Source organism: Amborella trichopoda, chromosome 3 (genome assembly GCF_054954075.1).
Source record: "Amborella trichopoda isolate Santa Cruz 75 chromosome 3, AtrichopodaSantaCruz75HAP2 v2.0, whole genome shotgun sequence".
Classification (NCBI taxonomy): domain Eukaryota; kingdom Viridiplantae; phylum Streptophyta; class Magnoliopsida; order Amborellales; family Amborellaceae; genus Amborella; species Amborella trichopoda.
Genome location: NC_142338.1, coordinates 61,631,101 through 61,774,600, shown reverse-complemented (window position 1 = coordinate 61,774,600; position 143,500 = coordinate 61,631,101). Strand labels below are relative to the sequence as shown.

General features: G+C 35.5%; 10 protein-coding genes across 30 annotated transcripts; 7 read left to right on the top strand and 3 right to left on the bottom strand.

The window, feature by feature from the left end:
- The first annotated feature begins 3,362 nt into the window (after positions 1 to 3,362).
- On the top strand, positions 3,363 to 15,536 carry LOC18421615 (protein STRICTOSIDINE SYNTHASE-LIKE 3). The gene is given in 5 exon segments (XM_006826364.4): positions 3,363 to 4,274; positions 4,370 to 4,645; positions 12,770 to 12,937; positions 15,076 to 15,340; positions 15,342 to 15,536. Coding segments are annotated over 5 exon segments (1,086 nt in total). The 5' UTR covers positions 3,363 to 3,945; the 3' UTR covers positions 15,390 to 15,536.
- A 9,196-nt stretch (positions 15,537 to 24,732) lies between these two features.
- Positions 24,733 to 35,844, top strand: LOC18421614 (polyketide cyclase/dehydrase/lipid transport superfamily protein). 10 transcript variants are annotated; one of them, XM_088862093.1, is made up of 11 exons: positions 24,733 to 25,108; positions 27,702 to 27,823; positions 28,899 to 29,007; positions 29,123 to 29,162; positions 29,639 to 29,676; positions 30,439 to 30,518; positions 30,634 to 30,733; positions 30,933 to 31,066; positions 33,055 to 33,157; positions 33,874 to 34,658; positions 35,396 to 35,844. In XM_088862093.1, exons 6-11 carry the CDS (start codon positions 30,463 to 30,465, stop codon positions 35,697 to 35,699), a joined length of 1,482 nt encoding a protein of 493 aa, XP_088718219.1. In that variant the 5' UTR covers positions 24,733 to 25,108; positions 27,702 to 27,823; positions 28,899 to 29,007; positions 29,123 to 29,162; positions 29,639 to 29,676; positions 30,439 to 30,462; the 3' UTR covers positions 35,700 to 35,844. The 10 variants fall into 10 exon arrangements, with proteins under 10 accessions (XP_088718219.1, XP_088718216.1, XP_088718217.1 ...); XM_088862090.1 differs by having other exon boundaries at positions 30,429 to 30,518; XM_088862091.1 differs by lacking the exon at positions 29,639 to 29,676.
- Positions 35,845 to 41,129: 5,285 nt separating this feature from the next.
- On the top strand, positions 41,130 to 50,896 carry LOC18421507 (DNAJ heat shock N-terminal domain-containing protein). 5 transcript variants are annotated; one of them, XR_016052126.1, is made up of 8 exons: positions 41,130 to 41,487; positions 41,986 to 42,082; positions 42,189 to 42,278; positions 42,783 to 42,848; positions 43,127 to 43,195; positions 43,355 to 43,493; positions 50,221 to 50,327; positions 50,449 to 50,896. XR_016052126.1 is itself a non-coding variant. In XM_006826362.4 (7 exons), the coding sequence occupies exons 1-6, from the start codon at positions 41,135 to 41,137 to the stop codon at positions 43,490 to 43,492; spliced, it is 813 nt and encodes a 270-aa protein (XP_006826425.1). In that variant the 5' UTR covers positions 41,130 to 41,134; the 3' UTR covers position 43,493; positions 44,603 to 44,850. The 5 variants fall into 5 exon arrangements, 2 of the variants coding, with proteins under 2 accessions (XP_006826425.1, XP_088718213.1); XR_016052124.1 differs by lacking the exons at positions 50,221 to 50,327; positions 50,449 to 50,896 and adding exons at positions 44,357 to 44,488; positions 44,603 to 44,850; XR_016052125.1 differs by lacking the exons at positions 50,221 to 50,327; positions 50,449 to 50,896 and adding exons at positions 44,199 to 44,488; positions 44,603 to 44,850.
- Positions 47,563 to 50,665, bottom strand: LOC18421511 (Pentatricopeptide repeat (PPR) superfamily protein). Its single transcript, XM_006826361.2, has one exon. The coding sequence runs from the start codon at positions 50,663 to 50,665 to the stop codon at positions 47,660 to 47,662; it is 3,006 nt and encodes a 1,001-aa protein (XP_006826424.2). The 3' UTR covers positions 47,563 to 47,659.
- A 413-nt stretch (positions 50,897 to 51,309) lies between the features above and the next one.
- On the top strand, positions 51,310 to 57,605 carry LOC18421510 (Mal d 1-associated protein). Its single transcript, XM_006826360.4, has 2 exons — positions 51,310 to 51,589; positions 57,047 to 57,605. The coding sequence occupies exons 1-2, from the start codon at positions 51,378 to 51,380 to the stop codon at positions 57,417 to 57,419; spliced, it is 585 nt and encodes a 194-aa protein (XP_006826423.1). The 5' UTR covers positions 51,310 to 51,377; the 3' UTR covers positions 57,420 to 57,605.
- Positions 57,606 to 67,087: 9,482 nt separating this feature from the next.
- LOC18421508 (calcium-dependent protein kinase 10) lies at positions 67,088 to 75,807 on the top strand. Its single transcript, XM_006826358.4, has 7 exons — positions 67,088 to 69,115; positions 71,332 to 71,475; positions 71,601 to 71,753; positions 73,876 to 73,991; positions 74,412 to 74,579; positions 74,838 to 75,062; positions 75,267 to 75,807. Exons 1-7 carry the CDS (start codon positions 68,299 to 68,301, stop codon positions 75,387 to 75,389), a joined length of 1,746 nt encoding a protein of 581 aa, XP_006826421.1. The 5' UTR covers positions 67,088 to 68,298; the 3' UTR covers positions 75,390 to 75,807.
- Positions 75,808 to 81,181: 5,374 nt separating this feature from the next.
- On the top strand, positions 81,182 to 87,272 carry LOC18421644 (TPX2 (targeting protein for Xklp2) protein family). 2 transcript variants are annotated; one of them, XR_967041.3, is made up of 10 exons: positions 81,182 to 81,388; positions 82,910 to 83,207; positions 83,353 to 83,766; positions 83,883 to 83,941; positions 84,196 to 84,273; positions 84,391 to 84,481; positions 84,608 to 84,679; positions 84,787 to 84,897; positions 86,556 to 87,108; positions 87,197 to 87,272. XR_967041.3 is itself a non-coding variant. In XM_006826357.4 (9 exons), exons 2-9 carry the CDS (start codon positions 82,962 to 82,964, stop codon positions 87,039 to 87,041), a joined length of 1,557 nt encoding a protein of 518 aa, XP_006826420.1. In that variant the 5' UTR covers positions 81,182 to 81,388; positions 82,910 to 82,961; the 3' UTR covers positions 87,042 to 87,272. The 2 variants fall into 2 exon arrangements, 1 of the variants encoding a protein (XP_006826420.1); XM_006826357.4 differs by having other exon boundaries at positions 86,556 to 87,272.
- Positions 87,273 to 91,218: 3,946 nt separating this feature from the next.
- RFC1 (replication factor C1) lies at positions 91,219 to 110,621 on the top strand. 4 transcript variants are annotated; one of them, XR_016052123.1, is made up of 24 exons: positions 91,219 to 91,481; positions 91,642 to 91,704; positions 92,879 to 92,980; positions 93,090 to 93,632; positions 93,742 to 93,809; positions 93,901 to 93,976; positions 94,131 to 94,192; positions 94,372 to 94,514; positions 94,747 to 94,907; positions 94,999 to 95,187; positions 95,343 to 95,464; positions 95,554 to 95,761; positions 96,097 to 96,150; positions 96,557 to 96,726; positions 97,547 to 97,637; positions 99,007 to 99,188; positions 99,277 to 99,316; positions 103,173 to 103,297; positions 107,576 to 107,648; positions 107,726 to 107,818; positions 108,479 to 108,728; positions 108,859 to 109,505; positions 109,737 to 109,787; positions 110,085 to 110,468. XR_016052123.1 is itself a non-coding variant. In XM_006826356.4 (23 exons), the coding sequence occupies exons 2-23, from the start codon at positions 91,702 to 91,704 to the stop codon at positions 110,195 to 110,197; spliced, it is 2,919 nt and encodes a 972-aa protein (XP_006826419.2). In that variant the 5' UTR covers positions 91,219 to 91,481; positions 91,642 to 91,701; the 3' UTR covers positions 110,198 to 110,621. The 4 variants fall into 4 exon arrangements, 2 of the variants coding, with proteins under 2 accessions (XP_006826419.2, XP_011627377.1); XR_002281867.2 differs by having other exon boundaries at positions 94,744 to 94,907; XM_006826356.4 differs by lacking the exon at positions 108,859 to 109,505 and having other exon boundaries at positions 110,085 to 110,621.
- Positions 110,622 to 113,491: 2,870 nt separating this feature from the next.
- LOC18421612 (fasciclin-like arabinogalactan protein 16) lies at positions 113,492 to 117,689 on the bottom strand. Its single transcript, XM_006826354.4, has 3 exons — positions 116,289 to 117,689; positions 114,661 to 114,749; positions 113,492 to 113,905 (listed from the first exon to the last, which is right to left on the bottom strand). Exons 1-2 carry the CDS (start codon positions 117,625 to 117,627, stop codon positions 114,676 to 114,678), a joined length of 1,413 nt encoding a protein of 470 aa, XP_006826417.1. The 5' UTR covers positions 117,628 to 117,689; the 3' UTR covers positions 113,492 to 113,905; positions 114,661 to 114,675.
- Positions 117,690 to 123,203: 5,514 nt separating this feature from the next.
- RHF2A (RING-H2 group F2A) lies at positions 123,204 to 132,744 on the bottom strand. 4 transcript variants are annotated; one of them, XM_011628983.3, is made up of 9 exons: positions 132,641 to 132,744; positions 131,971 to 132,117; positions 131,765 to 131,811; positions 131,047 to 131,109; positions 130,801 to 130,900; positions 130,237 to 130,643; positions 129,974 to 130,081; positions 129,425 to 129,801; positions 123,204 to 123,553 (listed from the first exon to the last, which is right to left on the bottom strand). In XM_011628983.3, the coding sequence occupies exons 2-8, from the start codon at positions 132,100 to 132,102 to the stop codon at positions 129,480 to 129,482; spliced, it is 1,179 nt and encodes a 392-aa protein (XP_011627285.1). In that variant the 5' UTR covers positions 132,103 to 132,117; positions 132,641 to 132,744; the 3' UTR covers positions 123,204 to 123,553; positions 129,425 to 129,479. The 4 variants fall into 4 exon arrangements, with proteins under 4 accessions (XP_011627285.1, XP_006826415.1, XP_088718212.1 ...); XM_006826352.4 differs by having other exon boundaries at positions 123,204 to 123,505; XM_088862086.1 differs by having other exon boundaries at positions 131,971 to 132,111.
- Positions 132,745 to 143,500: the final 10,756 nt, after the last annotated feature.

Genomic DNA, 143,500 nt, shown 5'->3' with positions numbered 1-143,500 from the left:
TGGGAATAAAACAAAAGAACATGAGTCGGACCTAGGCCTAACGGCCAAAAACGGTGCCGATTCATGACCAGTTTGAGCGTGACCATTGACTATGGTGTTTTAAGTAATGGTTGCTTTTCTCTCATCCCGACGTCGAGCCGTCCAACTGCAACTTTTGGCTAATCGGGTTCTATTGATGTTTGGCGATGCTGAAATCTGCTTTCGCTTTGGAATCGCCTTAAAGCGAGGGTAGATTCCAAGTTTGTTTATTTCTCTTATGTTTTTGCTCTAAAGTTCGCCATTGGCTCCATTTTTCTCTTTGGAGCTCTGCATGAGGGTGCCTTACTGAGCTATGCGCTACTGAGTTACGCGCTTCACTCGTGATTTGGGTAATGAGCTGTGATTTTTAATAGGTGTTTGGGATGGTATGGATTGTTGGGATGGTCGTCCGTGGAATTTGGGTTTATATATCATTTTTTTAAGGAAAAATTTCGTATAGAACTTTAATTTTTTGTATTATTTTATGATATATTTTATTTCTATATTTTTTTTCAAACGGTATAAAGAAAATTCTAAGGATTTCACCGTATCCCTCATCTCTTATCTCTCTCGTTTATTAACTTTTGACTATAAAAATTAGCACCAACGAATATTTTTATACTTTTTCATCTCAAAAAATAATTTTAACCATTTTTTCCCCTTTCCACCCATTTAAAAAGTTATCGAGTTGAAATGATGTAAAAATATTTGTTAAGGCTAATTTTAATAATAAAAAAGTCAATAAAAAAAGGATATAAGAGAAGAGGGGGTATGGTGAAATTTTTAGAGATTTTCTTATGCTGTTTGAAATAAAAACAGAAGCAGGGTCTACTATGAAATAGTACGAGGAATTAGAGTTCTATACGAAATTTTTCCTTTTTTCAATTGGGATTGGAGTGTCTATAATGATATATAATATTATTATATTGTATATATTATATAATATTATTATAATATAATATAATATATATTTAACATAGATATAAATAATGGAATTGTCTATAAAGAGATCATTTATCTTTTGTATATTGAGGTCACAATCCTTCCTATTCAGTAATGCTCTTACAGCCACCCATTTTGAAATTTAAGGGATGTGAATGAGTGTGATCTCCATGTAAAAAAGATAAATGGTTTCATTTTAGACAATCCCTTCATATATTACATACAATATAAATATATATTAATAAGATACCTAAGTGAGGTTTGTATAAACTGCTACTTTATCCTATACAAGTAAGGTGCACCTTTAAATTTTGCTACAAGAAGTAGTTCTAGTATTAGAAACTTTAGATGGCTTAAAAATCTATGTTCAACCCAATTTTGAAAACTAAATTTCCCAAAATGCAATAGATTGAGTAGATATAATATAAAAAATTTAAAATCTTGATAATAGACCGTCGAAGTAACTTATTACGAGATACATTATATTTGATATTTAAAATTCATTTTTTCGTTACGATAAAGCTTTAACCACATATAAAGTACATGTGAACCCTACTCTTAGCTATGGTCCAAGTAGATGGTCGGGATGGCTCTAGTCATAATATCACAAGTTGGCTCTCAAGTACGATCCGACAGTTCAGAGTGTTTTATTTTTAATCTTTATTCTAAAAATAATTTTGTAGAAAATTGGGGGCATGCACACATTTGAAATGGGCGCATATGATAAAAATAGCAATAATAAACGATTTCCCTTATGAAAAATTGTTAGAATACTCCTATAATATTTTGGGGCATTTCGGTCATTTATTTTATAGGATATGTTTTTTCACTATTTGCACCCAATAATAATACGGGAAGCCCAAAATTTCAATAAAAAAAGGTTTTGTAAAAAAAAATAAAAAATCAAACTAACAATCCATTCAAATCGAATGATTGACAAGTGGGGTCACACGTGATTGATATGTGGGTAGGGTCGCACATAAAGCTTTCACTTTTCTTTATAACATACATTTCATATCAAGATGATCAACTAGAAAGTTTTCCAAGTTTTTGAATTCTCTTTTCTACTAGGTTTTTATGGTGTACCCGTAGTTCTATAGTATAAGATTGCAACTATATATAAACTTAAAATTGGGGTGTAGGAATCGCACTCGAGGCCACACACCGTCAAAAAATTGGACATGCTTTTTCTTTTAATTTATGTATATTTTGTAATTTATATTATTTTTCCATAAAAATATATGGAAAAAGTTTATATAGAGCTTAGGCTCTAAACATTCAAATTAGCCTAGAAGAGGTTGTTTTGATGCCCAAATATCATCAAATCGATAATCTCGACATCAAGATGCATAGACATGAGAAAATATGGATTTCAGATTTTGGAAACAATGCATCTTGTAATGCATATTTGGATCTCAATTTTTAATATTTTATAGTTTTCATAGATCTGCTTGATGTACACTCTTTTAAGCATTAAATTCTATAACTAAAGATCAAAATATAATTTAAGGCTATCACAAAACTTTGTAGTACTGAAATCATATTTCTCGATATTATTTGAAGGTGGGCTTTAATTTGATTGTTTAGAGCCTCGATTCTATATAAATGGCACCCAAAATATGTCGTGAACATCAAATGTATATATATTTTTGAACTTTATCACTTGGTAGAATAGGTTACACCCTAAATCTGGGGGTCCTAAGATATGGCTCGGATGGAGCAAATGCACTACTAGACGCATGCAGTATTTTCGCATAACAAATATCTAGAGTCTGGTCTCTTGTCAATTTAGGGCTCGCAATGGCCACGGGAACCTTGGCCCAAGTCCTGTCCAGGTCCCTCTAGTGCCGGTCCAAGCCGGATGGGCCACCTTGGGTGAGGGTCCCCTGGCGGCCGCGCCTACTACGTTCAAAGATAAAATAAAAAATAAAAAAAAAAGGAAAAATGCAGTCGGGCAAGGCTGGGAGAGGTAGCTGACTTGAATCACGCCAACCAAGTTACTTACCCTTCCAAAGAGAAAATTAAGTAGGAGGCAGGATGTCCTGGATTTGGATTTAACCCGCAGTTCCTTCCCTTCTACACAAAAAATAAAAACCCACCCCCTTTCTACTCAAATTTTTAAATGACCCTACCCTACCATTTTTTAGGTGACTTTTTAATTATACCTCTTATACTATGTGAAGTACGATAGATAAGATAATTGTTTTTCTCAATTCTATCTCCGAAAAGCTTTTTTTTTTTTTTCAGATGCATTAACATCTCTGAAAAGCTCACTTTTTTTTTTTTTTGTATACTCCTAGAGGCTTTTTTTTTTTTGTTGAGGATTTCTCACATTTCCGCAACAAAATTCAAGGGTATGTCCTCCTAATATCACGTTGGCAGAGCCATTTCTCAACGATAGTGCAGCAATATATAAGGACACCTTGGTCCCGAATTCACTATAAAAAGTACAAAGGGATTTATTATTATTATTGTTTTTATTATCTTGTGGCTCTTATGAGCTTTTTCATTGCTGTAGAGAGACTAATTTCGAAGTTGATTCTCTTACTAAAGGTGGTGTACAGATTTTTTTTTTTTTTTGGGTGGTTACCTCCTTCTCTTAAATGTACTTTCCATATGTGTAATTTCTCGAGTTGATGAATCTTGTGGTCATCATTAAAAAAAAAAAAAAAAAAACCACAGAGGGGTTTGGTGAGATTCAAATTACAATTGAGATATTTTTTTGTTTGAAAATCTAATCAGGGGCTTTTTTGGGAGAGTGTGTCGAGGTTGTTGGGGGATGAAGGTTTTGGCATATTCAGTTAGTAGTTGACGAAGGGCCGGTGAACAAATCAATAATAATCAACCAATTATGAAAAGCTCACACTTTGGGGCTGTGAATTCACTGTCTATATTTTCGCCCAAAGAAACTCATTGTCTATTATTTACTGATTATCAAGTCTTTTCCACTCGGAGTGTGGTCGCCGGAAAATTTCAACTCTGACAATGACGGCGGCCGGGATCCTGGCCGGATTATTCCTCCTCCTCGCCCTTTACTGTGGCATCGACCCCTTTGGACACAGGCCCATTAAAGACTTCCCCGAATTCGAGGCTTACAGAGTCGATTTCCCTCCTCAATCCCAAGTCCCGAACCTAAACGATCCTGAAAATCGCCTGCAAAAATCGGAGATCAAATTCCTTAATAAGATTCAGGGACCGGAAAGCCTAGCATTTGATCCTCAAGGCCGCGGCCCTTACACAGGAGTCGCAGATGGCCGTATTCTTTTCTGGAATGGCTATTCCTGGACTGAATTCGCAGTCACTTCTCCAAACCGGTATATGAAAACTCCAGTTTTTTTTACTTCTTTTTTTTTTTTTTTTCTGATTTTTCTTTCATTTTCTTTTGATTTATTGAGTAACTTTTTTTTAGGTCAGAAATATGTGATCCTAAACCATCGCCGCTGGCTTATTTGAAGAATGAGCATATATGTGGGCGTCCATTAGGGCTTAGGTTTAATAAGAAAACAGGGGAATTGTACATCTGTGATGCGTATTTTGGTCTTTTGAAGGTTGGACCAGAAGGGGGTTTGGCGACCCCTCTTGTGAGTGAGGTGAATGGAGTTCCATTAAAGTTCACTAATGATCTGGATATCGATGAGGATGGCAATGTTTATTTCACAGATAGTAGTACAACATATCAGAGAAGGTATCTCTCTCTTTCACACCTGTCTACTAATACAGTTTATATTAGCCTGTGTACAAGTAAGTTGAGTTGTTTTACAACTCTACTTTAATTGGATGTTGTAATAATAAATTTGGCCGTTCTTTCAAGACAATGTCAAAATTTGGAACATCTCTCCAGACATTACCATGACTTTAGACAATGTCAAAATTTGGAACATCTCTCAAGACATTACCATGACTTTAGAAGTAAGGTTGCAACCATCTACAGTGTCAATTTTAGTTGGACTGTAGATTTGACGCTATCCTAATAGACATGCTAGACTTTGACATTGTTTTAAAAATGTGTGAAATTTGTATCGTCCAACTAAAATGGACGGTGTAGATCACCTACTACTTCTACAAGTAAGGTTGCTGTCTTATATAAACCACACCCTATATATAGTTGCAGTGTTTGAATTGTTGGGTCTTATTGGGGTAAGAGCATTGAATTCCTAGGTTGTTTTATCTAATTTAGTATGGTGGATTGTGGCTTGGCTGTTGATGTAACAATATTCTTCTAAGGTATTTGAATTATTGATTGACTTCTGCATATTTGATTTTGGCTTTAGGATCCTGTTAAAATGCAAGTTGCAGAAATTAGGTCTTTTAAAACTGCTTGGAAAAAACTCCTATCAGCTGTCAAAACTTGTGTACATTACTTAATCGCAACCAAGAATGGTGGGACTCTTATTCAACCCCTACCAAAGTTCGTAAGGCCCACAAATCATGGTAAAATCACTAAGGCTTAGTTAACCAAGGTCAAGGATTAAAGCGTTACTGAAACCAAGGCCAAAATTTGACTGTTTGCTTATCTGCGGCTGAAACTTGTAGGTTTGAGCTTAACCATGGTCAAAGCAAACAAAATTTTTAAATCTTCTTATTTTGGAGTGGTTTGAACTGCCAATCTTGGATGCAAGTTCGTTTGCTTGGATGGGAGTCTATGCCGTTTGCTTGACTCCAAGATGATAGCGTTGGCTCTTAACCATGGTCATAGGTCACTTTCTCAGCGACAGTTACAGTGAGAGCTCTGGAAATTGGAGGAAATTGCAACTAAGTGAATGCTCATTGAGTGCCAACTTCACTCATCAAATATTCACGAATATTGTGGTCATTGAACCTCCAAATTTGAGTTTATCTACAGACCAAACAGCAAACAATTTGTTTCAAACTAAAGCTTTCAAAAACAGGTTTTTCTGTGCATTACAATGGTCCCCGAGGCACAAGATGTCTCACTGTCTCCAAGGTATCAGTCCCCTCGACTCAGAAACTACAAGATGCAGTCGATTCCAGACAAGTATACTTCCAAGATAAAATTGAACCAAGTGAAAGTTAAATTTTTCTTAGAGTTGCATCTATGAGAAACTTCTAGGGAATAAAAAGGCCAAATGAATTTGCCCTTTTGCTTGGAATACATGGGAATTGATTTTGAACTCATGAAACAAGTTTTAGAAGAAATGGTTGAAAAATAAGTAGAAATTGTCATTTCTTAGTTAACCATGGCCCAATATTCGTGGAGGGAGACTTTTAGGTGGCTTTTGATAAATTTCACTGTAGTTTCCCTAGAAAAATCCTTGCTGCTAACTTTCCTAGAGTTTTAAAATCTTAAAAAATGGGCACGCTGTTTGATAAATTGTGGTGCTAGTATTTTTAATTGTTTGGCATTGGGAAAGCTGTATATATATATATATATATTATAAGAGTAATGATCCTATGAGACCCTCTCACACCCATGTGTGTAGGACCCTAAAGGATTACCATTAAATTTGGCACAGATCTATAGAAAAATTATCCTATGGATGTGGGACTTGACTTTTCTAGTTATCTGTGTCAAATTTAATGGTGATCCTTTGGGGTCCTACACACATGGGTGTGGGAGGGTCTCACAAGGTCGTTTCGTATATTAAAAATAACATAAATATCCGTTATATTTTTGTTATTATGAAAATACCTGAAAATTTCCGTTGTTACATAAATGTCCATTTTTTCAACTTCATAACACTTTTTTTTTAAAGACAAAACTGCCTATTTTCGGTTTTTGAAAAATCGATTTTTTTTTAATTTTTAGTTTTTCAAAAACTCAAATTAAAAAAATTTCGGTTTTTGAAGAACCGATTTTGTTTTTTGCTTTGTGGTTTTTGAAACTCTCTCTCTCTATCCTTCTTCTACCGAAGTCTTCTTTGTCAACTTTCTCTGCAAATCCTCCTTCTTGTAGATTTAGGCTTTTCATCGTGCTGACCGCATCAAAACCACTGCTTTCAATCTCATTTTATTTGGGTTTACGAATGTAGATACAGAAAGTTCAGTTTTGGTGAATGGAGTTTTTTTTGAGGAGGTTTGGGAGAGGAGATAGAAAGTACTCATATGAAGCTAGAGATTTGAAAACTTATTTTAGTTCTCTCTCTCTACAACACCACAATTATGTCCTAGGCTTTGCCTTACTATCATCAGTATTCAGAAACCATAAATACTCTTGCTGAGTCATCTGCCACTTATTTCAAACTCTATCTCTCTCTCTTGACTCTTCTTCTTATCTTTCTTGGCTCTGTGCGCTCCCTCTCTCTCTCAACTCTTCCTCTATCTTTCTCTCTCGCTCTCAACTCTCTTCCTTTCCCCCCCTCTCTCTCTCTCTCTCTCTCTCTCTCAGCTCCACCCTTCCTTCTCTCTCAACTCTTCCTTATTCTCTCTCTCTCTCCGTCTCAACTCTTTTTATTTCCTCTCTACAGCAGCGCCATCCTTGTTCTCCTGTTTTTTCCCCTCATTTGTTTTTTAAATTTACAATGGGGCAAAACCATGCAAACTCTAATTTGCCATGGAAAATGGGTAACAGAAAAACGCCCTTGAACGGTGAATATTCAACCCAAGACAAAGCGGGTTGAAAATTTGGTTGAACTACATCGTAAAATCCATAGAAACCCGGTTAAAATGACAGGAGAAGATGTAGATGGTGGAAGCTTGCAATGGTCTCAAAGGCTCAAAAGTTCTGATAAAGATAGCAGGCTGAAAACCAATGGATTTGGCCCAAAACTGAAATTCAGATTTCCAAAAAAGAAATTGGCCCAAAATTGAAATTCCAAAAAGGAGATTGAAGACACCTTTTGGTTATGGGAGCAAAGCTGCCACTCAGGCCCAAGAAGAGACCCACAGCTGCAAAGAAATACATAGGGGTTAGTATTTGGTTACCCCTCCTCTCTCTCTATGCTATGTTGCCCCTCTATCTCTCCTCGACCAAACCTCCCAAAAAAAATCCATTCACCAAAACTGAACTTTCTCTATTTACATTCATAAATCCAAATAAAATGAGATTGAAAGCAGTGGTTTTGATTGGGTCGGCAAGAAGAATAGCTTGAATCTACAGGAGGAGGAGGATTTGCAGAGAAAGTTGGCGATGAAGACTTTGGTAGAAGAAGGGTAGAGAGAGAGAGTTTCAAAAACCAAACAAACAAAAAACAAAATCAGTTTTTCAAAAACCAATTTTTTTTTTAATTTTCGGTTTTTGAAAAACTAAAAAATGGGCAGTTTTGTTTTTTAAAAAAAAGCTGTTATGAAATTGAAAAAATGGACATATGTGTAATAATGGAAAGTTTCAGGTATTTTTGTAATAATGAAAAATATAACGGATATTTATGTAATTTTCCTTATATTATATTATATATTTTTATAATATTATATTATATTATATATAATATGTTATATATAATAATAAGGGAGAATTCAAGGTTAGCCTCCTAGCTGACAACTACAGTATAAGCCCAATGGCTCATATTGAATCTGAGCCGATCCAATGGTCACGATTGCATTTCATATTTGAATTTTAGTGTTTTTGGTACAAATCTAAATTACATTAAATTCGAGTGTCTATTCTTTAAAAATAGGAGAATCTAATAAAAATACAAAAAAATAATTCTCAAAAAATAAATTAACCAAAATACCTTTAAAACTTTTCAGGGGTATTTTGATCAATTTAATTTTTGCAAATTATTTTTATCAGGTGTGCCTTGATGAGAAGAATGGACATTTCAAATTTCATGTGATTTCGATTTGTAGAAAAAATATTAAAATTATATTACAAAATGAGGTCATGATCGTCAGATCGGCCTAGATTCAATCTGGATCGTTGGGCTTACACTGTTCCATTAGCCCATGGGCTAATAGGATATTTTTCCATAATAATAATAATATTATAATGTTGTTAATGTCATATTATAATAAATTATTATATTATATTACTATATTAAAGATATTATATATGATAATAATATATTATTATAGTATAATATGTATTACACACTATATTAAACATAGGGAAAAGTTTATATAGAGTAGAGGCACTGAACAATCAAATTAGAGCCTACCTCAAAAATTGCTCTAGAAGAAGTTGTTTTGATGCCCAAATATCCTGAAATTGATCATCTCGACATCAAGATGCATGGACATGATAAAAAAATGAATTTCAAGTTTTGAAAATAGTCTATTTTGTAATGTATTTTTGGACCGTCAATTTTCAAGTTTTCATAGATCTATTGATCTACACTATTTTTGAAGCTTTAAACTTTATAAATAAAGATGAAAATATATTTTAAGGCTATCACAATGATTTTCAATATTGAAACCACATTTCTCGACATTATTTGAAGGTAGGCTCTAATTTGATTATTTAGAGCCTAGGCTCTACACAAACCGCACCCTTAAACATATTGTATATGATAATAATAATTATTATATTATAATATGTAATGTAATACATTATAATGTTATATTACAATATAATATAATATTATATCATTATTTATAATATTTATTAATCGTATATTATATTAATATAATTTATGTTATAATATTATTTTATATATTATTATATTATATATTATTATATTATATATTATAATATATCATAATATATATTATATGACACCACTATCCCAATGTTGACTTTCACTGATGGCGATAATGGGGTTAGGGTCATCGTGGTAGCACCACCTATGCCCCAGCTAAGGTCTAGGTTTCACCTAATACCACTAACGATTTAAAAAACGGCTGGGGGATCGTCATCCCTACTGAATTACCCAAAAAAAAAAAAAACTTTCACTGATGGCGTGAGTTTCGTTGAAAGTACCACATTGGGGTACCCCAAAGCAACAACTTTCATTGAGGGAATTGTGAATGGGGAGAACTTGTGTTCCGATGTCACCTCATTTTTATTGTTTCCAAACAGGTGAAAACTACAGTAACAGGGAAAGTCATGCACTTTCACTGCCTTATGTGGTTATCAAACGCCCCCTTAGTGAAAAAGGCTTCAAAAGAAGATCTTTCTTTCAATCCAAAATTGGGGTGTTTAAAGACATCTAACTCAATTGTCGATCTACCGTTGAAACAATGAAGAAGTTGGGCATTTTTTGTATACTGTAAACCATTATACTCAATACAATGTTAACAGTTTCAGAAAATAACAATGAAGAATGTGGGAGTTGCTTAAAGATGGGCATGTATCCAAAATCCATGAATCAAAATACAGAAGTTAGGAGGGAAGTGGTTAAGCTCAACTGCATCCAAAATTGGGCCTTGTCCTGTTAGCCACTGTCAAAAGCCAAAAAAGAGTTTACATTTTTTAACTGCTGTCAATGAGTTTGGGCAAGAAATTCTCTTTGAAAACAGACCCAAACTCAGTCACATACACAGGGTAGGCTCCAGTTAAAACTGTCAGTTGACCAGACATACGAAATCAAAATGTCTTCTTGATTTCTTCTCAAAGTCACAAAACTATAAAAGTTGGTTTGAAACACTAATGAAAGCTAATATTTACTTCTAGTCAAATGTAGAGTTTCCAAACCTATATTTTAGAGTGGTTTGGAACTGTTTTAACACACATAGAGAATTAGCTAGTTAGTTGTAACAAATGTTCTTATGAGGATTTTGTTGTTTATTGAATGAAAAATGAAAAACAAAGACAAAACAAATCAAATCATCAACAACAACAAGAAGGCTTTCTTGGGTAAAGCATGATGTTCCAAATGAGTATCCTAAAAGGTTAGTAGAAATCATGCACCCAAGATATTGTAAGCATGGTCTCGAGTTACAAGTAGGAACTGTTTTAACACACATAGAGAATTAGCTAGTTAGTTGTAACAAATGTTCTTATGAGGATTTTGTTGTTTATTGAATGAAAAATGAAAAACAAAGACAAAACAAATCAAATCATCAACAACAACAAGAAGGCTTTCTTGGGTAAAGCATGATGTTCCAAATGAGTATCCTAAAAGGTTAGTAGAAATCATGCACCCAAGATATTGTAAGCATGGTCTCGAGTTACAAGTAGGAAATCGGCCCCGTGTTCTAGACATTCTCACCTTTTTTTTTTTTTTTTGCTGGTGGTTCAGATCAAGAGGCCTGAAGAGAAGGAGAACTGCAATTTTCAGTTTTTTTTTTTTCAAAAAAAGAAGGAACTGCCATGTGAGGATTCCCATGCAGTTCAAGAAGAGCATATTTCTCAAGAAAGAAAAACTATTTGAAGTCTGAATAATAAATTATTATTATTATTATTATTATTTAAAAAGGCCTTGTGAAGTTTGGGGTCTTTCGACCTATGCTATAAATGACATAAGGATTCTGATTTGAACCGACGAGGCCTAGGGAACATATTATGATTTGTATCTATGGGCCTTGAATCTTACTGAGTCAGTAGCAGTTGGTGGCTGAAATGAGTGCTATTGTGTCTGTCAACCTCAACGTGTTGTTGGATGTTTGAGCTGATAACCTAGCCATCAATAGTGTTTGCTAACGGAAACTGCTATATTAGGATGCTAATAATACAGTAGTGGGGGCCCATTTTAACTCTTTTTCTAAGGCTCCCTGATTGTTGAATGTGGTTTCCCAATGTTATTAGATGGCCCTAAAGAGAGCTTTCCTCTTTTAATTTGCTTGTCTTTCATAAAACTGAAGAATGGTTTACCATCTTTCATGAAATTGATGAAAGTGTTTTTTTTTAAGGAATTAAACAAGGCTTATTTCGTTAAAGGCTAGAATTTAGTCTACAGATGAGTATGCATCAAGGGGAAGAGTCTCAAGAGAGGGATTGTGTTGCTGTCTCCTATCTCGATTTGCTCAGTGAGGTTCCATCATGATGCCTTCTGATGCTAGAATTGTTTGTTGTGGTGACTTCTCTCCTCTTATATCTCTCATTTTCTTCCTTTTCCTTGGGTTTTGCCATCTAGGTTTCATTTCCCATGTAGGATGAAGCAATACTCCTTCTTTTTATAATTGGGTTTCAAGTTTGAAACTGTTGTTTCACATGGTTTCAGTTCCCAAAAAGTAGTTATCCATCAGGAGGTTCTGGGTTCATATTCATCGTGGTTTATGGGAGAAAAATCAGACCACGGTTGGGTTGAAACAAGACAAATCAAATTCTCTAGAGTGTGTTACTTTTGTACTGGCATGGATATCTTTTGTCATTTTAAGCATGCAGCCATGAAGTTATGCACAGTTAGCGCCATCTGCAAAGCATGATTTGTTTTCTAATTGTCCTTCTCTAGATGTCCATATATTTCTGTTTGTATCCTTTGGATCTGGTTCGGTTGTGTGTGTTTCTATGGTCCGAGTATGCCTGGCAAACATGTTATTTACGGTTGTGAATGGAAAGCATGGGGGATTTATTTCACATTTTATTTGATATTTCCTTGTCTTCTTTTATATACTCTCAAATATCCTTTTGTCATGGGTATCTTGTCACAAAATGAATTGTTTGAATGATATATCATAGATTGCAATATATAATGGATTGTTATGGGCAGTGCAGCGCATATATGAAGAAAGGTTCCAGTTCGCTCTTCCATGCATTCTTTTGTTCATAGTTGTTTTCCATTTGATTATTTGGGCTTTGGTAGGTTATGTTTTCAGATTGCTTTGGAAGTTATCATGTAAGTTCGGTGGAGATATCACAAATAACAGACTTCCATGTGTGTCGTTTGTTGATTATAACTTGTGAGTTGTGATAACTATGTTACATAGCATATCCTCCTCATACTCATCTTGAGTTGCTAGGCTTTTCAGCTATCTCCACGCATACAGATGCATTTGTTTTCCAGTGCAATGACCTTAGTGTTATTTTCTTCAGGAACTTTATGCAGCTGATATTCTCTTCAGAGGGTTCAGGTAGAGTCTTTAAATATGATGCCATCACTAAAGAGGTTACTGTTTTGCTAAGTGGTATACAGTTTGCTAATGGCTTGTCCTTGAGCAAGGATGGATCTTTCTTTGTTGTTTGTGAATGTGTCCCTGGGAGGTGTGTGATATCTTCCTTTTCAAAATTCTTTCGTCCTCATTGGCAATGGTTTTCCTGCATGCATAATTTTCTATCATGGAATGCAAATGTTTTGATAATTCTGGCAGTTGTTATGTTCCATTCCGTGCCTATGTTCTGTTTACTGTTTAGGTGTATCCATGTTTGATGTTCTACTAGGGTAATTCAGTCATTTTATTCACCACTTGATTCGTTAGGCACTTCTTTTTTTTAAACTGTTAACTGTAAAAACATAATTGCCAATATAGTTGTTAGTCACTTCTTTGCAATTAGTTATATTGCATATGGATTTGGCTAGGTGATGTTTTAGGTGGTTTGCTCTTTTATACTACCAACAATCTTTTACTTAGAAAATGTACATCCAATTTCATGCTTGGATTCATCTACATACCAATTTTGTCAAGTAGCATCTTTGATAGCTTATTTTGGCATTTTATTCAATCCATGCAAGCACGGAATGAGAAAAGATAACCATGCTAATTGTGAGAAAACAAAATTTGATGACTTTATTTTGCTTATGTGAAATAATTTTCAACCTACAACCAAATTAAGTAAAGCAAGGAGGAAGAAAATGAAAAAAAACACCGAAAATCCCACGAACTGAACCCAGTCCTAGAGACCTATAGATTGGCCAAACAATCTGTCACGAAGTTTGGTTCTCTTTTTCTATGAGATGGACTTGCAATATTTTACCTAAAAATAATGCAAGTGTTTTATCTAAAGGAAATTTGGTTTCAAAATACAAGTTTTTTGTGGCCAAGGCAAAAGATGACAATGCAACGTAATTTTTATTTTTTAGCCAATGAAGGAGTGGGCGCGTTGGCCAAGGTTGCATCTATTGATTTCAAGGGTCCTGCAAAATACCTGATAGTATGACCATTTGATTTCCAAGAATTCCTTCAGAAAACAGCGATTTTAAGCATTTTCTGGGACTTGGTGTCAGAACCTATCATTGGTCAATGATGGGGTAAACAGGTCAGCTATCTACCCTGAAATGATGTAAAATATGCTAATACTACCCATAATTTTCAGAGACTTATGATAGAAGGGGGAAAAAATTATGCCTTCAAAAAAGTATATGATGAGGGAAAATTTGCAGTCTTACTAGATCATGAGATCTTTCTTTAGCTGCAGCCCTTAATATAGTAAAAGACGAGCCACGATCCTTGGATCTTTTGTTCTGATACCAGATATCATGTTAAATTGGGAATAAGATGATGATCCTCTCTCCATGTTGAGAGAGAGATGAGTATTATTGATACTTATACTGAACTCAGTAACAATTGATGCATAGGCGTTTTGTATATTTCTTTATACGTTTATTACATTTGTGTGAAGGATTAGGGCTCCCAACTATTGCTTTGAGAGTTCCTTCACCAACCTTCGATCTTCCGTATAGTTGAGTGAAATAATAATAGAGCTGAGATTTGGGAAATCAGACATTGGTGGGAGCCCCTCCCTCCTGATCCCTGCCCTACTCGCACAAAATAAAATACATAAGGGAGTAGTTATTTTCCTTTGGATTTTTAAATGGGAAGTTGCATGAGAAAGGAATGAGTACATTAATTGATAAATAACGGACCTTCTCTGTGATGCAGTTGTCTCTCAGTAGGCTACTCTAGTTATATTGGTGACCAATGACATTCCCATTATTACATCCAAATAAACTATGAAACCTACGCATGCAACAGTGCATGGTGACTACTGTATTGTATACATACGCCTGTTCACATGAATGACCAACTGATATGTAAAGTACGCCCTATTCTTTTGCTCCAAATTTAACATGGCTAAATATTTTTGTCCAAGGAGTACAACAAAAATCATTGACAGTACACTTCATACTCAACTTGATTTTTCAAAATCTCAGCCAAAAATAGCAAAACATTGGCTGTGTTAGTCCGTTGATGTTCAGGGACTTAAAATTATTAAAGAAAATGTTGTTATTTCACCATTCTCCTATAAATCAATGGTATTTGCATGTTTCAGTGTTTTGGTATTTTTTAATATTAACATGCTTCATTCTGGGATACTGTCTTTATATTTTTCAGCTTATACTTTACTCTTGATCAAGAAAGGAATATTCATTCTACATTTTAGGCAAATTACTGTTCTTGCAGGTTAAGGAGATACTGGTTAAAAGGCAAAAAGGTAGGGACCTCAGACATGCTTGCCGTCCTCCCTGGCTTCCCGGACAATGTTAGGACAAATGAAAAGGGCGATTTTTGGGTGGCTATGCATTGCCGCCGCACCTTTTACGCCTACTTTACGGGCTTGTACCCAAAGATTAGGAAGTTCATTCTCAATCTTCCCATACCCACCAAGTATCAGTACTTGTTGCAAGTTGGAGGGTGGCCTCATGCCATAATCATCAAATATAGTCCAAATGGAGAGGTGTTGGAGGTCTTGGAGGACAGGAGTGGAAAGGTGGTGAAAGCGGTTAGTGAGGTGGAAGAACATGATGGAAAGCTTTGGATGGGTTCTGTTCTTATGCCCTTTATTGCAGTTTACTGATTATGTGTGTGTGTATGCTTTGGATGGGGTCGAAGTCCTACCAGTTTTACTGTAATTGTCCCTTCGCGCATGCATTTTGAAGTAGCTTAGTGGGGAAGTATGTTGAACTTTTTTAGGGCTTCTTGTTGTTTCTAGAAATGTTCGATTTTATACCTGGTCCTCCCTTTTTTTTTCGCCAGTGTGGTAGTCCAATGCCCTTGCTATTTGGTAGTTTTTATCTTTTTATTTATGGTCTTGTTTGATTTTCCTGTTGTCTCCCTATCGATGGTTGATAAATAAATGGTCCGGAAAACTTAAAATGAGATTTTTTGGATTGGGTGAATGGCAAGAACTTGTATGCTTAAAAGTTCATCTCTTTGTTTCATACTATCTTCAAAAGTCAGATGCAGCCGCCTAGGCGGCTGGGGCGAGCGGGTAAAAACCTATGCCTCCCTAAAGTTGGGAGGGGGGAGTACATTTAGAATAGTGTGAAGAGAAGATGGAAGGCTGTGATTGGAACTTTCACTTACAAAAATGGGGTAATTTGGGAATATTTTACACTTAATTGTATATTAAAGAAGAGAGGAGAATGAGGAGAGGTCCCAATCTTAAGAGCAGTTATGGTTTTTCCTATTGTTTCTCTCATGCTGTTTTTGCAACACCCCACTATTTTTTGTGCTAAGGAGAAAAAAGAAGAGAGAGAGAGAGACAGGAGGCATTCTTCAATGTTAATAGCAGTTAGTGTTTTGTTCTCGGGACTGTTTTCTTGAACCCTGTTTTCTACTACTACTACTTCCATTTTTTTCACTTTCTATTCAGTTTTTTTTTGGTGCGGTTTGTACAGAGCCTAGCCTCTAAACAATCAAATTAGAGCTTACCAAAAAAATTTCACTCGAAGCGGTTGTTTTGATACCCAAATATCCTCAAATTGATCATCTTGACATTAAGATCCACGGACACGAGAAAAAAAATGGATTTTAAGTTTTGGAAATAGTGTATTTTGTAACACATTTTTTGACCGTCAATTTTTACGATTTTCAAGTTTTCGTAGATCTGTTAATATACACTATTTTTGAAGCTTTGAACTTTATAAATAAAAATAAAGCTATATTTTAAGGTTATCACAAACATTTTAAGTATTGAAATCACATTTCTCGACACTATTTGAAGGTAGGTTCTAATTTGATTGTTTAGAGCCGAGGCTTTATATAATCTTTGTCCCTTTTAAAAAACTTTAACGTTTTTTCAAAAGGAAAAACTTTATATAAAGTTGAGGCTCTAATCAATCAAATTAGAGCGTACCTCAAAAATTTCACTAGAAGATGTTTTGGTGCTCAAATATATTCAAAGTGATCATCTCGACATCATGATGCATGGACATGAGAACAAAAATAGATTTTAAGTTTCGGAAATAGTGCTTCTTGTAATGCATTGTGGACCGTCAATTTTCAAGTATTCATATATTTGCTTGATCGACACTATTTTTGTAGCTTTAAATTTTATAATTACATATGAAAGTATATTTTAAGCCTATCCAAAGATTTCCAATGTTGAAACTACATCTCTCGACATTATTTGAAGGTGGACCCTACTTTGATTGTTTCGAGCCTCGGCTCTATACAAACCACACCCTTTTCAAATGGTACTTATGTCTTCAATTATTATTTTGTTGTATTTTTTTTAAGGGAATGGATAAGGGGGGCGTCTTGGCTACCGAGTTCCTGCTTAGACAGCCACCCACGAGGCTTGTTCATGTATTAAGTATTATTTAAATAATAACACTATGCGGATCAGGTCCACTTAGATCTGAATAGTGTTTGAGTTCAAGTTTTGGACCCAGACTTAACCCATCGGGTTTAATTTTTGGCAGGTCGGGTCCGATCGTTGGGTGGGGATCCATTGTCCCCCCTACGTGCCATCCACCGTTGGATTGCAGGCATGTGTTTTGCTTTTCAGTACCCTAGCCGTCGATCCATGACATGAAGGGCTCTCCTCGTGAAGCAAGCGGCGCAGAAATATCTCTATACACAACCAAATAATCAGAGTCTATAAAATTATACTGAGCTTGGAGGTTGTTTTGATGGGCCACTTTGAAAGTTGGGTTCTAATTTATCTCAATTTGTTAATTGGAATAGGCATCTTGATCTCCAGTTATATGCTCCATTGAGACATAGTGTAGGTGTTGAAACCTCCTCGACCTCGCTACTAACCTCAATAAATGTACACACAGAAGCGATGAAGCACGCGTGCTACATATATATACTGTAAAAAAATTACATCTAAAGACTAAATTGGAACTGCTCAATTTTGGATGATTAAGTTCTTAGAAGCTGAAAATTCAAAATTTTTAATTTTTTTTAAATACCTATCGTGACTCTAAATGGATTCCAATATTTAAAATAAAAAAATTCCTCCGCAGTAGGTTTTTATCGCGAGGGAGTAGATGTGTGATTTTCTCCTGTGAGTGTACCACGCATGTACTTTTATCCAGGTATTTTGTCTTAGAGGGAGTAAATGTAGAATTTGCTACTTACTCACTACTTTTCTAGTTATGCCAAAACTGTAATTTTGAATTGTAACTGATAAATCGCAAATAAACTGATAGGTGAAGTGAAGAGCCCCTGATGATAACCTCATTTATTCCTTCCTTTGTCGTTAGGAATGGTGGACCACAAAATAACACCCTATATTCAAAGGACCCATGGAAAGACAAAAAGGCATGGACCCTAGAAAGATAAGGGGAAGACTTATTAAGAAAGCAAACTCCATTTAGAAGACAAATAGAGATATCTTGGTTTCTAACAAGAGCCTCAAATATTGAAAAGTAATAGTTTCCAACTTGCATGTGAATTTATGCAGGAGAAGATTCAAATTTTTGGACTTAGGATAAAGATTCAAAATAGTGGGGCACCTTGGCGTTTCCTTTCAACTGAAATACGGGGTCGTAATCAAATTCCTTTTATTGATAATTAAATAATATTCTGTATAATAAAAGATAGAAAAAATATCTCTATATCTCTTATTTTTAAAGTATCGTTTCACAATAGACCAAAAGTTTTAAAATATATCTTAGGACATAAAAATTGTAAATTTTATTTCTTCTAACCTCTTGAGCTAATTTAAACCTGTTTATTTAGGCCAAACAAATCTAAAAATACATACTTTTTCTAAAAGCCATCATCTTAAACTTCTAGAGAGAGAGAAAATAGCTTCATGGAGGTGAGAGGTTATTGAGAGGAGAGAGAGAGTGAGAGACAAAAGAAGAGAGAGAAAGTGAGAGACACATGAAGAGAGAGAAAGATAGAAGTTTGGGATATATAAGTGAAGAGAGATAAATGATTGGGTTTAGAAAGAGCATGTCTTTCTTACATTTGTTTACATTAAAAAATAGATTTAAAGTGGCCAGGGGGTTGGAAGATATCTTTTAAAACCTTGGGTTTATCAAGAAATGAAACATAAAAATAGGGAATATGGATATATTTTCCCTAAAAGATATGTACTAAACAACTAACAAAAAAATATTATCCAAAGCGGTATTTTAAAACCTGTTGATTTCCGATAAGGATTGTTGACTAGATGGGATTCGGTCACGACCGAGCCGATTCTATGATGGTATGATCTTTGGCCCGGATCTCTTTTAAAAACATCTATATATTCAAGTGATTTAGATTTGTAGAAAAAAATAATAATTCAAGCACTACAGGATATCCACGATCATCGGATCGGTTCAGATTCAATCTGAGCCGTTGGCCTTATATGTTCATATGAGCTAGTGGGCTAATCCCATATATATATATATATCTATATATATATATATATATATATATATATATATATATATATATATATATATATATATATATATATATATTATCTAATATTTTCTTAAGTTCCTTTTAAATCTCCATCGTAATGGCTTTTTATTTTAAATTTTTATGTTATTTCATTTATTTGTTAATATTTTCTAGATCACCAATTCGTACAGATCTAGACCCAATTCAAATCGTCGATCCAACAATCAGACACATATAAGAGGGTGAACAATCTGCCCTACCATTATGGGTTTTGAAACATTGATTTAAAGTATACTAATAGAATCACAATTTTTGAAGAATCATGAGGCGGTATCAAATAATTTTCTTAAAAGAATTAATTATCTCCAAATAGACCTTTAAAGTCAAGCACTATCTAATATAATATCATAAAGAGCCGGTTTCTATGCGCGAAGCCTCTAAATGTAGAAATACATGCATCTTAATAAATCTATTTTTGAGATGGATTTTTGGGCTTAATTTAGCCTCAATATGGAGCTCATGAATATGAAAAATAAATAAATTAAAAATAATAATTTTAGTAAAAAAACATTTAAACCTTTAATTTCCATTTTTTTGAAATAAGCACCTGCTTGCATCCTATTTAACAGGGATGGTTTACACCGTATATGTGGTCATGGTCCAGCCCATATGAAACAATTTTCCATATCATAAAGGTTGACCAACAAGTATTCAAAATGAGAACCATTTTGTTGCTTTCACATCATTCATGCCTCCAAAGTAGAGCAAACGTCTTGATAAGGTCACCTTCCAATCGGGCAAACGTCTTAATAAAGTCACCTTCCAAGCACGTCTAATGGTCCATGTTATTTTGGTCATATACATATTTGCCCTCCCCTTTTGATTGTAAGACCCAAAAAAAAGGGCAAAGTTATTGAAGGAAATGGCCGACTCTTTTAATGCTATCTATAACCAACCCTTATTCACATAATTTATATTCACACTTGTCTTGATATCAATTTGATAATTAGGAGTGAGCTAAAAATAATATTTATTATAGATTTATAATATTATTGGCAATTCACTCTCAACTATTAAATGGTTAGAAGTTGCCAAATGTACAAAGTATATAAAACACAGAACTCGCCCTTTACTTGTTGTTCATGACAACAAATAAGCATTCGTTTTTCTATTTATCCCCTTGCTTTAAAATTGCCCTTATTTAAAATAGAATTATAATTCTGACCCAAACCAAAATGCAGTTTTTCATATTTTTTTCTTAATAATTTGATTCACACTAACAACATTGTAGCGATAAAGAGCAACATTTTTCCCTTTGGCTTAAACTAAACACGCACTTGGTTTTTTTCTAAGCTTATACAAGGGTGCAGTTTCTATAAGGTTGCAACTTTAAACAATCCAATTAAGGTGCATCTTCAAATTTTATCATATAATTTTTGTATAATTTTTTTTTAGAATTATTTGAAAATCTATTTTTCATATCTAATTATAAAATTTTAAACTCAAAAAATGGTTAAAATCTAGTAGATCTATAAATATATGAAAATCTTGAAAATATATAGTCTAGATAATGTGTTGCAAGATGTACTATTTATGGGACTCAAAATCTTTTTTTTTTTTTTTTCATTTTCTTACATCTCAATGTAAGATGAAGAATTAAAGGATATTTCAATATTAAGAGATTTTTGAGGTGCATCTTTAATTCTATATTTTAAAGTTGCAACTTTTTATAAACTTTTTCAATATAGGTCATGTGGGCATTTATTGGTTAGTTCACCAATAAGATAAGGCAACAAAGTTTGCATTTATTTCACATTGAATGATCATGATGCTCCACCTGTATTTTCTTTCACATTTAATGGTCCAGCCCTTCCTTTTTTTTTTGAGTGGGTGCGGTTTGTACCTAGCCGAGACCTTAAACAATGGCGCACATTCAAATAGAGTCGATAAATGTGGTTTGAATATTGAAAATATTTATGATTTCAAATATATTTTTATTTTTAATTATAAAATTTAAAACTTAATAAATAGTTTTCAATATTGAAAATATTTATGATTTCAAATATATTTTTATTTTTAATTATAAAATTTAAAACTTAATAAATAGTGTAGATCGAGTATATATGAAAACTTGAAAATCTTGAAAATTGACGGTCAAAAAATGCGTTACAAGATGAACTATTTTCAAAACTTAAAATCCATTTTTTTTCATTTCCATGCATATTGATGTCAAGATGATCAATTTGAAGATATTTGAGCATTAAAACAACCTCTTTTAGCAAACTTTTTAATGTGCGCCATAATTTGATTGTTCATAGCCTCGACTCGTGTTAACTTTGTTTTCCTTTTTTAATAGGTAAAAGAGAAGACTTTCGGTATATGTAAAGTAACTAAGTGCTCGTTTGCCTCTTTAGAAAAAAAGGATTTTCTTAAGAAGAGATAAATGATTAGAGTTTGCAAGAGAGTGGGCCTGGGTTTATAGTAGAGAGATGAATTGGGACGAAACCTATTGATGGCAAATAATAAATTTTTATCTATTTAGTTGGAAGATTTTTTTCAAAAAAAAAGAGTGAAAATGCTGGTAGATGAAGATTTTATCAACCATCAATTTACCATTTAGATATCAATTGTTGAAAATCATTGAAGATGCCCTATTTCTGTTGAAAAAGTCATGAAAATTCATTTTTAAGGACTTGAACTGTCCAAAGTGGAAACTTTCATAGGTCCAGTCGTGGATTGCTACATTGTTTTGCTTTCCCCCATTTTTGGGGCCTAGGATATCCATTTTGGCTTCAAACCCACTACACATATCCTCGGGCCTCAATGAAAAAAGCCATGAAAGAAAATAAAAGGAAAATAAAAAATGGTCTTTTAAACTTGACAGATACCATTTCATGAGAGGCTAGATCCATATTGAAGAATTAAGAATTAATTATTTTTACTTTTAACTATCACTTGGTTATAAGGATGTAATATAAAATATTCAAAATTAAACAAATCCCGTAAAGTGCCAAATTAGCAAATTAAGTGCCCTAAGGCCTCCAAAACAAGATTGGGTAGACCTCCTATATATATATATATATATATATATATATATATATATATATATATATATATATATATATATATATATATATATATATATATATAGCTAATCAATAGGGAATACATGACCCTACCCCATTTTTAGATTGTTTAGTTTTTTGAAGATGTCAATAGAATTAGATTAGAGATCACGATGTGCGATTGAAATATGGGGGTGCTACCTCCTCTTAACTATTTCTACAATGGGATTAAATCTACAACAATATTTGTCAAATTTCTAAAAAGTTTGTATTATTTTTAATATTTTACACGCAAAGGTTTTTTTTACATGTACGTAGGATTAAGCTCAATTTTCAGGCACCTATCCTTATAGCTACCACACACCTAGGAAATATAAAAAGATAATTCAGGTACTTTGGTAAACTTATTTTGAAATTTATTTATTTTATACTTACAGGTGCATGTGGGCGAGAAAATACATATCCCAAATTTAAATTAATCCGATATACATAGAACTAAATAAAATAAAATACAGGAACCACTTTACAGAATCTGGAAATGAGTGTAAAATATTAACCGTAAAGGAAGTATTTTTAAGTTTAAAAAGTAAAATAAGAATGCTCAGTTAATTTCCCTGAACATTTCATCTCCATGTCTGTAAATTTAAGGAACAATGGACACCATAGAGTGAAGGGCCATGGTTATTTATGGAGTAAAAGTTGAGGGTAAAATATTATTGTCAATTGAACATATCTAAAATTGATAATTTGCATGAAGGCCATAAGTTTCTAAATTAGAATATAGAGTGGATCGTCCTCTTCTCCTTTTATCCAGGACACTGCCGTATTTATTTATCATTAATTATAAAACAATCAATACGGGCGCACCACGACTCTCGTGTACGGACACAAGGTAATCCCCCGATCCCCGCCTTCTCTCTCTCTAAAATAAGGGAAAAAGTTTGTATAGAACTGAGGCTCTAAACAATCAAATTAGATACCACGTAAAACATTTACTAAAAGAGGTTATTTGATACCCAAATATCTTAAATTGATCATCTCTACATCATGATGAATCGACAAAAAAAAAAAAAGGATTTTAATTTTGAAAATAATGCATCTTGTAACACATTTTAGACTGTCAATTTTAAAGATTTTGAAGGTTTCATAGGTATACTGGATCGACACTATTTTTTATATTTTAAATTTTATAATTAAAGATGAAAATATATTTTAAGGCTAACAAAAAGATTTCAGTATTGAAACCACATTTCTCGGTACTATGTGAAGGTGGGATCTACTTTGATTGTTTAGAGCCTCAGCTCCATACAAAGAGGTATTGTCTCTCTCTCTCTGTCAATTTTGATTATATAATTGAATCTCTCTCATTCGATGAGCGCGAAATATTATCGGAAAATATTTTATCAATTTGAAAATGGAGAAAAGTTTATATAAGGGTGAAGCTCTAAACAATATAAATAAGGTGCACATCAAAAATTCACTAGAAGAGGTTGTTTCATGTGGAAAAATCCTCAAATCGATCATCTCGACCTTAAGATGTATGGACGTAAGAAAAAATGGATTTCAAGTCTTGAAAATAGTGCATCTTATAATATATATTCTAGACCATCAATTTTCAAGATTTTCAAGTGTTTATAGATCCGCTCCATCTATACTAATTATTTAGGCTTGAAATTTTATAATTGGGAATGAAAATAAATTTTTAGAGACCATCACAAAAAAATTTAGTATTAAAACATCTTTCGATGCTGTTTGAAGGTGTCTTATTTTGATTGTTTAGAACCTCGGCCTTATACAAACCACACCCTTAAAATATTCTAAACAAATATAAAGTTTAATTTTAATTTATCTGACACTTAGATTTCACTATCTAAACATTGCATAATTGAATATATTATTTTTGTTGAGTGAAGGTACAATGAGAAAAAAATAATAATTATGAGGTTAATCTATATGGGTTGAAGAGGTTATTTTCATAAAAAAAAATAGAGGTCCTAAATAATAGAGTTTTATGCGGTGAGTGTACTCCTAGAGGGATATGATATCTTTTACGATTTCGATTACTAAAAAAAGTGGATGGATTTCTTTTGACGAGCGCAACGCTTTTCCGGATTCTCCCACTCTCAGAATCCGAATTTAGTAACTTCAACATGTTACACCTCTCTCTCTCTTCCCATCGGGATGGAGGGAGGAGCTATAATTCGTTTGGTTTAGAAAGAACATGGTTTTTGACGAGAGCAGAGTCGACGAGGGGCTCTTGCTTGACCACATGTGAAAGAAAAGCATAGATTTGCATGAGCAGATGTGAAAGAGACGCATAGATTTGTATTAGCAGATTGTTCTTCGCCTCTCTACAAAGAGAGAGAGAGAGTTCGCTTTCTCGAGTTTTCTCTTATATATATATATATATAGAGAGAGAGAGAGAGAGAGTTGAGTTGGTACAGAGGGAGAAAGAGACCTTGGGTGGTTCTCATTTGTGTAGCGTAAGAGAGAGGGAGATAGAGTCGGGTTGTTCTGATTTGGAGAGAGAGAGCTGGTTTGCTCTCAGTTGTGTTGAGTAATAGGAAAACTTGAATCTAAAGACCATGTGAAGTAGGATTTTTTTGAAGGAGGAAATGCTATGGAGAAGAAGAAGAATTTCATTGAAAGTGGAAATGTGATGGAGAAGAAGAAGAAGAGGATCTCTGAGAACAGGGAGAAGCTCGATAGAACTCTCTTCTCGCCTGATCTCACTGATAAGGAAGTTGTTAAATCCATTGTCGAGAATCAGCTCTCTAAATCCTTACCAGACCAGAAGGAAGGTGAATTTCATAGATGAATTTTGATCTTTTCGGTTGTATTTCTTTATATTTTTTAGACTTTTTGTTGAATTATTCATTATTTTTTCACACGGGAAGATAAAATGAGTGGAGCACCAAGGATAAAAAAATTCCAGTATTTTTTTTTTTTGAGTAAACAGTTTATTATGATTTTGTTGATATAAAAAGAATAGCTGAACATATCTCTCAATACATTGTGCCACCCAAAAATATCATGATTCATGATAATTAAATAGCCCTAAGAGCTTTAAATTATTATGTTTAACATGCTTTAGAACCAGTAAAATGATCCGTGGCACTCCTGAATTGTGAAACATGAATTTTGAAATGTATTTGTTTATATGAGTTTACATTTACATTTTGTTTAGTAAATGATCTCTTTTTTTTTTGTCAACATTGTAAGCAACTAATTTCTCTTTCTTTCTTTTCTAAAATGAAAGAAATCAGTTTTAATGATTGTTAACTTCATCAAAAAAAATAATAATAATCATTTTTAATGAATTTTCTATTAATCACCTAGTAAATATATGATGACAAGGACTCTCCCGCTAAATTCCTCGTTTAAATACTTCATCGATGATATACCTAGCCTGATAATTGTTGGTAGGATTGTGAAGGTTTCTTGAATTTATGCCCTATGCACAACTTTCTTTTCTTTTTTTTGTTTTAATTTTATGAATAGGCAATATTTACTGAAGTGACATGAGAATTAAGGACATGTGAATTAAGGACATGAGAATTAAGTGACATGAGAATTAAGGACCCTGATGGTGACGCAGGTTTACAGTTACGATTCATCTCTCTAAATTATACCTGAATACTTGGTTCCTGTACCCCTTTGGAAGTTGGAACTCAATGATGGGACTGATATACCTCAATCACCACTTAACCGTACATCTCTCATGTTGTTCATATCTTGCTCCAGTTTATGGAGGCACCCCAATTTATGCAACTTGTAGAATTTCACCAATTTATTTATTTTATCCATGCCACATCTAATCGTCTGTCAGTACTATTCTCTTGAACTCTGCTAGCTCTTCTTATTCTTACTCCTAATTGTGCAGGCTTCCCTGTTAATCGTTGCTTCACCATGGACAAGGTCTCTAATTCAAGAAATCTACATGACCAATGCAATTACCTTGCATTGAAAGCTTTAGATGGTCTAGTCGTTCATCTTGTTTTTTGTAGACTATATTACGGTTCAAGTATCCACTGATGTAGTGTTAATGAGCTCATTGAACACATGGAATTTGAGTGTCGAATCAACTTGGATGGTTTTGTGAATGAAACTGTTGTTAGTCTCTTGCCCATTCCTCTTTCTAGGGATGGTCATCTTTCTCACCAAGTCCCATGCAGATAACATGCATGAATTCTTGGCTGTGTTTGTGCTCATTTTCTTCATTGCCTCCAAATTTGGGTGGTTCATTCATGAATTTTGTGCAATATGTTGTATTGAGAGCCGGTGCTGTTCATTGTCTCATCTTATCTCTTTGTTCTTTCTATACTACCTGAGGGAACTTTGGCCATTATTGGGCCTTTCTAATTTGCACTTTCCAGAAAGTTAGTTTGGTCCTTTTCAGTGTATTTTTCTGCAATATTTGTTGCCCTTTGATATGTACATGTTCCTCTAAACTGTGTACCAAAACTTAGTTTTGGCTTCCAGAGGTCAGTCGACTATCACATGAGTGTGCCAAAATGCATTTTTTTGCTTTGTGAGGGATGGTCTCATTTTAGCTTCTCTCAGCTCATTCAATGAAGGTCTCATGTGGAACTATTTAGCTGGACAATGAGCTCCCATGCTTGGTCTAGAAAGACCTGAATATATGCTAACTCGATCTAGGGAATGACTCCTCAAGAGAAGATCTAAGTGCATGCTTCGGAAACGAGCATAAGGAAGATATAGGTAGTTGGACCCACAGGTTATCTCGTCACATGCCTCTTAGGAAAAGCAGTAACACAAAATTTCCAATGACATGATTAACCAATCAAAGCTTGCTATATCAGTCGGGCTGAGACTCAATTAGGTGCTTCAGCTGGTCCTGTTGTAACCCGTTATGTGGGTAGAGGATGAGTAAATTCAGTTGTTTAGCCAAACATACATGGTTTTCTGACCTGGTTCTTTTATCAGGCACGCTTTGAAAAGAAGCTATATTCCATTCTTTGCATTTTGGATACTGCATATCTCTGCATGCTTTTATTTTTTATTTTTAAAGACTATTTTTATCTATTGTGTGGCATGATGCAGAATGTGATATGTATATTCACAGAACTACAACACAAGTACTTTAAAATTTCATATTTTTGACCAAACAATTTCCAACATTATGCAGGCCATGACATAACTTCAAAACATCTTTACCCTTTTTGTGGTCATATTTTCCCAAATGTAGGATATTGTTTTGGTGAGGGATTGATTGTTTAAGTTTATATCCTTAGTTCAAGTTAGTGCCAATCCTTAAATCTTCCTTGCTTTGCATGCTTTAAGATTCAAATTTTGTAAATATCTCCAAAATACCATGAAGCTTATAAACATTGTCTGGTTATACATATTTATCAATCATTTATATCCACACAGGTGACTTCAACAGAATTGTACAAAAACATACCTCAAATGTATGGAATCTTCTTGAGATGTTGAGAAGTGCTTCAGAAGTTGAGACATGTCAGAGCCCTACGGTCCCACATAATAACTGGAAGGTTTGTTTTTCGTAACTTCTTTATTCTGGCATGGACTCCGCATGCATGCTTTTGCATAATCGTGATTAACCTTCTATCATCAGAAAATATGTTGGAAGTTATTGTCTTCTCCTCTGAATTCATATTCTATGCTCTTTTTCTTGTGTTCTCTCTCTCTCTCTCTCTCTCTCTCTCTCTCAACCAGTTAGAGCAGAAAAGGTGTATTATGGACGGTTAGTGGTGGGTAGAAAACAAGAAACTCACTCAAGGTTGAGAGAAAAGTAGGTCAAACTAAATGAAGCCCCAAATCACTCTTCCATTAATAACAGTCTTGACACAAACTCAAGATTGAAAAGTAATTTGCATGCTTTCCGGTATTTAGCACATTGAAATTTTCATTTAATATATGACCATTTTTTTGTCCTTCATGATTAGGCTAATTGATAGTAGTGAGCAAAGATATGGGACTTATGGTCTCACTGAGGGTATAGCCCTTAATAGAGCAGAACAGCATACCAGGATTCATGTAGCCGACTCCAAGGACTTATGGCCTCACTAAGGGTATGACCCTTAATAGAGCAGAATGACTGACCAGGATTCATGTAGCCGACCCCAGTTAGTTGGAAAAGCCTTTGACGATGATGATGATGGTTAGTCTAGTTGATATGCATTAGTTGGATAATTAAATCTTTGACAGGCATGGGTTGGTTAGAAGAGCTAGCAATATGATCACTTGAATTATTAGAGTCATAAGTTTACTGATTCAGACTTTGTTTTGACTCTTGAGCCCTTTAGTCAAATTGACAAAGTCTTGCTGGGTCAATAATTTAAGTAAGCGAAATGATTTAAAACGCAATATTTTCTATATGGTACTTTCTGGATCTTTACTAAACTTGATAAATGTTCTAAAGTCACAAGGGAGTTTTGCCTATTTCAGATGCAACTCACCAAGTGATGAACTGACATGGCAGGTCAGCAATTATTAGACGTGCTGGTTGTCTAAGAAATTATAAATCTTGATATGCCATTTTTTATTCTTTGGTGTGATCCTTAATCTATGACTATCTGTGCTGGTTGTATCTTATATTGTTTCTAGATGAAAGAAGATGGTGACCAAATACGTATCATGTATCGTGAAGGTCCAGAGGGTAGTCCATACCATACACTACTTTGTGAGGGCTACATTGATGGCGCAATTGATAACTGTGAGTTCATTTTAAGAGGATATATGTCTAAAATAGTTTTCGCTGATGATCATAATATAAAATAAATCCAAGACATTGTCAAACTATAATTTCTCTTTAAACTGTTCTCTTTCAGGTTTATGTGTTTCATGGGAGTCGGATCTGTATCCAAAATGGTGAGGATCTTGTTGAGCAATGTTCTGTGTTGATTTTGATAGTTCTTACCATATGTTCTGTTGTTATACATGATGTTGATTAATTACAATTATGAATCAATCTATAAGCTCTCAAAATTTAGTTCTTTTAATTTTCACTCTCACAACAAAATAGGGGTTGGGCCTGCTCTGGTAGATCTACTTACTGGTCATACACCTGAAACATGGAAAGTACATAGGAGTCATGTAAATCTGCAGATAACTCAAAACAATGATATCTGTAATGTAAGAGTAATCATATGTTAGCCACAAGATAGTAGAGCACGTAAATGGAAATTCAATCGATTATGTATGACATTTGAACTTTGTACTTAAATGATAATAGCAATTACTTAAGGTAGGATACATATGATATCATGAATGTTTTTTATCACATTTTGGATGTGCTATATCATATTTTGGAAACTAGTCACATTAGCATTATTGTTGTTGTACAGGCTACAATTACTTCATGGTGCTCTCTTAGAGGAGATGTGTGAGTGTTCTGCTCTGTTTTTCTTGTTTCAGGCCATACTGCAGTCTTCACAATGATAAAAATTTGATAGTTATGCCCCTGGTCCTGGGTAGTAGTTCTTTATGATTTTTAAAATATTATTGCTTGATAACTTGGTATATTATCCTTCGATATAGTAAGAATCACATGTGGAGCTTGTTTATAGCCCAGAAAGAGGACAAAGAAACTGGATTAGTGAACATCAAGTTGTACTGTTCAAATATTATGTTGTAGTCTATCAGGCTTCTTGGAGGTTTTTTTTGAGGTTAAAGATATTGATCAAGAATATGGGCAATCAATAAAAGTGTGACTTATAAAACAATTAAAGAATTGTTGGTCTTGGCTATAACCTGAAGATAATATGTTGAAGCAGATGTATATGATTTGAAAAAGAGCCTTAATGTTATTTTGGGGTGTATTTTACAGTTCGATAATATGCATTCTGATAGGTATGGATTTTTAATGCCCATCGCATGCAAGAATGTCCCTGATGCTGCAAAATAACATCATGACATTTCGTTTATTTTTTATAGTTTGATTGTCACAATTTGTAGATAAGTAGCTGGAAAATTGTGAATTTTTTTAATCGGAAACCTCTCATATTTTGGGGCATCTGTTGGCATTTATATTTTATTGGTCCCAATTAGAATGATAGCAAATCAAAGGAGTTACGGATATCCAATCATTGGGGGCATTATTTGCTCATTTATGTTTTCCTCTTTTATATGTCCTAGGTGGCCTCAGCCAAGTTTTCCAACTTTTAAAGTAATGTTATCTAAGTCCTTAAAGAAATTACGAATCGGTGAAGAGATTTCTTTGATCAGGTTAGTTGCAGTGCTATTCAACATGATTATATATGAGAGTCCCATTCAAATTTTTTTGCACTTCTCTTCAGCTTCAAATAATTGATATTTTTATAATTGCTGATTTGGAAGAAAGGTTGAAGGTTCCATGGCCACTTTCAACAAGGGAAGTTATCTTACACTATTGTGAAATAGAATATTTTGAGCAAGATCTCATCATTGTGCTTCTCAATTCAGTAAGTACTGGCTGTTATGGAATTTTGGCATATATTATTGCAATAGAATTATTGAGGAAATGTTTATATTGTGAAAATGGTATTTTTGTTATGCTGAGTTCTGTCATAACTGCAGCATGCCATTGAGATTCACGCTCATCATATTCCATAAAGAAAGAAGCTAATCCTGTTTTATTTTTAATTATTTGTTTTGGATCAGGTCAGTGAAACAGAATCACCAGACAGTATTTGTCCTGGGTTGACCTTTGATAGAGCTCCAGAAGATGTTGTGCGTGTGGATGTGGTTGGAGGTTTTGCACTACAAAAAGTGAGCTCAAAACAAAGCTACTTCAGGTCAGCTATTGTAATTATTTGCTTCCAGATTTTTCATGAAAAACATCCCCAAATGGATACATGGTTTCATTTGTTTTTATAAGTGTTTAATGAGTATTTCAGCCAGTTTGAAGATAAACTAATTCTAGTTCATTTTTACGTCTTTCATAGCTCTGACTCTTCTACTAGTAATACAAATATCACTGCTGGTGGGATGTAATTTTAAAATGCTTCCAAATACCTATGCCTGCTATATGAGAAAGGCTCTATAGGAGATATTCTTGTATAGAAGACTGTCTAGGATGGATGATATGGATGTTTCTTACATGATGAATTCTTCCTCTTCATTTTTAGACTTTTATGATCCATCATCACAAAATGTGATAATTTTCAGATGATTCTCTTTCCTCCTAATTGAAACTTTAAAAGCACATGAAGGTCGATGTTCAATAACATCACTCCTAATCCCTTCATGTGTAAAACTTCTCATTGCTCAAGTTATATGAATTCTTTCATTAGTGTGTTCTAGAGTTGATATAAAGAAAGGACATGGTTTCTATGGAGATATAATCTCTAACATGAAGATCATAAAAATGGAAGAATAAATAAATTTTAAAAATTAAAAACAATAGTTTTACAAAGAGAACATTTGGACCATTAGTCTCAACTATTTTTAGATGGACCGCCCATTTTCATCCATCTTTAAAATGAATGCTTTATTCCATGGGGGATGGAAATGTAGAAATGCGTCCTTGGACTCATGAAACAATTTTCCATAAAGAAAACTCGTGGGTGTACAGACTATTTCTTTGTGCCCTGGAGTGGAGGTTAGCTGAGTGGAGATTAACTTCATGAATGTGGGAACGCAGTACAGATTCTTAGGATGGATTTCCTTGCATGATGTTTTGATCCCGCATTCTTTATTTTCTATGCAGAGGTTTAAGTAGTTTATAATATGTTACTAGACTTGATTAAGTTGGTGCACTATGTTTGTAATCCAAAAAAAAAAAGGAACCAATATAGTTTCTAAGCACTGATTCTTTGCTATATTCATCTCTTCGGGTGTAATATTGGGCAGTTAATTTACTAAGTACAATGTTTTAAAAAACGGTCCGCCTGGCGCCTAGGCGCCCCCCTAGACGGCCTGGACAAAAAATCCGTCCACCTAGACTCAGGTGGCCCTACACGGGTGGATGTACCTGGGCGAGCGCCTAGGGACGTAAGGCGTTTCTTGTTTTTTTAAAACTACAGGGCGCCCAAGGTTCTGGGCGCCCGCCTAGCGTTTTTTAAAACCTTGACTATGCATATTGGTCATTTCCCAGTGGGCCCAAATAGTTGGGATAAGATAACTCGGACAATGACTTGGTCATATCCCAATAGCGACTAGTTGATAGAAACTGGGATAACCATCTTTTATTGGCACATCTTTTATTATATTGAACACTTAAAGAAAAATAAAACAGGCAAATAGGTTTGATCTTGCTCTAATTCATTTATTTATATAGACATAAAGCTTACCTGCACAAGAGAATGGTAGATAGAAGAAGATTCCTGAGGTCAAGATTTTTTATTTTTTTATTATTATTATTTTTTTATGGCTACTCTCAAAGTCAGAAAAGTTAGTGGTGAAAGCTTCATTTACCTTGTTCCATGCTCACCATCTGTGGTGTTGTTTCTACTTTCACATGATGACACTTTTTGTCAATTGGAAGAAACTTGATCCAGATAACTTGTGAATAATCCCTTTTCTTTGATATAGGATGCAAGTCATATAACTATATGAGCCCATTCTTTTGGCTTGATACTTTGCCTAATTTTTATTCCTCTTAGTATGGAGATCAAGTTTTTAGACAATTGAGGCACCATTTTGAATAGACCATTTTGAATAGAATTTTCTCTTACAGTTGCTCTTTATGTTGTAAACTATCCACTCTTATTAGGATTTATCTGTCACTACAACTGTTTTAATTTATATGGACTGTAAGATGTGTTACTTTCCAATTATGCAGGACAATTGCAAACATGGATATCAAGATGGAATTCATACCTCCTTCACTTATCAACTTCATATCAAGGCAGCTCATTGGCGATGGTTTTAGGCTTTATCAAAAGGTCATTTCCCCCCAAAAATGTATTAACCATCAAATTGCTGATTTGAGGTTAATATTATGCTTGTGTTACCGTTCTATGTTATTGGCAAAGCTATGGGTAATGCATTCCTTTTTATACTTGTTCATCACCAAGGCTAATGCAAGTCTGCCTAGAAGAAAGTCCCTTGTAATTGTGGAAATCTTATCTATTCTCCTTTGGAACTTATTGTCCATTTCCATGGCATCTGATCAGTTTCTCCCTAGGCTCTGCTGGTTATCCTATATGTGAAGATACCATATGATCAAGTGGTCTGAACTTTAATGAAGGCCAATGGGACGATATTATGGGGACCTGTTGATGACTTTTTGTGTAGTCTCTAATGGGCTTAAGGGCTTTTAAGTCTTCCAATGTCAATCTTATGTTTTAAAACAGCAGTTCTTGGCGATATTTTTATTACTGAATGTCATTTGGTGGACTGGTGGTTCATTAGGTGTCATTTCAAAATGAAGGCTTTTCTACTGAGTTTTTATTTCTGGGGTTGGAGTTTTGCCACAACAATAGTGTGATATTTTCTTGTTTGAGCTGTGAATTCCATTTGTAGTTTCAACTGGGGATCGTCTTGATTGAGTCTTTGCGCGATTGGTATTCTAAAAATAATGAATTAGGGAAGAAAAGTGTATGTTCTTTTCCTTTTTTGCTCTGTTTCTTAATTTTGAACTTGGTTGGTGATGGTGCAGTCAGTGGCCTCAGCAGCTGCTGGTGACGAGGATTTCCGCAAGGTATTGGAAGAAGGGCCTATGTATAAACATATCCGAGAGGCTCTAAGCCACAGTCAAGATGCTAAAAATAATACAAGAAACTCCACTATTGATGAGGTTAACCTCCAGTGCAAGGAAAACCTGACTAAAATTGAAGGCAACAATTTGACCCATATGAACTCAACGTTTGTAGCCAAATTAGAGGTTGATGATAGTGACCAAAATGTCTCCTCTAAAATGGAACCAACTAATTTAGTTGGCTTGAATCAGATGCGTGGAACTGAGATAGAAGAGGAGCATGAAAATGGCTCAAATGTCCCCTTTAAAGTAGAATCATTAGATTTAGCTCAAATAAATAAGCCTTGTACGACTGAGATAGAGGAAGATGAGAATGAACTATATGTCTCCAGTGAATACAATAGACAGAGAAATGACACCATGATCAGTCCCAAGGCACAACAACATACCAAATGGGAGGAACATTTTATCAGTCCTGAGGTGAAACGAGCTTTAGAAGTCCTGGAAAGGGCCATAGGTCTTGTTCATAGAGATGCATTCAGGGATCCATGCGATGCTGGTGCTAATAGGAACCATAGTGAGATAATTCCCACCAATCTTGACTCATTGGATTTGGAAAAGGCTTCAAAGATAATTGAGGGTTCTAACCATGGCAAGGTTAGAATTAATAGCATGGATGCAACGGGGTCAGAAAATCAGGGTGAGACTCATGAATTTCATGTAAATACAGCTTGCCGTGATTTCAGGTAACTATTTAAACTTGTTTTTGATCATTCATAGCTTATGTTAGTTATGAACAGTTTCTAGAGATTATTCTTTTTCTGACCAGAAAATTGGTTCTTTCAGATGAAATCAGTATTTCAAAAAGTGCTAGGCCTAGGCAGGCGGCCAAAACCTGGGCTGCAATTTTTTTTTTTGGTTTTTTTTTCTCTCAAATAGGCTGTAATGGATTTTAGGTTTCAAATGAACTTAAAACTCACAATTTTTCACTTTTAGTACTATTATTTATATCACCCAAAAATACCGGGCGCAGGCCATGGGCGGCCTAGGCAAGTTCAGGCGGCTGCCTGGATGGGTTCTCGGGTGCCTAGGCGGGCGCCCAAGGATATGCGGCTGCCTAGGCGGCTTCCTGGGCTCTTAGGCAGGCGCCCATGTCCCACTTGTTTTGGATGCCTAGGCCTCGGCGATGCGTCCAAGCCCCTAGAACTGCCTAGGCGGCCGCCCAGGTGTTAGGTGATCTGCTTTTTGAAATCTTAGTCTCATTATGTTAAGCTTAAAGAACATAGAGAAATTAAGTTCATTATGAGAGATTCAAAATGGTCCGTGTTTGAAGGCCTGGTCCTTTCCTTAATGATGCTTTCAAGTTATTATTATGTATCACAACATAAATTATGCTCCATTACATTATAGCTATAGTATCCATTTATTGTAACAAAAAAGAAGAGTTTATTTTCTAAGAAATAATGGAGTATTTCTCATGTAGATCAAGCCCACACTCCGATGAAGAGAACCTTAGGGAAGAACCAAACTTGGAAGCCATTCCCGAGGCCAGCTTGCACAGTTTCATTGCTCATGGAGTCACTACATCTAGAAAAGTGGTACCGGATTCAGATAATATGGCCACCATAAGTAGAAAAGAAGCACCAGACATGGATAAGCAGGGTAAGGCTTCTTCTATGGAAGTCAGTATCGGAACTAATGGCTTATACGAGGGTGATTGCAAGTATTCTAAACAAAAACCCATGGAAAAGAAGAGGCACAGAGTCTGCTGCTTCCACTTCTCCTAGCGTTGAAATTAGAATATAATTTTATACCTATTGTACCTTTATATTTATGTATGGACTTACCCTTTGTTTGGGAAAAGCTGGCCATGTATCCTTAATTTTTGAAAGTTAACTAAGATATTGGGGTTGGGAGTAGTTGTAGAATCAATTCCTTTGCAAAAGGTTAATGTCCCCTCTAGTATATTGGCAGTAGTTGGTTCTTGCACCGAGTTTTGAACAAACTGGTGAAATTGCCGGTTGAGGTTCCTATTGGCATGGCTTTCAGAAACAGAGTTTCTGGTTCATGAGTGGTTTGTGACATGAAACTTTGTACAAGATCAATTGCCAAGGTATCATTTTTGTGATTCACTTGCTCTAGAATAGTCATATTGTTTTAGGCTGGACTGAAAGTCATCTTTTATTGTATGATGCATGATATGGATCACGCTTTTGGCCCGGTCCTGGTTTGCATGAGGTGGCACCTCGAAATCCATCTTGGAGATGGATTGAGGATCCAAAATAGCAAATCCATCTGCTGGACCTCTATAATACTGAAAAATAGATTTGGAGTTCTAAAAATGGCTTGTTCTGTAAATTTATTTTGCACCGTCCATTTTGAGTTTTTTCTATATCCATGTAAAGAAAAGGTTTGGATTATTCAATTTTAAAAAGAATTCGGCTTGGACTTGGTTGATTAAGGTGTTAAAAAAAAAAAAAAAAAACGAATGAGTTCGATTTCTACCTGTGACCTATTAAAAAAAGAAAAAGCTTTCCACATCTCCAATAAAAAAAAAAAAAAGTAAAAGAAAAAGAAAACAGCTTTCAACATCTATAGGAAAAAGGAAAATCTATAAACATCAAGGAATTTGGTCAAAAAAACCCCATAATTATGTAAAATTGATAAAAAAAATCTATTTGAGCCGACCGCAAATGGTAGACTCATATGATGATGATGATGATGTAAAATTGGAGCACTTAGATAAAGTTGAGGCTCGTTGGAGAATATACTATCCACTCGTAATCAAATTATGTGTAATGAGTACAGGATAAAAGAGTTGCTTATCTCACAAATCCAACTTCGATTCAAAATGAAAAATGCATGAGATGCGCTTTTTAGTATACGAAGCGGGAGCTATCATCCATTGTTCACAATGAACGGTTGATGTGGACCATTTTCCTGCTCAATCGTAGTTAGGGGGAGGCACACTCATCACAACCGTACATTTTCAGTACAGACGGTTTATGGCATGTGTAGTTTGTAAACTACATTGCGATATCCAATCCTGTTCAAAACTGTTAGACCCATGTATAAGTATAGGAAAATTGTTTCATGCGGGGTGGATCACATTTCTAAAAATAGGAAAATCGTTTCATGCGGGGTGGACCACATTTCTACAATATGTGGTCCAGAAGTATAAAGCAAATGGATGTAAATTGGTGGTCCATTTAAAAACAAGTGTATCTAACTATCCAAAAGTTTTTTTAATATAATTATTATTTTTAGTTTTCAAATTTTTTTTTTTTCTTTCATATTCATGATCTCCATGTTAAAGATTATATACGCTTTAAAAATTAGGATCAAATTATATTTAAAAAATATATTTATTCCTAAGCGCGCATTTCTATAATATGCAGACTGGTCGTATAGAATATATGATGGAGATGGCTGAGAAGGGTCGGAGATTCCAAACTCCACTTGACCTCGATTGTGGGTCCCACTCCATCTCCATTATCTAAACCATCTAACGCATTAATTGCAAGGTGATGACCCTCGTGACCACACATTGCATGTGCTCATACAGACTACAACATACTTTTCGTAAGGCTGCAGTTGTATAGAGCATCGTACCAAGCTAGCGTGGCTTATTCCGGTGTTTAAAGCCGAGGCTTTAAATAATCAAATTTGAGCCTATCTCAAAAATTTCACTAAAAGATGTTGTTTTGATGCTTAAAGACCTTCAATTTGATGATCTCGACATCAAGAAGCATGGACATTAGAAAAAAATGGATTTCAAGTTTTTATAGATCTGTCGATTTACACTATTTTTGAAGCTTTAAACTTTATAAATAAATATAAAAAGATATTTTAAAGCTATCACAAAGATTTCCAATATTAAAACCATATTTCTCGACACTATTTGAAGGGCTCTAATTTGATTGTTTAGAGCTTAGGCTCTATACAAAACGCACCCTTAAAAAAATGGCGGGCTGGATTGGAATCAATGGACTCAGTCTCAATTGGAACCGGTGGCCATTCTGGTTTCATCAAGATATCAGAAACTAGTTGGTTCTGCCTATTTTTTTATAGTAATGGTTGGTTCTATCAAAGAACCGGCTTCACCTTTTATTTTTTTCAAATTTTTGTCTTCTAATTTTTTTAATTTTTTATTACTCGGTTCATTAAGCCGGATTGTCGATCCACAAAACCAGACCGGCTTTCTGGATAGGAAATCTGGATCATTGATCCATTTTTTCTAAACCTAAAACCTAAAAATGTGCGTAAGATATAACACAAGTCGAATGACCCGAGTGTACTTGCTTCTCTTCCAAGAGCCAGAACCTCATTTAGGACGCATAAGATAAAGTTGTGCTACGTCGACAGTTTCAGGGGACCAAAAATGTTGAAAAAAAACACAAAGATGTGCTGGTCGGTTCGGGTTGACAACAACCCATCCCGACCCTAGTCTAGCTTTGGACCCCAACCCTTCTCTAGTGTGTCAGGTTTGAGTGTTCGGATTTGGCCTTCATTGGGTCCTAATGCAGCGAAGGCCTATTTGAGCCGGGTTCGGGGTAGATTTGGAACTTATCGAGTCCCAATCCAGCCTAGCCCCCAATTGAGTCGGCTCCAGCTTGACCAACCTAACTGACCCGATTTATCTTGACACTTTATTATGTATTTTTTTTTTTTTTGGGTAGTTTAGTCACAAACAGTGTTCACAAAACCGGCGAGTCTGAGTCGGAACCGGCCGGTTAGAACGTTACCGATGGGATGGCAAGTCTAGTTAAAGCCTGTTTTACAGTACATCTTACAAGACGACACTCTCCAAAAAAAATCAACCACAAAACCGGCCGGTTCAAGGTCGAACCGGCCAGTTTTCAATTAACCAGACCGGTTCGCCAATATAACGGTGTTTTTTAGGAAATAACGGTACCTTATAAATAACGGCGTTATTTTGAAATAGAGACCGTTAGATGTAGACGAAAATTTGTGAATCCAATTTTGCACCTTTTTTTATTCGGTTTGCGGCCAATTTTTTGTATATTTTTCATGTTTTAATAGTTTAAATCACTATATTCTTGATGTAAAACAAGTAATTTGGATTTAAACATTGAAAAAAAAAAGGAGTTTCTTGTATTGAAATGGCAGAGTTTTTAGGTTTTTGAAATTTTCGCCATTCTTCCAATAATCTCCTCAATACCTAATGGTTCTTGATGAAATTTGATGGGTTTGATTTCTATTCGAAGTATTTACTAGATTCAAGTTTTAATTTGTTCAGAAAACAAAAAATCAAGGGTCTATTTTTGCTCGTAAAGCTATTGCTCCGAGAACTTGTCTTCTACCAAAAAACACATAATTTTTTTCCATTTATTGGTTGTTTTTTATCAAATTCAGTGTATTTCAATCATTGAGGCTTCATATGTCAAATAAAATTGATATGTTTATTTATGATTGAGTAATTTTTTTTATATGAATTTTTTCGTTGCACCATATCATGAAATTTTCATAGATCTGAAATTTTCGCCTTTTCTTCAATTAAATTAAAAATATCAAATATTTTTTGATGATATTTGGTGCGTTTGAAAGATGATCAAAGCCTTTACAATGCACGTATATTTATTTGTTTGATTATCCAAATATTGATGGTAGTTTCTTGCTCGAAATGTTGTTTCACTTTTAGGGTTTTTGAAAAGTCGATTTTTCTAACAAAAATTAAGAAAATTATGTTTTTTAATGAAATTGGAAAGTGTTTTTCTATTTTACTTAAATAAAATTATTTTTAATAGAATTATGATTTTTTTATAAAATTATGTTTTTTGATTAATATGTTTTTCTAATTTGCTTAATAAATTTATTTTTGATCAAATTATTTGTTCTCCTGGTCTTATTTTTTGATAATATCAATGCACAACACACTGATATGGATATGGTAGATACATACAATAACATATAAGAACAGTAGAACATATTAGTGTGTTGTGCATTGATTTTTCGTTTTGTTGCATATCATGAGATGTACTTTTTGTGAAGAATGCCTTATTTAACTACATCAAAAATATATTGTATGAATTATGCTTTATCTAACTATAAGGAAGATGTCCATTCTATTTCTTGTCATAATTAGTTGGCATTTTTATTTGATTTAATAGCACCAAGCTACTTTTGTTATTTGAAAAAAATGTGCATAAACTTTAATTCCTAATGTGAGCAATTTTTTTATAAAAAAAAAAAAAACCAAAAAGTTTTTCATGTAAGGTTTGGGATACATATGTTAATTCTTGGAAGAATATGTTACATGACAAAAATATATTAAAAAAATATCCTAAAATATTTTAATGTATAGGACCATAGGATTCAAATATTAATTTATAAAAAGTGGTTTCAATTTTTTTTTTGTAAGATAAATATATGCAATAAGATATTATATATTTAATTTAAGTATTTCTATTTTTTTAATTTTTTTGGGAGTTTTTGACCAATTTTTTAAAAAAAATTTACTTGACCGGTTAGTCCGATAAACTGCCCCGGTTAGTCTGGTTCCTGTTCAAACCGCTCTAACCTCATGTCTGGTTAGCCGTACCGGTTCGATTTTGCGAACATTGGTCAAAAATGATCGCCCGTGGTAGGAATAGCGTTAACTGCCTCACATTTTGAGGCCTTGCCACCTCGATCACCTAGTCTACTAATTCAGGTCAGAATCATTTGATTCGGATTGTGAATCGGTAAGACCAATTTGGTTCCCACTGTATATCAAGAATCAGTCGGTTCCATCAGAGAACCGGCAGATCCAACCCCAACATTTATTTTGTGTTATTTTTAAATTTTTTATTTTTTATTAACCAATTCACTCGAACATATCACCGATCCCAATCGACCTATTCGAACCGATTTTTAAGATGAGTGATCTAGGAACCGTTATTTTAAGCACTTCTTGAGTAAGGGTGGCAATGGACCTGGACTCATCCTTCATACACTACCCGTGTCCGGGTCCAGTCTGGTCCGGGTCTGGGCCAGTGTCCTATGATTTTTTTGGGGCTGGGCCGCCCGACCCGTTGCCACCCCCTACCGTTGAGCCCATTTCTTACTCCTGCATGCACACACATGGAGCGCTTGCAAAAGTAGCTATTTTACGAAGGGGATGTTCCCACCTCACAAGTATATATCACGCAACTGTCGTAAATGAGGCGGTCATTTTAAGAAATCATACTCTGAGCTTCGGAGAAGGCCTCAACATATCGAAATGTTGAGTTCCTTGAAACTATTTAAATTACCCATCAAGTATTTAACCCCATTTTCTTGTTCAAGTATTTTTGGGAGCTACGGAGAAGCCAGGGACGCCACAGTTAGATGGCCCCACTTCTCCGTTTTTGGTCCCCATTCTTGGTTTTTGGAGGGCTTACAGGGAAACAGCGGCTTTTGTTCTTCTTCTTGTTGTTCATTTAGGGTTTTTAGTTCTTTCGCAGTGGATAAAGGAGATCAAAAGTGCTGGTCATGTGGCGCTTCTGCTGCTTCATTTCCATTCCTTTCATGTGATTCATGCCGAAGTGTCCAGCCTCTTGATCCCTCCATTAATTACTTTGATATTTTTGGACTGTAAGTTCCTTCTTCTTGTTCTTATTATTATTATTATTTTTGTTGTTGCTGTTGTTGTTACTATTATTACTTTTATTATGTGATAAATTTGGGAGTCTGAGAATTATGGCTACTAAACCCTATAGTTGTGCACAATAATTTCTATAGATCCTATTATGCTATTCATGAGGTTTCTGGAATTGGAAAAAGAGATTGTAAGGTGAGGAGAAGGCTGTGTTAAGAGTTACAGAACCAACACAATGGATTGCATGTGTTGATCGAATGATTTTCTGTTTTAGTTTTTAAATATCGGATGTTTCAGATGAATCGACATTTTTTTATCTAACAAGATAAACTTGACAATTAAGGAGTTGGGCAATGGAAAGTCGCAAAACCAGTTCAAATGAAATTTCGTTCCTTGCCCCACAGAATATTGAATTGATATCCAATAAGTAATTATGAGAAGCTAGTTACTAGTTGTCTAATTGTGTCGATATGGCTTCATTGGAACGAAAACAGGAAGAAGGGATATGACATAAGGGATCATAATCTAGAGAACAAATACAAGGAATGGCAAAAGAAACTTCATCCTGATTTAGTTCATTCGAAATCTGAGGTTGGAGCTTTATCATAACTATTGGGAATATTTTTAGTTTTGCAAAGGAATATTAAGTGTTAGGTCTGAAAGGTTGCAGTTAACTTTTTGCTGTTTGTGGGTTCAGAGAGAAAAAAATTATGCTGCTGAACAGTCATTGCGTGTAATTGAAGCATACCATACACTTAGCAGGCCACTATCAAGGGCAATATATCTGGTGAGTGCCTTTTCAATATGTGGGGTACTTTTTTTTTCTCTTTTATAATTTCTATATGTGGGGTACTTTTTTTTTCTCTTTTATAATTTCTATATGTGGGGAACATAATAATTCCTCTGTTTAAATGAGACTTGCATTGTGCTTTTTATCCTGTGTTTCTTGGCTTTCTTTTGTCTTGTGGAAGTCACTTGTCACTGTTATTCTTGAATTTGAGCTCTCCTTTGTTCATTAGAAAGTGTCATTTTGTGAGAAGTGAATATTTTATAACTGGACTTCCTATCTATGGATGGGATTTTGTTTCAATTGAATACTCTTGAAATTGTCAAACACCATCTTGAGTTCAAAATTCCATTGACATTATTTCTATCATGGACCTGGTAATAGAACTACTGATCTATATTCAGAGCCTCGTGTCTTAAATCCCTTCTCTCTGTTGTGTTGAAATTTATTGCACTATTATGGCTATGATCCATGAGTGACATTGTTCCTTTCTATGATTGGCAGGTGAGACTTGAAGGTGTGGATTTTGATGAGGAGAAAACAATTTCAGACCCAGATTTTCTTGTGGAGGTGATTGAAAAAAGAAGTTGATATGGATATAGTAACTAATTCTCAAGTTGCTGACAGAAAATATTACTTATTAGCTTCGCTTTCTGATAAGGTTTTTCCATATAAAAAGGAAAAACTTTAAATCCAGAGAAAAATATACCTCCAATTCACTCCACGATAGGGCTTTTCCATATAAAATACACTCCATGTTAAAAAGGTATTATATTAAATTCACTGCGATAGGGATTTTCTTCCTTACGATTTCAAGACATGGTTGTATTTTGATTACTTTGTCGTAGATAATGGAAATCAGGGAATCTGTTGAAGAAGCTGTTGACAAGGAGGCTCTCAAGCAAATTGAAAGTGAGGTGAGGAATACTGGCTTTTGCCCTATTATGGAGCTTAGTCTTAGAATATTGTGTTAGTCATGTAATGGGAGATTCAAACAGCTTGTCCTTTCAGTACTGCTTATGATGATAGTTTTGATCCTGTTTGTTTTGCTCAATGATCCTTTATGTCCTGAGTAGATACGAGTCAAACTAGGAAAAGCCCAGAATTCCTATGAGAAGGCATTTGAGAACCGTGATTTCGAAGACGCTCTTACGTTGATCCGCAGAATGACGTATTATGAACGTGCAATTGAAGAGATTGAAAAGAAACTATAATGTAAGTATTTGCATATTTAACTCTTATGGAGAAGTACTCATTTATTTAAAATCTTTGCTGAGAAAGTAAACTGCTGAAGCCTGGAATGCTCAAGATTATTCATGATAACGTTGGAAGTGAGCTTCTTTCAGATAATATTACACCCTTGATTCCCCAATGTATTACTAAATTTTCTCTATTCGTCCTTGAAAATAGTGGATTTTTCCTGAAAATCAACCCTCATAGGGGAAAACAGAAATTCTGCTGAAATTCTCCAAATCTTTCTGAATAATTCCATAAAATTCCTCTTGCACTCATCTTTTGTAAATTAAATAAGTCAAAATTACAGTTCTAAAATGTCATTCTAAATGCCATTGGTTTCCATGTTTCTGTGGACTTAGTAAAAGACTGCAATAGTTGGAAAATATGAAATATGGGCACTCAGTCATATCCCAAAAATTTCTTATAGAATCTGGCCTCATAGGAGAATTAGAGGCACATTGGTGCCTCAATCATTCATATGTTAGGAAGACTGCTTGCAGGGTTTTGGTTTACATGTTGCCTTCCAAAATTTTTTTGGATGGATGGATGGCCATATTAAAAAGCACGAGTATTGTTTAATAGTATCTCAAAAGGTTCAATCGAAGTTGTGATCCTATCTTTTTTATGGATGGGTTCTTTGCATTTCTTTTCTAAGTTTCACCATCTCTTTTTCACGGGATCAAGGGCTGTAATGCGTCATCATCGTCATAGCCTTTTCCCAAGGGCTGTAAGGCCTCGATATATAAAAATTACAGCCTGCATGAGGAGAGGAAGGAGGGAGGAAGATGTTCAAATTTGAAAGAGCTTATGTGTACACCTTAATTAGTGTGTCCATGGTGCAGGGTTGCATATGCATTGTCACCTCCTCTAGTGATCTATCCCTTTCCATTACTATTATTACTACGCCGCAATGGCGGCTGGTACTGCAATTCATCTTGTAACCCATGTATGATGCCCATTCTGATTTAGCCATGGTGAGTAGTTATCTTTTCATTTTTTATTCTAATCATCTGTTGCTTACTCTCTATTATTGCTGAAGACCATGTTATTAGAAGGATAATTGACGGTGGTTTAATTAACAAGTGCAGGAATGCAATCAATTCAGTCATCTTTAACCAGTTTGATTTGAAACTTGGTGAAGAGGGATGTGGAACTGATGAAGCAGGGGATATGACTTGTTTCTTTAAGCATGGGGAATATTTTGTGGATAGGTTTTTTATGTTTCGATGATGGTAGTGGGCTGGAGATAATTATCTCCGTCTTTGAAGCCCTTCTCTGGGTTCTCCGCTGCACTTTTGATTCTAATGAGATTTATAACCTCTTCCAGTGCCCTAAATATTTTGTGCGTTGCAATTGCATGTGAATATAATTTTTGTTTGTATAACATAGGGTCTGGTTTGTAAAAAGCTGAGGCCCTCAACAATCAACGCACCTTCAAGTAGTAACGAACGATGTCATTTTAATATCGTATATCTTTAAAATAACGTGAAAATTTATTTTCATCTCTAATTATAAAATTTAAAATTTAAAAAATGCACTTAAAAATCTTAAAAATTTATGGTCTAGATAAATACATTACCGAGTGAACTTTTTTCAGAGACTTAAAAAGTCTTTTTCTTTCATCCATATTTCTCAAGGTCAGAGGTGATCGGATTTGAGGGATTTAAAAAAACAATTTCTCCTAGTGGGGTTATGAGGTGCGTCTTAGTTTGATTGATTATTTAGGGTCACAACTTTATATAAATTGTTTCCTTTATGTAATATGCAGTTTAGGTATGGGTATTGTGTGTTATTTCTCCTATAATTGGGAAAAACCGGCCGATCTAACTACTAATCGGCCGGTTAGATCGGAACCGGTCAACAATTGGTTTTGGTGGTCACCCCATATTTTAAACTTTAAATAGAATAATGCTTCATATTTATATCAAATACGTTCGAATGGCTTATTGGTTAGCTTGAGGATTGGTTTTTATATGAATTTGGGTTTGAATCTTGGCGTCATTTACTATTTAGTTGATATATATAACAATTTTTTTTCATTTTCTTAAAAAAAAAAGATCATTTTCTTATATATATATATATATATATATATATATATATATATATATATATATATATATATCATTTTCTTTAAGAAAAAAAGGTCAAAAAAATATCATTTTTTTAAAAAAGAAAGATCATTTTTTTAAAAAAAAAAAAGTTGGTCAAGTCAATTTTTTTAATACTATTTTAATATTCTTTACATTATGGTAAAGATTAAAAAATATTTTGATTATTGATATTCACTTTTATATTTTATATCTTTTCAAAAAAAAATTAAAATATCCCTAAGCATAAATCTACTCGTTAAAATTTATTTATTTTATTAATTTTCAATTTTATTTGAGTGTATTTTGTTTTAATCATATTCTTTATATGTTTTTCTTATTTTAGTAGATTTTTTTGTATCTTTTTTCATTTTTTTAATTGTTCCGGACTTGTCCTGTTAGAGTGGTTATATCGACCGGTTTACTGGTTAAGCCAATTAAATCGCTTCCAGGCCCATGTCCGGTTAACTGTTCTGGTTCGATTTTGCGAACACTTGTAGCACCCCACATCTTAATTAACATGTTGTGCTTTTCATTTCTACGACTAACACCACCCCATTAATACCTTAGAAAAAAGAGCTTACTCCTAATCTATTTGAAAAAAACAGGTGAGGCATGTCCGGTTAACTGTTTTGGTTCGATTTTGCGAACACTTGTAGCACCCCACATCTTAATTACCATGTTGTGATTTTCATTTCCACGACTAACCCCACCCCATTAATACCTTAGAAAAAAGAGCTCACTCCTAATCTATTTGAAAAAAACAAGTGAGGCATGTCCGGTTAACTGTTTTGGTTCGATTTTGCGAACACTTGTAGCACCCCACATCTTAATTACCATGTTGTGCTTTTCATTTCCACGACTAACACCACCCCATTAATACCTTAGAAAAAAGAGCTCACTCCAAATCTATTTGAAAAAAAACAGGTGAGGCATGTCTTTCCCATTGAATTACCAAAAAAAAAATTTGTCTTATAATTGCAAGATATGTAACCTACCTGTCTTTCCCATTGAATTACCAAAAAAAAAAAAATCTCCTACAATTGCAAGATATGTAATTGGATTGAAGGATTTTTTATATAAATACTTCGCACAAGATTTCTGAGTTGGGTATTTGAGTTTTTTTTTTTTTTTTTTTGAGAATGAGGTATTTTAGAGTTTGTCAAGGTAAAAATGAATATTAACCATAAAAGGACTGACCCATTAAAGTGTTACTTTGATGCATTTTGTCATTTATCCTGTAAGATAATGAGAGGTACCCCTGTCCAAAAATAATTTTGCAGCAGGTTGTCTACAGGGCATGTCCTTCCGTAGCATTTGAATGGCCAACCATTTTTTGACTATTTTTTTTTTTCTTAGGGCCTGCTTTTTTTTTTTTTTCTTTTCTTAGGGCCTGTTTAGTAAGTGTGAAAATATTTTTGTAAAAGTACTTTCACGAAAAACTCGATTGTGATTGGGTGGGGGTGTTTTTTCACGCAAATTAGTCTCTATTACATTTTTTTCACACCAATTAGCAGTCAATTGATGTGAAAAAACTCATGCACTTACTCACACACGTGGAAATATTTCCATGCGTAGCAAAAAATATCTTTAGTTTTTATTTGTGAGTGGCCAGTCCGGCCAATCCAAATTTGATGGTTTCATCTTAAAAATGACTGTTCTGTCCTTAGTAAAAGAAATACAAAAGACTTCCAAAATTTCAGATCTGATACCAGCCACCCTGAATTGAGCACGAAGATTTGATACCAACCACCCTGAAATTGAGCCGGAAAAAGAGACTGGAGAGATCTAATGAGAATAAATAAATAAATAAGAGATTTATGGAAATTGTACATTTTTTTTAACATTGCAGAACCATAGGTTAAACCTTACACGGTTCTAATTCTTACTCGATGCCTCTCTCAAAAGACTACATTTTCCAAAGGATGATCTTTCCCACTCAAAAAAAGTGATGTCTAATGTCCAAGGGAAAGGGCATATCATTATTTTGTATTAACTTACTAAGAATTAATTTAAAAAGACAGATAGATTGACAAAAAAAAAACAAAGTATGTAAGCTCATGTGCTAAATTTCCTTCTTTTCATTAACGCCCACTTGGCTTGTAGTACAGTGTGAGCCAAATCATGTTTCCCTTCTCTATTCAGACCATAATAAACAGTTCTAAAATTCAAAGTGCTGGGAATTATTCCATCTTCCATCATATCATAAATAAGCTGCAAGGCTTCTTCTGACCTGCCATCTCTACAGAGACAGCTTATGAACATGGAGTACGTCTCAAAATCAGGAAATGGCCCTTTCAATTTCATAAGCCAAAAAGTATTCCAAGCATCAATGGCGAGTCCCTGATTCATATATCCACGTATCAAAGCTGAGTAAGTGATTATACTTGGCTCGCACCCATCCTCTCTCATCTTTCTAAAGATTTCAAGGGCTTTCTCCATTTGTTTCTCCTTGAAATAATGAACCAAGAAAGAGGTATATACATGCACAGTAGGCGAAAATCCATCAAGCGTCATTTTTCCTACCATCTTCAAAGCCTCATCAACTCGACCTGCTCTTAACAACCCATGAACAAGGCTACCATATATATACTGATCAAGAGTACCCAACTCTTTGGATAATGCTAAAGCTTCATCCAATTTTCCTGCCCTGCATAGGGCCTTAACAAGCACAGAATACCTAAACTGATCAGTGAAGCTCACCTTAGAGAGAGAATCAACACAATCCCGAGCATCTGATAATTTCCCCACTTCACATAAACATGTAAGGTAAATCTCTAGAGTTTCTTTATCTGGTGAAAACCCAACACCCAACATCTCTTTGAAGATTAGGATAGCCTCCTCTACCTTTCGACCCTTCTTTCCACATAGGAACATGATCATATACTTGTATGTATTTCTATCTGGATTGTATTTCTTGAACTTCATGGCTTTAAATCTCCTTAAAGCCATGTTGGTCAATCCAACCCTACCATACTGAGCCAGCATTATGGTCCAAGTATCAGCTGTTATCAAGCACCCTTTTCTTCTCATTTCTAAGTAGAGGCTCTTCATATGCTTAAAATCCTTAGCGCTTCCTGATATCTTAATGGCCAGGTTGTATGTTTCTGTTGTGTGGTGATATCCTGGAATTCGACCCACCCAAGAGAAGAATCTCAAAGTGGAATTCCCATGTATTTGGCACTTGCGCATAATCTCATGCACGAGATGTGGTGTGAACTTTATTGTGCTTTTCTCTAGACCTTCTTGAAGTACACTCCAGTCACTAAAGGATAACAAAATTCGACATGCGTCTTGGAGATCTTGATCACTGTAAGTTTTTTGTGATGGGTGTCCTAGCTCAAGCTCATTCATTAGTGGTAGGAGCGGTTCATTGTCTAGAGACTCTAAACCACTGTTACTTGAATGAGTCTTGGTTTCTTCGCAAAATAGCTCCTGACTAATGTGTACATCGGCCAGGTCAGGCTCTTGGTTTTGAAGTGCAAAGGCATTGCTCATTTGCTTGACTAATTGTACTTTCTCTAACTTCCCTGCCTTTTCGAGCAAAGAAATAACAATTTGACATGTTTCCTGGCCTGCATTCATCTTGAAGCTCTTCATTTCTTTCAAAAGCTCAAAAGCCTGCTCAGGTTCATTAATCTTACAGAGCTCCTTGATATATATGGAATAAGCTTTCCATGTGGGCTTTATGCCTCTCTCCTTCATATTATCAAACGCTTCCTTTGCTTTGGAAAATTGGCTGTGACAAACATGTCCAGCAACTAGGGCTGTCATGGCCACAACATCCGGTTCCAACCCACTTTCTTTCATTTCTTCATAAAGCCGGCAACCTTCTTCATAAGCATTCATCCTGAACAAATGTTGGACTATGTCAGTATATGTTGAAACCGAAGGCAAAAACCCCAATTTTTTCATGCTATTCAATAATACACAGGCTACAGAAATCTCCCCAATTCTCAAGTATCCGTTGATGAGAATCTCATATACATCCCTGTCAATGGCACCCTCATGCTTACATATTACACCGAGAAGTTCCAATGCATTGTTCATTCTACATGCCCGGCACAACCCTTTGAATAAAACTTGATACTCTTCAAGGCTTGAATTCTCCCCTCTAATCTCATTTACCAACTTTATGGCATCTCCAAATCTACCAGATATAGAAAGGCTCTGCATCATAGAAGAATGAACTGCGCATTTGGGCATTCCTGCAATTTTCAACATGTCATTTCCAACAGATCGCACCCCAAATATATCTCCTGCCTCTCCTAAACAAGTCATCAGAAGCTTATACCCATGACTATCTAATTTCATGCCACTCAATGCCATTTCCTTGTAGAATTCAGCAGCTAGCTCCGATTTCCTTGCATTACAAAGGGACAAAACCATAGAACCATAAACCGTCTCGTCGGGGTCAAAACCCGATTTCTTCATCTCTTTGAAGGTTTTCAAGGCTTCACCAAGCTGTTTAGCCTTCCCATAGTGAGAAACCAAAATGGTCCAAGTCTTGATATCCTTTGGGCATTCTTCGCTATTCATTTCATCAAGTAATCTCTTTATCAAATCAAATTCCTTTGCCTCACCAGCAATATATAACATTGTATTATATGTTTGTGCAGTGTGTTGAAACCCTGGTTGGAGCTTGACCCAATAGAAAAATCTAATGGCTGCATCCCTAGCTTTGAAGCACCTTTTCAAAATTTTGTCTACAGTATCAGAATCAAAGGTAAGGCCAGCCTCTCCTAAGCTATGCTCCATAGAAAAAGTGGAGTTTTCATCTCGTATAATCTCTGTGATCCTATGAACAAATTGGCTCACATCTTGGCCCGTTTTTGCAACATTTCCAGGGTTTTCAGTTGAAATTTTTTGTGACGAATCAATTTCTGGGTCAGAGATTAGAGTTCTCCTGAAAGCTTTGTGAAAGACTGGATAGACATGATTCATGGGGGTTGTAAAACCCCGGAAATTTTTGCAGAGTTTAAAACTGAAGCAATTCGTTTTATCCAATAAATGCTTCATTATTAAAAAAAGAAAAAAAAGAAGAACATCAGGACAATACACCATTCTCCAATCTCTGAAAATCCATGAAGAAGCTCATTTTATTAAATTTCACATGGAAACGGAAAAAGACGAACTTTCTGATTCGGCATAATTGTTGTACAAATCTTTTTTATTGTTGACAAAAAATAGCAAATGAAGTAGAAAGCAGATAATAAAATGCGAGAAAAAGAAATTAAAGAAAAAATAAAGAAATAGAAAATAAATTAGAGCAGTGGATTTTAGAAAACAACTTAGAAATGGAAGTTGGAGGTACCTTTATCCATTGTTCCCTACTTTAAAAGTTCCAATGCCTAGGTGGGTTCGATACTAAAGTTCTTTGAATAATAAGCTCCAAATCCCATGTATTTCAACTTAGATGCTCCAGACCTGCTGCAAAATTTTGTCACAAAAAAAAACCCTAGATTCGCCCCTTCTCTCTGCACTCTGCAACTTTAAATCCAGGCGGAAAAAGGAAAGCTCTAACCATGAAGAACCTTGAAAAATAACCAAATGGTCCTAACCATTATTCAAATGACCAATATACCCCCATCCCCCAATCGTCCATCGCTGGCCAAGAAGAATCGTGGATTTACACGTGGCAGCCTTAGGTGGGTTAACTTGGTCCACAAGTTGTGCATAAAACCGCAGGACAGGAGAACAAGAAGAGTAGGAAGCTACAATCTACAATCCTTGGCCTGGATTTCAGAGCAAAGAAAGCATACATTTATTTTCATTCATGGCTTGGAAGTGGAAGGATGATACAGGAGGAGAAATGGCAACTACAAACCCCAATAATGAAACCCTAGGAGTAGGAGGAGGAAGAGAAGGAGACATGTGCTCGACTCGAAGAATTGTGAAATCCAGTTGCAAAACTGAAGAGGTGGCGCCCGGTAAATTCATTCGCAAGTGCGAGAAGAGTGAGCAGGTTTTTCGTGATTGTATGGGAAGGTACTGCTTATTCCCTTCATTCTGTGCGTTATCTTGTTCTATTTGTCTATAGAATCATGTGTTATGATTTGGTCTTGGACTTCGAATAAATTTTGGTTATCTTTGTCTCTGATGGCGGGTGATTTAATTTGTTATATGTTTTTATGAACTAAGTGTTCTTGAACTTGGTTTCTGTGACGTTCTGCTATTGAAATTGGTTTCGGTTGTGGTTTTTTTTATTTGTTGATTATTGGTAACCCCTCACTGATTTACTTGCATAACTTTTTGCTTTTTCTGATTAATTTGAAGGTTACAAATAGGATTGTGGCTCTATTGTCTGGATGACCTAAGCTTAATATTCATCTTTTTGGAGATTTTTAGGGGATTCATTAATTTGGTTATTGATTTCCTTCAAATGACCTATCAATGGGATTGTCAAATTTAAGTGTGAATATGTGAGTGCAAATCATGGTATACTGTTTGGCCATATCTGGTCTGTAATTATCAACGTTCATGATTTGCTTCTTTTTATGGGCAAAAACAAGGAAGTTTTATCCCAAAACTAAGCAATCTTACCAGAATTTTTGGATTATGATTGCTGCTTAGAATGATTACAAATTTAGAGCTAGACATTTGTTTGGATTATGATTGCTGCTTAGAATGATTACAAATTTAGAGCCAGACATTTGTTTGGATTATGATTGCTGCTTGGAATGATTACAAATTAGAACCAGACATTTGTTGCCTCAAGTGATTTTTTTTGGAGGATGTTTTCCTTAAAACAATATGTTTTGAGGACTATATGAGGAATAGACTTTGTCAAATTATGAGGTGCAGGATTGATTGTTGTTGTTACTACTACCGCTACTTTTACTATTACTATTACTATTATTATTACTTTTTGTTATGCATCAAATTAGATGTCAGCAGGCACGTGCTACAGCCTGTATGTCTTTCCTTCATCCAAGTACAGTTGAATTCGTATTTTGAGTTTGTGATATATGTAATATCTTGTGTCATATTTATTTGAGGAAAGGGGAATGATCTCATGATTGTGTCACTAAAATATAATGAAACCACAGTGCTATAAAACCATGTGGAATTTGTTTGACCTCAAATTTTTTTGCACACACTCTCATCATTCCTTTAATTCATCACAAAAAATAAAATTTAATTTTTGCACCTAGATATGGTCAAAATGAGTTCTCTCCAACAATGAATCTCATCCAGTTGGTGAATTTCAAGATCTAGGCCTTCATGAAACAAAAATCAATATTTTATTTTTCAACATTGGTAATCTAATGATAATAAAACTATGAAAAAAATTTGGAAAGGAAAAAAGTCCTTCTAAAGCATAGATCTAATCATCTCACTATAATGGACCACTTATATTAATTGGACTAAAAGAAAGATTTTTGTGGTGTGTTTTAAAATTTTTCTTTTTTTGTGATTTGTTCATTAGAATAAAAAGAGTGTATATTTGAAAACTAGGGTCTAGAAAATATGGTTTTTGAATATTGTTTCACTATATTACAATAGAACTGTTGCATGGAATCACTCCCTGATAGGTTCTAAAAGTTTATATTAGGTTGTAAGAAGTAAGGATACAATAATCTACTCCATCCGTTTTATTTGGATGGTGTAGATTTGATGCTATCTGAAAAAATGTGTCACTTTTTGGTACTATATTAAAAGACATGTCAAATCTACACCGTCCAACTAAAATGGACGGTGTAAAATACTTCAACCTTACTTCTACAAGTAAGGCTGCGACCTTATATGAACTGCACCATTTATTTTATCCCTTGAATATATTCTATTGCTTTACGAGGTAGTCTTAGGTCTTTTTACTCTTAGTCTTGCTATCAAGGTACATCTGTTGGTGTTATGTGTGAGGCTCATTTGAAAAACATATTGTTGGGAAGCGAGACACACTTGATTACTTCATGTCCCCCAACACACACACCCACCCCAAAAAAAAAAAAATAGAACAAATCCAGTACCTTTGAACCAACTTGCCATCACCAATAAGTTGATATTAAGATAATCGAATACCCAAGAACAATATTTTATGCCATAAATTTGGGAAATAAGTTTGAAATAGAAGGAAACCAAGAGAAGCAAAATAAGGAAACCCAGAGAAGCAAAATAAGGAAACCCAAAATCACAAACACACACTAAAAACCCAATGCAACCACCACCAATGGGCAAAATACGTGGTTTATCTTAATCGGCCTATATTCACAAGCAACCTGCTAGGGTATGATTTCATTATTGAGAGATAATTACATGATAAGGGTTAAAACATTAGTCACCTTACTCTCAGAAAAGCATTGTCAATTCTATTTCCGCTACCATAAAACCACCATCTAACCAACCTCCAATGTCAATTCCATCAATAGGGAAAAGTGGTAGCTAGGGTTTGGCTAAAAAAACCAAAAACAATTTTAACCTCACCCAAAATTCCACCTCACAGTATCCTTTTCTCTCAAGATAAGATGCTCATTTGAAACGTTTCTTCTGTGGCCCTCGAAACTAGAGAGAAGTATCAGGGTTTGGTTTAGTAAAACAACCCCCACCCAAAAACAAAAGCCCAACTCCCCCCAAAAACCACACAAGCATATCCAAAACAAATAGAACAAATTCAATACCTCTTACCAACTTGCCTATCATCGATAATATGATAACAAGGAACCCGAACACTCACCCAAAAACAATATTCTGTGCCATAAATTTGTGGAATAAGTTAGGAAAATAAAAGGAAACCCAGAGAAGCAAAATAAGGAAACTCAAAACCACAAAAACACACTTAAAGCCACAACAAGAATCACTACCAATACACAAGTTATGTGGTTCATCCTAATCGCTCTACATCCACATGCAATGTTCATAGATGCAGTTTCATTATTAAGGGGGAATTGCAAGATAAGGGTAAGAGCATTAGTCACCTTACACTCAGCAAAGCATTGTCAATTCCCTTTCCACTACCGTAAAACCACCATTTGACTGACTTCCAATGTGGATTCCATCAACACGACCACCTAAAATGGTAATGCTAGTGAAATGATCCAAACAGTAGGGAAACATGGTAGCTAGGGTTTGGCTAAAAAGGAGGAAAAAGAAAAATCTTAACCGAACCCAAAGCTCTACCTCACATATCCTTTTTCTTTTGGGATAAGATGAGATTTTAAGTATTTCTATTGTGGAAAAATTTCGCCTCAAAACAAGAGAGAAGTACCAGGGTATGATTTTAGTACAACAACACCCCCCTCCCTCCCAAAAAAAAAAAAAGGCGGGAAACACAGTTCATGAATTTCACATTGATCATGGAACTGATGTTCTGCAGGCAATTTTATTTTGATTGTGTTAGTTTGTTATCTATGAGTTAGTGGGTGTTGAGGTTAGATAGAGTCCATGCTGGATAACTGTATTTGATTTTCAGGATCTTACTTGTTTATGATTTATGTCTTTTGCCATGATTCATCAAGGATGATAATATTAAAATGGAGTAAATCATTACCACCAAAAGGTGGATGTGAGGCTAAGCTAACCAGACACGTTTACCACACCCCTACACTAGAATGTTTCCATCTGCTTACAATGATATCTTAGCTTATCCTTAACTACCCAATCAATCTTGAGAGCAGATTTACCTTCCTATGTCATGGGTTGAAATAATAAGATCAAATTAGTTGCAAATCTTAAAAACCAAGAATTTGAAACTCTTCATGATACTTGCGCCTTGAGGGTTGAATCTTGTGCTCAAAGTGTGAGGCCTTGTTGTGGCAACCTTGAGCTTGTCATTTTGAACCTTGTTTTCCACCAAAACAAGAGAGATCCCTCACACACATTAAGAATGTTACATAGACTCTGATACATATGTTGGTTTCTATCACGGATATGATTTTCTGAAATGCCAATCTCAAAATCAGGCTTTCAGATTTGCACTCGATGCACTATTTGAAGAAGTGAGAAGGTGGGATTTTAAATGATAGTAATTTTAAAGTGAAATTCTAAGCGAAATGTCTACATTTCTAAAAGGTCAAACATGGGCATCATGTCATCAGTATGTTGACACCTGCCCAAAAAAAATACATGTGTCCATGTCATAAAAGACTCCAACAATTTGATGTTATTAAGCGTGCCCACATCAATCATATGAAGATGAAATAATCACTTTTAAAAAAATATATTCATAAAGAATTAATGTTCTGTGTACGCTTCATTCCAGAGCATGATGTCCCCATTATTCTTGTGATCGTGTCCTCACAACACTTTCAAGAAAAAACCTTAATTGCTGGATTCCCTGAAAGCATGGCCATTCTGTTAATCCCTAGCTTCTCTTTGAGTGTCCAAAAAACCTCACAGATGCCCTTCTGGATACTTCTTTCATCTTTGTCATGGTCGTTCTGAATGCTGTTCTACGTAAACTTCTTAATCAAATAAATCCGCTGTCCTTTCAAATAAAAAGAAAATTCAATGCCAATTATTGTAGGACCTAAACCATCTCCTCAGCCCACATAGGATTGGCATGTTTACAATGGGTAAGCTCTTTGTCCTTTTTGTTTAGCGTACTGCACTTTCTTGGGAATAATGGTCACATGATTTCCTCCACCTTCCAGTTGCGACATAATGAACTTAAAATTTCATGATGAGGCTTTCTTACGCTGAACAAGACCAGATGGTTCATGTTTACGGTCCAGCGTTTGAATTGGCAATGGGCTGCGTCTCAACATTTGATGCCATGCCTATTTCTTACTGAACCACTATTTCTTACTGAACCAGTCATCTCTAGCCATTTCCTACTGACAACTCCCTTGTCCCTAAGAATTCCTGGTAGTTAAAATACTTGAAACTTCAATTCTTCCCCACACTTTGCATTCGATTCTCTCGTTCCAACTAGAATTATACTTATTTACTGATTAGTTTTGTACAAGACGGAGTAGAGCTTTGGAGCGAGGTCTAACAAAGGATTGTGTGCATGTTGAGGCTCATTATCTCCATTTTTTTTAGGAATATGACAGAAGTGGGATGGAGGCTACTTTATTAATAATCAACACACTTGCAAATCTCTTTTTGATTGTTGTTTGTCATACTCTGTTGCTTGGGGTCCTGATAATCTTCATTGAGGTTTATTGGTTAACAAATTGCTTAACAAATGATTAAAATTTCGTTCTCCATTAGTAGAGCGATGGAAGTTTTGTCTCATAAACTATACTTACAAAATTAAAGAAAATGTATGCAACAGCATACTATATGCAACAGCATACTACACCAAGAGGTCTATAAAATTTTATTGCTTTTTTTTTTTTCGTTTTTTTCTTTTAATTTTTTTAAGAGAGAGAGAGAGTTCTGAGTTTGACTAAGGCTCATGCTTTCTAGTTATGGTTGTCGGACTTTCTGTCGAGCTCATATATCGAAGGTCTTGAGTGTCTTTTTCTCTCTAGTTTATATCTTGAAAGCTGGAATTGTTCCCAGGCCTACAGAAGTGGTGGAGTCCAACACAGAGTTCACGGAACACGATGTATCAAATGAGATGGTGAAGGGCTCCCTGCCTTTTGAGTCTATTGCACCTGAACCCTTTAGCTTCCCTGGCCTTCGAAGTGATATCGACTCCATCGAGAGAAGCATCATTGGCAGCTTTGACCGCTTTCTAGAGGCTGCAGAGGAGATGAGCAATGACTTCTTTCACAATTTTGGTGCGTCATCTCGACCTCGTGGTGAAATATTTGATCGACTGAGAACACATGATAACTGGCTTGAAAAGGAAAAGGAAGCTCCAAGGGCTAGGGAGAAGCAAACTACCGAAAATGACTATAAAGATTTTGCTGGGCAGATTAGAGAAGTTTGATACTCTCCATATAATCAATTTCATCCATCTTTATATATAGGCATGGAGCTTGTAAAGACTTTGTGATAGTTTGAATGGAGTTTGTAAAGACTTTGTGATAGTTTTTGGATTGAGTTTGCTTGAAGCTTTTTGTAGGACTGAGGTTGTCAGGTTGGGATACATAAGAAAGCTGGAAATTTGTTCACACATGCATTCACTTACCCACCCATGAAAAATGATTGCGAAAAATGTTGCAGTGGTTCCTTGATTGTTGTTGGTCGAATTAAAACTGCAGATCGTGGAAATTGATGATGACCCCTTCATCAATTTGGGGGAAAAAAAACAAAAAAGAACTTGATAATCCTTATTGTCATTTATTCACTCAATGTCTGATCTGCCTTCTCTATAGGACTTTTGCTGCTCCTTCGATTCTGATCTGCCTCATACTGACTCACCGTTCTTGTTCCAAATTTTGATGGATTTTCACCATTTTATCATTGTATGTGTTACAATTCCATTTTCATGGAAATTGGCCTACAAGGCTGTTCAAGAAGTTGAACGGAGCTACAAAAGCATAGTAGATCTGGCTAATTTATGAATTCTTGATGTGGATGGTCCGGAAAAATCGCATTGCAAGATGTTATCTTTTTTGGACCTAGAATCTATTTTCTTGAACAGTCGAATCCACTCTGAGAATTTCTACTTTTTCTTGGGTGGAGTGTTTATAAGAAAATTTATTAAAGGTGACTGGAATTTTTGTTGGTGTTTCATGTTTCATGTGCTTTTTCATGAAAAAGTCTTTGAAAAAACATATTGGTGATCCGGATCTTCATCAGAAAAATTGGTTTGGATCAATGGATCGGCGGTCTGGATTGGCGATCTGGCTAGGTAAACCGGCCAATTAAAAAAAAAAAATAAGAGAACAAAAAAATTTTGAAAATAATAAAAAATAAAAAAGTTGGAGCTGGATTGGCCAGATTCATGACCGGTTTTGTCAAAGAACCGGCTGGTTGTTAAGGGGAATCAAGGGTTCCTAATACATGGTCGAATCAATCTTATTCCCATCAATTCTTGATTTGGATCGGGTGATTTCAATCTAGATCCATATTTTCTTTCTGGGTGCGGTTTGTATAATGTCGAGGCTTTAGACAATCAAATTAAAACCCACCTTCAAATAGTATCAAGAAATGTAGTTTCAATACTAGAAATCTTTGATTAGCGTTAAAATATATTTTCATCTTTAATTATAAAATTTAAAGCTTCATAGTATATATCGAGTTGATCTATGAAAATTTTAATTACTTAAAAATTGACGGTCCAAAATGCATTACAAGATGCACTATTTTCAAAACTTGAAATCCATTTTTTCTCAAGTCCATGCATCTTGATGTGGAGATGATCAATTTGAGTATATTTGGACATCAAAACAACCTCTTCTGGTGAATTTTTTGTGGTAAACTCTAATTTGATTTAGAGCCTAACCTCTATATAAACTTTTCCTTTTTCTAAAACCGTAGTGTTTCATTCAATGTTGGAAAACACTACTCGGGCCGAGTATTCGGCCCATGCCGATTGAGTGCTCGGACCGAGTCTAAGTAATTTGGCCCGAGTAATGCCGAATATTGTAGCAACAAAAAAGTAGTTGAAAATTACAAAAAAAGATACAAAAAAAAATCCAAGAAATAGGAAGGACGTGTATGTTTGGAGTGAGATTAACTAAAACACATCAAAATGAGGTTAAAAAGTAGTAAAAATCTAGATTTTGAAAAATCAACTTGTGACTAGGGATATTTTTGAAACAATAAAAAAAAGATTGGAAAATATAAAAATAAGTATTTATAGCTAAAAAGCTTCCCAATATTTGCCTGAATATTAGAAAACATTAAAAAAAAATTCTTAAATAAATTCTCTATTTTTTAGAATTTTGTATGAATTTCTTTTTAAAACTTTTTTTAAGATCCCCGAGTTGGACATCCAACTCGGGACAACTCAGGCTCGACAATGGCCCGAGCCGAGTAACTCCTCTGAGTAGAAACTTTGTGAACGTTGATTTCATGCATCTTTCTACAAAATGGCTTTCCATATGGTATTGTACACAATGAAACCATTTACCTTTTGTATAGAAAGATCACAGTTACTTACAACCCTTCGATGTGAAATGTGATAGTTTGGGTATATCACAAAGTTCGAAAAAAAAAACTTTGAATTTTGAGCTTGGCCAATAAAATAAATGTCACCACCCAATTTCACATCTATCGGTCAAGATTAATTGTAATCACTTTGTACAAAAGGTCAATGATTTCATTGTATACATTTCCTTTCTATATGAAAGGGGTGCGCATGTTGGTACAGCTGCCGTGGGAGGTTGACAATCTTGTCTTTTTTTCTTTTTGTTTTTTTTTTGTTTTTTTTGAGAAACTGGAGGTTCACATATGAAACTCAGACTTCTATGGCGCATTTTTTAATTAATTTGGTGCAATTGTTTGTGACGTGATTGAAAATGCGATGGTGTTTACACTTAATTAATGACTAATACTTCCTTTTCTATATCGCCCATGAAGGATTTAGTGGTTAATTAAACGTATTGCACGCTCTTTTCAACTCTGACAGTGAAGGCTTGCTTATTTCCGGTTTCTTAAATCATAAGAAAATATATTGTTGGGTTGCCTTTCTTTCATTCAATTAAATTCGTACTTTGTCCTGAAAATTAAGTCTAGAAGTGGGTGTATTTACCTCTTCTCGATTAAATGTCAAGACTAGGTAGGATCCCTTTGGAAAGTGAATCGGAGTGGAAATCCTTCGGTTGGGATTCCTAATCTAAGAGGACAAACTGAGGGCTGGCAATGGCCCGGTCCGATTGGCCCAACTCGGCCCTACCACAAATTTTGGTCATATATATATATATATATATATATATATATATATATATATATATATATATATATATATATATATGACAAACTTAGGGCTGGCAATGGCTCGGTCCGATTGGCCTAACTCGGCCCTACCACAAATTTTGGTCATATATATATATATATATATATATATATATATGTGTGTGTGTGTGTGGAAAAGTCTTCCCAACGTTTATAGGTAAAAGTGAATAGGGATTTCGTCTATCTTCATCACTGTCCAAATTTCATCACGCGGTCACTATTGTCAAGTACTGTTTTATTTTTAATTTTTTTTTCTACAAATCAGAATGACCTAAAATTTATAGGATATGTACATCTTATTGAGATGCATCTAATAAAACTATATAAAAAAAATTATCTGAGAAAAAATTGACCAAAATACCCCTAAAACATTTTGGGGGTATTTTAGTCAATTTTTTTGTAAAAAATATTTTTTTCATGTATTTTTAGAATATTCTCCTATTTTTTATGAATATACGCTCTAAATTTCAAGTCATTCCGATTTGTAAAAAAAAAATTAAAAATGAAACACTATCAGACAATTATGACCATGCGATTAACTTTGGACGGTGATGGGAGTAGGCGAAATCACTGTTCATTTTCGCCTATAGACGTTGTGTAGTGTTTTCTATATATATATATATATATATATATATATATATATATATATATATATATATATATATATATATATATATATATATATATATATATATATATATATATGAATGATCTTATGAGACCCTCCCACACCCATATGTGTAGGACTCCAAATGATCACTATTAAATTTGGTACAAATCTCTATAAAAGTCAAAGCCCATACTCATGTGATAACTTTTCTAGAGATCTATGCTAAATTTAATGGTGATCCTTTGAAGTCCCACACATATGGATGGGAGATAGTCCTATAGGATATTGCTTATATATATATTTATATCTATATATATATATATATATAAGTGTGGTTTCTATAAGGTTGAAACCTTAAACAATCCAATTAAGGAGCACTTTGAATTTTTATCATAGCATGTACTTTGTTGTAAAAATTCATAGTATTAACTTGAAATCTATTTTCATCAAATTTTTAAATTCCAAAAATGTTAAAATCAAGTAGATATATCAATATATGAAAATCTTGAAAATGGAAGGTATAGATAATGTGTTGCAAGATGCACTAAGTCTAAGATTCAAAAACTTTTTTTTTTCATATTCATAGATCTCAATGTCAAAATGATTGATTAGAAGGATTTTTCAACAATAAATAAACATTTTCGATAGATTTTTGAGGTGCATATGTGATTCTACATTTTAAGGTTGCAACTTTATATAAACTTTTCCCTATATAGGAATGATATCCTGCAATGGTTGTATAATAGTATAATACAACCACATATTTAGAAAACCATATTTTTGACATTTGTATGACTCCAAATTTTGCACACACATTTTCTTCATCCTTATAATCAATCCTATGGGAAAAAAACCTTTTAATCCTTATAATCAATCCTATGGGAAAAAAAACTCTTCATCCTTATAATCAATCCTATGGGAAAAAAACCTCTTCATCCTTATAATCAATCCTATGGGAAAAAAAATTTCAATTTGCGCTCTAGATATGGTCAAAATTAGTAGCCTCCAACAATGAATGTCGACCATCCATTTGGTGAACTTCAAGATCTAGACCTTAACAAATTCAAAATTAGTTTTTTTTCTTTTGTTAATCTAATGATGCTAATACTATATAAAAAAAATTGGGAATAAAAAAATCATTCTAAGGCCTATATCTAACCATCTAACTAAAATGGATGGCTTATATTAATTGGGCTACAAAAACAATTTCTAAGGCATTTTTTCAAAAGTTTCTTTTTTGTGATTGTTCATTAGAATGAAAAGAGTGTACATTTAAAATTTTAGGTCAAGCAAATGTCTCTAACACAATTTTTGAAGAAAATTGCATTATACTACTATACAACCATTGCATGAAATCATTTCCCATATATATATATAAAGTTGGTACATGTTGTAATATATTATCTGGACAGTCCATTTTCAAAACTAAATAAATGTTTTGTAGCAATGTTCCAAAAAATGCTAGGTGGCACCAAGACGGCTAGGAAGGTTTAGGAAGCCTAGTGCCTTGGCAACCGCACAGAACCTGAGCGGCCTTGGTTCAAAAGGGTAAGACACTGAAATACCAGTCACAGTCTCCTAGGCACCTGCCCAAGTATCTTGGGTGCTTGCGTAGGTGGGGTATTAGGCGGGCGCCTAGGGCCCCTAGGTGAGCGTACCTAAGCACTTGCTTAGGTGGGCGCCCAATGACCCTAGGTGGGTGTACTTGGTGCTTGTCTAGGTGGGGTACTAGGCGGGACTCTAGAGACCCTAGGTGGGCACCCAAGGACAATCTGCGAGACAACCGATCTAGTTAGTCTGTCCAAGCTTGGGGAGTGCAGCTAGCTCTGCGGACAACTTTTGCACTGGGCAAACCACTTTCTGAATTAATGGTTTATAGATATGCTCAATTTGTATATTTTGGGAACTCTGAACATAATTATTAGTAGAAAAACTCTTCCCGACGCCTATAGGCAGAAATGAGCAGGGATTTTGTCTACCGTCATCACCATCCAAACTTTATCGCACAACAGTCACAATTATACGGTAGTGTTTTAATTTTAATTTTTTCTATAAATCCAAATTACTTGAAATTTGGAGCGTGTGTACATCTTAGTGAAGCGCACCTAATAAAAATATGAAAAAATAATTCACATAATATAAATTGACTAAAATATCCCCCAAAAACTTATGAAGGTATTTTGGTTAATTTATATTTTACGAGTTATTTTTTTCATATTTTTATGAAGTACGTCTCACTAAGATGTACACACAATTTAAATTTTAAATCATTTTGATTAGTAAATAAAAACTTAAAATTAAAATATTACTACACAAGACGATTGTGAGCCTATACGTTTTAGTAACTTCCTTATAGGTAATAACAGGGTTTGATGTTATTACAATATTTTCTAACTTCAAAACAATATCTTTAGGCATGGTTTGGGAGTTGAATGGGTAGTGCACAAACCTCACCCATGAAAGAAAAGGAGTTGATAGTTGACCCAATCCTTTGTTTTTTATTTGAGCGAGTCACGTACACGTCTAGATGGTGAGCTTTGTACAATATGGGGCGCCTACAAGCCACGTGTCCACCAAGCATTCGCAATAAACGCCAACAACACCGGACGATCGGCGTATTTAACGGGGAAACAACAACAGCGGTGCGGTGCGGTGCGGTGCGGTGGATGGCTAGTGGACTCCCACTATCCTCCAAACTCCATAACCCTAACCTTCCCATCCCATCCCATCCCATGACATGCTTTTTTTAAGCTTACGGGACTTGGACCCCACCCCTGCTCATATTTTGAGTGGAGTAATACTCCTGTGAGAAAATCTCTTAAGATTATTATTAAATTTAATACAGATTTTAATGATGATGATTTACGGTCATACACACATGAATGTAAGAGAATCTCACAAGGTTATTTCCACCTGCCAAAATATTTTTTTTTCTTTTCTATAGGTTAGTAGTGGGAATGGAGGGTGGGATGAGGGGTCAGCCCCTTAAACGCCTACCCCAACCCTATTCCCAAAGGAAAACGATTTTACTTGGTGACCGTATTTTAAGATTCCAAATTTGGAGATATAACCTCTTCAACCACTTCAAGCTTTAGTAAAAATAGTTTTTGGATTGAACTCTCTGTATATAGAAAAAAAATTAATGTCCCAAGATTGAGCAGATATCATATGATTTTTGAAACGCAAGATCCAAGTGTCAAAAAAGTCGATTTTTTTTTTGAGAATAATCATCTTGCTATAGTTCTCAAACGTTTTTATAGAAAAAATCTTCGCAAGTTTTTCAAATACGCGTGATTTTCTACCGAAATAATAATATATACACATAAAGTTTATATAAAGAAATATTTTTATTTGTAGAAGTATCGTTGCCACCAATGATTTAAAAAACGACAAGATGGCATGAAATCGCCCATTCCAACCCAAAAATCAATCACCATGTTCCAATTCTGTATATATATATAAGAAAATGGTTAAGTCTAAAAAGGAACCGACGATTTAATACAGTAAACTGACTATTTTCTACTATAAAACAGCGATTCGTACAGCCGATTCACCAATCCAGACCTGCTCCTTTTAGCCGGTTCACTGTTTTTTCTATACAGTAAAACAGCGATTCAGACTACCGATTCACTGATTCAGATCAATTTTTTAGATGCCTGATACGGGTCATTAATTTGTTTTGGTCGGTTCACTATTTTTTCTATACAGTAAAACAGTGATCCGGAATACCAATTCACTTATTCATATCAATTTCTTGGATGCTTGATACGGGTCACCGATCTATTTTGGTCGGTTCACTATTTTTTCAATATAGTAAAACAGCGATCCGGACTACCGATCCACTGATTCAGATCAATTTTTGAGATGCCTGATAAGGATCACCGATCCATTTTTATAAATCACTAGTTGCTCCGCAATTTATACCGCATATTTTGACATTGTGAGTCTTGCACCATTTAACTAAAATAGATAATGTTTAACACTACAACTTTACTACCTTACTTCTAAAAGGAATAACATAAAGTATAAACTACATGTAACTCTTGTGTGCTACCATTTGGGTCTTGCTATGCTTTATCGGCCAATCCAACTTGTCCGATTGATGTGTCGTTTCCCCACTTTAAAGGCTACCGATTTTCAGATGTCCCATCACGATTACATATCAACAATACGATACTGAGGGGTGGGATATTATATCTTCCCTTAAATAGAGGCTGCTTTACCTTGACCCTATACTTTTCAACCGTGTGCTTTTGGCATACGATGACTGTGGGACTATCAAACACATGTCTAAAACCGAAATGATACTCAAAAGGAATTGCTTTGGTATTTTTTTTTGGAAAAAATATATATAAATAAATAAATTATCTTTGGTACAAAGAAGTTTTTAAAAATTTGAGTTTTGTAAGGCTACACCATTTGATGGTGCAGACATTTAAAGTGCTCAGTATTTTTTGACACTAAACACCTTTGTAATACAAAATTTTTCAAGTATGGGTATTTTTTATCATTTAGAAGGGTAAAATGGATATTTTTATAAAAACAGTGATATTCTATTAGTAGTTAAAAACAATTCATGTATCTTGTAGATGATGTCACACATTATATCGGTGTTGTCTTTCGTGCCTAAATATATATAATTTTTTGGGTAGATTAGTGGGATCACTGTCCCGACCTGTTTGCGCCTTAGTATATTTAAAAAATAGTTCAAAAAGGAAAACACACATCTTATAGTTGAAAAAAAAATACCTCGCAATGATCAAAAGGAAAATTACAAAAAACATCCTAAAATGGACTATCTATGTAATTTACCCACCCTAATCTTTTCTCTCACTTTTTCCCCAAAACAACATGTCCTCGCAAAAACCCCCAAGGTAAAAAGTTGTTATTTTCTGAATGGAAATGCCCTTCCCGTACAAACCAAATCAATTCGCGGGTCCCGAGTAGCATACTGTCGGAGCTCGTTTTTGCACTGTCGGAGTGCATTCTCATAATCCCGGAGTGGTGTGGCTCAGACCTGCATTGTCGGAACGCACATTCAAAATGCTGGAGCTCTTGTTTATACTATCGGAGCACGGTCCTCCATTGCTGGAGCGCTGTGGCTCCATAGACTTCATTGCAAGAGCGGGATGTCGAAGAGCGTCTTTGCACTACCGGAGCGAGTTCTCATAATGCCGGAACGCTGTGGCTCAGACCTGCATTGCCAGAACGTACATTCAAAATGCCGGAGCGCATGTTTGTATTGTCGGATCGCGTGTGAAAATAGGAGAGAGAAGGTCGTGTGAAAACAAACAAGGGTAGTTTAGTCTTATTTCATGCTACTTTTAGGTTGGGGGGCTATTTGTGAGGAAATATTGTTTGGGGAAAAAAGTGAGAGAAAAAATTGAAATGGGGTAAGTTGCATACATAGTTCATTTTAAAATGTTTTTTTTTTTTTTTTGTAATTTTACCATGATCAAAACCACTATCAATGGATTGCCAACGTTATACATCCAGTTTATTAGGGAAATATCACAACAACAAAGCGTAAGGAAATAGAAAAAATTTACATAAGAGCGAGGCTCCAAACAATCAAATTAAGGCGCACCTAAAAAATTTATTAAAAGAGGTTGTTTCAATGTCTAAAAATCATTATATCAATCATCGACCTCAAGATGTATGGACACAAAAAAAAATGGATTTTAAAACCTGAAAATAATGTATATTCTAGACCCTCTCAAAATTTTCAAATGTTCATAAATATGCTCCATCTACACTATTTTTTAGGCTTTAAAATTTACAATTAGGAATGAAAATAAAATTTTAGCCCATTACAAAAAAAAAAAAAAAAAAAAAAAAAAAAATTCAAACAATATCTTTCAACACCATTTAAAAGTGCACCTTATTTTGATTGTTTAGGACCTCAGCCTTATACATACCAACTCACAAGAAAATTCTTCATTGAGAAAAACATCTTAGACGTGATCGGCCGGCAAATTTGGGTTCTTCCGGATAACGCCGGTCCACTCCCGGCCTGGGCCGGCGGCATCGAGTTAATGGCAGGCTCCATCGCAAATGATGGAAGTCAAAAGCGTGTCTGCACATGACAAAAATGAAAAAAACCAAACAATAAAAAAAGGAAGCTCCATTTCAATTGTCAAAACACGACAGAGAGGTTCTGGTTGAACGTAAGAGAGAGGGGTTAAATGTTGGGGAATCCGAACGCCCTTTGGAAACGAGATAGGTGCTTATTTTCGTGTCGTTAATGGCGTCAATCCGCGTTAATGCGCACCTCGATACATGGCCGATTCCTGAATTCCAGCAATTCTAGGGTTTTAAAGCTCTGAAAATTAGGGTTTTCATGTCCGTTATCTTTTTCGTTGTGATCAATTGTTCATGTCGATCTTTATTTTTTGATCGACATCTAGGGTTCCATTCCCCCCCGTCGTTTTGGAATTAGCATTTGGAATTTTGCAGTCTTGTGCTCCACTATATTCAATACGTTTGATTAGGTGTTGTTTAGCGATGAATTTCGATTTATTCGGGCCTGGATGTCTGGGGTTTCTTTTTGTTCTTTGATTTCTTCGAGTTTGAACTTGATGGTTGTAAGACGGTTACGCTGAATTTTCCAGTTATTTGTTGCATTTCTGTTGATTTACAGTGGAGAAACGGTTTTAGATCCTGCTGATTATTCTTTGATTTATTTGTTTCGTTTCATTTTTCATTTGAATTTGCTATAGGAAAAGAAAGATAATTTACAATCAGATCTTTGCTGCGTGTTTATCTGTTAATGCTCATCCTGCTCCTTTACTGTAAAAATTGATTTTGGTGATTTAACTGAGGGCACTGATTTCTATTTTTGGATTTTTTTATTCTTTTGTTAAAATTATAGTTTTTTGACGTCTGGTCGTTGTTTTAGTTTAATTTCTCTGTCAGGGGCCTTTGATTTTTTTTTGTTTCCTTCTGGTAAACATTACAAGTTTTATCAACACAGCACATTTATCTTTTTCCTATTGACTTTGATGCTCTTGTGAGTTTCTGAAATTTTCCATAGTTTTGTTTTTTTCTGCTAAGAACTCAGCATAGTACTTGTTACTTGAGTCTTCATTTTAGTTTCAGTTTTTCCTATTTCAATATCATCCATAGTTCCTCTCTATCAAAGCAACTCTGTCCATCAGTGGTTTACGAGATCTAATTCCTTATATTGAGGGCATATTTTTCCCACCAGTACTGTGTAAGTCATCAGGCTTGATCACGGACGGATCAGGAAATATACAGCTTCACTATCTCTTTGGCATGTAATATTTATTGGTGAAATCAGATGAGAAAACAAGATCAGGAAAGGTTCATAAGAACTTGAGGAGATCGATTTCTCATGGGAAACACATGCGTGGGTCCAAGCCTTACAAAGAATGGATTTTTTCAAACAGTTTCGGCTGCGGCCTCTGGCCCTTACAGGTTGTGGAGGGCAAGAACTCCAGAGGAGATGCTCCCTCCTGATAACACCGAAAACACAGATGACCATCATCAGCCCAATTCAAAAACAGAGACCCCACCAATTCCCAACAAACCACCTGAAACTGTTAGAATACAAGAAAATGAGAGCAACCCCACCGAACCAACAAAACCCAAGAAGCCAAACTCTGCAGTAATGAAGAGAATTTCGAGTGCTGGTCTCCAAATTGATTCAGTGTTGCAGAGGAAAACCGAGATTTTGAAGGAGCACTATTCACTGGGCAGAAAGCTTGGGCAGGGTCAATTTGGTACCACTTTCCTCTGCATTGAGAAAGCCACCGGTAAAGAGTATGCATGCAAGTCAATAGCAAAGAGGAAATTGACCACTGAAGAGGATGTCGAAGATGTAAGAAGGGAGATACAAATAATGCACCATCTGGCTGGTCACCCCAATGTGATTTCTATCAAAGGAGCATATGAGGATGCAGTTGCTGTTCATGTGGTAATGGAGCTTTGTGCAGGTGGGGAGCTCTTTGATAGGATCATTCAGAGGGGTCATTACTCTGAGAGAAAGGCAGCCGATCTTGCCAGGATCATTGTCAGTGTAGTGGAAGCTTGCCACTCTTTAGGGGTAATGCATCGTGACCTGAAGCCTGAGAACTTCCTATTCGTAGACACAAATGAGGAGTCACCTCTAAAAACCATCGATTTTGGGTTGTCAATATTTTTTAAGCCTGGTAATATGGACTTCTCGCCCCATCGCTCGTTTTTATCTGTTTTGAGTAGTTAGTTCTGTTCTTTGGAGTTTTGTGGTAAATATTCCATCTTGCTTAAGCTCTTATTAATTTTGGATTTATATGCACATGATTGTTAGAAGAGAATGATAAAAGTAGTTTTTTTGGGGGGAATTGGCAATGCCACTTTGTATCATGCCCATTACATGACAACACGAGAACACTTGTCTCCTATTCTTCAAAAAAAAAAAAGACACGAGAACACTAGTCTCAAAGTACAATGGAACTTCATGCCATGGTTTTTTAATCGTATGAACTTGTAGAGACGATAACAGCAACACCTAGACTAAAGTGTGGGAGTGTCCGAGGTTGCTCGAGAGGATTTGTCTCCTCGTGCTAGTGTACAGACATGTAACAAAGTCATGGTCTTTCATTTAATGATTCTTTAGGTGTAGAAGGCATTATGTCTATGCATCATTTGTTTTCTCATGCTGGTTTACAAGATTTAAAAATGCCATGCTCTTTCATATAATTATTAGTTAAGGTTAGAAGGCATTATGCCTATGCTTCATGTGGATGATTATGTGGATATGGTTGTTAAATATGCAACTTTTCATGCCAAACCTAGCAAGTTACAGGTTTCTGTTGAAGTTAATGCTGTAACATTAGCTCCTATGGAGTTGTGGTTGTATGCCACTAAAAATTTATATAACGATCGTCGTTCCAAAAGGTTAAAGGGATTTTTGGGTTAAAGTATTATTGGGTGGAGTGGATCCATATTGAACCATCGCATCTATCAAACGATCGTCTCTTTTCTTAAGTAATCTCTAGTTTTACATTGTCTTTTACTTCTTTTTTTTCCATGTTGTGAGCTTTTTCTAATTTTGGTCAATTTAGCAACATATTGTATTGCTTGAGGAGAATTTGATTATTTTTTTCCTCTTTTAGTGGAAATGTTTAAAGGCTGACTCCTGTTCATCCTCAACACAGTGTTGCTTGTGTCAATCGACTCCATTATATTTTGTGTATAAGTGATTAATGTCAGAAGTATCATCCTGTTGTATTTCATGTTTTATGCTTTCTGGATGGATGCATTTTGTCGTTTGCATCTGTTTAACCATCAAATCAAAACCTTGTTTTCCAATTCATTAGAAGTATGCTTTCACTGTTTTTTTGGAGGGTTCATGTTTTTTCTGGAGCATTTCTAAGCTGACATGCATTACTTGGTATCTATAGTTAATTTTAGCTTATGTTATTAAATGGCGTATTTTACCTTCCAATTAGCATAGTTTCTCAAATATTACCATCTGTTTGAATTGCCAATATTCTACCTTGCTCCATCAATTTGTAATGATTGTTCTGGATAGTAGTGCTTGTGGTCCTTTACTTTGAAACATGAGATGGGTTGTGTGGACTCTTAATTTCTATTTCTCAAGATCTACAAGTTCTTTTTTAGCAATTTGTGGGAGTGTCCTACTATAAATATTCATGGGCTATGGTTCAATGGGCTCTACCAGTTTATATTATGGGTTTTTGTTCTCGGGGATATTGGGTTGAGCTTCACCCTGAACTATTCAGCCACAGTTTCAAAATGACATGTGCTTTGAGATACTTGACTCCTCACAAGAGGAGCATGGTTGTGGGCATGGACATTGATTGTGGGTATAATTGGCATTTGTCAACAAGCATGATTGCGGTGGGCAAGTTAGTATTCTTAGTATTATATTCGAAGACTTGTTCCAAATGTTCCAAACTATTCATTGTATCTAAGGCCATGCTTGGTGTGCATGAAAAGACTTCATGGGAAACATTTTCATGTGTAAAAATTCCCTCATGTGATCAGTTGTAGGAGTATTTTCACACCAACTCGCTGCTAATTGGTGTGAAAAGATGCACAAGAACCAATTGATTTGAAAATACTTCTTAGGAAATATTTTCATACATACCAAACCAAACATGCCCTAAGTGATTTGTGCTGGTGAAGGGCTGGTTGAGCGAGCTATTTTTTTCATTAGAGAACCCAATTTTTTAACTGATAGTTTAGTAGAATATCCAACTTCCTTCAGTACGAAAACTGAAAGCAACAAATCCTTGTTATTTGAGTTACTATTACTCCTGCACACTCCCAGGATGGTTGGCACAAGATGCTTTCTGCTTTATCTTGTTTGTGTCGTAATTGTTCTGATATGTGATTAGGAATTGACAGGTCTTTTTTGCAGGGGAGACATTCACTGATGTGGTTGGGAGCCCATACTATGTTGCACCAGAAGTACTACGGAAGCATTATGGTCCAGAGGCTGATGTTTGGAGTGCTGGAGTAATCATCTACATTCTTTTAAGTGGAGTCCCTCCGTTTTGGGCCGGTGAGATTTCAAAGGGCTCTATACTCTTTGGGTTCACTATCTTATTGAGCTGGCTTTCTTTCTCTTCTTTGATTATTTACGCCTGCATCATTGACTGATTGTGTTATTCCTCCTTGGGATTACAGAAACCGAACAAGGAATATTTGAACAAGTTTTACATGGTGAACTTGATTTTTCATCAGAACCTTGGCCTGGAATTTCGGAAAGTGCGAAGGACCTAATCAAAAGAATGTTAATGAGAAACCCGAAAAAGCGGTTAACTGCCCATGAAGTTCTCTGTGAGTACCATTGGGTTCTCACCTTTGTACTGCTTGTTCTAAGAAAATCATCTCTGCATATTTGTAGAAAGTTCCATTTTTTAGGTGATTTGTCATTGTGTTGACTTATGACCCAAAGTTCAGCATAACTCAAGTTCTTGATTTTTCTCATTAGTCCTATTAGTCTCGATTGCTTTGCAATGGGTAAACCACCAGAATGATTTCCATGCTAGTTAAACTTATTCATTTTTTAATGTGCTAATTGAGAGGCAATGAAAAATCGATTTCTTGTTATTTAGATTAAAAATAATGTATTATTTTCAATTAATTTGTAGGGGAAATATCACTTAAATTCTTAAACTTCCTTACAAAATCATTAAGTTGGTCAAATAATATCATTTACCGTTGCGATATTTACTTTTTAAGTTTCATTACACTTAGTTGCCTTCTCAAAAAATTTCTCGAAACCATATTAAAAAAAAATTTCCTTGAAACTTCCTAAGTTGCCCCTGTTTAAAGTTGGAATCCTGGACAACCAGGGGCATTTTGATAATTGGGTCCCACTTAAGTGGAATTTATAAAATGATGATAGTACTGCTGGTTGTTTAGTGCTTGTAATACAGAAATTCCAAATGATGATGATACACCTGGTTGTTTGGGGTTCACAACACAGAACTTTTGTGTTAATTGTAAACCCTTGTTTTGTTTTCTGGTTTTCCCAAACCCGAACAACTGGGGGAATTGTTTAATCATTCAGGTTCCCTACCCTTAACAGGAGCAATTTGGGAAATTTAAAGAAACCTATTTTTAAGTCATTTTAGCATTACTTTAATAACTGTCTTTAGTATTTTTAAATTTCTCATGTTTAATTTATTTGTAATATGCTTATTATTAAAAGAAATAACTTATAGATAAACATTTGAATTAAAAATAACCATACTTCTTCCAAATACTAAGCGCACTTAAATTACATGAATTAATTACTAATTAATTTAATGTTTTTTTATATTTGATTAAGAATATTATTCATTGTGATGAGTTCCTATTTAACTTTACAGGATCTCACTTGTGAATACTTCTTTTAGTGTGTCTTAAGTTCCTAATTTTCTTAAATTAAGATACATAGCATGACCAATTCTCATGTTGCTATCTTTTATTTCTATAGCATTTTTAGGAAAATATATTATTTGGGCAACACATTTGAGAGATATTTTAGAGGGGACAATTTTTCTTGGCAAAATCTATCATTAAGTTGCACAAAGAAGGAAGTTTTTTATTAAGGACTAAGGACTAGGAGCATTATATCTAGGGTCTGCTCCAGAAACTCTCATTCACAAGACTTGGTTGGTTACAGAGGGAGAAAGACTATTGACCTTAAGTCCAGATAGGATCTGTCTTAAACCTCCCTTTGTGTGGTCTTGAAACCTTGGAAGGATCCCAGGACTGTCCAACAACACAGTGTCAGTTTCTCTCTAACATTGAAACCATCTTCGGTACTGCTGTTTTGCAGGTTCACTTGAGTGAGCCTTGATGGTGGTACAGTGAATTGCAGTGAAATTTTGAACACTCAAAAGGACTCTAGTTGATGCAGACAAAATTTCAGCTCATAACCATTTGTAAATAATGAGATATTAATGTATATGTGATTGTAGCCACTGTTTAACTGCAACTTTCATATGTCTCGTGTTCTCTCTATCTCCTACTTTCATATGTCTCCTGTTCTCTCTATCTCGTCCAACAATATAATCTAGAAGCCGAATCTACTGGGAAGGCCTTGGGTATAAGGAGAGACTTATGAAACCTAAACTGATGAGATCAAAGCAAAGAACATCAGGACTTATTTCTCCATGATGACAGACAAACAGAGATCCTAATAACATTCATGCATGCTCCTCGCACATACACTCTAAAGTAGTTTGTCTTGATTTTTGAGTTATAAAATTCCATTTGTGGTGTGTTCCAGTTTTAAATCCCTTGCTGACCTACCCAGAAAATAAAAATTCCATTTGTTTGATTGAAGAAATCAGAGCAATTTGGTTTTATGTTTTCTAAAAGCATAACTGGTAATAACGTTAATATTTTCTGCCCTATTAATCTACAAAGGTTTGCTGCCCTGATTCTTGTTTATGGCATATCCTTGCAGGCCACCCATGGGTGCAGGATGATGGGGTGGCTCCAGATAAGCCTCTTGATTCTGCCGTCCTAACACGCTTGAAGCAATTCTCTGCCATGAACAAGCTCAAGAAAATGGCTCTCAGAGTAAGGCTCAAGTCTCAACCTCCCTATATGGATGTTCTCATGCACTTTATAGGTTTAGGTGTATTAATAGTTGTGGAATTTGTATGTCTTGCACATGAAAGGCTTAATATTGACATTTTTCCAATCACAGTCGTGCTCCAATGGAAGTTATAACTGATGTCGCTACAATGTTAAGACCATGCTTTATATGACATTTTTAATATTAGCTTTGGCAAAAAACAAAAATACTTTCCCTCCCAATAATATTTTTTACAGTATGTAAGGACATTTTTCAATATGAACGTGTAGCATGTTAATATACTGTGACACTAAGGGAGTAATCGATATGTCAGGAATCATCCAAATATACATTAGGGTTCTTAGGTACTACTGCTATTGTTTTGAATATTTGAGTCTAACCAATTCTTATAATTGGTATAGGTTATTGCCGAGAGTCTTTCAGAGGAAGAAATTGCTGGCCTGAAAGAGATGTTCAAGATGATTGACACAGATGGCAGTGGGTCGATCACCTTTGAGGAACTTAAAGCTGGCTTGAAAAGAGTGGGTGCTAACCTCACGGAGTCTGAAATCCATGCTCTAATGGAAGCAGTAAGTCCATTCTGAGTTCCTCCTGTGACCTTTTGAGGATGCCTGAGAATACAAATGGCAATTTCATTTATTTACTCTCTTTTTGTTCCCAGTTTTGTTGCTATGCATATCAACAAAATACTGAGATGTGCAGATATTTTTGCATATATGCAAAAGAGACATGTAGAGATGAGCATGTTTCTCTTTTCCTAAAATAACAAGCAAATAATCATAATTTTCTCTCCTTGTTCTTTTTCTTTGTCTTTTTGTTGTTTGCAGGCGGATATAGACAATAATGGCAGTATTGATTACGGAGAATTCATTGCAGCCACACTGCATTTAAACAAAGCTGAGCGGGAGGATCATCTATTTGCAGCTTTCTCATATTTTGACAAAGATGGAAGTGGATACATCACACAAGATGAGCTTCAACAAGCTTGTGAGGAATTTGGTATAGAAGACGTGCGCCTAGAGGAAATGATCCGAGAAGTGGATCAGGATAATGTATCTCTCTCTCTCTCTCTGGATAAATCAAAGTCCCCATGGCTCACACGTGCTCACACGTACACACACCTTTGTATGGTTTTGTTTTTTGAATTTTTTCAAGTTGACAGTCAAGGTGGTATTCTTTTAGACTAACAAACTGAGTTGGGGGTTGTAGTAAGTTTCCTTGTTAATTTCACAATCTCGTGTTTCTGTGTTTTGCAGGATGGAAGTATAGATTACAATGAGTTTGTGGCCATGATGCAGAAAGGTAACCCCGTGTTTGGTAAGAAAGGCCTGCAAAATAATTTCAGCATTGGTTTTCGGGGGGCACTGAAACTTGGGTGAACCCCCCCCTCTCTGTTTTCTACTAGGATACAAATTTGTAAAGATTGGCCAGAGCATGAAAGAGCGTAGTTGGTGTTCATGTTGAGAGAGAGAGACAATCTCTTTTAGCTGGCTGTTTGTATTTATTTTAGGTTTTCTCTTTTTCTTTCGTTCTTTTACCATGATTTGGATCAGAGGGGATGTAGTGTGTGTCCTGTCTCTGTATAAAAAGAACAGTTCTTTCTTCGCCTGTTTTGAGGCAATGTAACCTCACCTTGAAGAATCCGTCTTGATGAGAAGTGCCATGATTGTTCATTTATTATGGAAACTTGCATGCAAATGAACAGCGCCATTTTTGCTATCCCATTGCATACGGGATCTATTTCCTTTTACTGTAAATTTGAATTCTATATCTATCATTGGACTTTAATTTTCTGCCGAAGTTTTCTTTGAGCTGTGGTGCAGTTCCCTACTTTCGGAGATTCTGGTTAATAATGTTGTGGTTTATATATCGCGGCTTTAGCAAAATGGTTTCACAAACTAACCAGTTTGGGCTAACTGGTTTTCAATTAGCGATCTGCATCAACTCAGTGATTTTTAACAAAATCATCAAGAGCCTACTTATGTGAGACGAATTTCACAAGGCATATCGCATTCTGAAAGCCATGCTGGAGCAGGAACTTTGGTCTCATACAATATTCAGCCTGGTAGAGGAGAGATTTATTTTTTGAGGGATGCATGTTTTCAACTGCCCATATGATAGGCAGAGAGAGGTTATTTGAGGGAAGCAGATTTTCAACTGCACGTATGATATGTGTCTATGTCAGTGTTTACAAAATCGAACCGGAATGGTTACTTGGACATGGGCTTGGAAGCGATTTACCCGGCCTAACTGGTAAATCGGCCGATTCAACAGCTCTAACCCGGCAAGTCATGTGCGGTCAAAAAATGTTGAAAAAAATACAAAAAAAATCTACTAAAATAAAAAAAGCAGATAAATAATGATTAAAACAAACGTATTCAAATGAAGTTGAAAATTAATGAAAAGAATGGATTTGAACCTATTTTATATTTTTCAATGGCTATTTTAAAAAAATTTTCAAAAAAGATGGGAAAATATAAAAGTGAGTATTGATGATGATCAAAACATTTTTTAATTTTTACCACAATATCAAGAATATTTAAAAATGTATTACAAATCAAATTTCTTATTTTTGAGAATATCTATATATATATTTTTTAAATCCCGGTTGATCATCCTAACCGTTCAAAACCGGCCGGTTCCGATCTAACTGGACGGTTTTGTGAACAATGGTCTATGTCTATGAATGGACGAAATTGTCTTAAAGGCATTTGTCATGGGCAGTTGACACCCCATTGCATCTTTTAATGGCGTGATAAGAGTCCTAGCGTGGCAATCGACCCGACCAGATTTAGGACCCGACAAGTGGACCGGCCTAAGGTCTTGGTATGGGTTTAATTTTTGGATCCAATTGGTTGGGTGTGGGTCCAAAATCTAGACCCAAACATTATTCGAGTCCAGGTCCAACCGGATCTGATCCGTACTTATAAACTATTGGAGATAAAATACTTAACTTTGATGATATTTGTTAGCTTCAATTATCGTTCGATTTCAACAATATTTTTTTTTAACAAGCTTAAAGTGAAATGGAGGGTGGGATGTTACGTTGAGGCTCCTGCCCCGCTAATCAGCCGGGCCGCCAACCCCGTTCCCATTACTAGCTGTTTTTTTACTGCGTGGTAATTTCCCTCCTCCCTCTTCACTTGTTAGATAAGTACGGAGGCAGAGTCTTTGGTGAGTCAGCATACTCAGCTGTTGATGTGCGTCCTTCCTTCAAAATCAATCTTAAAGATAGATTTTATATCCACAATTTTGGGTTTTGTTAATCTCAGGTATGGTGATGATCATTAATCTTGGATTTTTTATTTCCCTGAAAAATGAAATGGTATTTTAAATTTCTTATTTTTCTAACCATGCATTTTGACTTATGGTGAATGCACATTTTTGTGACACCCAACGTTGAGATGGACGTCTGATGCGTAAGGAGACGCAAAAATTTTGGTGAGCCGGTTGACTCGCCAAAATTGGTTCCACTATAAGTAGGAGGCGAAATATTAAATGGAAAAACTATGTGATCAAAATATTATTCTTGGTGCAACGAGGTTACCATGGTTGACTATTGAATGAAAATCAGTTAACTTGGTGTGGTGCAATCGACTATGCTTAGCGTCCACGAGGGATTTTTTTGAACTCCACAATATATTTCAAACTGTCGAATTTCACATGGGTTACGGTGATCATCCCAAACTTTGAATTTCACAATTGATGGCATAGGTGAGTATCCTAAGTAGGGATGGGACCAACCCGATCTGTGAGTCGGGTCTAAGTCCAATTGATTGGACCCGACCTGGATCACGATTGGATCTAGATCCAACTTATGGCTAGTTGGGTCAACCTGGCCCAACACAATCCCACCCATTTTCACTACTAACCCCAAGTTCTCAAATTGTACTGTCGATGCCTCGATAGTTGTGGAGGAGCATCCCAATATCTCTCAACTTTTATATTTGATAGGTAAATGTAACTGTATTATGGTTATATTGAGAATAAAAAAAAAAAAAAAAAATTTGTATAGAACTCTAATTTTTCGTATTATTTCATGGTAGACCCTCTTTCCGTTTTTTTTTCAAGCAGCATAAGAAAACTTCTAAAGATTTCACTATAAGATTTTAGCAAAAAAAAACATCTCGATAAGAGATGAGGGGGTACGGTAAAATCCTTAGGGATTTTTTTATGCCGCATGAAAGAAAAATAGAAATATGGTCTACCATGAAATAATATGAGAAATTAGGGTTTTATAGGAACATTTTACTAAAAAAAAAGTTTGTATAAGTTTGCAACTTTATCTATAGAAATAAGATTGTATTAATCGAAAGTAGCGAGAAAATATATAAGGACTTATGACTTCAATGAAGGTATAACCCATGATAGAGCAAAATTGCAGGCTAAGATTTGTGTAGTCAATCGTAAATAGTTGAAAAAAAATTCTAACAATGATGATAAAAATTGCATAAATCAATATTACCCACATGATATATATTGGACACTATCTTAAAAAAACATAGTAGGCATTGACACTCTCAAATAGAAAGTATCCATATAAAATATACAGCATAAAATATCACAACCTTTTTTCCACAAATGAAGTTGCTACGTCGTGAAAACGGCTCCCAATGGATAAAGACCAATAAGTGATTAGTAAATATTATTTATCCCACCATTGATTTGGTGATCTTCTTGAGGGAGGTATCAAACAAACTAGATCACACGTGGTACGCAGGAGTAGTACTCGTGTGGGGGGGAGGGGGCATAAAGCTCCGTGACATTTGGCATAGGCGGGAAAATTGATGCAGAGGAAATTCAAAAGTTGCACGCAAGCAGAGACAATTGCTTAATATCAAAGTCGTCCTTCCAAAAGCATTCCCTTCGAAAAAGCACAAAAGGGAAAGGGAAAAATGAGATGGACCTAAAATAAAGACCGATGGGCCCGAATCCCACCCTCTTGATCAATGAAAATGACTGTCTGCCCTCATCAAAAGCCCAGCCCAGCAAAAGCTCATTAGTCCTAGATGTTATTCGACCATTTTTATGCGAATCAACGGTGGTTCAAAGTTGAAATATACTCGGGCTTGTATGGTTATTTGGACTCAAAATCAATGTTTTAGGAATTTTTTTAACCAAATTTTTTAGGGGTGTCAATAGGTGTCTCTTTTTTGCACTCACTTGGAGGTATTAGATGAATGGTAAAGAAGTAGATACCTGTGACACGATGAAAATAATTTTTTTTTCAATATATCGTTCTTTTGATGACCAATACCTTTAGGGAGGCAGTACCCCGATTGATCTTTTTTATCTGGAAGACCTCGAGCTGAAATTATATATTAAACAGTAGTGTTAAGAAGTATCCGTCAATTGAGGATCTGAAGTAAATCAACATGAACCGTACTATCTTTGAGTTGGTGACACTCATTGCTGAGGTCGCCCCAATACTATATAAGATGTTAGTGTAGTCATATTCGTCTCTAGAATTTTTTTTTTTTGTCTGATATTTAATCGAATAGAATTATAATTTTAGAAGAAATGATGATACGACGAATATAAGAAATCTATCAAAATAATAATGAGAGATATGACAACTATTTTCCAACTAATGATGACCCATATCTTGATGGATATTATGAAATTAAATCAAACTAACTGAATTAAATGTTAAATTGATAAATTGCCCTTAAAAAATATTGTTCATTGTATAAAAATAGAGGACCATTCCTTCCATTAAGTGGAATTATTATTATTTTAATTCGTGCCTGAGTAGCTAGGATAAGGACCGACAAGGACAGGAGTAAATGTTTGAAGAAAAGACGAGGATCATTTTAGTCCTCCCTTAAATAATCCCACAATAGTAAGAAAAGTTTAGTTGGTAGGGCGTCAAAATCGCGTCACTAGACCAATTAATGGAATGACAACCGTTTGAACGGGAAATTATTTAGACACTCTAAGCGGACGGCCCAGATCTTCCTGACTGTTGCTTCTCGGCCGTCCGATCCAATAACGGTGCTCGTCTGCACGTTCTGCCAGCTCAAGGCATTAGGTCGGACATGTCAGCCACGGCTGTCTCCGTACCAATCAGGTGCCCATGTCGTGCCACGTCATCATAGGGTAAACCGTAATTAACAATTTTACATAACCAAAAAAACTGTGGTTAGTGTTAAAATTACGAAACTAATCCCACCAAATAGTTGAAATGACGAAAGCTACCCTCGTCCCTTCGTTTCTGAAAATTTGAGGCTCTCCATTTAAGTATGTTCTTGTAGGAAAAGGTTAAAATAAAGCCAAGCCTCACAAGCAGAAGTAAAACAATGTCTCACATCCCACAAAAAGTTGTAGTTTTGGAGTCGGAAAACCTTCTTGACCACTATAAAAATAAAATAAAATACGCTTTTTAAGCCTTAAAAAATATATATTGTAATATATTGTCTAGACCATCTATTTTTAAACCTTCATATATATCTACAAAATCTATGCCATTTTTTGAACTTATAAATTTCATAATAATCAATGATTGAAATCAATTTTAGAGCCATCATAAAGGTTTCCCATGCCCAAATTGTTTTTGGAATAAAGTTTTGAGGTGAGACTTTTTTTTTTTCTCCGAAGCATAGAACTTAATAAAAACCACAATTTTTTTCATTAACTTGTCTATTTTGTTTTGCTCTATGTTTTAGAACCCAATTATGGGTTTTGGATCACCCACCCATTGTATTGATCTAGATTGGCGACCCAAGTGAGGTGAATTGCTACAAAATTGACAAAAAATGAGAAAATATTAGCATAAGGAGATTCCAGGGGAGAGATGCGGATCACCCACATGTGATTTTGATCTGGACAAGAGATTTCCCAATTCGGATCGTCAGGTTTAAAAGAATGTTTCATTCAATCTCTCCTTTTAATTTTTATAATTTACAGGGCAAAGATTCCTCCTAAATCAAGGGAAACCTAGAACAAAATTGGTAATTTTGGTATTTTTTTTGTTTTGTAGTTAAATACAAAGAGGAAAAATATCTCAATGCGGCTGATTAAGGTTATTTTGGTCATTTGAAATGATTGACCTGTACAGGTTCTCTGTTTATAATTGGCCCCTAGGATAGATTCGTCATTTAGTAAAGACTAAGGGTATTTTGGTAAAATTTCATGTCATTTATTTGACTCGTCTTCTCGTCGTCTTTCTTCCAAAGCTGGCTTGTTTCGAAGTTGCAGAGGAGAAAAAGAGGCTTTTTTGGGTGAAATCTCGTTGATTTTCTGCCATTCTTGTGTTTTCCGGCGCCACTTTTGCCAGAATTACTATATCGAAAATGTTAAATTCTATAATTTTCAGAAATCATGGCTTCTCGTGGTGGTTTCCATGATCATTTGAAGCTCTTTGATCTTCAACCCTAAGGTGAGAAACAATACTCTGTTTTTCCATACTTGTACATTGTGTTGGGGTTTGATCTTTCGATAACTTTATATTTGCGTTTTCCAGTGTTTTTGTTCTCAGAGCTCTCTATGGAGACCTAGATCGCTTGATTTGACGCATGAACTTTGAAATCGGTTCCATAATAGAATCTTTGCTGTTACCAGTTACTATGCGATGAATCAGCTGTTATGGTTATGAAATTTTGGCCAACATAGTTCCAGAATTTTATGTTAAGTTTATCTTTGACGATGGGAAGTTGATAGTTGATAAAATTGCGTAGGCTAACTTCTATGTACACTGTATGATACTCTTTTTAGCATTGCTGCTTAATAAAACCTAGATAATTCGTTTGGTGCAAACCTTATCACCTCATATAGTCTTCATTAAATCTGGCTGTTATGCAGTTTGTTGTTATCCATTATGCTTTTTTAATTTGGACAAAAACTGATTCAGATGGATTAATGCAACCTGTGTCAAAAAAAAAAAGCCGATGTAAATAATTTGGTATCTATTGGATTTCGCTGTAATTCTAATTTGGTATCTATTGGATTTCGCTGTAATTCATGATGGCTAATTCTGAAGAAGCTTGGATCACCTCCTATGTTGTATTTTCACCTAATTTGATGTCATTAACAGTCGTAATTAGCTTGTTTGTTAGATTTATTGTTGGATCAGCTGTCCTGTGATTACATTTTAAATTGAATAAAATGTAGGTATAGTTAGTACTAGTCGATAGCTTGTGCGATGCACAAGCACAACCATTTCTCAAATTTCATATTTTAAATTGAAACAAAATATTTTGAACACTAAAGTTTCATAAAAATGTCATATTCCTTATTTTTATTGGTAAACAAAGAATTAAATGAATTCTTGTAATTTTAGAATTTAAATTCATCAAATATGAAACTAAACTTTATTTCTTAGAACTCTATTGTATAAGGACAACTGATTTTTTGAACCATAAATATAAAATGGAGAAAGAAAATTACTCGACAACAAAAATTATAATTAAAGATAATGGAAAATTAAAAAGCGTCTTTCTTATTTTACCTAAAATTCATAGGTATATAAAAGTTTATTGCAAAATACTTTGGATCTTATAAAGTGCAAATGTTGTAAATCATAGAGAAAAAGTGGAAAAAAAATCTCAGCCGAGATCTTATTAAAAGATCCGACAAGATTTGGATAGATGTGGCTTTTGGTTCTTGGTGATGGATAAGAAAGGTTATCAATATAAGCTCATTTAGACCTATCTACAGTTGATATCCTCTTTTGACTCTTCGAGAATACTAGTCCTTGTTCTGTATCCAAAGTTACATAAATGAAGAGTTAGCTACTTCAAGATTTTAAGCTGCGACTTTATATTTCATGGGAGCAGTTTGTGGCCAATTCATGGGACCTGTTTTAACTATTTTATGAATAATTGGGCTCATTGAAAGGTTATGTTTGCAATGGTTTATCTTTATATTGAGATGAATTGACTTTGATTTTGTGACGTTGCAGAATAAGGTTTATTTCACAATTCAATTGTAACCAACATTCTTTGGTTGTTGGGATGGAAACTGATGCTGTTTGTACTTATGAGAATGGTGTAATTGAGGATCTTTCATCTGCTGATGGGTTAAAGAGTGCCTTAAACAAAGAAAATGAAATAGTAGATAACGGTACAAAGACTGTGGCCATATTAGATGGCACTGTACAAGATAAGCCTCTTGTAGGTGATCCAGCAAATGACCCTTCTGCTATAGAGAATGGAGGTCTGGTGACTTCTTGTGAAAGTAAAGGCTCAATTCCTTCGAAGGTAACTCCAAATGCTATATTCAATGCTCCCATCCTTTTTTCTCTAAGTTTTTGGTGCTGCACGTGACCATCTTCAGACAATGAGTAGCACATGGATATGTTGAATTATACTCATATTTTGTAGATTGTACATTGTCCTTGAATAGAAACCTGAAGCCGAACATGCTGCTCATTCCATCCATAGTAAACCTCAAAAAGATCGGATTCATCAGAAGAATGGGAGCACTTATTCAAGACCTGGTGGGAAGCCAAGCCTTTCTCAGAGTCTATCATTTAACTCGAAAGGAGTTTTGACAAGTGGCATAAGGAAGGGGATTGAGGGAAAGCCAATGAAAAATGATGGGAAGAGTTCTCGTGTGGAGGGCCCAGATAATGCTTCATCCCTTTCCAATGGCTCCCTTGCTTCAACGATGCGATCAAATCACACTGTGCCTCAGCCTTTTGCCCTTGCAACTAACAGGAGAGCTTCTGCTGGTGTGCATGCATCAGAAGGGAATACAAGTGGTGTCTCAAACAGGCGGGCCACCCTAACATCTGCTCCTGTTGCTAGGCGTTCACAGGTAAAAAGGGTGGTTTTATTTGTGATTTGGGTTTATGACTTTATGATAGATTGGAAAATCTTTTATGATTTTTCTTCCACTTTTCTCTATCTAACTTTAATCCGGGTGGCTTTCAGTCTGGCAAGGCTATCTCAACTGGTTCCACTACTAGCACCCAGCAATCTGAAGTCATCAAGTAAGTGTCTCCTTAGTTTGTATTTCTCCTTTGCACAACTTGTTACTGGTTCCATCAAATTCTCGGTGTTTTTATTTTTCTTATCTAATTATTTATGTGATCCCAAGTGGATGGTAATCTAGTTTTGGATATTTCATCAAAGCTTTGTCTTTCTTATCAGTTTATTGTTTTAATGATGTAGGCATGTAGCATCCATGAAAAGAAAAATTTATGTGTGATGACTTCTGGTTGAAGCTAAGTTCTTTTAAATACAGGACACAAGATCAAAATCTGAAGTCTCTGAAACATGGGGTGAGTGGCAAAGATGAAGAAGATGCCCTCTCCACGACATCGTATGGTTTCTTACTTGAAATGGATTCGTTATGAATTTCTCTAGCTTCCAGTGGATACTCTTGTTTTAGTTTTTCTTCAGAAGGTGGTTTAGTCTTAATTTATTGTTGTGTTTTCAGGAGCCATACTCCTAGGGGGTTATTGTCTCGCAGAAGCAGCAGTGCTGGTTTTTCATTCAGGTGTGACGAGCGTGCTGAAAAGCGAAAGGAGGTTAGAACAGTGAAATGAGTTTGTTTTATTAAAAGAAGCAATACTGACAAAGCTCTTTTCTTTTCCATTAAGTTAAGAACTAGATAGGATGAATGACCGCTTAATGATTCTTTTACTGTTTGTTAGTTCTTCACAAAGCTAGAGGAGAAGATCCAAGCAAAGGAGGTGGAGAAGACCAACTTGCAGGCTCAATCAAAGGTGTCGGAGATATATATTCATGAGACAAGGGATTTGTTTTTTTTATGGTTTTGCTCCTTCCACTGCTGGCTGATATTGAGGTGTATAAACTGCATTTTGTTGTGCAGGAGAGTCAGGAGGCAGAGATCAAACAGTTGAGGAAGAGCTTGACGTTTAAAGCTACGCCTATGCCAAGTTTTTATCAGGAACCTGCACCTCCAAAGGTTGACTTAAAAAAGGTACTCCCATCTCGTTCCATTTGAATGTGCAAAAATGTGGTACATATATAATTAAATTCCTGTTGATTTGAGAGGAATGATTGCCCCTGCTGAATAACTGTTCTTCCTGATTTTCAATCTGGAATGGCCCTCCCTTCCATCTTCCTTCTTAAGCTTCGCTCCGCCCTTCCAGTAGCTCACCCTGGCTTCCTAGCCTCTTTCTTAAGCTAGATGTTAGGCTCACTTAGCCAGCCAAGGTCTCCACCTGAAGTGGTGCCTGCTGGTATTCATCCTCTTGTTCTGAGCCTTACACCTCTCAGGCCGAACAGAGCCTTTTCGCCTGAGGCGCGCTAGCATATAGTTTAAGACGAAAACCTTTATCGTATGTGTTGCATAACTTTGTACTATGGACCACCACACATTTAATGTGAGAAATCACGACTATTATTGAAGGAATGGATAATTCATGCTGCTTTCTGTTCAATGTAAATTGAAAAACTTACTTTTTTCTTTCTAATTGTTAAATGCAAAGTCTCACTCATTCTGATCAATCCACTAATAAAGTAGGAACTGTTCTCTGCTAGTATATTATGGATTTGTTAGCTCTACATGTTCAGTTATGGCATGTTGGGAGCTTATGTAAGATGTTGAATGTATCTAGACTCCCTGTCTAGGCTAAATCTCAGGGCCACAAGTAAGTTTTTACCTTTTGGGAGTAAGTTTTTACCTTTTGGGAGTTCCATACCAGTATGCGGCGGGGTGCTCAGGTCCTACATTTGTTATCCATCTTTATTCAAGGACAATGATTGATGAGTTGTTGCGCACTTTTACAGCCACCCTGCTTGGCAAGAATGATTATTCTAGTACCCATGGATAGTCTTGGACAGTAGATGTTGGATACGAGTACCTGGATACTGGTATCCGGTTCCTCACCCATGGATAATCTTGGACAGTAGATGTTGGATACAAGTACCTGGATACTGGTATCCGGTTCCTCACCTATTCATGTCATGAAAGAACTTTTTCCTGGATTGCTTGTTCTTCCAGGTAATCGGCTTCAAGTGTAATCACTGTGGAGTTTTGCTTTTATAAAGTTGGGAGAGTTTCGCTTTGAATTGTATAATGTTAGGGACTGCTTTACCCAGAGCATTGGTGCGGATAGGACTGATGTTAGTGTGTTGGAAATTTGCGAACGATGAAATGAATTGTGTCAGCTTCTTGATCATCATAGCAGAAGGCAGGCATTCGGGACTGTGTCATGTTAGTAATTTGGTGCTGACATTCCAAATATATCATATAGTGTTCCCATCCAAATTGGAAAATTATTGGAGGTACTTTAAGAATCTTTGCATTGCCAAACTGACCCATGGATTTTTTGCGAACTCTCTCTCTCTCTCTCTCTCACACACACACACACACACATACTGCATATACCTGTTGGATGTATATATATATCTATGAAATGGATTACATTGTTCTCTACTAATTAAAAATGCTTCTCAGTTCAAATGGCATGTGACTTATTGCAGTATGTGTACTCTGGAATCCATATATTGATTTGTTTTTTTGCCATAGATTCCAATTACTGTTTAAAGGATTTTTTCTAACTACATTCACCTCTGTTATTTAACTCAAACCTAACCCTAAATCCTAGCTCACATGGATTACAATACTCGCAGATACCAACAACACGCCCACGTTCCCCTAAACTCGGACGCCACAAGAGCTCTATAGCACCATTAGCATTGGCAGCAGCAACAGACACCACACCAAACAACACCAAGTCTTGCAAGGGCTCACGCCAGGGCTCCATGGACCAAGCTAACCCAAACCCACCCTCACAAAACACGGAAAACACTTCGAAAAAGCCAGTTCGAAGGTCCCTCACCAAAGCTCCTTCACAAAAGTCTTCAAATCCAAAGACTAAGGAAGTGAGTAAAGATCCTGCAAAGCCCAACATACCAGAGCCCCCTCAAACTCAAATTGAAGAAAATGGAAGTAAGATGAAGGATAATTCGAAAGAAAATAAGGTTAAAGAAGAGGATAATTTGACATCCATCGACGGAGGTTTGAGTGCTGAAGATGAAGATGAAGGGATGCTGAATTTGCCTGACCCAGCGCCAGAAACTGCCATTGCAGATGAAGCTGCAACTGTGAAGAGTTGAAGGGTAGTTTGCTTTGGTTTGGTTTAGTGTTGCTGCGCTTTTGTATTTGCATGCTAAATGTGTGAAGGTACAAGTGTTTGTGAATAGTGCTTGTGTGTGTGGGTGTGTGTTGAAATTTGTTTTTTGAACTTTATTTCTTTGCTGCAATTTGGCAGATTTGTTTGTTGGAAACGAGGAATATCGGTGCTGGAGTTTGCATGTGCACTAGTAAATATATAAGCTTATAGTTAATTCTGTGTACAAGCAGAATTTTTGCACTCTCTGTATGTATATATATCTCTCTCTCTGGATTGAGAAATTCGTGAATCTAGATTAAGATGGTTGGACTGGTGACATTTCCTCAGAAATGCTTGTGCATGAGTGTACACACACAACAGGAGCAGCAGAGTGGATCAAATAAAAGTACACTCGTTTGTATTCAAAGGTTCTAGGTTGTTATCTATCCAAAAACAACATAAGAACGAACTTAAAGTGAGCTATTACCATTGTTATCAGATTTGTGGCCTCGTTGTTTTGATTTTAAATAAAAATCAATAAACTTAAACAAATTATCTAAAATTATAACATTTTCAGAATGTTTTAATATATGAGGTATATTTTCCAAAATTTTGAAATTGTATGTATGTTCTTATTTATTTAATATTTTAAAGTTCTTCACTTATTTTATTTATGGAGATAAAGTTGCAGTAATTTACACTGTCTATTTTGTTTAGATAGTATATATCGACTATTATTTTAAAAGACATGTGAAATTTATACCGTCCAAGTAAAATGGACGGTGTAGAGCACAACCTTGTTTTATAAATGATATTGCAACTTTATACAAACCACAAGCTTTAACAAATTTTGGGTACTTTTGAGGCATTTTCAAAAAATTTCAGACATTATCATAATTGGGGAATGATTTGCGTCGCTACTGAAGAATGGTTGTTTGAGCTGAAGCAAAAGAAACTCGATAACATCGGGATTGACAAAATGACATTGAAGAGTAAGTTGACGACAATTTTTTTAACAACTATTTAAATTGCATTTTATATGATAAAAATTGCAATATTTAGATTTCATTGAAATATGGGTTTTGAATAGAGCTTCTTTGGAAATTCTGCCTTCTAAATCTTTTTTAAGGTGTATTTTTAGGTACATTAATTGGGAAAGAATCTTTGCCCCTGGTAAGAATGGAATTCTAGTTTAGACATCAATGCACCACCGTCTTGACTACTTTGAGTCCAATTTAAAAGAGACTTTTTATGAAGATTTCAGCGGTTATTGTTCTGTTTTTAAACTATTTTTAGTTCAAACCATTTGGCTGGAACTCTTAGATATTGCTTAAATATTTTAGTGAACGGCCTTGAAGAGCCTTTGAAGCTTGGACCCTTGTGCACAGATGGTGCCCGAATTTTCCCAAAATTCCATAGCTTTCTCTGTCATTTATACATAGGGTCACTGAAAATTCAAGGGAATGACAGGGGTATTTTTGGTTATTTGAACTTGTATATTGGCGGGAATTTAGTAGATTAGAAGCAAAAATTTATGAACAGTGCTTAAGTAACCTGATTGTTTGATGAAAGTTCTTCAAAATTGGTTATCAATAGAAAACTACCACATTATTTAATTTAGGGACAAATTTATATAAGAACCTTAAAATGTAGATGCACTTCAAAAATCTATTTGAAATGTTGTTTTTTTGTTGATCATCTTGACATCCATATGTATAAATATGAAAAAAAAAAAAAAAAAAAGTCTTTGAATTCCAAAAATAGTACATCTTGCAATATATTATCTAGACTGTCAATTTTCAAGATTTTCATATATTTATAGATCTACTTGATTTTAACCATTTTTTGAATTTAATTTTTTTAATTAGATATGAGAATATATTTTAAGAAAATCCCTAGAATTTTTTACAACAAAATTACATGTTATGATAAATTTTGGAGTTGCGCCTTAATTGGATTGTTTAAGGTTGCAACCTTATGGAAATCACACCCCTTAATTTAATTTTAAACTACTTATCAAAATATACATGATGATAAGTTGGAATAGTTGTAAATATGTGAACGGTTAAACAATGTGTCTCTCACATAAGGGTATTAAAAAAGAGTGGGAGGTTTTTATTTGTCTCAAACAATATACCTATAGAATGAGTGTAGCAGAGGTGAGGATGTTGAGATGGATGAGTGATAAGACAATAAGGGATATAATTCAAATGAATTTATTTAGGAAAATTTAGGTGTGACACCAATAGGCGAGGCGATAAGATGAGAGAGAGTAGACTTAAGTAGGTTAGTCATATGTGGTGCATGCCTTGTACATCGCTTGTTGGGAGGTATGAGTTAGTTCAAGTAGAAGGCTACAAAAAAACAAAGGTTAGGCCCAAAATGATATGGTTGAAAGTAGTGAGAAAAGATATGAGGACTTATAGCCTCATTGAAGATACGACTCTTAATATAGTAAAATGATGGATCAGGATTCGTGTAGTCGATCCCAATAAATTGAAAAAAGGTTATGATGATGATGTTATGACAATTTTACTTTTATAAATAAGTTTGTTGCCTTTATAAATTTGTTTCCATTTATGTTAATACATACATGCCATGTCTTTTAATCTAGAGGAGTTGATAAGAACGTTATGTATTAATTATAGCCAGAAAAATGCAATTGATTGTAATACGTGACACTATTCTTAGATAACTTATTAACTATCCAATTAAGACCAAAGATCTATGAGTGTATATTTCAATTATGAGAAATGATCCTATATGACCCTCCTCCACCTTAAGACCCCAAAGGATCACCATTAAATTTGACGTGGATCTCTAAAAAAGTCAAGTCCCACACCCATGTGATAACTTTTTTAGAGATCCGTACCAAATTTAATGATAATCCTTCAGAGTCTTACACACATAGGTGGAGGAGGATCTTATATGATCACTACTGTTCAATTACATGGGTACATAGATACATAAGGGTCTCCCATTATATAGTAAACCTTATATGCTAAATTGAACTCTTTAATTCTTTATGCTAAAATATTAATCATAGGGTGTATACAATCCCATTTTTTTATATATCTCTACTCACGTATTATTTACACGCCACTTTTCTTTGGTGAGTTTTTATGTCTCGTGTAAGGAAGTGAAGTTATAGTTCCCTAATGCTTGAACAAGTGGGAGTATAATTGTCATTCATGATGCTCAATTCGAGCAATTCGAGCATAATGACCAAATTATCCCCTATTATTTTAGGGCTAAGCAATCCATAATAAGCAAAAAATAAAAAACAAATAAATAAATAAATGCTATGGTTCGCGAGTTGCAACAATGTAGTTCAATGGTCATATGACTCGTGCCTTGGCCTAAGTCAAATGGTGTAAATAGCCTTGATTTTCATAGGAACCCAACATATTTAAATGTAAAAAATATGTTTTTTTTTTGGGTAATTCAACGGGGATGATGAGCCCTTACTTGTTTTTTAAATCGTAGTAGTTTTTTAATGTGTTAGGTGAGAATAGAAGCCTAGAGTTTAGTTGAGGCACAAATGATGTTATCACCACGAACCCAACCTTATTCTCAATAAAAAAAAAAAAAATCTTTTTTGGTAATTCAGTGGGGATGATGAACTCCTATCTGTTTCAAAATCATTAATGGTTTTTTAATGCGCTAGGTGGGGCACAAGTGGTGCTACCACCACTCCCCCAACCCCACTCTTAAGTAAAAAAATATGTTTTATGTTAGTAAGAGTACACAAGCAGTATTCATGCCATTTGATTTGGACCATTCATAGTGAAGCTAAATTACTGCAAAGCACTTGTTTGTCTAGGGTTTCTAAATCCTATCAATAGGCAATTTGGAGTTTTTTTAAAAAAACCAATTAATGAGCAACTTGAGTGAAATAAAAATATGATGAAAAATGAAAGGATTTGGACACTCTAATGGTATTATAAGGTGGTTTAGCTATTTAAGCAATATTTTTATTCTCTTTTATTAGTTTGTTATTTATTCTCACATTAATATAGCTGATAATTTTACCAGACAGTAAATCGTATAATTAATTATTAAATTAGATAAGAATATTCACACTATAAATCATTTTATAATTATATTTAACAAATTTTAAATGGTTATATACTTTTATTTTGTACATCTCTGTATAAAATCCGACATCCCCCACATCGTGCAGACACCATGGGGAAAATTTCACACCCATCGTGACGACCAAAAATATGTTTGCTAAAAAATAATCTACGTATTACAAAAACCAAGGGTATTTGCTCAAGCCGTTCTACTTCGTGACCTCTTCGGGTCTCTCAGTCCCACTCGCCCTTCGAGTCTCTGTCAAAATGCTTATTTCCTTTGTTGCTCCTCAAGCGATCAGAACCAACTCTCTCAAAACCCCCTCTAACTCGAACCATCTGTGAGACATCAGAATTTTGAAACCTAGGTGCGTTTGCCTGCCTCTTTGAACCCTATTGTTCAAACTACATTTTTGTTAGGGCTGTTTTTTTTTTTTTTGGCCAGTTCTTTACTTTTCTCCGTTGTGCTTTGAGTTATTGCGATCGTAAAAATCCTAACTGGGTTTTTCCTGTTTCTATCCATTGTAGCCTTTGAGGGTAAAGGATTCAGCACTTGAACCTCGTTTTTTCTGTTACGAGCGATCAGCGATGGTAAGTTTTAAGGTTTTTGCTTTTGTTTGTTGCGTCTAGTGATTGTTTCTTTTCTTTTCTTTTGCATTTATTTGTGGTGTTTGTTAGATATTTGGGTAACAGTCTTCTGTTCTGTAGCAATGAGGAGAATTTTTTTTTCTTGTATTGGCTGAACTGGATTATCTATTAAAAACTTTGCAGTAATTTACGGTGGTCTTTCTGGATTTGCTGGTTCAGTAATTAAAATTCAAAAAGTGAATATTTGGCTGAAGAACCCATTAGTCTTTTTTTGGGATTTTATAATGCTGGGAATTTTCTGCTCCGTAGTGAAGAGAAGATATTGTTTTTTTATTTTCTGTTGAATACATTAGATTTTCTCTGATACATTAAACTTTATGCTAAAATTTTTGTTATTTTTTTCCCTCTTGCTGTTGGAAATTCTAGTATTGAAATTGATAGGGGTCAGACTCTATGTTCAAGTTCAAAAGAGTGAAAGAAAAAAAACGAAAAAAAACGGAAAAAAATGCTAAGAAAAGAAAACAATTTGGTTGTTATATAGTGGAAGACTGCATACTCAATTTTTAGTTGGTATTTTGGACTGGGGATTTGGGTTTTGATTTGGACTTCGGGGTTACAGTCTATGGGGTTCTGTTTCATGATTTGTGGTCATATTTTTGCTATCATGAATTCGGAAGTTCTCAAGTTTTTGGATTTTGTTTCTTTCAATAGAAATGAAGAAAAAAACTGTGAGGTGATAATTTTGTGTCAAAGGCAGGTTGTCTAGCTGAAGCAGGAAAGATGGTGTTTATTTTTCTAACTGGGGTTATGCAAGTATTCTTGTTTATTTTGAGTTGGATTTTGTTTCAATTCGTAAGTTTTTGGATTTTGTTTCGTTCAATGGAAATGAAGAAAAAAACTGTGAAGTGATAATTTTTTGTCAAAGGCAAGTTGTCTAGCTGAAGCAGGAAACATGGTTTTTATTTTCTAACAGGGGTTATGCAAGTATTATTATTTATTTTGAGTTGGTGGATTCCGGATTATTTTTGGATTCTGGAATGGCTTTAGATTGTTGGGTTTGAGCCTATGTTTTAGGGTTAGAATCATGTTTGTATTTTGGATAAGTTGGTTGACTCATGGGTTATGTTCTTGAAAATAGGTGTTACGTTTGTTCATTTTGATGTTTTGGTGATTACAGTCAGATATTAGGAAATGGTTTATGAAGCAGCATGACAAGGGCAATGGGGCATCATCCCAGCCATCAAAACCCGCAACAACTGTCTCTCAGCCATCCAAGCCTGTAAATTCTTGTCCTCCTTTTAGTTTATTTCTAAACATTTTCATGTCCTTTTCATTTTTTGACTATAATAATATAGATATTTCTAATCGGGTTTTGTTGGCATTACCAGTCAAGTGTGACTGAAGAAAAAAAAGAAACACGAAGGAAAACTAGTAAATATTTTGCTACTGCCCCACCAGAGAAGAAACAAGGGGAAGAAAAGAACACTGAGAAATCCTCACCTGTGAAAAGAAAGATAAAAAAGGTCGGTACTGATGAGGACTACTCTGATGAAATTAAGCCTCCCACTGCAAAAAAGATTAACAGAAGTGAGGATGATGACTTTGTCTCTTCAGTTTCAAAGAAAAAGGGGGTGGGAATTAGTCCTGCAAAAGAAACTAAGAGATCAAGGGGTTCCATTGCCGAGGACGAGAAGGTTGATACACCTGAGAAGAAACCCAAAATTGGCTCTGGTAAACGCATGGTTTCTGTTGATGAAGATGGTGAAAGTGTTTATCTGGAGGACTCTACTCCTGTTAAACCTGCTGGAAGGGGTAGTGGTGGAAGGGGAACCAGTGGTGGAACGCCTGGTGGTGGCCGAGGACGAGGTGGCGGAAGGGGTGGATACATGAACTTCTTAGAGAGAAATGATCCACCAAACAAGGGACAAAAGGTAACCCATAACCCATTTCTTGTATTTTCTTTATATATACCATATACTCGTGGAGTTGGATTGTTAGGGATGAGGGATGATTCTTACGAACTTTTAGGCTGTGTTGTAGGAAGTACCTGAGGGTGCCCCTGGCTGCTTAAATGGTCTCACTTTTGTGATCAGTGGGACACTTGACAGGTATCATCTCTATGTAATGTGTTGAACTTCTTTGTGAGGTACGGGTTTGGGCTGGAGGTAGTTATTTAGAAATGGTTGTTTACGTTTGCAGTTTAGAGAGGGAAGAAGCAGAGGATCTGATTAAGAGCTACGGTGGTCGTGTCACCAGTGCTGTTAGCAAAAAAACGGTCATTACATGTTCCCCTCTTTTGTCAATTAGACTTGAACTTTCTCTTTGTTTCGGCTTCACCTGGATGCTTTCAAATTCAATTGCAGCAAGGTTTCTGAGGTTTTGAATTTGGGTGCTGAAAATGCGTAGCTCTTAAATTTAATCATCTGCAGAATTACCTTCTAGTTGATGAAGACATTGGAGGGCGGAAATCGTCAAAAGCAAAGGAACTTGGGTCTCTCTCTCTCTCTCTCTCTATATATATATATATATATATATTATATACACACGTGCGTGTTGCTGTCCATTATTAGTGAACTTCGGTTTGTTGTTATATTACAATATTATTCTCTGAGTCTTATCCATTTCAATTTTTTTTTATTCTTTCCTTTTGCTGGCGCAATATTCTTTTAGTGTGACTTTTCTGTCCGAGGACGCTCTGTTTGAAATGATTCGCAAATCAAAGCCAGCAAAAGAGCCTGTGAAAGATGAATCACATAAGAAAATCACAGAGAAAGTTGAGGAGATAAGGCCGAAGTTGAAAATAAAAGCAAAGGGTATGTCTTGGGTTATTCTTAAATGTGCTATATTATTTGGGTAGTTAATTCACTGCTTCATTTACCAATACAACATTGAAGTGCCATAACTGAAAATTTTCAAGTTTCAATCATGTCATTCAAAGGTTGAATGGTTGTTCTTTCTTTTGTCTTCTATTTATGTCCTCTCAAAATGTGATTCTCTTTGTGGAGCATTTCCTTTGTCAAAAACTAAATTTTTTGTTTGCAGCAGAGGGTCCAACAATCAAAGTTCCAATCCAAAAAGGATCTCAAAAGGTTTCAGATTCAAGTGTCCCTAAAGGGATAAGTAGCAAAAATTTAAGTGATTCCTTGACCTGGACAGAAAAGTATAGACCAAAAGTGCCAAATGACATTGTCGGCAATCAATCACTAGTACGTGTCTTGTTCCTTTCACTTGTTGACCCATAACACATCTTTTTGCTATCTATTTTCTATATAATTGTGATGAAATTGTCATTTACAGGTTAAACAACTACATGATTGGCTGCTGCATTGGGATGAGCAGAATCTGTATACTGGCAAGAAGACCAAAGGTAAGAGGCAGAGTGATAGTAATGCTAAAAAGGCAGTATTGCTTAGTGGGACACCGGGTATTGGTAAGACTACCGCGGCAAAGTTGCTGAGCAAGATGGTTGGAAGAGAAACAATTGAGGTGCTGTTTCCTTCCCCCATCCAGTTTGCTCTATTGAGAGGGGGCACTTTCTTCTTCAAGATCAAATCTTTAACCAAAAAAGAAGAAAGAAAAATCAAAGTGCCCATTTCAGTTACTCTAGTGTTGGCCTTGAGAGATATCTACCTTTTGAGCAGGTCAATGCAAGTGATAACCGTGGCAAGGCTGACTCTAAAATTGTCAAAGGAATTGGTGGAAACACGTCCAATTCCATTAAAGAACTTGTGAGCAATGAAGCTTTGAAAGTCAGTGGTGACCAGTAAGTTTACCTTGGTGGGCCAATCATTTAGACTTAAGGACATTATTAGGTGTTAATGTTTCTCTAACTACATGTTATTGTGACTTCAGATCGAAGCATCTTAAGTCTGTATTGATTATGGATGAGGTGGATGGGATGTCTGCTGGAGACAGAGGAGGTGTGGCTGATCTAATAGCTAGCATCAAGATTTCAAAGATCCCTATAATTTGTATTTGTAATGACCGCTATTCACAAAAATTGAAAAGCCTTGTCAACTATTGCCTTCCTCTTAACTTCAGGAAACCAACAAAACAACAGGTTTGTCCTTGTATTAGTTTGAAGTATGGAGCTTTATTAAGGTTTGTCCCCGAATTATGCATTTTACATTTGTTAGAAACATTTATCTTTTTGGGCTGAGTAGAATATTTCACACATGTTATTCGCAACTACTTTGGGGGAAATATAGTTGCTTGCAAGTCCTTATGACTTGTGTAGCTTTTCTTAATTTGCATTCCTTATTCACCTTCTTATACTTGACATTTTATGCTTATTGAAGGATGTAAATGGAATATGCTATTCGACCTTATAAAATTTTTATTTCTAGTTCTTTAGAATTTTTAGTTACTATCGTAGCACTTCTGTGAATATGACAGATGGCAAAGAGGTTGTTGCAAATTGCTAAAACTGAAGGCCTTCAAGTTGATGAGGTAGGCATTTAAGGACGATATTTTAAACACATTTTTGTTGTTTTTGCTGGAGTGATCCTCCTCATTTATCTTATTTACTGTTGAGGCCTTATTGGTCATAAAAGAATTTTTTGAGTTGTAAATCATTGGTTTTTTATAGAATGTAATATAAAGAGCCTGTGCGTTAAATGAAGCCGTTATCTATTGTTGTCATTTCTCATATCTACACATCTTTTGTTCATGTAAGAAGTGGTCTTGAAGTCTTTTCCTTAACTATCAACTGGTCTTGGTGATTCCATTGGAATGAATCATCATAATTCAAAGTATTCGCAACTGCTTCTTTATGTTTGACTTTAGTAGTGTATTAACTCCTGTTTATAGGATAAGTGTCCATTCCTGGTTCCTGAAACTTCCACTGTGTAACCAGATTGCACTAGAGGAACTTGCTGAGAGAGTTAATGGAGATATTCGAATGGCTATAAATCAACTGCAATATATGAGTCTCTCACTTTCAGTCATTAAATATGGTGACGTAAAAGAGCGGCTTCTCAGCAGTAGCAAGGATGAAGATATATCACCTTTCACTGCTGTTGACAAGTATTGTTCATCTCCTTTGTTTTTTCTATTTTATTGGTTTACTGTTGCCTGCATGCCTATGCTATAAAATGAATGTTCATTTGATTGGTTGTAGCATTTGATAGTTGAACAATTTTATTAAGGAAGATTAAAAGGACAAGCACAGTGGTCCTTCTTATCATTGTGTTTAGGTTTTTAACTTGTGCGTTTTCTCATTATGCGCTGGATTCTATAACTTTTGTGATGTCTGGTATTTCATCGTGCAATACAATTATGGTGTAAGTGTCCCTGTGCTTATCATTCAAGAGTTGCTATGTGGGATTTTCTTGAGTAATTCAAGATAAATCATAATATCACAACTCTTTTAGCCAGCATACATATTTTGAGCAAATTGTCATCATTTTTATGCATCTTAGTCTTATTTGCAATGTACTGATTTTAAGAGTTGTGATAAGTGAAATCAGCTCCATAAACTTATAAAAGAAAATGAACTAGTTCCATATATTTCTGATGAATCTAGCGAGAAGAATCTGGTCACTGGTTGTTGATCATTGAATGCTTTTTAGCAAACAATCAAATAGACGTGTAATCTGAATTGCATGCTTGTTGTATCATAGAAGAACTTTCTAATCTTGATTTGTTTGAATTCGTCCTGTGAAAATGTAACATAGATGCCTAATCTCTTACTACTTTGGTCTTATTTTCGGCTTGATTTAATGTGTTGTACTTACTGTAGTGCAATCTAGGTGTTAAATATCTAAGAAATGCTCGAGGCATTTGTTGATAATTGGAAGATGCAGAAAGAAAGAACTCTTATTTTTTGATATAAGTATATATGCAGGTTGTTTGGCTATAATGGAGGGAAGTTGAGAATGGATGAACGCATTGATTTGAGTATGAGTGATCCTGACTTGGTTCCACTTCTCATTCAGGTTGCTGCTATACCCCTATATATGTTGTAATATAAAGGCCAGATATGAACTTTTCTTGACAATAAGCATTTATATTCTTCTCTCCATAATCTAATGTGTCTTACAATGCCGTTTCATTCTTCTTTTAAAGCACCTCTTTTTGGGGTAAATCAATTAAATGCTTGATATGTTGTTTCCAAATGGTTTTACCTAGCCTTTTACTTCAAATATCCTCTTATTTCCCTTCGGGCTGTGATTAGAGTTTGGAAAATGGAAATAGTTGGGTGGAGAAATCTGTCGCTTTGATAGGGAAACTGGGGATAAATATACTTTCACACATTGTGATGTGAAATGCGAACAGTTTATACACTAAATAGTGAAAACTAGAACTACGGCTCTTTTGATTTTGCTTGATGCTTTTGGGAGCTTGCTTACCAAACACTCATTGGAGAAGCTAGTTACCAAACATCCTTGAAGATTGGATCTGTAAATAGTGCTGCACAAGGCATCTTCTACAAATGTTTTCATTCAGCTAGCATAAGTTTGAATTGGTTTATGAATACTCTAAAGCAGCAGTTTAGAACCAGACTAAGGTCAGACTCGCCAGGGTCCTGAGCCCGTGTCACCCAGTTCGACTCGACCGAGTCTGTAAAAAAGTAACAAACTAGTCAAAATACAAGTGGGACTTGGGCGATTCTCTAGTTTCTGGCTAGGAATTACCCAAGGTCCTGAGCTGAGCTGACTAAGGGCAAGTTCTGAGTCAACCCAGTGAGTTTTAAAACGCTGATCTAAATGAATGATTTTGTTCTTAGGGTAGATTTGGGCTTTCTTAGATTGTACATGGAACTCTTTTCTAATATCTGATTAATGTTTTTCTTTCCTACATCCTTTATACTTAACAAGGAAATAGTATATTTGACTTTGTTCTTCTAATTCATTTGCAGCTTTTCATTTTCTTGTGGGTTCTTTGAATAGAAAAAGGATGATCTATCTCTGGTTCCATATAAGATTTGATCGATAGTCCCAAATTATCATGATAATTGCCTATATTAGTAGTGGACTTCAACTCCACTTAGTATTTTTATTGTGATCATGGACATTGCCATTGGGCCTGTACACCTTCTCGTAGGATGATAGGAGCTGCAAGGGATTTCATTGCTTGCCTGTTTCTTTTATTTAACCATTAAAAAATTTGGGTTCATATTTTTCCAGGTCAGTGTTTCCCAACAATGTGTGAATTGTACTCATATTGCTTTCAGTGCATTCTTGGGGGTTAATTTAGAGGAAACTGAGTAAAATATGGCCTTGTCTTTGTAGTATTTTGATGGATGTCGAACTTTGACTCTACCTTGCATATAGGAAGTCTGATAATGTTGTTTCTTCTATTTAGGAAAACTACATCAATTATCGTCCTAGTATTGTTGGCAGAAATGATAATGGTGTTCAACGTATGGATCTGCTGGCCCGAACTGCGGAGTCTATTGCAGATGGAGATATAGTTAATGTACAAATTCGAAGATATCGACAGTGGCAGCTATCACAAATTGGTTCCCTTGCATCTTGTATTATTCCGTAGGTTTTTCAACTCAGCATGCATATAATTTATGTAAAATTTTCTATCCTCCCCTGAATTGATTGAAATCTTGTTGGTCTTCAACAGTGCTGCTTTGATGCATGGCCAAAGAGAGGTTCTTGAACAGGTATAGATGAACTTTTCTCCTGTTTTTACATAGAAAGTGGCTAAAATTTGAGCCCTAGTAATTTGCATGAATATCCTGCCCTTTCTCTGTCTTCCCCCCTCCCCCCCCCTCAGAAGTTAATTATGACCTGGCTTATGTACTAATTAATTCAATTTGTCTTTGTGCATGAGGTTTTCAGTGTTTTTCTGTACTCTGTTCATATGATGTACAGAATGACTTCATTTACATTTCTCTATCAGTAAACAAGCAATTTTGTAACCTTGTCCCTTTTGAAGTTTAAGACATACCAAATGGAGAGAGGACCTTTTTAGGAGAGGATTTAAATGGACAAATAGGGAAGGATAGTAGAGGGTATGAAGGGGTACATGGGGGATATGGCTTTGGTGAAAGAAATAAAATGAGTGAGGTTATTCTAGAGTTTGCCATGATTTATGACCTAGCAAAAGCAAACACCTACTTTAAAAAACGAGATGAACATTTAATAACCTATAAAAGTGAATCACATAAAAGCCAGATAGACTTCTTCCTAGTTAAGAAGATAAATCGACCATCATGTAAAGACCGTAAGGTTATCCTAGGAGAGAGTTTGACTACCCAACATAAGTTCGTGGTTATGGACGTCTGCATAAAGACATGGAAGAGAAGGGGTAAAATTAATAGGTGTCTAAGAACTAGGTGGTGGAATTTAAAAAATGAGAAAATAAAATTAGTTAGGGATAAATTAGTTATAGAAGGAAAATAGAACTTTGAACATGAGGTTAATGTTATGTGGAATGAGATGGCTGATGGTGCCCCCACATGCCCATTAAGCGTTGGCAGCAGCATTTACTTGTAATGCCTTCTCCAGTGGTGTATATCCCCTTCCCTTTTTTTTTCTAGTTGGGCTATCTTGACCGGATAGTCTATTGTTGCACTCTGGAGACTGTATTAAGAAAGTGGCAAAAGAAGTTTAGGAGAATCTAGAGGGAAAAGAACTTTCGATAAAAAAACTTGATGGTGGAGTGATGAGGTTCAAAAGGTCATTCGTGAAAAACGATCATGTTATAAAACTTGGCAATGTAATAGAAATGAATAAATGATCAAATCTTAGAAGAATATAAAAAAGCTGAGAAAAATATTAAACAAATAGTAAGTAAGGCTAAACTTAAGGTATATGATGATCTATACAGTGAATTGGGAACAAGAAAATGTGAAAAAGTTGTCTTCAAATTAGTAAAAATGATAGAGAAAAAGTATAAGAATTTTAACCATATTAAATGCATTAAAAGTGATGATCAAAAGGTCTTGGTAAAGGATGAATAAGATAATGAAAGGTAGAGAGTTTATTTAAAAATTATTAAATAACAAACACAATAGGAACATTGCGGTAGAAGTAACCATTGGCATAAATGAGGGCGGAGGTCATAGATAAATTCATAGGATTAGGATATCAGAAGTAAAAAAAACCTTTGAATAGGATAAAGATAGGAAAGTCTTTAGGACCAGATGATATTTCGATAGAGGTTTGGAAGTGCATGGCGGAGATTGGCATTGATTGGTTGACCAAGTTGTTCAACAAGGTATTGAGAACAAATAAAATGCAAATGAATGGAGGAAAAGTACTATGATACCTATTTACAAGAAGACATACATGATTGTGTGAACTATCGAGGGATCAAACTATAGAGCTATGGGAGAGAGTGATTGAGCAACGACCAAGACATGAAAAGAGTGTACCAGAAAACCAATTCGATTTTATGTTAGGGAAGTCAACAACTGAGGGTATTTTTCTATTTAGGCAACTGATTGAGAAATTTAGGGTGAAGGGAAAAGACCTCCACATGGTCTTTATTGATTTAGAGAAAGCTTATGATATGACACCTAGAGATTTGATTTGGTGGGTGTTGGAAAATAAAGGAGTTTTCAGACACTACATCGACTTATGTATGAGGGAGCGCTAGCTAGTGTACAAACAACTAGTGGAGAGACGAGTGAGTTTTAAGTGACAATCGGTCTACTTCAGGGGTCAACATTGAGCCCATATCTCTTTGCCTTAGTTATAGATGACTTAACTAGGCACCACCTACAAGATGAGGTACCATGGTGCATGTTGTTCACAGATGACATAGTTTTGATCAATAAAACTCGAAAAGGCGTCAACACAAAGTTAGAACTTTGGAGGGATGCTCTAGAATCTAAAGGTTTTAAAATTAGCCGGACAAAGATAGAGTATATGGAATGCAAGTTTAATAATAATAGGAGTAGAGACGAGGAAGTAGTTAAAATTGACGGCCAAGAAATACCAAAAAGAGCGTACTTTCGATATCTTGGATTGATAATCCAAGAAAATGGAGAGATTGAGGAAGATGTTACACATAGAATTAGAGTTGGTTGGGCGAAGTGGAGATATGCAACTAGAGTTTTATGCGATCGCCGCATACCAATGAAGCTGAAGGTAAAGTTCTATGGGGACAACTGTGAGACTAGCTTTATTTTATGGTGCGGAATGTTGGGCGGTAAAAAAACGCCATACCCATAAAATTAGTGTAGTTGATATGAGGTTGTTGAGATGGATGAGTAGCAAGACAAGAAGGGATAAAATTCAAACTGAAAAATTTGGGAGAATTTAGATTTGGCTCCAATAGGTGATAAGATGAGAGAAAGTAGACTTAGGTGGGCTGGCCATGTGTGGCGTAGACCTAGTACAACACTTGTTAGGAGTTGCGAGTTAGTTCAAGTGAAAGACTCAAAAAGGGCAAGGGTAGGCCCAAAATGACATGGTTGGAAGTAGTGAAAAAGATATGGGGACTTATGGTGTCACTAAGGGTATGACCCTTAATAGAGCAGAATGGCGGAGTAGGATTCGTTTAGCCGACTGCAATTACTTGGGAAAAGGCTTTGTTGATGGTGATGTCCCTTTTGATCGGACCTTGATGTTCAAAACTATCTAGAAAGAGCTTTCTCAAGGTTGCAAATTAAATTGTCCAAATCTGTTCAAATGAGTACAGATGATTGGATCTCGACTATTGCCATTCCTTGTGGGCTGGAGCTGTTCCTTACTGTTCTGCAACACTCAGGTGCCTTTTGATTTACAAGATGATCCATAAACTATAGATCTGCATAAAGTCCACCACTGTCCAACAAACAGAGGGATGGATCATCTTTGTCATCCATGGAGGAATCTGACAGTAGAGGCCTGAAAAGATTATTCTTTATCATAAGCCCAACGGCCTGGATTGTAGGAGCGGGGGCAATCTGGATGGCTGAGAATGATGGGCACAATTTTCCCTACGATTTCTGGGCATGTCCATTTTATATTTTGTTCAGAGCACCTAGATGATGCTCATGTGTGCAAAATTTAGGATCCATCAGACTCCTCTCTCAGGGGGGGGGGGGGGGGGGGGGGGGGGGGGGGGGGGACGTTCGAACACTTTATTCTGTTCGTTCATTTTCTCTATCCTTCAATCTGGGCCATTGCTGCTGGCCTATCAAGATCATTTTCCTAGAGTTGATATGTTGCCCATTCGCCTCGTTTAGATGGGCCAAAATGAAATGGTGAGGGTCCACTGTTTTCACATAAGAGTATTAGCTAAAAACCCTCTGGACATCTTAATGTTTTCCCAGTTACAATTCTTCCATCTTTCCTTGTAGAACTGTCACATAAACTATTATATGTTGTAGGAGCTGGAAACCTGCTTTACTAAAACTTAGTTTGAGATTCGCATCTTACATTTGCATCTATTAGATTTAAATATTGTTGTATTTAAGTTTGCTGAACCTTTATGTGACATGAAAGTCTATTTTTAATTAAAGCCCAATTGATTTTTTTTTTTTTTGTGTGTTTTCAACTGATTATGTTAAATTGTTACATTATCAGGGAGAGCGAAACTTCAATAGATTTGGTGGTTGGTTGGGAAAGAATTCTACAGCTGGCAAAAATTTAAGGCTTCTGGAGGATGTGCATGTTCATCTTCTTGCCTCTCGTGCTTCTAATGTGAATAGGTAGAATTGAGCTCCCATCAAGTAGATAGTTTTTCATTGTGGCTCTTGACGGCTTTTCAATGACTGGATTAATTGATCATTCTTGATTGTTAGAATTATTATTGTGTATTATCAAGTACTAGACTTTAAATTACATTTTTATGCTTGATGATGCATGCCCGTCATGATTGTGATATTTTATTGTTATGCTGCTGCATTTTGAACTTATGTTCAATGAACATTATGTGTAGGGAATTATTGTGCAACTTTTAAAGAGCTTATGGTGCTGTGTTTTGATGACAAAATTATAACTTGATATGCTGAGTTACCTTGTCGGTACCTTCTATTGGCTATAGTTGATGGTTTGCACTAGGTTTCTTACGTGGTGTCCTTAGCTTGTGAAGGGCCTCAACTTTCTTTGGCGTATTCATGTTAGGCTTTTCAGCTGATATGCTTTAGCTATATTCGTTTATCATAATGATTGGATTGGGAATACTGTAAACATAAGAAACATTTTGATCAACTGAGGGAGTGGTAAAAACAAATGAATTATGTTAACAAACCTTTGGAATTTTTTTTTTTTTTCACACAATTCTTTTCTAAAGTGAGCTTAGTTGGAATTTTCTTAAATAAAAGAAAAAACAAAAAGGAAGGAAAAAGAAGAAGAGATTTTGATTGAATCATATATCATTGACAATTGTAGACTACTGGATTTTTATTTCTCAGGTGCCAACTTTACTAGGAGAAGCTCAAAGAGTATTCTAATCATAGCTACCGGAATCTCTCCATTGACCTAGCGTTTTCGGTTCTAAAACCCAATTCCTTGTTTCTGTTAAGGAATCTCCACAGAAACCGTTTTTCGAAACCAAGGAAACTCGATTCATTAATTTTGGAATCTCGATTCGACACATCTTTAGAAACCATTTTTCGGAACCAAGGAAACTTGATTTTTTAATTTCAGAATCTCGATTCGATACATCTTTAGAAACCATTTATCGGAACCAAGGAAACTCGATTCCTTAATTTCAGAATCTCGATCCACCACATCTTTAGAAATTTGAACCCATTAATTGTGATGTTCCCAAATATATCGAATCTGGATTCCAGCGAGGATTAAATCTTGATTCCACGTCAATTGGAGTAGAAATCTTTCTTCTAATGCTTCTAGTGGTTGCAGGGTTTCATTATTTTACTTGTGCCACCTTGGATGGCCTTTACTTTAAATTTAAAATATAACTAGTAAATACGACACATGCAATTAAAAGTAAAACCATGTCGTTGACATGATCCTATTTTGTCTTTATAATAATGAAGTCAAAATCACAATTTAGAAATACTAGTCGTTTGTATATAATGACCGTAAGTTCAATAATCAACACAATCACTTTAAAATTTGGGAAACCTTCTATAATAAGAGGCATCCAATATAAGTTCTAAAGTTGATGAGGTACAAGATGTACTTGTGCCTTCCTTCTCCATAAAAATGAAATTTCGATTCCTAGTTGTGGTTGTCAAACGCACTCCATAGTCCATATTATCGTAAATCTCGATCTCAAACTGGCATGGATCTCTGATCCATGTACTTCAGAAACTTGATTCCAAATATGTTAGAATCATGATTCGAAACAACATATATTTGTTCCACATATGTCAGAACTCGATTCCATAGATGTTGGAAACTCGATTCTGCTTATTAATGAATCTTGACTCTTGGAGTGTCGATTCCAGGAGATGGAAATCTCGATTCCAAGGAGGACGGAATCTCAATTCCGTATGTGGATGAAACTTGGATCTATTTCGATCGAAACACGATTCTCAAAAACTAGGAATCTTGTTCCTAACGATTCCTATCGTATAGACGACGATTCCTGAGACAAGAATCTTCTAGCCGACCGCGATTCTGTGTTTTTGATTCATAAAACGATTCGGGTTCCTAGGCGTTTCCATAAACTATGATTCTAATCCTCCCTAGGTTTGATTTGTTGTTAGCCTTCGCAATGTGCTCCTTCCATGTTTGAGGAAAATTCCTCAACTGCTTCTACTTAGGATAACAACCCATAGTACTGTTATGCAAGGCCTTTAAATGCTCAGTGCTTTTTGTTTGCAATGCTAATGTTTTTTTTGGAATTGATGTGTGTGTGTGTGTAGGCTACACGAATCCTAGTCTGTCATTATGCTCTATCAAGGGCTATACCCTTAGTGAGGCCATAAGTCCTCATATCGTTTCTCACTACTTCCAACCATGTCTTTTTGGGCTATCCCCTTTCCATTTTTGAGCCTTCCACTTGAACTAGCTCGTACCTCCTAACAAGTGTTGTACAGTGTCTATGTTGCACACACACATAAACATATATATATATATATATATATATATATATAGATTGATAGATTACTAATACAAAAGTCTCCCATGAGTGATAGTATAAGTCCGGCTACATGTTGGGTGCTCAAGTACAAATGTACATATGTAACTATCAAGTAATAAAGGAAATTAAAAGAGAGGCCTAGACTAAATAAGGAAAGAGATGCTCTGGCAGCAGGCAGCCCACATATTGGGTTCTCTCCTACATATGATCATAAGTCAGCAAAGTACTAGAAAATAGATCTTTTATCATTAAAAAAAAGGTAGGCCTTAGAAGAAACAATCAGGAGAGAGGGAGGGAGTGAACGTTGTAAGTGTGAGAAGAGAAAGATGTTGGGGGAACGTGTAATGGGACGGCTAAGGTCAAAGATAAGGAAGGAGAGAGATGATAGTAGACCAAATGAGAGATGAAGGAACAAAGATGAGAGATGACAGATGAGAGAGATGAGAGCAGAGGGGATGTAGAATAGGAAGGGGCTTGAACATGGCATGGTTCATTGTGTGCTTTAGATTTCATGGTTTCCCCTTCCTTGGCTTGGGCATCTGCTGCTGCATTGGCCTCCCACCAGGCATGATGGAAGTTGACAAGTAGATGCCTGAACAAGTGAAATATATGATTGTAAATATGAGCTAGCTCCAAGGGCGTGGGGATTTCTTTGATGCTCACATGATAACATTTTTTGAGTCCTGGTCCCCATGTTTGGTTTAATCTTTTTAGCCCTTCAAGAATAGCGTTCGCCTCAGCCCAAGATGAATCCCCTAGGCGAAGATATCCTGAGTTGCTCGAGGGAGTGATCCCTTGTGAGCTTCTGTATGTGCCCCAATAACCACTATGGCCTGAGATATAAAGCTAACTTCTTTCTACATTAAGCTGATGACTCTTAGGTTCAGGGGTATCCTGTATGATGACCTGGAGTTCCTCTTGAGTTTATAGGTGAGAATGTTCGCCCAAGAGGATCCAAAGTTTGCATTTGAGAGAACCTTAATGCCTCTGATTTTTTGCCCAAGAGATTGTTAGTTCTCTTGTGTAATCTGCATTGGCATTGGTGGTTCTCTTAATGCCCCTAAAAACTGTGTTGTTTCTTTTCCTGCAAATAGCTCCATAGCATTGCAAGGACTGTGGCCCTCCATAGAAAAATGGCAATTGTTGGGTATGGAGGTAACTGGAAAGCTGTGAACAACTGTTCTATGGAGTTAGGTGTGGCCCATGGCCAAGTAAACTAAAAAAAATTGCAATTGCTATGATAATGTCTAGACCAGATGGTGTTCCTAAGTTCATGAGTTGCATAGCATGAGCTGCGAGTTATCCATCTTGGGTTGTTTTTCTTTCTTGAAGAATCTTAGCATTCAAAGGGGGTAGGTAGCAAACATATCAACACAATTCGTAGCAATGCTGAAACTCGGGAAAGGACATGGATCTATGGACGAAATCAAATATGCAGCATTTACAGAACAAGTATTCAGTATTTGGGAAGCATAAATAGTCAAACATTAAACTTTCGAGGGTCTCTATGAAGTTCAAAATGAAAATTAATAAACTTCAAAATAGCTTAATTTTATAATTGCCTCCAGACATTCTCAGTATCTATGTACAATTCTAGATTCTCTCTCACTGTGCTGAAAATGATGCATACTGAGAATTTCCACTTATGCAAGTGGGTGCAGACAGCAAAATCATGAGTGTGAATAGCAGTTCCCTTTTATTGTGTGCCGTTAGCGTTTTGCTTTTAACCTTCAATATGGGTTATTTTTCTGCTCGACTTTGATTGAGTTAGAAGATGCCTCTTTCTGTGCAATTTGTTTGTGTTTGTTAACCTTGAAAACGGAGCATTTGCCTTTGAAATTTGTCATTTAAGTGAGATGAGAAATCAGATATCTTGTTTGCTGTTTGGTTTAATCTTGGAGATACTAAACCAGGAGGTTTGCTACTTATGCAGGGAAGCCTTGCGAACTGACTACTTCCCCCTCATAGCAAGTCAGTTGACACACCCTCTTCGAATTTTGCCTAAGGTTTGAAGTATTACCTGCCTTTTTCTTATCACAAGGGAAGTCCTCAAACACCTCATTTAATATGAAAAGGATTTCAGGATGAAGCAGTTCAGAGTGTTGTGGAGTTCATGGACGCTTACTCAATCAGTCAGGAGGACTTTGACACATTTATGGAGCTATCCAAATTACAGGTTGGAGGTTTTACTGATTGTAGTTCTTAAATGTATAGAAGCTAAATATATTGGATTTTTACCCAGTGTACCAAGTTACTCTGGGATTCTCATGGATATTCAATATTCTTCTGGCTTTGTGAACATAATAAAAATGGTTATATTAATGACATAGGTATAACCTTTATAGTGAGCCATATTGGTTTATTATTTTGAAAATCCTGTCATCTGAAGTTGGTTGTTTTGAAGTTGGAGGCCTTTTCTTATATTAGTTGGCAACCTTTCAAAGAAGTAAGGTTTTGCCTGCACAGAACCATGGATGTACCTGACTATGAAACTGAATCTATGACATTTGGCCCTGAAATATCTGGATCAATTTATCACTTCTGTTCTTCTTTTTTGGATTGGAAAAATCTATTGACAACATGTTTGATAGAAAAAACCCTGCATATTTCATTTACCTTGAAAACATTTGGGATCCTCGAAGGTCCATTTTGAATGTTTGGTTTGAATTTATTGGCCTAGCTAAGGCATGATTCAGGCACAACGCAATTGCCATCAATGTATTCCAGCTTTTGATTTCTATTAGGATTTCTACAACTAAGTAATGATCTCCTCTATTTGTTGTGTATTCATATCATTTTTCTCAGATTGTTTTGCATGTTTCTTATATTTTTTCAGGGCCACCCTAGTCTTCTTGAAGGTATTCAGCCTGCAGTTAAAGCTGCACTCACAAAGGCATACAAGCAAGGTAGTAGTTCACGTGTTGTGAGAGCAGCAGATATGATAACTCTTCCAGGCGTGAAGAAGGCTCCCAAGAAACGCATTGCTGCTATATTAGAACCTGTTGAAGACAATTTAACTGTCGACGAAAATGGAGATGATGCTGTGGAAAGTGCAGAAGAACAGCCTTCTGATAATGAAGACCAAGGTATTGTATATACATCATAGTTGCAGCTAACTGTAGTTTGCATTTACATCATACTGATAATTCCCAGTGGACCTTGTGTGTAAGTTCTCTGTGATAAAAAAAGAGACTAAAATTGCTCCTCACGTGACAGGTGTGGTGGCGCTATTAGTCTATAACTCATAATGACTAATAATACAACAGAAAGTGTATGACAGTACTTGTTTATATCCTGCATGATTGTGAACAACTCTCTTGACGATCAGATCTCAACAATGAATGGCTATGGAATATCTTTTCTCCAATGACAGACTCAAGTTTTGAAGAATTTGGAGCAGAGGAATGAAGCCTCCCAATCATCCATTCTTGACATTTGACAATCGAGGGACCTGTTTATGTCCATGCAGGATGTAAGCAGGTACTGTAATAAATGGTCCCATAGCACAACATTTCTATGGGTCCGAGTTGGTAACGGAAGAGGTTTGGGATGATTGTTGTGCTGTTCAAGTGTACCCATCCTACACAGGCCATGGGGGGGGTGATGTTGATTTATACCGGAATTTGGGGATGGACATAATGTTGTAAACAATATGATCTCTTTCAAAGTAAATGTGGGGGGAAGTTCTGGTGAAAGAACCTGGTTTGACAACATGGTGCAAGGAGAAAATGTTCAATAAAACAAACGAAACAATAGAGAATGTTTGAGGCACAATGAGAGTCTAATTGTACAACCAGAGGGAAACGAAAAGGGTCGTTGAGATTTCTGATCAACCTCATATCCTCTACTTTTACTGCATGAATGTACGTGCACATACTTTAATGAGCACATGAGCACCTAATATATTTCGTTTTTCTTGGCCTTGGGTTACTCTGAAAACTTGCATTGTTAATTTCTTTATTTCATTTTTTGGGTCCTTGTTTCCATTTCCATTTCCATTTCCATTTCATCAATTTAATGCATGATGTGTGATGCTTCTTTCACTAGGAAGCAAATCTTTGATGGCTTTCTAATTTTTTCCATCCTTGTATCAGATTCTGGTGTAGAAAAGTTACAGTTGGATCTCCAAAGCCACAAGTCAAAAGGTAATATCAATCTAAACATGAAATTTGACAGCTTTGATACTTTGCTTTTGCAATTTTGCTAGCTGCAATGCCGGTTTCTATGGAATATTACTCAGTTTTCATGGCTGTTACTATTTAAAGAAATGAAAAATAAAATGACTTTAATTTTTCTTCATGGGTTTCTCATTCTTTAAAATTGAAATTTTATGAATCTAGATTGAAAGTAACATTAACTCAATAGCATGATAAATTTCATGGGTTTCTTACTTGATCAGCATGGAACAAGTAAATAATGGATTGCCTTTCTTGAAATTGCAGGCATTCGAGTAGAGCTGGATTTGAAGGACAAAGGAGGAAGTTCAACTTCGAAAAAGGCAACACCAAAGGTTAAAGGTGGGCTCGGCTCCGGAGGCGCTAAGAGAAAGAAGTGAAAGGCATTGATAATGTTGATTGCTTGTGTTTATGATCACTGTAGGGGCTTCTGATTTTGGAACGTGGTCCCATAGCCATTGTTAAGGAGCCTCTCTCTCTCTCTCTCTCTCTCATCTCGTGGGTTTTGCTTGCAGTGTTTCTGTACTTCTCTTCAAATATGTAGATATTAAATTGTAAGAGATGTCTGTGTTTTTCACAGACCTTATGTCATTTGGGGCTCATGTTATGAGTCAAAACTCCGAGTTTCAACTTAACCCGTTTCTTTTCTCAGGTGAAACTCTCATATTCTTTTGTCTTTTAAGGGAGCAGCCTTTTTAGAATCTTGCAGGAGGTGTTCATACACAACCCCTTTCCACATTTTTCCTAGGAACACTATGTTACACTTCTATAATTTAGTGATGGCTCATCTCCATCCTTTGTCTCTAAGCATTTGTGAATGGTATGCTATGCTTTTCCTTTTAGAAAACCCACTTGAGATTTTCCTCGAGTATCCCATGAGATATTGTTATCTACAAATGTCAAACTCACTAACCAAATTGCTAATGATATTGGCCCTTTGAATGCATGTCACTAGATCGCCTTAATGCATTAGTGTTTTGTAATTTAAGATGTATTAAATTGATCATGTCAACCTTGAGATGTAACCTTGAGATGTACGGATATGAAAAAAAAAAATTCAAGTATTGGAAATAGTGCATCTTGTTATGCATTATTTGGATTGATAAATTTTAAAATTTCAAATAGATTTGCTCAATTTGTAATATTTTGTTAGCTTTGAATTTCATTATTAGGGGTAAAAATAAAATTTCAAGTCATCATAGGAGTTTCAGTAAATAGAGTTCATTTTCTAGCAAAAAATGAAAGTATGTCTTATTTTGATTGTTTAAAATTGGCCCTTTATATAAGTTGTCTTTGGAAAGGGATCTTCTATGAAGAGAATTTATCTTTTGTACATTAAGGTTACAATTATTCATGTCCTTTAAATTTACAAATGGGTGGTTGTAAGAGTGTCGTTGATTAGACATGAAGTTCCAAAAAAAAAAAATTATCGGGCTTCGCTACTCACCTTAAGTCATCCAATTTGACATTTCATGAGTGAGAATGATTGTAACCTTCATGTACAAAAGATAAATGGTCCTTTTGTGCACAAATTTTTTTTAAAATACTAATATTGTTAAAAGTGTTTAAATTACAATTTAATTTTTAAAAATACTAATATTGTTAAAAGTGTTTAAAGTAGGGTTTAAACAGTAGTAGCTTGGAACTACTCGAATCAAATTGGGACAGGCAAGTTCCCAGTTTGAATTTCTTCCCTCAAGCCTAATACACCCAATATAAATCAAATTGAAAAATTATTATAAAATTATTGTTTATGGAATGATTTGAAATTCCTAAATCTTGTTTAGACAATTAAAACTTTTTAAGAATTTTTTATTTTACATATTTCATTCAACAATCGAAACGATGGGCCATATCTGAGGAATGCCTTCGATTCGACGTGCCGTTAACAATTAGCCATTCTGGGGTTGGGTATACTAAGTCGTAGGAATGCAGCCGGCAAGTTTTAGCTCCTCGCTATGCACTGAGCACATACACTGGGTAACTAAGCTACTCCTTTCTTCACACCCAGCACATGCTAATGCTCTGTTAAAAACTACACAAAGCAATCAAACCAGAGTTTCCTCTTTCCCTTCAACGAAAAGGTGGAAAAAAGGGAAATATACGTAAGTGTAGGGAGGTAGCATATTTAATTGCGAACTTAAGTTAGCAAAATCTAGAATAGCCTCTCCTATCTCATTTCCTTCTCCAAAACCATAACCTCTCTGCACCCTTTCAAATCCTCTACTATCCTCCTCTACATGACTATTTAAGTCCCTTCTTAAAAGAGTTATCTCTCTTTTTGGCATGTATTAGATTAGTCCATCCAATCTTCTTAGAATTATCTCTTAATTTTGTTCATATCTCTTTTCTTTTTCCAAAACCATATCCCCATTGTACCTTTTCAAATCCTCTACGATCTTTCTCTACATGACTATTTAAATCCCTTCTTAAAAGATATGTCTCTCCTTTTAGTATGTATTTGATTATTCAATCCATGTCTCCTTAGAATTCTCTTAATTTTGCCCTCTAATTCTACTTGTGACACATAAAACACTAATTATATTAATTATCCCTCTTCATTGCACAAATTTAATTTATAGGGAGTTATTATATACTCTACTGACGTGAAGTACTTCGTCATTCATTTACCATTAAGTCAACCACATCAGATTTCTTAAAAAAGATGATTTCACGTGAAATATTATTGATGCTATTATACCATGATGCAATCCCTTGTGTACTTAATTTATGATGTATACTTAATATGTCCCTTCATGGGCTTTCAAGAGAGCAACAACACGGATTTGTTGGCTTGGGAATAATCTTTTGTGTATTGGTTTATTAATTTCTCAAACAACTACGAAAGACAGCTCACAAAACATACAAGGAAAATTGTATCATGTTGCCAGGTATTATCCATCCTCTTAAAACTGGATGCAAATAGGCAATCCATCTAAAAATAATTGAAACTAACAATCCAAAAATATATTAGGTAAAAAAATTCCATCTTCAAATTAGAATTTTTAGAGGTGACTCATTTCTACATTAGAATTTTTAGAGGTGACTCATTTCTACATAGACAGACTCTTGAAAACCGCATCCACATAACACGGTGTTATTAGGACAAATTAGGCCACTAAATTGGTAAGAAGTCCAATCTAGTCAATATTGTTTGAACCAGTTTGAGTAAAATTTTAAAAGAAATATAAATAATATATTAAAGAAAAATTTAACTTTATTTGAATACTCGAAAAACTGACCAAAACTAATCGAATACTAATATTGATCCCTTCTTAACCAAATCCAATTTTCATTTTGAATCAAACTCACCAAAGTTGTCTTGTAATGTTCGAATACCTAAAACCGTAATTAAAGAAATACTAAAAATTCCAAACGAAAAACGTCAGAGGATGGCCCCATCTTCAAGGGAGGATCTACCCTCACCCCACAACTACCTTCAAAGTCCAACCAATTAAAACGATAAATAATTCTCTATAATTTTCAAGGAAAACGACTACTATAAAAAAAAATTAAAAAGATCATGTCACGACCCCCAAAAATTCCACCGACTCCATGCCTCCTTCAATGTTCCCACCACAAAAGTATAGACAATATGTAGATGAATAAATAGAAAGCTTTGCGAACAAGGAAAAAGAAGAAACACATCAACCCACAAATCCATTAATTACAGCTTTTATTGCCACCAAAAGAATTTATTTTTTCACTTCAATTTATTGTAATACGGTGGGAAAGACGTGGAAAGGCCCACGTGAATGCTCTGGGCAACACTGTACGACTCCCATGCCTCGAGACATGGGAGAGAGAGTAGAGAGAGAAATAGAGAGAGAGAGAGAGAACAGCACCCTGTTTCTTTCTTCTTCACTACAGGACTTCTTCACAAAAAGATAGCAATAATGGTAATAACATCAATAATAATGCTACACACAAAAAATTTTAATATTTATAGAAGAGGAAACCAGCAAAAACCCACCCGCAGATTTCACTAATTTCCTCTAAAACCCCAAAAAGAAAACACTTTCTTCTCCAAATGCCCTCGTGTTGGAGTATATGTGGGAATTCCTTTTCACCCCGACAAATCTAGCACGCTGCCATCAAATAAGACATTTCTGATTAGTTCAGAATTTATTCAACAAAGTAAAATAAACTGGACACAAAAATATTTTTGGGGAAATTTATCCTACACAAGTAAGGTGGACTTCCATATTTTACCCGAATATTTAGTTCCTATTGGCTTGAAAATCTCTTTTCAAGCTTAATCATGAAATTTCTCAAAATTACTGCATTATAAGACATGAGATTTAGGGCAAGGGGTCAATCTTTTCAACGCCACAACTAAGACATTATCAGTTTATATGGTAAGCAATGTTGTTAAATTTGCTTCGTCAGTCGAAACGTTCAGATTTTAGGCCTACGCCTACACCGAAGATACGTGAAGCCCAGTGCTACCATTTCGGTCATATTCAGGACGAAATATTTTTTGAAATTTGATTTTTAATTTTTGCCATTATTTTTATATATTTTATATATAAATATTTAATTTATATATTAAATTAAAAAAAACCTAATCCCCCAATAGGCCAAAACAACGAATTGCTTATTTTTCACACTAGAACTGAGTAAGACTAAGAAGCGAATATGACAACATTGGTGGCAACAGCAAACACAAATAAGTAGCGTGACGTCGAAAGATACCCCCATTACATGAAGGAATGGGCATTGGCATATTAGGGGCCACAAAAGAGAACGCGTAGTTGATTTTTACGCGTACTAAGAGAGAGAGAGAGAAAGACGTGTTAGAAAAAGAGGGTGGGTATCTTAGTTGTGGTTATTAATGACTCACCTTTTCTTATTTGTTTTAATGGCAGGTGGAGAAACGAGAATCTTGTCCAAATGCCCCAAGCATCCTGCATGCCACTTCAAGCAATTTCCCTGCATTTCATTTTACCCAACAATTAATATGTTTCTTTTTCTACCAAAATGGCATGCAATGCAGTTCACTTTATTACATTTTCCACATTTAATAATCAAAATACACATCCAAAATAAATAACTAAATATTTCTGACACGAATAGCTACTACAATTCTATACGTATTGCATACACATTCATATCGACGGATAAAACTGGGAGAGAGAGAGAGAGAGGACGGGGGGTGTTAAAATTAACTACTAACCATAAATCTAATATACATCAATTCAAGGTATAAGCTTTTTTTACATGCAATAGGATAGCAGTAAGAGATTATTCCAATAATTTTGTACAGCTAATTTTTTGTGATTTTGTATTATATTTCAAAGTCTTCTTCAGTTTTAAAAAGTAGAGAATAAGGTGAACAAGGGGTTGAAAATGGAGAACGATATGGAATCCAATATGATGTTTTTTAACATTAAAAGGCACATGCATTGGACCATGCCAACTACTATTTAGACCTTGTCAACCCTTGACTCAATTTAGGGAAAAAAAAAGAAAAAAAAGAAGAAGGATCTTGGTTAACTTTGCTTTCGTTTGCAGGTATTGTCTTAATTTACCTCTCTAAACCCAATTAAGAAAAAATAAGAATAAATGACTAGCTTCAATTTTCTCTCTCTCTCTCTCTCTCTCTCTCTCTCTCTCTCTCTATATATATATATATATATATATATATATATAAATAAAGTTGTGCCTTAATTTTCTGAGGTAAACTCATTCGAGCACATGAGAATAGCACATGGGTGGAATTTTCCACATATTTTTCGGTCCTTCTTAGTATATTCTATATATTAAATAATACTATACATTAAATAGATAATTACTGCAATTGATTCAACTTAATAGATAATTAAACAGTCCTTCCTATATAGCCATTGTCATTTGTCAACATCTCCAATGCAGAAAGAAAACAGAACATGCACAAAACAATGCGGGGAATTTTCACTCACTAAGATTTAAAAAAATAATTATAAGAATTGATAAATTCTTCACAAATAGAGGGAAAACGTGTGGGGGCTCAGGGGAGACAGAGAACAGTTTAATTGAAAAATCAGCTCATTTTCGGATTTTAAGCATTTTACCATCAACTTTCAGTCTTCCATACTTCTTTTAGAAATAAAAATTTTGCCACATAATATCATCACTACGGTAAACCTTGTCCAATATTTTTGTCAGAATTGTATCAGAAATTGGCAACCCTATGAGCATCAGATATCAGAAAATTCATACAAAACTACAAAAATGCAGAGGGATGATACAAAGCAATACAACAAAAATGGAAGGAAAAATAGGAAATATTTCCCAATCAGTAACACAAATGGCACTAATAAGACCCCGTGAACAAACAACAAATAATTCACAAAGAAAGTAAAAATCATATGGATAATTCACCAAAAATTATTATGCCAAAAAAAAAAAAAGAAGCTATCTCAGCCAAAATCCATCAAAAATTAACTCCATCAAACAAATACACACAAATCAAACCTTAAAAAATCTTACCTCTCCTCGCTGGCGCCTTGGCAGCAGTCTTACTCGTCAACTCCGTCTTCTTCCCCTTTGGCGTTGGCCTCTCATCTGGAGGGAACAGTACCTTATCGATTCCCTGGACTGAAATCCTACCGTCCATATAAATGTCGGGATCAATAAGGTATGCGGATCCTTCCCCGTGCCCAAACTTCACCGACCCATCCGCCTCCTCCGCAACGAGCTTGTGTGGCAGCCGCAGTGTCTCGTACTGCAGCTTCCCAAACCTCCTAACCGCATTGTACATGCTCTCCTCCGTCTGGTACTCCGGGATCACATGATAGTACACAATCTGCTCCGGCGCACCAGGTTCACTCAATTGATCGGCCGTTAATTGAGCCATCGCCTCGTCATTAGGGGCCAAGACAGTGATTACATAGCCCTCAGATACTAACTTTCCCATCTCAGTGGCTAATGAGGTAAGATTAACCAAAATATCAGCTAACTCGTTGTATCCACCGTAATGCAGAAGGGTATGGATAAAGTCCTTGATCTGGCTCTCTCCATCAAACCAGTGGTGGCCGGAGCCGGGTCCAGGGGCAGGGGCTGGAGCCAGTGATGGACCGGGAGCCATGGCCGCATAGATGGGGAGAGTGGGCGTGTAGGGTGGTGCGGGTGCCGAGTGAGCCGGTTTCTTGAGCCGGGCTGTTCTCGGGTCAACTTCAGGTGCACCCTCAGGCAACACGGCTTGGATTGAGGTTAAGCTCCGCCGCTTGTTGAACTCGGCCTGTACGGAGCGGGGGATCAGGAGCCGCTCTATCCCGTGTATGACACCATCTGGCCGGACGATCGAGTCCGGGTGGATGAGGGAGGCCAGATCCACCTTTCTGACCCGGTTTTTGCATGTCAGGGTGAGGCGGTCGCTGGACAGTGTGTCGTGGGAGTGTGCATCCGATTCCGGCCAGTTTTTGGCCGGAATCCGGCGAGGAATGACATGGAAGAGTATCAGAGACTGCAGCGACTTGAGATTACCAGGCTCCAGCAAGAACCGCTTGAACTCAGGGTCCAGATCTCGCTCCAGGGCCTCGTTCCTCGGCGCAAAAATGGTGATGTTGTGCTTCCCCACCGCTTCCTCTAGGGTTTGCAGGAGTAGGGCCTTTTCCAGGAGCTCAGCGAGCTCCGTGTAATGTGAGTCCAGAAGGGCAACCAAAACTGAATTCGAGTTGATCGGCGACGAATTGAAACCAGAAGACGAAGCTGTGGCACCTGCAATCGACTCTGGTTTTTGCAATGCAGCTGCATTTGGGCCATTACACAGCAGGAGACTCAGGGCGACGGCGATTTGCAAAAAACCGTGCATCTTCTGCACATCCATGGCGGATTTGCAGAAGAGAGAGACCAGAAAGAGGGAATGGCGAAGTTAGAGAGAGAGAGAGATAGAGAGGAGGAAGAACACAGAGCTTGACTTTACTCTTTCGGTGTTTGTTGGTGTGTGAGAGAGTTCGGACCTGAGGAGGAGTATTAACCGGGGTTTGTCGTGGCCACTCGGGTCCGCTGAAAATCGAGGCGGGGATCCACGTGGCAAATTGTGGAAGATTTTCGAGCCTTTGAGTACAGGCTGGTTGTGGGCCCCACCCTCTCTCTCTCTCTCTCTTGGATTGTACTTTACATATGTGAGCTGGGCTGTCTTTCTCAACCCTAGTTTTCTATTTTTTGGGTTAAATAAATAAACAAAGGAAAATGGGCTGGGCTGCCCCAATATGACAATTATGCCCCACTGTTCGCCGGCCTCAGCGTCTCATCTTTTATTTTGAGAATCAGTTAGGTGTACTATTACTATCGACCAGTGCTTTAAAACCCCGTTTTTCCTGATCCCGATGGCCGATTTAGAGGGACCAAATTGGCTTTGAAATGCCCGAACCGCTCAGATTCGTCACTATTTTTTTTTAAAAAAAAAGTTTAATATTTTTTTTAGATTTCTTCTAAATTCCTACTTCTTAAGTCTATTTTTATTTTTATTTTATTATATATAATTTTTCAAATCACTAATGTAGACCGATCCATATCTGATCCAAAATTACCAATCGCTTGATTTGACGTGGATATGTGGGCCACTTCACTAATTTGGGTTTTAAAACACTGCTTTTTATAGTAAAAATCAAGAATGTCTTTCTAATGAGCTCATTTTTATCTTTTTGAGATATTAAATTTTTTGAAAGCCTACTTATTTTATATATATACAATAGAAGTACCTACAATGGCATTCAAATGTTCACGAGACAGCCCAAAACAGCTAACGATATATATTTACAAATTTACATCAATGAGTTTTTTTTAATATAATAATATATTACATTATTGTCGATTTACTCAAAATTAATAAAAAATTTAAAATATCACTATATATTAGTAGAGATCTCATCGCTCATTTTTTAATTCTAAGAAAAATTATCAGAGTACACTTAAGAGATTTACTTAATATTTTTCCTAATTATTTTTCAAGACTCTTTGTTAAATACCTGTGATCATGAATTAGAATAGTTCAAATATATAAAATATTAAATAATTGATAATTTATATGTACTTTGATATATTTCCAAAATTTTAAATACTTCAATTTACTAGAAATATTTCGCAGCACACAGAGTATTGTCATATTAAAATCGTAGAAAAGGATTAGCGAGGGTATTTTAGTCAAAACTAGCACAACTCAGGATGATGTTGTCATTTCCATACAATATTACTCATTCCCTGCTAAAATGAGCTCTCTTTCTCTCTCGCTCCTGTCGGCGAGTTGATGGTAACGTCGCGCTTGCATAACATATTAGTGTCATTGACGGTGGTTAGTCGCCGTCAAGTTAACCGCCGTAAATAGTTCGGAAGGCCGTAAGTCGCCGTCATGTTAACCGCGGTAAATAGTTCGAGAGGCCGTAAGTCGCCGTCATGTTAACCGCGGTAGTTAAGGAGTCGGTACCTAGGGTTAGGTATTTGGTCGCAACTCACCTCGAGCCTTTGTGTCGGTGGCTTCTTCCTTTTATTTCCCTTTTTATTCTTTTTCGTGTATGCTTATTTTTAATGTTTTTTTATTCTTTTTATTGTATTCATGTTTTTAAAGTCTTTTCTTTTTTCTTTTTAAAGGGGTTGGAAAAGGAAGTTGCAATCCCTAGCAAGCAAGCCAGGGATAGAGCAGCTTTTTGAAGGTACTAATTTTTTTTCAAAAAATTAGAAAATTTTTAATTTTTTACGAAGCAAAAAAATGTTAAAAATGTATACATTAAAACCGTATTGAGACCCTATGCTTTTGATAAAATGAAGTCACAATCATCATTGATAATTAGATTTAAAAATAGGTGATTGAGAATATGCCATTGTCTAGACATAATGTCCAAAATTAAATCTCTAGAATGGTATGATACTTTTATTTATTGGATTTTATATCCAATAGCTAAAAGTGACTATCACCTCTTTGTACAAAAAATAAATAGCTTCATAGTATGTAATCCCAAAAATGTTGGAATTCTAAACTATCCCTTTTCAAGATTTTCATACGGTAATAGATCTACTTGATTTTAACAATTTTAAAATTTTAAAATTTTACATCAAAATTACATGTTATAACAAAAGCCCTAGCCGCTAATGCTAATGAAGCTTTCCTCTGCATCAATGCCAATATAGTATGAAACGAGGCCTCTCTCACTCATGCATTTTGGGGCTCAGCTTAGAACCTTATTTTGTGAGCCTATTGGTCCATAAAAACTTATTCTATTTTTTTGTATAAGCCGAGAGATTTGAAATCGTGAAGAAACATTGCACATTATACTTGTTTATTTTAAATTAAGGTGAGGTTTGCATAAGGTTGCGACCTTAAACAATAAAATTAGGGCACACTTTCAAAAAACTTTATAAATATAATTTTGGTGTAAAAAATTATTAGTTATATTTCTAATTGTAAAATTTTAAACTTAAAAAATGGTTCAAATCAAGTAGACCTATAAATACTTGAAAATCTAAAAAATAGACTATCCAAATAATGTGTTGCACGATACACTAGTTTTAGGACTCAAATAATATTTTTTCTTTTCATATCCATACATTCGATATCGAGATAATTAGAGAGTTTTCCGACTTAAAAACAACATTTTATAATGAATTTTTGAGGTTCACCTTAATTCTACATTTTAAGATTGCAACCTTATATAAACTTTTTCTTTTAATTAAATCAAATTTTGTTTGGCCGGTCGAATTGTCAAAATTAATTAGTTATATCAATAAAAATTAGTGTTATAAAACCGTCAGTCTACTGATCGGACTATAATTTAGTCCAATCTTCACAACTATGGTTGCCAACCACTAATCATGGCACCCAAGCAGAATCAAGGGGGATTTCACGACGTTTGAGCATTAGGGCAAAATAGCATTCTACCAAAAATAAAAAAAGAAAAAAAAATCATTCTTTAAAAGTTGACTCACACGTGTGTGCTCATGGGACTTGAAAGAGTGCCACCGACACTATCCACGTGAAATTTGCTCTTTGTTTTCATGCAATTGACCAAGATGAAGGCTCTTGAATGTGATGGCCAAAATAAACCAAAAATAAAGGACACAAGTGGAGAGGCCTTCCCTTCAATGGCTTGTTACAATAGAGGTGTGGTATGATGTTTGGAAGATTCGATTGGGAATTAATTGCAGGTAATGATTTCATATTTATTTATTACAATAAAAAACAACAACTTTATAATGTAAAACTAGGGATGCACGTCAAAAATCCATCGAAAAAGGCGGTTTTAATGTTGAAAAACCTTTTAAATCCATCGAAAAAGACGGTTTTAATATTGAAAAACCTTTTAATTGATCATCTCAACATCGACATGTATGACTATGAAAAATAAAAAGATTTTAAGTCTTAAAAATAATGTATTTTACAATATATTATTTACACCTTCCATTTTCAAGATTTTCATATGTTTATCGATCAACTTGATTTTAACTATTTTTTAAATTTAAAATTTTATAATTAGATATCAAAATAGATTTTGAGATAATCTTAAGAACATTTTTCATCAAAATTATAAGTAATAATCCTATAGGAACCTCCCCCACCCATGTATGTAGGACCTCAAAGGATCACCGTTAAAGATGGTATGGATCTCTAAAAAAATTATCGGGGGTAAGACTTGACTTTTCTATAGATCCGTACCAAATTTAATAGTGATCCTTTTGAAGTATTACACACATGGGTGGAAAAGGTCTTATAAGATCATTTATCCAAAATTATATACCATGATAAAATTTGAAGGTGCACCTTACCTCTAGAGCTATGAATTACGAATGCATCTGTATGCCAATTGCACCTTTAAAAAAAAACCGACTATTTAAGATCCTAGCAAAATTTTGCTTAACACGTGTCTTTATTTTAAAAATATTTTATTTTAAAATATTAAGAGAAAATTTTCAACAAATACCCAAGATATTGACTATTTAATATTTTCCAAATACCCATATCATAATACACATGATTTTGACATGAAATAGTAGAAAATAAATAAATGTTAAATAATTGAAAAGTGACATATATTTTGATAAACATTCCTTTTAGCGGATATAGCTCTCACTGTTAGATGCCACGCGGTGACATATATTTGGAAATGAGTTTTTGATCGTGCCTTCATCTCACAGGGACACATCCAATAAAAATAAGAGAAAATATTTCTAATAAAAAATGACCAAAGTACATATGGAACTTGCAAAGTTATTTTAGTCATCTTACTTCATCAAAAATATTTTTCTTATTTTGGTTACGTGCACCTTTTTAGGAGCGTAGACATCCCAAAGGCCATTAAATTATATAAAATATTAAAAAAACAATACAACTAGGCATTACATTACAACTAAAGCTATCCAAACCATCCAATTTAAATTGGATGGTTAAGAATAGCAATCATTTAAACTGGGTAACACCACATTTAAAGGTTTCCCCGAACAAAAATATGGTACCTGAGAAACAACCTAGCCCATTTTAAAAAGGATATATAAAATGACCTTAAATTCAATCTTAATTGTTAACCTTGCAAAATCACTCCTTTCAATATCATGCATTTACTATTCACACCTTGAATTGAGGTTCTCTATTTTTCTTGTAAGTTATTATCATAGACTTTTCCCCACATATTTTGGAAACCATGTTCTTTGCACTCGTACCTGAACCCAATCACATTTTTCACTCGGCATCCCTATGGAACTCCAATTTGTTTTTGCCTATTCGTATCTACAAAATCCTCTCTACATACACATCCTCCTCGTATAAACATACATATCCTCTCCCTCTCTCACACACACAAATCTCTCATCATATTAACAAAACTCTCCATACACATCCCCTCCTCTCTCTCTCTCTCTCTCTCTCTCTCTCTCACAGAGATTCGTTTTGGGAAAATTATCCAAGCTTGCGCTTATGCTCTACACTAATTTCAGGAGAAATTCAAACTGAATATGCATTCATTTTGAGACTTGTATTATAGATTTTCAATGATTAAAATTATATTCCCCCGGTGGAAAGGCGGGTGGAACCGGTTCTTAGAGAGCCCTCGTATAAATATATATGTATATATAGTTGATGAGGTGCAATCTATAAAACGTAGCAACCTCACTTGTAAAAATAAAATAATGTATAAGTAAGGTTGCAGTGTTTTTCGCCATTTAAATTTTAGTTGGACTGTATAAAATTTAAAACAATATAAAAAAAACATGTCTTTTATAACTGTCATATTCATATAGTCCAAATAAAATGGACGGTGTATATTAATACAACCTTACTCCTACAAGTGATGCACCCTATATAAACTTTTTCAATAAAGAAAACAGTAATTACTTTTCTAAATTTTCCTAAACAAGCACAAAGGACGGCATATATGTTTTCTTTTTCTGAGTAAAGTTCACTGAAAGGACGGCATATATGTTAATGTGGTGATATGTCTTATGGATTTATTTAACCGCTTTCAGGTCATATAATGTCTCTCAACAACATATAATAATAATGTATGAAAGGTTAAAAATCTCTTTTTTTTTTCTCTTTTTTTTACACATTTTTTACAAGTCAGAAGGCAACCATTCGAGAAATAGAGAGAGAGTAGAGAGACTTCTCAGTATACATAAGAAGCACAAGCCAGCTCTTGCTCCATCAGATCCCACCACATCCCGCTAATATTCCACTCAAAGTGACCCTTTTTCAGCACGAAAGAAGGCAGTACTCCAACCTGTAATAACAACATTTCTTTCAGCACGAAAGAAGGCAGTCCCCCATCCTGTAATAACAACAATAATTCTTCCATCAAAAACAAAATCTCTCTCTCAACACCATTCTTCCATCAGTGAAACACACAATCTCTCTCTCTCTCCCCCCCTCTATATATGGTACTTTCTGACGATAAGAGTCAATAAGAAAGACCATCATCTCTTCGTCTTAGGATTTGCAGTTCTCTCTTCCATTTTCCTGGGGTGTAGTGTTCTAGGTTTACCAAATTAAGTACAACAAGGTCAATGTAGGAATGCAAGGATGTGTAGGCAACCTAATATCGTAGTAACTTGTTATTACTGCATTACTAAATTGCCATAATTTTCTCAGGGGACCAGAAGAGTGTGCACATTCCCTAAGTAAGAGGAGGTTTGTACAGGAATTCCACCCATTGTACGGATTCAAAGAGTGTGCACATTAGGCACGAGGCTATAAACTCTATGGTTCAGTCGAGACGCAAGTGTGAGTATTAGAGATACCCCAGGGATGCTAGTTCTCTAATCTAATCGAAGAAATTCTATGATGTACTGATTTGCAATTCATTTCTTTGTTGACAATTTTGCTATCTATTCCTTTCCAAGTATTTCTTTGAAGGATATCCCTTCCCCTTCCACTCATGGGATAAATCAACCATTGTCTAACTTATTCACTGTTTGTTCTATCACAATTCATGCCGAGATAGTGTGAGTTAAGTTAAAACATGCATCATACAAATACAATTACAACTTCCTTTTGGGTAGAGTCCATTGGGTAAGTTTTGAACTTGGGATGTACTGTCGCAATGGTCAGTATGCTTACCAATCACGCCCAAACCCGACTCCACATGTAATATACAATATCAATACTTAGTTTGGTAACATAATTACATTGTATGATATTTGGTACTCACATTGTCTGAAGATGCATCCAGAGAAATCTAAGAGCAAATGACCACTAGGATTTATTTTATGTAATTGTCAAGAGAATAATTGATTCCTAGCAAGTATGAAAGTGTCTCAGATTCACAATTTTTTATGAATGGTATTCGGTGTATGGACAGGGCATCCACTGTCCACTCTCAACAATGGCCGGTTAAGAATAACTGTAGCTCCTGATGACAAAAATTCACCCAGGCACGGTTGGTATGCCCTAAGAAAATAATGAGTAACTCTATTTCTTAACAAATTATTTTCCCAAAATTAATTATTTGACCGAAAGCAACTCTAAGGAGAAAACTATGGTCCTATACTACAACAATCCAATTTTCTTCTATTTTCCTAGTCCAAGAGAATTCCTTTTATGTGGGTACCCCTTTCCTTCTTCCTCCACTGAAAAAATGGCTTTCTTCTCTAGGCCACTTATCTGACAGTGTGATGAATTCTGTGGCACCACACCAACCAATATTGCTTTGAATTTCGAAATAACTGAAACAAGTTCTATTTTTTTCTCACCGAGTAAGTGAAACAAATTTTTTAAGAAACAAAACCACAGATGCGTGGTCCAAATGATTAAGTACAATGCAAGAAGACATTCCTATGCAGAATGTAAACATTTCTCAGTATGCAGTAACCCAAAAAAAACATAGGTTGTCAATGGGCCTCATGGACAGGCCAAATGTCTTGGCGTATGCTTGACAGAAACTTTTTCTATAGAGGAAATAAGAGGGACTTCCAAGAGAAAACTATCAGGCACAAGAAACAACTATAAATAAATTTTCTACTCAAAAAGATACGAGGCACTATCATATACAATCCCTAAAATGGTCATAGACTATTACTTTGGGACAGTATGTGTGCACTCTCTTCTAAGAACTATGTGCATATGATCACATTTTAGCAGCATTCATAATTCTCCATTAGGAGCACCCTAAGCATTGGGGACGTGACCTACTCAACCTAGCAACCAACCTAAAAGAAAAACATGAATACACACCTTGAATCAGTCCGAAAACCGTCCAAATTTTACCTTCCAGATGTAGATGTTTATGCACTAAAAGCCTTTTCTCTTTTTTTTTCTCTTTTTCTTCGGGAAAAAGTTTATATAAGGATGCTACCTTATAATGTAGAACTTCGGATGCCCCTCAAAAATCCATCGGAAAAGGTAGTTTTAATGTTGAAAACCCTTTGATTGATTATCTCGACATCGAGATGTATGACTATGATTAAAAGTCTCAGAAATAGTGCATTTTACAACAAATTATCTACACCGTCCATTTTCAAGATTTTCATATGTTTATAGATGTGTACTTGATTTTAACCATTTTTTGAATTTAAAATTTTATAATTAGATATAAAAATAGATTTTGAGATAATCCTAAGAACATTTTACATCAAAATTATATACCATGTTAAAATTTGAAGGTGTTAGTCCTACACCTACGAATGCATCCGTATGCAAACTGCACCCTTTTCTTTGGGGTTGAAAATTCTTAATCTGGTGATTCTGAAATTTTCAGAACAAGAAAATCTTCCTATGCATATATGTGGTCAAAACAGAACATTCAAAAAATACTAGGGCAACATTAACAGCGTAGTAAGCTGCATGATGAGCTTTAAAAGCATTAAGGCCTCTGCCTGAATGCACAGATCCCTCTATACAAAGCCCACCTTGATGCCTTTAGGCTTGCATGCCTTTCTTTCTTTTGCCCTCGCACATTTCCAACAGCGCATGACATCCATGGCCCTCCTTCCCCATAAGTAGGCCCTTGTTTTCTTTGGATTACACACAGCGAATATCACTTTCCTTTTCAATTCCCGAGTCCAATTGTTTAAGCCACTTTTGTCATTTGTTAAGACCAGACTGGTGGCAAAACCAGTAAGGACACTGATCTGATTAGACTGAACAGTCCTAATCGGTTCACTGCTAAGACCGGTTGAATAAATTAAAAATATAGAAATGGAAACTTAAAAATAGAAAACAATAGAAATTTATGGAAAATAGAAAATTTCAAAATTATTGTTTTTCTTGATGAGAGATGACATTGTAAATAATACAACTATCAAAATTAACAATAGAGCACACCCAGGAGGCAGCAAACAGAAAAGTTCCAAGAAATATTAGAAAAGAATAAATGCATAACTCACCACATCCCTGAATCTCTATTCAATTCTCATGATATGGAACAAATTTTGTCTATCATATTATCCTTAGTTCCATTGAAGTGTTAAAAGAACCAAAAATAAATTAAAATAAATAACAAACGAAAACAAAACCACAAAAAACCTAATATTTATACACAGAAGGATACATCTAAGCTCTTCCAAATAAAGCTAAAACCAATAACATTAAACATATCAAAGCAAAAACAACCATTACTATGAGTGTAAGAAGCAACCTATTGCATTGATTTCAAAAGAAAACAAAAAACAAAAAGAGCTAAAAATAATAATTTCTTGCAAAAAACTCTAAGCATCATAATTATGTTATCCAGTTTTTACAGGTAAACAAATAATCGAAAATAGGGTGCAATAAAATTACTTGAGGCTTGAAACATGGCAGATTGATGGCCAGAATTGTCCCCGGGAGACGCCGGATCTTTGCCCAAAAAATGGTGGTTTTTGGGTGTAGAGAGCGGGGGTGGGGCAGAGAGAGCAAAAATTGCCAAAGTAGCTCTCTCTCTCTCTCTCTCCCCCCCATCCCCTCCCCAAAAAAAAAACTACTTTTTAACCACCACACCATCCCTAATAATAAAAATCTTGACTGGTGGATGGGGCCGTTCCAGACATCGGCCAGAACAGTGCCCTGGTCCAGCACCTTTGTGCTGAACCATCCGGTCCCAGGGGATAGACCAGACCTGCAAGGCCACACTGGTTCACCACTTTCCAGTTCAAACTGGCTGATCCAGTCTGGTCTAAATATCATCTGTTTACACCTCTGCATTTCTATATTTTTAGCATTTTTATTAATTATTCGACCAACTCATTCTTCTCTACTGTCAATTGCGACTTTCTGCCTTCAGTCATCTCATGCGTTCTGATTATCCTACGCCTTCCCGCCAATTGCAGCAGCAGCCTCATTGTATTCTTCTTATAGCCCCAATATCATACTCCTTGGATCATGGGAATGCCTGCCTCCCTTTTTCTCAACTTCCACCATTAACCAAGGCAGGTCATTAAAACCTTTCCTCCTCGTTTATTTCTTTGTCACCAGTTATTGACCCCATGATCCACTAGTTTTTGGCCGCAGACCCAATAACTGCTCTGTCTACCATATCAACACTTTTTATCAATATATCCTTTAGCCACCCACAAGTGCTTACCAAGTTCACTTTGTTCTGCAAACTACCATTTTCAATGCGAGAAAGTAGACCAAAAGGCGATGCCCGGGCATCAACAAGGTGTCTAATTCCTACCACCCCAGAACACTTTCTGCATAATAGTACAGTCTCACCTCTAGAGGGGCCTCAAAGATCCAGCATTGCAAAGAAGTACCATCAGAAACACTTAAAACCCACCCAAGGTTCATTAATTGCCCGAAACCAGGTCTGATCAATCCGGAAACCTGCTAAGTAGACCTGCTCACCTGACCAATTGGACACCCCTGCAGCTCCTTTTCACAACACGAGTTCAATGAAGCTGAGGCATGGCCACTACTCACTGGACTTAGGTATACCAAGTGGACAACTATCAGGCTGACACTAGCTAGGTGAACAGTTGGGCTCAGTGTTTGAAAACATGGTCTCAGGTCAGGACTCACTCCAGTCCCAAGCCTGTGTCAGGCAACTTAACTAAGCCGAATCTGAGTGAAACTCAGCAGAAAAACCCTCAGCACCAGACAGACTCGACGGCCACCGAATCCAGATAATCAAGAAAATCTGAGTTCGACTTGCTGAATTTCCAACGATTACTTAGGCTAGTCAAGAGAGGACCTGCACTTCGTGCTTGGACAACATTTCTTAAGAGATTTGGGGAGGATCGAACAAATGCAGAACATAAATGCAACATTCATGGAGAATGTCTAACCTTCCTCACTAGTTACTTGGTCTAGTGATTGATGAGGATTCTTATCAAGTCTGCTGTAAATACACTCAATTTTCCAGATGCAAACTATATCCGTGCATCAAGTTTTTAGATGACAGGCAAACAGTTACGATCCGGAAAATAAAATCAAACTAATTACCAGAGTTCACATGCCCAACACTACAAATGGTTAAAAAAAATGTGAACATCTAATTAAAGCCATCAAAATGAAAATCAACATGCTGTTCTTTTTTTTGAAATTGATTCAACTAAAAAATAAAACATAAAAACAAAATGCTCATGGAGGGTTTTTTCCAAAAATCCAATGCCACAAAGGCATTCAGTAGGGAAACCTACCAATAACAACACAACGGAAAATATTCTAACACCCCACCTGATCATGAAGAGAGAGCATTGAAGTTTCTTCATTTCAGAATAATTCTTTCCAAAATCCAAGCAATGCCACAAAGACATTAGTTGGGTAACAAACAAAGAACAACACATTGGAAACGATTATAACAAACCATCTTATCATGAAGAGCACAACTTCACCACATTTGCCAATGGATGCATCAGTAACGAAAGCCAAAGGTCACCAGACCAGACAAATTAAGCATGACTCATACATGCAATGCAGCATATACTCAGCCAGCCAATTGTAGACAGCAGAATATACATGAGATCAGGTGATGCAACTTTGTAAAACTCTTTAGAAACATGAATATGATAAACAACTAACAAATCACAAAGTCTCTACGCATCTCTTCAAATGTCATCACATTTGATTGATTCTTGTTATCGGCTGCAGCTAAAATGAATCATCATCATCATTTGAGCCTTACAGTATTTATTTGGGGTCGATTACGATCAAATGAATCACATGATTATTTTGGAAAATTTGAAAACCTCACAAGTCACACACATGCATGGGATTGAAAACTTACCTTGAATGATGCATGAGGAGAGTACATAAAAGTTCTGGAGAAATTAGGAGATAAATTAATTTGGACTTGAATTCGCCGCACATGAAGCAGCTGCACTGCCGCCACTTGGAAATGTGTCACTATGGTTTTCTTCTAGGTTTCGGTTACTTGGAGGAGATCCTGAGGAACCCTCAGGACTATGAACAACAGAGGGACCAGAAGTTCCACTCCCTTGATTGTTTTCACCAGCACTAAGGCGCTCCATCATGCGTGAGACACTGGCTATACCAGTGCTCACCTCTCTGCGAACTTCAGAACCAAGATCGGCAACAGAGGAGTTGCGAGAAAACAATCTCTCCCTCCATCCCTTTGTACTCTTTGAAATTGATTCTTTGTACCTAAATAAGTACCAACAAGGGACTCAAAGAATCAGTGTTGGGAATAATACATAACTATTAATAAACAATAAACCCATCAATCTGGAAAATTCCTCAGTCATAACTACAGAAAATTCAGCCAATTTGAAAATCAGATGAGCATAAAGAAACAGGTCATTTCATCAGCTCTCACCTTGAAGAGGCCGCATTGAATTTAGATTTCAGGGTTTCTGATAAGGACTGCAGTTCGGAAGGTCCAGCTCTATCTTGACTCATTGGCGAGGACTGACCACCTGAATTCCTATTAATGTACCCACAGAAAATCAACCTCATGACGAACACAAGGAGTAACATAATGTTCTCACATGGCACCCACTAGACCACAATTATTTTCTTCTTTTTTTTAAGGTTACCCGCAATAGCACATGTTATCAAGTGATACTATAAAACACATACCTGTTACCAATAACTCCATGCCTGTTAGGAGTGGTTACACCACCTGTTGTCCCAGTTACTGGTACCAGAGGTGGGTGATCCATCTGACCCGGAGGCAGTGATGTGATCCTCTGGGAAGGCTCCTCCACCACAGAATTGAGAGGAACTGTCGCGTTAACAGCATTAACACTTGGGGAAGTTTCATTTTCACCACCTCTTTCGACCGGGATTGCAGAAACAGGGCCCCCATGAGGAGGAGCATTTGGATGGGTAGAGAAGACCAAAAACTGAGGGCGCCCTTGAGATGATGGCCTGTTACGCTGCCCTTCCCTTCTTACAAAGTGATGGGCCCTCCCCATGGCAGCGGCAGCTGCCAAGTGCTGAATTATACGCTCTTCCAGTTCCGAATCATTTGCACCCACTGGTAACTACATTCCATCAAGATAAAAAAATAAGCTCACAGATTGGTCTATAGACATGCACATACGCATATAAAAAATGTGAGCATGCATGCATCATGCATGTGTGTTTTTGTGTATTAAAGATGAAATTGAGTAAAAATTCTAAGTCAATGAAGTTGCCTACATGTTGCAATTCGAAATCCCCGAGATGAAAAATGGTGGAATTACGCGGCTGATTAAATCTGAAGTTCCTCTCCCTTTCAACTGCCTCAAGTAATTCTTGGCTGCCATATGTAATATATGTAAGTCTCTGGCTAATCAATAATCAAGAGGCCAAAAACACCATTTGAAGAAAGGAAAGAGCACTAGTTTATCCAATTTTGACAAAGACTACAAGGTAATATATGAGATAGCATAAATTCAGCCATACCTTGAGGGATCCTTCAGGCTGATGGCTTGCCAACACATGGGGCATTGAGAGCTTCTTTGAGACCTTCAACAGAAATATGCAAATTAACAAAAAGCAAGATAGTAACGAAGAAAGCAAGCATTTAGGAACCACCTTCCCTATCTGCAATAGAAAAAGACCAAGAAATGCCAAAAAACTAAAAGAACAAATCAGTCCTGAAATCTATTATCTAGCCTCAGTGTAAACACATCCAGTGATGCCACATCCAAATTCCACCCAAACATGTGCAAGTCCCATAAGAGAGAGAGAGAGAGAGAGAGAGGGAGAGAGAAAGAGAGAGAGTGTGCAAGATGGCACATATAATTATGCTTTCTTCAAATTACTCAAGATATCACTTTTTGTAATCACATCATTATTCGAGCCTTATCCCAACTATTTGAGGCCAGCTATACGAATCTTCTTCCATCATTCCGCTCTATCAAGGGCCATACCCTCAGTCAGACCATAAATCACCATATGTTATGTAATCACACTTAGGCAAAAAGCTACTCTCTCAATCATACCCAAATCACGCATTAACCATATGACCATTTGAACCATACCAATTATGAAAAGTAAGAAAACCAAGAAAACCTGAATAGCATCACAATTCACACCCATCGAAAAGTAAAAGGGGCAGAGCTCATGCAATCAATGAGTAAATTTGCAGTGACAAACCCAACGAGTAAATTACACTTACCATTCAAGAATGCACTGAAGATGAAACTCATGCTTACAGCTAGTAACCTACAAAAAAGGACAAATGCTAACACAAGTTACAGAACTGCAAGTCAAGGCAATCCGTACCAGAACAACTGAATAAAACCACAGCCCACAAAAAAAATGTATAAAAAGAGATTTCCCCAGCTAAGAAAAAGAAAATGAATAAAAGGGGGGGGAATTCACCGTTGAGGGATCACTATCACAAAAAGCCTCCAAGCAAATGCTGCAAGCATCATCGCACGCTTCTTGTATGCCACCCTCAACAAAGGCAGCAGCTGAAGTGAGATGACTCTCACCCTTGTTACTTTCATCCATCCTTAACTTCTGTTACTGCCCATTTAGATCAACAAAATTGTCAAACTACAAGAAATAGACTAAATGTGCGCCCAATACTTCATATGCACAGAAGGAAAATGCAACTAAGAATGGGAAAAAACAATAACTGAGCTCAAAATAAATATTCAGTCAACTCTCAACACATTGCATAATTTACTGATAATCAAAATAGAAAATCCTAGAAAACTTCCGCAAGAAAAGTAGCGAAATAAGGAGGGGAGAAATACAAAATACATGCAAGAAAATTCCCAGGTAAATCTTCATCAATGTCTTCCAATTATCAAAGATGACCACAATTTAACAAAGAAAAATTGCTAAATAAAATATAGACATGAGGACACAAGAAGAAACTAATCCAGAAAACAAGCATATAATCAGATCAGAATGGAAACCGAATACAGCCAAAAGAGGCAACGCGAATAAGAAATTAAGTTAAAAAATCAAGAGGATCCAAGAATTAGGGCAATATCCTGATAACTTTGGTAACAGATGAGAGTTTCCCAGAACCAGGTCATACCTCAGGTAAAATTGGCTTCGATTAAAGGTGGCACTCCGCAAAATTTAGCCCTAAAAATGGTCGTGGTAGCTGAGATGGAGCTAGGGTTTCATGAGAAGAAGCCCTAGAAACCCAAGATTAAAAGGGATTTCTTTAAGGGCTTGGCTTTTTAGAGAGAGAGGAACCAGAAACAACACGACTCCCACTTTTTACCCCTCTCTCTCTCTCTCATCATTTTATATGATAGGCCATTTCTTGGCCGTCCCCTTTTGACCGGCTTTGGAGCGTGTTCTCCCTCGAATACGACTTTTTTATGGATCTTGAAACCTCTCTTTCTCTCTCTGGAACATCATTCTCTCCCTCTCTTTCTCTCTCTAAAACACTTATTTGTTTCCCCTCTTAGCCTCTTGGGAGCGCGTGTTTAACAAGACGAGAATCTCGCGCGCGCTTGCGGGGGAGTATACTGTATACTTACGCCCTACAGCTAACGACTTAATGCGAAAACCTTTTTTATTGAGATTTTCGGGAACCACCTAAAAATTATTAGGTGATTATGTTTAAAATAAAAAAATTAAATTTAAATAATACTTACTTCTCACGACTTAAAAATTGAATTTATTCAAAATACTGTCTATTTACTCCCTCATTTAAAACCTTTATCCAATTTTGGAGTACTGTTTTTGGACTTCAAAATTTTGGAAATATAACTCCGCTATTTGGTAGTCCCACAATATTTTTATAAAAATATTTTCACATGAAAAAACTCCTTCGTGTAATTGGATGTTAGAGCTTTTTTACAACAAGTAGCCGCTAATTGGCGTGGAAAAATGTGTAAAATGTATTGGGACTAATTGGTATAAAAAAATTCTCACATTTAATTAAAAATAATTGTTCATATAAAAAAAAAGAAACTCATAAAAGTATTTTTATGCGTACTAAATATGCTCTGGTACATGGGTTAAGAAAGTTATATTTAGATTGGATTAAAGTTTTACCACATGAAGTAAATAAATAAATCCTTAGAAACATAAAATCCTTTTGACATCTTGATGCTCTCGAGTAACTTTTTCTATATTAGATAGTGGGTACAGTTTGTATAGAGCAGATGCTCTAAAGTAAAACTTATTTTCAAAAAGTGTCTAGAAAAATATGATTTTGATATTGAACATCGTTACGATAAACTTAAAACATATTTTTATTTTTAATTATAAAATTTAAAGATTAAAAAATAGTGTATATCGAACAAATCTATAAAAAATTAAAAATATAAAAAAATGACGGTAAAAAAATATGTCACAAGATGCACTATTTTCAAAACTTAAAATCCATTTTTTTCTTATGTCCATGTATCTTCATATCAAGATGATCAATCTAAAGATATTTGAGCATCAAAATAACCTCCTCTAGTGAAATTTTTGAGATGGTTTCTAATTTGATTGTTTAGAGCCTCGGCCCTATATAAATTTTTTGTCCGAGTAGTGATTAATTATGAATTGGGAGGGTGTACACTAATTTTACTCTCTCTCTCTACATGTCATTTTCTCTCTCACGCGCATTTCCAAATTCCAATGGAGACTGCATTCTTTCTATAATGAAAATTCCGCCCTCTTCCTTTTATTACGTTCTCACTCTCTCTCTTACTTTTATTACATGCTCTCTCTCTCTCTCCACATGCAGGCGTACACGTTCTTCTACGTACGAGAGTATAACTATTTAACATTTTTACCAATTTGCAACTATTTCAGATCATGATCACATATCTTTTGACAAATATTTTAAAATTAAATAAAAAAAATGCACGGGTAGAAATGCTAACTACTTCGTCAATAGTTATCTTGAATTCTCGATGAATTTACATTTTATTGAGGGTGCGGTTTTTATAAGGTTGCAACCTTAAACTGTCCAATTAAGGTGTATCTCGAAATTTTATGGTAATAGGTAATTTTGTTGTAAAAAATTATTAGTATTATCTTAAAATCTGCTTTCATTTCTAATTAGAAATTTTTTAACTTTAAAAATAGTTAAAATCAATGAGATCTATAAACATATGAAAATCTTGAAAATGGACGGTCTAGATAATGTGTTGCAAGATGCAGTATTTCTGATACTCAATTTTTTTTTTTTTTTTATATTCATACATCTCGATGTCAAAATGATTAAATGAAAGATTTTCCCATCATTAAAACAACCTTTCCGATAGATTTTTGAGATACATTTGTAATACTACATTTTAAGGTTGCAACCTTATATAAACTTTTTCCTTTTATTAAACAAATTTAAAATAAGGTACCTATTTATATATAACACACCTACTCAGAGAGAAAGATAAATGGTTCTTATATACATGACATGGATCGACACATTGGGAAAAATAAATGGCTTCTTTTACATAAATTACACATGGATAGGGTTTTCCCACAGATTCATCTATTTATATGAGTCCTCCCTCCAAAATCTATATTATATATGGCTTTTGGATCTAAAAATTTAGGGGTTAAGAATCTACACCATGGTGAATATAATATAATATATATATATTATTTATGTATTTTTAATGAAAAATATTTATATAAGGGTGAGGCCATAAACAATTAAATTAAGACGCACCTAAAAAATCAATAGAAAAGGTTGTTTTTGATGCCCACAAATCTTCAAATCGATCATCTCGATCTCAAGATGTATAGATACGAGAAAAAATAAGTCTTGGAAAGTGACTATCTTGTAATGTAATTTTGGACTTTAAATTTTCAAGATTTTTCAAGTGATCATGGATCTGCTTAATGTACACTATTTTTTGAAGCTTTAAACTCTGTACTTAGATATGAAAAAAAAAATTTTACAAAGCACACCCATTTTTAATGCCTTTCATTTTAAATTTTGGTGGGACCACCATCTTTGCAATCCATCTTTGAGATGGATATTAGATGGGACTGGTAATCTCGGTCGTCCATGGGATCCTGTTGCGTCTTTGTGAGTTGCCTCAGGAAAGAGTATCACATGGTGGGCGCCTATACGTTTCCCTTAGAACATATTGTACATTTACTCCCTCGAGCAAAAAACCAATATTTCCTTAATATGAAATGTTGAAATCCATTATAGGACAGTTCGGATCAATATTTTTATAAGTAGATATGGATCTTGATTTTTTAACACTAAGACATGACATTCAAAAATTGGATAGTTTGTATTTAGGGATTGTCAACAAATATACTATTTACCTTTTGTATATAGAGGTCAAAATCATTCTTGTCCCTTAAATATCAAAATGGGTGGGTTGTAAAAGTGTCATCGAATACGCACAAAGTTAAAAAATAAAAAAAAAATTTGGACTTCATGACCCACCCCAAGCCATCCAATTTGATATCTAATGAGTAGGAATGATTATGACATCCATGTACAAAAGATAAATGGTCTCTTTATAAACAATCTCATATATTTAATTTTATAATGTTCATTATTTAATATATGTTTATACGGCATTTCCTTTTTTGGACGTTCGTCGCCAAGTGGAGGAAGTTACATCCTCATATTTGTAGTTCTAAAAGTTATTCCAAGAAGGGCTTTTATAGAAGGAGTGAACCTCGACGTTTCAACCGCCATTCCCTTCCATTTTTTACAAAACATAAAAGACACGGAGGAAAAGAGTGAACTTGGTAGTCGCATATGCTATGGTGCATGGTGGGTGCATGCAATTTTTTGGTTTTTTGGGTAGATTATATATGAGTTTCAAAAATCTACTAGAGGTTTTTGTTTTATTTTTTTGGGTAGATCTAGGGAATACATTCCCTTAACCATTTAAGAAGTAGTTAATGGTTTTCAAATGCGTCGGTGATAATAGAAACCTATACCGGTAAATGAGGCTCAGGTGGTGGTGCCACTCAGGTGAACCAACTATCTATATTAGAGGGAATCAAGCAAAAAAATACTAGAATAACAAAAAAGTAGTAAAGTGCCAAAGATTAGGCAATTTCTACGAATCATGGATCGAGATTGCTCACTCGTTGAACTTGGTCTAGGCTAGGCGATTCCGATCTGAATCATGGAGGTTTCTTTGGAGGTTGAATGTGTGAAAGACTATATCCTGCAGTCTTTGTGGGATCGGTTCTCTACCATTTCTGATGGTCGTCATGCCTCGCGTACTTACATTTCCATCAATTTAAAGTTCCACACATCCCCTTTCTTCTACATTTGCCAATCCTCAGTCGGTTGGGATTACCCCCCAAAGGTTCCCTCAAACTGAATTTTAATGGTAGCTCCTTAAGAAACTCAGATTCTATTAGAGTGGATGATCTGCTCCGAAACCATAAAAGGATAATGCTATTTTCTTATACTACCACTTCTGCTACCCAAGCTAAAATTTGCTCTCTTTTACATAGATTAAAAATTATTGTCGGCAAAGGCATCTCAATAGATATTCTTATTGAGGGAGACTCCCATAATGTCATTAAATGGTATAAGCTAACGTAGTGGATTCTCTGGTCTCTTCAGAGCTTTTGGCTTAAAAATCATGGACTATGTGCCTTTTACGGGGCTTCAGATTTCTTTCTTCCATATCTACCGTGAAGCCAATGATGTCGTTGGTAGTCTTTCAAAGCATGGAGTTTCTTTTTATTTTACTCATTTCTAATTCTTTAATACCCTATTTGTAATCTGATGCTTTTTAAGCACTTATTCAATAATAGTTCTTAACATTATATAAAAAAAAAAAGTCCGAAACGTGGACTTTTAAAATAGTTGGTCACATGCTTTCTTATTCGCTTACGCAAAATCATTAATCGGAGTTTTTCGATGTGAAATTTGGATACCACTTCAGAATCACCAATGAGAATTTTTAAACGAGAAAACAATTTAAGTTTTAAGGTAGATCTAAAAGAACAAAACTTAGGGTTTGTCATTTTTTAATTTATTTATGGGATTAGCAACAAGGTTGAGGCGGCGATATTCCCAAAGTTTGACACCATAGCGCTATGGGGTTTTTCCTGATGAGCAAATGTGCAACATGCTCCCACGAGAGCACACAATCTTTGGCAACAAGGATTACATGCCTCTACAATAAACGGCGACAATGGCTCGAAGAATGAAGACTAAAGTTGTTCAACGTACAACTTAGAAGAATGGAAAAGTCTTAGCTCCCACTTCATTTTTCTTTTGTAGAAAATAGTTTTTGATAGCTTGAATATGGGCCCGCCCTTTAGAAGACTTTGGATGTCACCATTCTCGTCCATGTGCCTGCTAGACCAAGATTGGGGTGCATCGGCTCGGGGGTGGCCCGACCTGACCCTAAAATATGGGGGCATGTGCCAAGCCAGCAAAAGCCCGGCCCGGCCCGGCCCAGATTGGCCCTAATTTTTTTAATTTTCATCTTTTTTGTATTGTTTTCCATTAATTTTACTTGTCTAGGCCTTGGCCCTATCAGGACTTAGGCTGGCCCTCAGGGAAATAGGGTCAAGCTAGGGGCAAGGTAGCCCCATCCCAATTCAGGCCTGTTGCCAGCCCTAGAGAGAGAGAGAGAGAGAGAAAAAGAGGAGAGAGGGAGGGTGCGGGGTTGAATCACTCCATTGGAACAAAATTGCCCCAAGTCTAAGTCTAAGTCAATGACTCCATTGGAAAAAAAATGGCCCCAAGTTGGATTTTCTAAAGCATGCATTCATTAACATAAGCATAAGCAAGTAGTTGTTTTGAGAGGTTGATGGGCTTAGAGAGAAAATTGACAAAAAAGCAAATGACTCGAGAGAATTTGATACAAAACGAATCTGTGAGAGAGAGAGAGAGAGCGAACTCGATAAAAATTTAACTTTTGAGTTCGACTCTTCTAACACACACACAAGCAAACAAAACGATGCACAAAACCAACAAAGGAAAAAAAAGTAAAAGACAGACTTCTTTCCTTTTTTTTTGGGTAATTCAATGGGGGAAGAGAGACCCCTACCTATTTTTTTCAAATAGTTTAGGAGTTAGTTTTTTTTAAAGTGTTAGTGGGGTAATGTAAGAGGGAATAAAAACTACAACGCGGTGAGTGACTAGGGTTTAGGGGTGCTACCACCAAGACCCACTCCCCTTTCTCAAAGTAAAAGAAGGTTGGCTCGTGCTATCTTAAACCTAGCTAAATGGTAGTATATGTTGTCATTTGTAACAAGTATTTCATGGTTCAGTTGGTTTGATATGCAATGTTCAATTACTCGTCAAGTGGCTAGGCTCAAGACCCTAGCGAGTCCTGAGTTTCTCTCGAGTCTTAACTCTTCTGAATTTTCAATGTTATTTATTCATAGATTCATTCAGGTTTCACTAAGACTTGATGTAATCACACTGTTGGTTCAAGCTCAGGATCCTAACGAGTCCCAACACAGGTGTGGATTCTTGAACACAGGTTTGAAAGATTGAGGATTAAAGGATCCATGAGAATTTCCCTTGAAAGTGAATACCTTATTAGTGGATAATTACACAAAAGCTGGAAAATGAAGATGTAATGCTGCTTAAAGAGTGCCTCTAGAAACCAGTGTATTGACACAAGTTCGTAGGAAAAATATCATCATCAATATCTGTACTTTATCCCAATTATTTGGGGTTGGCTACATAAATCTTGTTATGTCATTTCGTTTTAACAAATGACATATCTTTTGTTAGACTGGTTTACCAAGAATGCCAAAGCATGAGTGATAACCCACCGTGATATAGTACATTCCAAACTGCGCTCAATTGACATGGCACTAAGATGGTTCAAATCCAAATTGGCCCTTCAGTAAAACGATTAGGATCGGTGGTTTTGATATGAATCAGCCAGTTTGCCTCGATCTCGTGCAAAACAAAGAAGGAAAAAGATCACTCTCCACATCTCTTTCTTCCTTGGTTTTCACAATGAAGAAACCTCTACTTTTAGCTTATTGTTTTTCAAATTAGGGAGTTGGATATGAAACTCTCTTAGTGATATTATAGACAACAAAAATTGAAAGAAATACCTATGTGATCTTTTACTCGGGAATACTTTTTTCTTTTTTTTTCTTCACCCCATTCTTTTGACAAAAGATCACTTACATGTAGTCTTTATTATAATAGGATAAATTTCAAAATAAAACCAAGATCTCAACAACTTGATGACATTGAAACAACTATGCAATGTACTTGAGAATAACATATAAGATTGCAAGAAACAAAAGGAAGACCACCAAAGATTACCTCAACCGGGCTTATTACATCCCACATCGAGTCACCACCATCCGATGGCACGGGATCAACGGTCTAGCTTCAATCTCAAACCGGGAAAGTAAATTTCGACCAAGGCACACCAATGGAACATGAACCCCTTTGATCACAAACTCAAACCCTATGTGAATTCTCTTAGCAACCTAGTTTAAGAGAAATGGATTCTCTTTTTGCTAAACCCTAAAACCCTTAGCCATATTTCCATATTTGAGAGATAAGAGAGAGAAAAACTTAATAACCTAAACCCTTAGGTTCTTTCACAATGTGGGAGAGAGAGATCAAATATGAGAGAGATAAACTTTTTTAAGAGAGAGATAGAAAGATAAGGTGTAGAGATTTTGGGTAGAAACACTCCATTTTTATAGGCTTTAAACAAGATTATGGTTTCTTAGGGTTTTTCTTGGCTTGCCTCTTCTTATGAGATTGAACATAGACCGTCGATCAAGGGTAATTTGTGAGGTGAGAGATCTGAGTCATCCATTCCATAGATAGGCATCAACATTATGGAAGGTGCATGGATTATCTTCCCTCTGTTCTTAACCATTTTTCTATCAATAGAAATTAGATAAATTAAATCTAATTAAAATATTATGCATTCCATAATCTTTCACAAAATATTTCAAAGATATATCAAGTGAATATACACTTTCAATGTTTGGTCAAAACAGTCCATATCTTATTTGACCACATGTCATGACATAATATTACCAAAACATGAAATAACTTAAACTCCAAAAAAGAATCCAATGGGTGGGGCGTGCCGCCCATGTGTGGCACATGTGGGCCCCACCCACTTGACACATAGTGGGCCCATGTGCACTATGGGCCCCCTCCATGATATTTTATATAGTTTTAAATTAGCAAAAAAAAAATCTAAAATATTATTTGAATTTTATAATTTTGTAAAATAAATATCTTCATTTTTATAAGTCCAAAAAAATTACAAATAAAATATCAAATGACTCATAAAAATTCAAATAATAATTCTAAAATAATTTCTATCATAAAACAAACATAACTAAATTAACTTGATGGGAAATGGAACCATATGGTTAAAGAATTTCATATGCAATCATGGGGCACTCCACCTTTAACTGTAGACTACAGACCACACTTGCTTTATCGAATCAACCCAATGTTTCCAATGACCCACAATCCAAGCATGGGCTCATTAACGGGTCACCAAAGTCTGGCGGATGAGCGAAGTGGTCACAATCCCAGTCTGTGGATTACATGTCCTCCCTTAGAGACACTTCAAGGTCACCAAGATCTTATGCGATCACATCTCTATGACGCATAGGGGTATCTCTCGCACATGCATACGCTTCACCTTAAAAGGTGGATTTCTGGCTTTTCCAAATGATATATCGAAATGCATGCCGTGTGATAGTATATGGATGAGGTTTTGACCATTATCTCTATAGGCCACCATCACACACAAGGGTCACACAGTCCCTCAGCTCACTCATCCGGGCATGTTCTCCGACCTCATCAAGGGCTAACCCATAAACTTTCATCGGTTTGTTCTTCATGCCCAGGTAACATGGGTTTTTCCCAACCAACTGGCCTAGATCGTTAAGCACAGATCGGTATTAGCATACCATCATTTGCTTATTATGGTTCACGAGGGACCACATTCTCATTGAGTTCATGTTCCATTATATCATTTCATTTTACAAACACTCGTAAGGCCTTTAAAGGCCACATAAATTGTGAAGAATGGTGGATCAGTCTAAAAAATAGGACAAATAAATTAGAAGAAAGAAGGGACAGTTTTCAGATAAATTAGACGAAAACCTGGAGAAAATTTGTGAAGAATGGTGGATCAGTCTAAAAAATGGCCCCCAAAAGCCCTTAAATTCAATCTTGAGATGTTCGTGATTTTTGGTTTAGAAGAAATTTTTTTATTGAGGTTATTGTAGAACAATGAGAGAAACGATTTATAACATATTTGACATAAAGTTGATCGAGAAATCAAGATTTTGTCAATTTTGGTATAGAAACCCATGCATTTTCCCAATTTTGTAATGAAATCAGTGTAATTCGGATTCAGATCATGTGATTCATATTGCTATCCCGTTTGGCAATCCCTATCTAAATATGCAATTTTTAAAACCATGTTCCTTAGTTCTCATTCATTGGTGTATTCCAACTCAATAATATTACTTAACCGTGTTTAATTATTTTATACTATAAGGCCATTAAATTTGGTACAAGAATTTCACCATCATTCTTAGCATGGAATTCCTGCATATTGAAGTGTGTCATGATATTTGAAATTTTTTATTTTGGACTTTGTGCCCAGTTAATGACTTATCTCAAATCACTCAATTTCACATCTAACGATTAATAATGATTATCACATCCTCGTACCAGAAGTAAATAGTCATATTGTATATATTTTCATTTTTCATTAAACTAGTGCTTCTTAGCACAAAGCTACAATATTTGGACTTTGAATTAAGTTTTTCTCAAGAACTTTGTTGCACGATTTCAATGAATTCCCTGCAAAGCCATATTGAGAGTTTATACATCCAAAGATACTGGGAAAAATTTATATAAAGTTTACACCTTAAAATGTAGAATTGAAGCGTACCTCTAAAATCTTTCGAAAAAGGTTATTTGAATAATGGAAAAAAAATCTAAGTGATCATCTTAATATCAAAATGTATTGATATGGAGGAAAAGATAGATTTTAAGTCTTAGAAATAGCACATCTTGCTACACATTATCTGGAATGTCCATTTCAAAATTTTCATGTATTTATAGATATACTTGATTTGAACGATTTTTGGAGTTTAAAATTCTATAATTAGAGATAAAAATAGATTCTAGAACCATCACAATAATTTTTCACACCAAAATTACATCTCTTGACAAAGTTTGGAGGTACAACTTAATTTGATTGTTTATGATTGCAACTTTATGCAAACCACACCCAAAGATAGTGCACTGGCGGAAGATGTGTCTCTTGTATTGAATTAGAGTCCATGTAGCGTGTTCTTGTAGGACATTATACACTTACTCTTTAGGCAAAGAGTACCCGGCTCTTTCTTCTTCTTTTTTTTCTTTTTTCCAATATGAAATTTTAGGATTTACTTTATGTTTACCAGATGAGTATGTTTTGTAAAAGATAGATTTTAAAAATCCTAAACTTTGAGACATGACAGTCCCAATTTTGGATGGTCTCTACTCAATCTAAGACATTATATATTTTCAAGTACATGCAAACTCTACTTTCTTTCTCTTTTTACGTACGAAGGTTGAATGTTTTTTGAGGTTATTCAATTAGGTTGAGGTGGTTACATCCAAATTTTTGTACCTTAACGATATTTTTTAAAAAGGTGTATTTTTGCAAAGGAGTGGTTACATCCAAAATCTTTGACACTAACATTTGGAGCATATAATCTCATTAACTTATTCCAAGAACTAGAAAGAGGGTATATATTCACATGAGTTATTCTTCTTCTTCGCCACTAGAACAAAGGATTTGCCACCAAATCGACATAACAAACTATAATCATCAATCGTCGGGTACGGATACTCCAAATAAATTTCAGGTTTGGCTCCGGGTTTGGATATGCTAGACCCAGCTGGGTCTTGGTTTGGATATTCTCGACCCAGCTGTGTCCAGGTCTAGGTCTCATGTATGGATTTCGGGTCTGGGTTGGGGTCCGCCTA

Bases quoted from the DNA above. Each gene is read 5' to 3' on its own strand.
- LOC18421614 (XM_006826363.4), top strand. From the start codon at position 24,928: ATGGAGAAGAAGAAGAATTTCATTGAAAGTGGAAATGTGATGGAGAAG. The intron at 30,519-30,633 runs GTTAGTTGCAGT...TTTGGAAGAAAG, and splicing joins GAAGAGATTTCTTTGATCAG to GTTGAAGGTTCCATGGCCAC. The intron at 31,067-33,054 runs GTCAGCTATTGT...CCAATTATGCAG, and splicing joins TCAAAACAAAGCTACTTCAG to GACAATTGCAAACATGGATA.
- LOC18421507 (XM_006826362.4), top strand. From the start codon at position 41,135: ATGTTGAGTTCCTTGAAACTATTTAAATTACCCATCAAGTATTTAACC. The intron at 41,488-41,985 runs GTAAGTTCCTTC...GAACGAAAACAG, and splicing joins TACTTTGATATTTTTGGACT to GAAGAAGGGATATGACATAA. The intron at 42,279-42,782 runs GTGAGTGCCTTT...TATGATTGGCAG, and splicing joins TATCAAGGGCAATATATCTG to GTGAGACTTGAAGGTGTGGA.
- LOC18421511 (XM_006826361.2), bottom strand. From the start codon at position 50,665: ATGGTGTATTGTCCTGATGTTCTTCTTTTTTTTCTTTTTTTAATAATG.
- LOC18421510 (XM_006826360.4), top strand. From the start codon at position 51,378: ATGGCTTGGAAGTGGAAGGATGATACAGGAGGAGAAATGGCAACTACA. The intron at 51,590-57,046 runs GTACTGCTTATT...AATTGTTCCCAG, and splicing joins TTTCGTGATTGTATGGGAAG to GCCTACAGAAGTGGTGGAGT.
- LOC18421508 (XM_006826358.4), top strand. From the start codon at position 68,299: ATGGGAAACACATGCGTGGGTCCAAGCCTTACAAAGAATGGATTTTTT. The intron at 69,116-71,331 runs GTAATATGGACT...TCTTTTTTGCAG, and splicing joins GTCAATATTTTTTAAGCCTG to GGGAGACATTCACTGATGTG. The intron at 71,754-73,875 runs GTGAGTACCATT...ATATCCTTGCAG, and splicing joins AACTGCCCATGAAGTTCTCT to GCCACCCATGGGTGCAGGAT.
- LOC18421644 (XM_006826357.4), top strand. From the start codon at position 82,962: ATGGAAACTGATGCTGTTTGTACTTATGAGAATGGTGTAATTGAGGAT. The intron at 83,767-83,882 runs GTAAAAAGGGTG...GGTGGCTTTCAG, and splicing joins CTGTTGCTAGGCGTTCACAG to TCTGGCAAGGCTATCTCAAC. The intron at 84,482-84,607 runs GTTAGAACAGTG...ACTGTTTGTTAG, and splicing joins GTGCTGAAAAGCGAAAGGAG to TTCTTCACAAAGCTAGAGGA.
- RFC1 (XM_011629075.3), top strand. The intron at 92,981-93,089 runs GTAAATTCTTGT...TGGCATTACCAG, and splicing joins TCTCTCAGCCATCCAAGCCT to TCAAGTGTGACTGAAGAAAA. The intron at 109,788-110,084 runs GTAATATCAATC...TTGAAATTGCAG, and splicing joins CCAAAGCCACAAGTCAAAAG to GCATTCGAGTAGAGCTGGAT.
- LOC18421612 (XM_006826354.4), bottom strand. From the start codon at position 117,627: ATGGATGTGCAGAAGATGCACGGTTTTTTGCAAATCGCCGTCGCCCTG. The intron at 114,750-116,288 runs GTAAGATTTTTT...AATGAAATGCAG, and splicing joins CAAGGCGCCAGCGAGGAGAG to GGAAATTGCTTGAAGTGGCA.
- RHF2A (XM_011628983.3), bottom strand. From the start codon at position 132,102: ATGGATGAAAGTAACAAGGGTGAGAGTCATCTCACTTCAGCTGCTGCC. The intron at 130,901-131,046 runs GTATGGCTGAAT...TACATATGGCAG, and splicing joins AGCCTGAAGGATCCCTCAAG to CCAAGAATTACTTGAGGCAG. The intron at 130,082-130,236 runs GTATGTGTTTTA...GTACATTAATAG, and splicing joins CATGGAGTTATTGGTAACAG to GAATTCAGGTGGTCAGTCCT.